The sequence below is a fragment of the Molothrus aeneus genome, chromosome 1 (assembly GCF_037042795.1).
Source record: "Molothrus aeneus isolate 106 chromosome 1, BPBGC_Maene_1.0, whole genome shotgun sequence".
In the NCBI taxonomy this organism is placed as follows: Eukaryota; Metazoa; Chordata; class Aves; order Passeriformes; family Icteridae; genus Molothrus; species Molothrus aeneus.
The window spans coordinates 103143997-103288175 of record NC_089646.1 but is presented as its reverse complement, the minus strand read 5'-3'; the positions used below and the strand labels follow the sequence as shown (position 1 = coordinate 103288175).

At 41.0% G+C, this 144179-nt stretch overlaps 3 protein-coding genes across 25 annotated transcripts; all 3 read right to left on the bottom strand.

Annotated features, from left to right (window-relative positions):
* Positions 1 to 4297: 4297 nt before the first annotated feature.
* ZBTB14 (zinc finger and BTB domain containing 14) lies at positions 4298 to 8084 on the bottom strand. The gene is made up of 2 exons (XM_066546327.1): positions 8013 to 8084; positions 4298 to 7619 (listed from the first exon to the last, which is right to left on the bottom strand). Exons 1-2 carry the CDS (start codon positions 8013 to 8015, stop codon positions 6276 to 6278), a joined length of 1347 nt encoding a protein of 448 aa, XP_066402424.1. The 5' UTR covers positions 8016 to 8084; the 3' UTR covers positions 4298 to 6275.
* Positions 8085 to 35560: 27476 nt separating this feature from the next.
* Positions 35561 to 132730, bottom strand: EPB41L3 (erythrocyte membrane protein band 4.1 like 3). Of its 23 annotated transcripts, none has more exons than XM_066561810.1 (25): positions 132616 to 132730; positions 101432 to 101664; positions 96443 to 96640; positions 77292 to 77396; positions 74998 to 75040; positions 72186 to 72261; positions 70445 to 70663; positions 70044 to 70131; positions 66389 to 66541; positions 64230 to 64327; positions 62712 to 62887; positions 60409 to 60629; positions 56311 to 56877; positions 52248 to 52301; positions 50332 to 50367; positions 50099 to 50164; positions 49431 to 49622; positions 46160 to 46234; positions 43532 to 43654; positions 42624 to 43016; positions 41474 to 41605; positions 40937 to 41035; positions 39785 to 39865; positions 39402 to 39518; positions 35561 to 38167 (listed from the first exon to the last, which is right to left on the bottom strand). In XM_066561810.1, exons 2-24 carry the CDS (start codon positions 101651 to 101653, stop codon positions 39408 to 39410), a joined length of 3528 nt encoding a protein of 1175 aa, XP_066417907.1. In that variant the 5' UTR covers positions 101654 to 101664; positions 132616 to 132730; the 3' UTR covers positions 35561 to 38167; positions 39402 to 39407. The 23 variants fall into 23 exon arrangements, with proteins under 23 accessions (XP_066417907.1, XP_066417988.1, XP_066417941.1 ...); XM_066561891.1 differs by having other exon boundaries at positions 42933 to 43016; XM_066561844.1 differs by having other exon boundaries at positions 60409 to 60575.
* LOC136564173 (uncharacterized) lies at positions 43662 to 45628 on the bottom strand. Its single transcript, XM_066562002.1, has one exon. The coding sequence runs from the start codon at positions 44750 to 44752 to the stop codon at positions 43850 to 43852; it is 903 nt and encodes a 300-aa protein (XP_066418099.1). The 5' UTR covers positions 44753 to 45628; the 3' UTR covers positions 43662 to 43849.
* Positions 132731 to 144179: the final 11449 nt, after the last annotated feature.

Genomic DNA, 144179 nt, shown 5'->3' with positions numbered 1-144179 from the left:
ACAAAGAATGCCTCCTGGAGCCTCAGCTACACAGTTGAAGAATTACATTTAAAACTCATTATTGTCAAGTACCAAGAGGAAATGTAAGAAAACCTACGATTTTTATATCCAGGCCTTTAAACTGATTCCTATTTATAGGTAGAAATAAGCCAAAATCACTCAAACTTTAGGTTTGCCACAGAACCCTAAACTGAAAAGGCAGAAAATTAAATTATGATAAAAGTAGTCTAGCTGACATTACCTAGTGAAATACAGAATCTGTTCCTATACTTTGGATATATATTATCTGCATTAACTAAAAAAAGTGATTATTTTCTTTTCCCAGCATGGTATCTAAACCAGATCTACAAGAGATGTAAATTACTATGAAGTGAATATTGTTTACTTCTAATACTTGCAAAAATTAAATTATGTTGAAAATGTTTTTTTCAGACTTTTGGGATTCTAGTTTTATCCTTCAGTGAACTAAATACCTTTGTCTTTTATTAAGAACCCTTTCTCCTTAAGTTGAGCAATTTGCCACCATTCAAGACTGTGCAGAACTGTTGAATAAGAGGCAAACAGGAGTAAATTAATTTAAACAACAAAGGAGAAGGAGAAAAATAGCCCCCACAACTTCAATCCCCAAATTCCATCCTCCTGAAAAAGCAGAAGTGACACACACAGATCACCCTCTTCAAAATCCCACAAGTCTACCAGCAATGGATGCTGCAAGGAAACGGTGCCTGATCCCTTCTGTTGCCTGGCAGCTTCTCACAAACACTGTGCAACATGTGCTGTGCTTCACCACTTTGTATTTAATGTGGTGCCAAAATTGGGCAAGCCCTGCTCCTTTCCTTCTAACTCCAGCAACATGTTCCTGCCACTTACTTTGGATCAAACCTAATGAATTGGTTCAATTTAAAACTAACTCACATAAGCACTGAATTGCTTTCTTATGTAAAATCTCTCCACTGACTTACTGTAAAGCCACAAAAGCCACTAAACCTGCGACAGACAAGAAGGAAATGTGCAAAAGGTAACAGGAAGAAAGAAAAAGAGAAAATGAGGTTACCCCTTTTAGCAAGTTTGCAGTTCACTATGACAGTCAAAATACAAAGCTGCTGTCTCAGAAGGCAGCTCCACAATAGCTTAAGCTGCTCCAAACTGAGGCTGTTTTTCCACTGACCCTCGTGGAAGCCCCACCAGTGGAGCAAGTGGAGCTCCACTGTACTCCATTCTCCTGTCTGAGCAATTTGAAATGCCACAAAAGGGCTTTGTTCTGTAAGCACTGCTTGTGGTACCCTCTGCTCTGGAAAAAAAAAAAGGATTTCTATTAGTGAAGAATGAAAACTTAGATGCAGGGAAGCTTGGTCTTTAGAATATTTTAAAAGAGAAAAATACAGTATGCTGCTTACATATACAGATTATTTAAATGTATAGACAGACAGGAGGAGGAGGAGGTCAGTAAACTGCAAGTGGAAGCACTGCAGGGTTTGAGTGGTTTTGGTTATTGTTTTTAACAGAATGGGTTTACATCAGAAAACCCATTTTTCTAAACATAAGAACTTTCATCCTTTGGTGGAAAAAAAGTGCTCTCATGTTTTAATGATTTCATGAAGATGATCTGTATTGAATGCATCATATCTATGAATTTATTTTACTTCTGAATGAAAATACAACTTTAGATCTATTGCCTAATGTGTAGCATGTAGTACTGTCCTTTATACTTCTTTAAAGTGGCCCAGTATTATCAAAAACAAAGTACATTTGGAATTTTGATTCAGTAAGAATTCTCATTTCTTGTTAGTACCACTCGTTTTACAAACTCATGCTCTCAAACTATAAACTTATAACAAAAATCATAGAAAGAGTCTGAGATACAGGTATCCAGAAGTTCTGCTTTGGCCACGGTTTTTGATACCCCTATACCAAACAGATCAGATGTAGTACATCTTTATTCACAGTCCACATGTTTTTCAGGTTTACCTATAAAAAGTAGATGCTTAGCTACTAAATAGTAAAAATACCAGTAAATTAAAAAATATGTATTAACCAGATTCAAAAATATTATTTCTATTTTAAAGAGTTACATTGCTGTTCATATTGGAGCCACTGAAGTTCACCAATTTTCAGAGTTCTATAAATATCTAAATGATCAGGACATGCAAACAAAAATAATATAGAAGGACAGTGGAGAGAAAAACACTTGAAAACATATCAGTACTGTATAAATTACTATTTTTAGCTATTCAGTTATTTCAGATTTCTTGCATTATATTTAAAAATACTTCCTGAGAATAGGTGTCTCAAGTCTTATGACACATATTTAACAAATCTATTCATGGAAATCTTCCATCTGTTCTGAAATGAATAAGAATGTTACTATAATTGTTTTAGATCTATATGAAGACAAATGACAGACCAACTGCTGTAATGGAATTTTTAATGAAATGTTCACATTTCTGGCTGACTGGGCACACTACTGTGATCTAAGGACTAACAGAAAAAGATGAAAATTCCTTAGATCTGTCTTTACTGTTCGGGCAGAATTATCCTGTTCTGTACCTATCTGTAAATGCTTACATTCAGAAAAGTCATCTGTTGCACACAGTAGATGATGTAGTCTCTTTCATAAATGCTTTATCTTCTCTATAACACTATAGCTGTATGCATTAATAGAATACTTAATAAAAGATAGAGTGCCACTAGAAGTATACTCTAACTTTAGGGTAGACTTTCTGACATAAACTGGTATTTTATTCTGTATTTCACACAATTCTATTCATTTTAAGTATCCCTATTTAATGGAATCATGAAAGAAATCTCTGTATTAGAAAATTGAGGCCTGATCTTCAAAAGAACTCGTTTGGCTACCTAAATTGCAAGATTTTGAGGAGTATTTAGCATTCTGTAGCTTACTGGAACAAATAGAAGCTGACCTCAAACTTTTGCTACTGAAGTGAGCATGAGGAATTTCTTTTCACAAAACAAGTTTTAAAATTCTAATCACCAGGTCTAAACCTTTCTGAAAGATTAAAGCAGAAAAAAACCCCCACAAGTACTCACTCAACTGTGATTTGCTTATTTTTCTAAATTTTTAAAAATATTGATAAGAGTAGTGTGTAAAAGAAGGGCTGGGGACACTTCCAGTTTCCAAACTGAGTTGTGCCAAATAATCAGCAGCATACCCATGGCTAATATGATTAGGATGAGAAATTAGGCAGATATTGCGGTTCAAAATGTGGGGTTTTTTGTTCCTTTTTCTCTTAAAAAAAATCCAAACAGAAAACCTCCTAAGGAATGTTAGTCTAGTCTGGCCCCAATAGAACAAACAGCAAAATTTCCATTAATTGGACAGAATCTCATCCGCTGTCTCAAACTGTAAAAGCAGTTGCTATCTTTGTCTAAGCAAAAATAAAAATGTGCCCATTTCTCAATGGACACAGCTCATACCTTACAGCTTATTGAGCTGGAAAACCTCACTGGCTTGGAGCTGATGCACACCTGCTTTTGTGCATGGTGTCTTCTGGCACAGACAGGGAAGAGATGGGAGCAGTAGCATTGTAAGATGCAGACAAATTTACCTGAACTTCACAGACACACCCCCACAATATATAGGCTAACATTCTTTCAGAATATACAGATTAGTTTAGAACACTCTGACAAGAATATATATACAGCTAAGGATATCTCCATCCCTCCACACCTGTAACTTCTACAGCTATAAGCAGAAACTACTCTGATGTAACACACAATGCTCTCACACTTTCCACTGTGAGTCTTCTCATGCAAGCCTGCTTTTCTATAACAATCTCAAATTTGCAGCCTGATCACTTGTGGTCAAAAGTCAGCAGCAGTTTTCTTTAACTGTAATACTTGAGTTCGGTCTTTCCACTCCAGTGTCTGCTGTCCCAGTGAGCTCCATTTTCATTTCTTACTTCCCAAAAAAAAATCCCAATGAGGATCTTCTTGTGAGGTTATGGAGTTTATCCCTCAGCTTCAAAGCAAAAGTAACCATATTTAAACCACTCCTAATAGATGTTTCTCTAACCCATTCTTGAATGTTACCACTAGTGGAGATTGCAGTACCTCCCCAGGCATTCTCTTTTAGTGATTCATATTTAAAATATTTTTTTCTAATGTAATTGTTTACTGCTGTAATTTATGCTCATGGTTTCTTGCATTCTTCATAGCAGACCTTGAGAAAATTTACTTTCTTCACATTTTACACTTTTGAACTCTTATCATAACAGATCTGTTTTGTACAGTCTTTTCAACCCCGACTTACCTAGGAAGAAGTGCACACAATTTCAGATAAGAAAACATAGCAAGACGAATATATTTAGAAAAAAAAAAGTAGATCCTATTTTGGACCTACTATCTTTATATCTATGATCATATACAGTAAAACATTTTAACAATGGTCATTTATCATGTTCCTCAAGAGAACCAATAAAATGCAATGAATACACATCCTCTGATGTTGCACAGGTACAAAATGTATAGTTTGTTTACAAACTAATATTACTGAATGTAAAATGAAGCAACATTTTAAAAAAATATATTGGTAAAGGTCCAAAGTTTACATTTTCTAAAATATTAAGGTCATGTTTTATTTACAGACCAGCATTTGAACAATTACTGGCATTTAAAGATAACTGCTTAACCTGATGAATACATGAATAAAACAAAGCTGTAAAAAAAAAAAACTAGACCAAATAAAAACCCCTCAATAATTGAAGTTCCATATAACAGTTTCGAAAACACTATTTTAAATTTCTATTTAGAAAAGCAAGATGTGATCTACCACACAGTAACTTATCAGAAACTGGTCTAACACTTTGATATGCTATAGGTATTGCAAGTGACCAATGTTACCAACCATGTGCCCGAGTGTGTTTTTTGCCCATTCCAACTTCAAATGAAGTTTTCACAACAGCTGTAGTATTTACAAATTTAAAATAAAGGGTCAATATACCTTTGGATTGCATTGCCACTGTTACTGTGTCTTCTCTTGATGACCACAAGTAGCAGACTGCAATCCAAAGACCACTTATTTTCTTGACTCTGTGAGTTAACTATTGTTATCAGCATGTACCCCAGCTGGTTTAAAAAAAAAATAGACTAAGCAACTGACTAATAGTGAACACTCACCCAGGATCAATTCTGACAGAACTCACTCACTGAAGTCCCCCTCTTGATGAGGGGTGGTGTGTCAAAAGGTGGAAGCTTTTAAACTTGAACAGGACCTATGAGCTGTATGATCAGCCAAGACACAAACCCCAGCTGAGCCTGCGGGCAGGTATGTGACACCCTTGGCTGCAGCTTCAGGAGTCTGGCAGTGACACCTGCTCACCTGCTCCTGCAGATACTCCTCTGCCTTCACTGTGCTAGGTTAGGTGACCTGAAGTTGCATAATAAAAAAAACCATCTCAGGCTGTATTAGCTGTTACTGATTTTTACTGGGTTTGAGTAAGGAGCATGTCTCCTCCATGCTCCACCCTTTTTCCTTTGTGGCCCAGTCCCACCTCTGGGGCCCTGTATAAAAGTGAACATAAAAACAAATGAGGCAGACATTTTTGCCCACAGAAGGGACTGGTGAATGCCATGACACTTCTGCTTTGCCAGCCAGAATCCCTGTGAATAATGCAGTTTTGTCAAGAATGCAAGTAATTCATTAAAACTTGCCACCTTTATAAAAATAGGAGGATATCTGAGGGAATGGAATAAGAAGCAATTTCATTTTGATTACCATCCTCCTTTACACTCTGTTGTACCATCCTACATTAGGTGAAAAAAGGAAGAATTAAAAAGCTTAGGGATTCAGTGTATGCTTCTCATAAAAATTGTAAGTACAACACCTAAGAATTATGAAAACCAAATAATTTCTTTCCATGTTTATGATTTTTGAGATCTCAGCATTTTCAAGCATAAGTCACTGATTCTTACTGATTGCAATGTTTACATCGTATTCAGTATTGCATACTGGATGAAGCAAAGTATCGGCCAGTGATGATCCCTGCTACAGAGAACTTGATCACATTCTCAAATTAAAGCAGTTATTAGTGCATTATACTGCTAGTGACAACAAAACTGTTTCACATTCTGAGAATACCCATCTCTGAAACGTTTTAACATACCTAACCAAGCGATGCTATGCATTCCTATGTAACATTCAAATCCTCTAAAAATATGCTTTCTTGAAATGATTCTCAGTCTAAATGTATGTCAACAACAGATTTTGCTCCATTTAATTTCTTATATTATTTCTGATAAAGTTCCTGCTTTAGTTTTTAACTACAGGCTATAGTTTCTAATTGTTGCTCTGCTTCAGCAGCCATGGCTGCTGCCTGCAACTGTTCTGTTTCACTCTGGATGGAATTGGCTGCTGTAACTTGCTTTCTTTCACTGTGCATATTGTTCTCGTGCCTTTTTAGGTCAGATGCCTTAGCAAATGCTTTAGTGCAGGAACTGCAGACAAAAGGTTTCTCTCCTCGGTGCCTTCTTTCGTGGTCTTTGAGGTGGGACTTGTGCTTGAAAGCTTTATCACACATATGGCATGCAAATGGCCTCTCATTACTGTGAACTCTTTCATGCTTTTTTAGATCTGGTGCACGAATAAAAGACTTCCCACACACCTCACAACTGTAAGGCTTGTAACCCGTGTGTATTTTCAAGTGTTCTTTCAAATGAGCCTGCGTGGTGAAGCCCTTTGTACACATTTCACAAACAAATGGTCTGTCTGCAGTGTGTAGTTTTTCATGTTTTCTCAAACGCGCTTCATCAGAAAAGGTCTTGCCACAAGCCTGACATACAATGTGTTCCCTGTGACCATAAAGCAAGTACTCAAACTTCATATCCCCGGCTGCTGTGGTCCATCCTGGAGTTTGTTCATCTTTCACCTCACTTATGCCATCATTAAATGTGAGTGCCTGAGGCGTCTGAGATCCTAAGTCTTTAGATTCCGTTGTTTCCATAGGTTCTACTTCTTGGCCATAGCAGTTTACTTTTCTAACTTCTTCACTTCCCAACTCTTTCAGAATTGCCTCTTGCACTCTCAGAGTAGTGGTTGGTGATTTACCATCTTCCTGACTTGGGGGAGTGCCTTCTACTGTCACATCTGATGGACTGTCATCATGATCTCCAATCTCTTCCACCTCATCATCTTGGGTATCATTGGGTTCCCCAATAGAACGGTTCATTTTTAGACAGTACTTGCTCTTGGACTGTGTGTTTTCTTCAGGACTAGATACATCACGTTTTTGAGAGCAGAGTTTATCAAGAAATCGAATACCAAGGATCTGGCCTGAAGACATCATCAAGTTTACATCCTCTTTTTTAACAGAAATCTTTGCAGTATACATGTAATTGAGAACTTCCTCAAAAATATCAGAACGAAGAAAATCTATTTCTATTACTGATGAACTATCAACTTCAAGTTTTTTGAAAAGCTTTTTGAAGTAGGTACTGCAGGCAGCAAGCACACACCTATGGGCTCTGAACTTAACATCTTCAACCACAATAGCGATGTCACAAAATTCTCCTTCCAAACGTTGTTCATTCAATGTTTTCAGGAACACAGTTTTGTGATCGTCGTCATTATATTTAATGGTTTCAGACATACTGATGAAAAACTCCTGTAAATTAAGAGGAAAATTTTGTAACATTTATAAAGCAGTCTAAGTCACAAAACCCCAAGAAATGAAGTAATTTCCATCATTTAAAAAAAAAAACAACTTTTTTTTCTCATAAAATGACCACAAAAAGCCTGTTAGACTGTAAAAGTATTACTCTGAAACTGATTTTAAAATTGTCAATGTATAAATGTTATGTTACACAATTTACAACTATTCAAACCTTTATTACAAAATCAAAAACTTTCTCTTTAAAACTCCAATTCTCATTAAATGTATGACCCAACTCATAAGTCATTATAGCCAAAGGAAATGTTAACACTAAAAATGTGTAAGAAATAGTCTAAATAAGTCTGCACGACAAACTAAATTTGACATATCAAATATAAGCCTTACCATGAACAATGCGGGAAGTTTTCTAAGCAAATGATTATTAAATTAATCTCAGAATGGGCCACCTTCAGCCTGAAAGATGGGAAGATAATAACATTTCAGTATGTGATAATATCGACTCCAAAAATTATTCTGAGTGTTAAAAGACAGCATTTTCAATTATTGAAAGTTAGATAAAATACAGTTAAAATACCCAGTTATTTTTTCAGTGACACTACAGACAACTGTAGAGGACAAATCCATGTGTTTATTTTCCTATGGCTACTGCACTTCCCTGGTTCCACTTTCCTGCTACTTAACTTTGCACTAAATTTAAAGGTCTGAAAAACCTCCCCAGGAATCACCACAATTAACGCAGTAACCGACCCATCAAGAAGGTGATCAGTCTTCTGCTGAACCAGAGAGCTGAGCCAGCCTAGCAGAGGGTCTGGCAAGCAGACCAAACATCCCAAAGGACAGCAAAGCAGGGACAGGGATGGATGCACATCCAGGACCAGGAAAAGGGACAGAAAACAGAAGGATAATGCAAGACACATAATTTCAATTATTCAATCCCAACTGACATCTAATTGTGCCAAAGCAGGAAACGCAGTGGAGAGGAGGGGAATTTAATACTTTGGAACAAATCCAGTGCCACCTGGCACAGATCTCCTGGGAATTTCTTCCCTAAAATCTAATTTATCTGTAACCATATATGAAAGAGAAGCAGATGACAGGTATGATGATAGGTTTGCAACTCTTGGTGCTGTGTGTTTCACACAATATGGGAACACCTGGCTCTGCAGGTCAGGTATGTCGGCTAAAGTGTCCCTGGCTACACAGAAAAATTAAAAAAAAAAAAAGTAAAAAAAGGACGGCTAAAATTCTTTTCTTAGTCCCAAATAATCAAATTTTAAGATAGCTAGATAGTAAGTCTGTAAATACTTGAAATATACAAAAGGAAACAAAACCGGAAAGCGATATTGCATATATTTATGGGCCGTCTGGTTCTGCTGGCCCAGGAAAATGTATCGGTCCAGCATTGAAGATGGTGGGACAACCAACTATTTAAATGGGATTTTTTTCGAGTTCCTTGCAAGATAGGAAAATGCTTTCTTCTTAAGCAAGCATCAAAATGTCACTGGCAATAATCTAGCAGCAATTGCACCGTCCTGTTAAACAGTATGCGGTTTTGCTGCAATTCTGTCGACACTGAGAATGAATTATAGAAGTAATTGGCTGAAAATAGGGGTGCGGAGTATACAGGGGTGTGCAACTGGCAAAGAACAAAGTTATTCCTTTGCGAATGGAGCGGGTCAGGCACTCGCCCAGAGCGTTTCTAGCTCGGGTTACTTATTTCACTGGTCAATTCAGATTTATTCCTCCACACGCTTTTTACACGGCCGCTACCTCCGCAAGGGCCGCAGGGAGGTGTTTGCGGGGCTGCGACTGCTCGGGACGCGCTTGGTGCCTCCCCGCGCCGGCTCTCGCGGCCGCCGTGCCCGTGACCGCGGAGGCGCACGCCCGCTCCACGCACCCGCGGGCGCGGCGCGGGCGGGTTCCCGGCGGGGACCGGCCCGGCCCCTGCCGCGCCGCCCGCGCTCCCGGCCCGGCGTCGGGGGCGCCCGCGAGCGCCAGGCGGCCGCTCTCCGGAGCGAGCCCGGCGCTCCCGCCGCGCCGCCTCACGGGGCTGCGCGGGGACGGCGCCCCGCTCCCTCCTTCCGTCCGTCTGTCCGTCCGTCTGTGCCTCCCTCCCTCTCTCCCTCCCCCGCTCCAACGGTTCTCGCGCGGCTCCCGCCGCCTGGACGCGGCCGCGCGCCCCTTTGTTGCGGCGGCCACCGCCGCCGCGCGGGACCCGCGCGCCCCAGCGTGCGCATCCGCCGCTGGACGCGTCCTCCTCCTCCTCCTCCTCCCCCTCCCGCTGGCCCTCCCCTCGCCCGCGGGAGGCAGGCGCGCAGCGGCGCCGGGGCTGCTGGCGGCGGGCGCGCCCGCGGCAGCGCCATCTCACCCAGCGCGCGCTGCCGGGGCTGTAACGGCGGCGGCGAGCGGGGGAGGGATGGCAGAGGGAGGGGGGAGGAGGGGAGGAGGAGGAGGAGGAGGAGGAGGGAGGGGGCGTGCGAGGGAGAGCGCGCGCGCGCGCAGCGCAACGGCGGCCGGGCCGCGGCGCGGGAGGGCGCGGGGGAGGAGGGGGGAGAGGGCTCGCGCTTACCTGCCGCCCGCCCTCGCGCGCGGAGCCGCGCTTCCCGGGGGGCGCGGGGGGGCCGCCGCTGCCACTGCCGCCGCGCGGGAGGGGGACGGGGGGAGGGACGGGAAGGAGGGAGGGAGGGAATGGGGGGGAATTTGGGGAGGGGGTCTTGGGGGGGGGGGGGCCCTGCGCGCGTCTCTCCGGCCGTCACCGCCGCCTCCTGCACGAGCACTCCAGTGCGCGCGCGCGCGCGCTCGGGGAGGGGGGGGCGCGGGGGGTGCGTGCATGCGCGGTGCGAGCGGAGGGCGCGCCTGTGCCCGGGGAGCGCGGAGGAGGAGAAGGAGGAGGAGGAGGCTGGGGCGGCGGGAAGGGGGGAGCAGCGGGGCCTGCGGCGCACCAGTTCCCATCGCCCTCCTCCCGCTCTGGGGGACGCGCGGCTCGGGCCGCGGGGGCGCGCGGGCCGCGGCCGTTCCCGCCGCGCCTGCGCCCGCCGCGTGTGCGAGCCCGGGGCGCGGGCACGGCCTCCCCCCGCCAGGCGGCGCACGGCGGCGAGCGCGGCGCGGGCTCGGCCCCGAGCCGGGCGCGGCGGGACCCGCGCGGCCGTTGGGCGGCGCTCGGGGGCGCGCCCGCGCGCGTCCGCGGAGGGGCGGCGGCGGCGGGAGGTGCGGGAGCGATGCTGCCCCTGATGTGTCCCTTGCCCGCCACCGAGAGCAGAACGGCTCTGCCCACCCAAACCCGCCCGCGCTCCCTGGTGCAAATACTCGGGGGGTTGGATTTTAAAAGGCATAACGCGATCGCTAGGAAGGAATAAAGGCTTTTGTTGCACTGCTCATCTCCCACCTCCGGTTTTCTTTCCAAAAAGCATCTCATGAGATGCTGCTCTGATGGCACAGCTTTCACTGGAATAATTTGTACATGAATAAAACCTTAGAGTGCTTTTGCTAGTGTGAAATGCAGCATGTCTGCTTGGGAAAAAAATCGGTCAGTACTTGTGTTGGAAAGTACAGCGAATTAAAGAACTCACTGGAATAGTGGAGTCATCTCCTGGGAGCAACAAATTGACCTTTTTCATTGGGTTGATAACTCCTTTGCCTTCCTGGGCTATTTTCTGAGAGGTTTTCTGTGTAATGCACTGACATATGTACTGGGGTTTGGTCCAGCTGGATCGCTTTGTTTTGCTGGGTTTTTTAAATAATTTTTTCCTACCCCCTATTAAATATAATAAAATTAAGTCCCTATTTTGCCTGGGCAGTCAGAACTTCCAGGCTTGTTTTTGTAGTAACATTGTTACATTCAGAAGGCAGAATTAACTGTCTAAAGACAAGGAGTAATGGGTTCAAAGTGAGAGGGGATATTTTGGTTGAATGTAGAGAAGACATTCTTCCTTGTGAGGGTGATGAAGCACTGGAACAGGTTGCCCAGAGAAGCTGTGGATGTCCCATTCCTTGAAGTGTTCAAGGCCAGGTTAAATGGGGCTCTGAGCAACCTGGTCAAGTGGAAAGTGTCCCTTTCCATGGCAAGGGGGTTGGAACTTTCCAACCCCAAACCATTAGATGATTGCATGAAGTCTTTGAAGTATTTCTGATTCCTGTAATAGAACTCTCTCCACTTTGGAAGGAACTTCCCTTTTACAATTTCACAATGTGCTATTTTTTTCTTTGACAGTGTCCCAAACACTCCTGCAATAACCTTATTGCTCCTGAGAAGCACATAGCTGCTGGCTTACCACAATGACCAGCAAATGGCTGCTGCTTCATTTCGTTAGCACTCTCTCTTCCTGCTCTATCTGTACCTGACAGTGTGGATATACCTAGCTTTTAGGGGTGGGCTCTGCTGCGGGTAATCAGAATTAAACTAGTGATTGAAAAAAGAACTACAAAAGTTACAGCTATCCATTTTTTCTCTCTGCTTTTCTGTATCTTAGGCTACTGCTGAATGTGTGTTTCTATGTGTTTCAAATTGTATCATTAATAGTTCCCACTGAGATACTAAAATAGGGGAAGCATATGCTCAATATCCAGATTCAGTAACTATGGATTGTGGAGAATAATAAAAAAAAAAATTAAAAATCTTTGTTACTATCTAACTGTGTGGTGGGTTGACTCTGGCTAGATGCCTGGTGCCCACCAAAGTCAGGGTCAGCTGAGCAGGGGAGACAAAGTATGTTGGAAGGCACATGTATTGAGATATAAGGGCAGGGGGAGGTCACTCTCCAATTACTGCTACAGGCAAAACAGTCTCCATTGAGGAAATTATTTTAATTTATTACCAGTCAAATCCAAGTAGAGAAATAAAAACTGAAACTTAAAACCTCCTTCCTCTACCTCTCCTTTCTCCCCAGGCTTAACTTCATTCCCAATTTCTCTCCTCTCTTCTTTCTCCCTGCCAGCTGCTGAGGGGACTGGGGGATGGGGTCAGTTCACACATTGTCTCTGCTGCTTATTGCTTCTCAGGGAGAGGACTCCTCAAACTCTTTCCCTGTTCCAGCATGGGATCCCTTCCACAGCTGACAGGCCTCAATAAACTTCAGCATGCTCCCCATGAGCTGCAGTTCTTCACAAACTGCTCCAGCGTGGGACCCCTCCCATGGGATGCAGTCATTTAGGTACAGATGGCTCCAGTGTGGGTCCCTTACAGGGTCACAAGTCCTGTCAGCAAACGTCCTCCAGTGTGGGCTCCTCTCTCCATGGGTCTACAAGTGCCAAAAGGCTGCTCCAGTGCAGGTTTCCCACAGGGTCACAGCTTCATTTGGGATTCTTCCAGCTCCAGCTGGGGGTTCTCCGTGGGCTGCAGCTGAATATTTGCTGCACCATGAACCTCCATGGGCTGCAGGGCAACCAACTGCCTCACCATGGGCTGCCCAACAGGGGAAATCTCTGCTCCAGTGCTGAGCACCTCCTTCCCCTTCTTCTTCACCTACCTTGGTGTTTGCACAGCTGCTTCCTTCATGTATTCTCCCTCCTGTCTCTCTGTTGCACAGGTTTTGCCCTCACTTCTTAACAATGTTATCCCAGAGGCACTACCTCCCTCAATGATGGGCTCAGCCTTGGCCAGCAGTGAATCTGTCTTGGATTCTTCTGGCATTGGTTCTGCCAGACACAGGGGAAGCTTCTAGTGCTTTTCACAGAAGTTACCTCTGTTTTCCTCCCCACTACCAAAAGGTTGTCACACAAACCCAGTAGAGTATGTCATATTTTTCATTACATATTAATGTTGCACTAGGTTTTGGAAACAAGAGACATTTGGTAAATGCCAAAAAATTCTGGATGAAAAGACCTGGGATTGAAAATATGTATTATTGAAGGTGAAGTATAAGATTAAAACCCATCACATCTCCACTAGCATGGCTGTGGGCTAATATGTGTAGTCATGTCTGTTGCCAAAATCAAGTATTTTTTCAATTTACTGGAAAATTCCATTCTGCAAAAGAAGTGTTTGAATCATGTATCTGATTGAAACACTCTTCCTATTAAATGATCCTTTACCCAGTTAGCACAGATTAACATTTAGGCTTTGAAGTAATTCTGCTGTTTTCCTATCTGATGAACTAGACTGTAGATGCTGTGGATATGTTGAACCAACAGGCTGTTTCCAGACTGTTTGGATTGCAGGGATATCTGTAAGGGAAAAGAGTCCTTTGTAGGATGTTCTTGTTTTGTTTAGAAAATTGTGTAACAGGAGGGAAGAATGACAAGTGCCACTTCGTGTTACCATGCATGAGGCTTTGGAGATGGCCTGCAGGGAAGACTGAAGCTTCCATCTAACACTTTCTAAGTGATGAGTGGTGTAAAATATAAATTAAGTGTGGATTCCTGTTTGTTTGAAATGGTTAGGTTTATGTCTGTGTGAGTTCCAAATGACAATAGAAACATCATGATATTATGGTCAGTTTTCATGTGTTGAGATTGTATCTTGGTCTTGCAGAATTGACCATCATACAAGGACACAGATTTTCCATGGGTCAGATTTCTTGTCAGGCTTAGTGCACAAAACAAGGTGAAGATACAAATCATCCAGTATTTGTGAAAGGGAGTCATAGACCCTGTTAGTATATTCCTGTGTGTCAGCAAGGACAGCAAAGCCTCCTGAGCGTGTAAGTGAATGTGTTAGGACAGAGGAGGGAAGTCAGGGAGCAGATGCTCCTTGCAGTGTGTGTTTCCCATAGCAACCTGGCAAATTTCCCGGCAGAAATTTGCGTGTGAGTTAGTCATGTTTTCACATCACTTACTCGTGCCTGTATTTTCAAGTATCCCCATGAAAGAGGAAATAGTAGAGACAACTGGGGAGGAGCAGAGCATAGATGATGGAGGTTGGTGGCACAGCCCCTGGCTAAGCTGTACAAATGGGTAGTGAGAGGCCACGCCACCCTCCAAATGACTGAACAGCACTTGGAGCTTGCAGTCTGCACCAACGCCTGAAGGGACACAAGTCCTGTCGAGAGAACCTGATCTGTAAAATCTTACTTAGTACAGTTGTATTCTAAGTAGATGAGCATTTTAATGATATACTTTTCTTACCAATTAATGCTACTACTACTGCTATGGTGTGTTTATCTACAGTCATGTATAGTAATGCCTGGAGACAGATGATTGTCAAGAATTGTGGAAAATAAAAAGATGTGGCCATGTGAACATGGCAGTTCACACTCTGTTCGTGCACAAGACATCCCATAGTCTAGTCAGGTCTAGCTGTAATTTGCATAATTACACACACCCTATTACTGTGCCTGTTAATATCCTCTCTGTCTCCATGTCCCATCCCTATTCCCCCTATCTCTTTTAGGGGTATATATTTTTTCATGTTTTGGGGTTTGGACTCTGTTTCTTCAATATTTTTATCTATTTCTCCCCTATATCTCACTCATCCTCCTATTTTTCCCTTTTTTTCTTTCTCTTTCTCCTTTATTGACAATTACCTTACTCTCAGCCCAATTCCCTGACTTTGCTGACACCCTTATTTGATTAGAACCATATGGACAGGGAGTGAAGAAGGATGAATGCCACTTTCCAATGCAAAGTGCCAGAAGCATATAATGAAATTTCACTTTTTCTTCCTTTCCCATGGTGTTCTCTCTGTGTTTCCTTACTTTTGTGCCCTGGCCTTCCTACCTGATTCCTTCCTTCCTGATTCAGTTGTGATCCTATATTCTGGTGCTGAAGGTAAAAAATGCTACAGGTAGAGACTTTAAGGAGTAGCAGTGTCTACTTTATTCACAGCACCCAATGGAAAGAGAGCACTGAACAGATGTGGGAGGTCCCAGAGAAGAAGGAAGGAGGGAGATATATATTTACATATATATACTATCATTCTACGTAAAGATAGTATCAAATGGATAAAAGCTTAAAATTACACATTTGTTTTTTAACCTGGGTATTTCTTGACCTTTAAGGGTGTAGTATGTAAGAAAAATAGAAAGCTTTTTGGTGAATTAGTTAATGTTCACTTGGTGAGAGCTGTATCTGTGCTTGATTCTTGCTTGTACTGCAGACCTGCCAGCAGTATAACATACTGCTAAAAAACAGCTGGTACACAAATGTATTACAGCTTCTTTGTGCCTGATCTATCAAAAAAGAACAAATTCCTCTTTCACAGGTCAGGTGCATTTTTGATTTACAGACTACATATAGAACTTGGTCCTATATGGTGGATTCAGCCATGTTTCATGTTTCTGTCAGTGTGCAGTTAATAAAAGAGGCTGCCATTCTGTGAATTATTTATGCACTGTCCAGTTTGTTTGTGTAAGTAGGGCACACAAATTTTTTTGGATGAATTATCTGCTGGCATGAGAACGGGCAGAGCAGAGCAATTTAACTCTTTTTTGAGCTGAGTTGTGGTTACCAAGATATCATGGATCTCATCATGGCTATGCGAAAATGATTTTATTCACATTTGAATTTTAATGATAGAATCATTTATGGGTGGAAAAAGCCTCTAAGATCACTGAGTCCTATTTTTAAGCCAGCATGGACAAGTATACCACTAAACCATGTCTCTAATGCCACACCTACATGCCTTTTAAATACCTCCAGGATGGTGATTCAACCAGTTCCCTGGGCAGCCTGGTCCAATACTTGATGACCCTTTTACTGAAGACATTTTTCCTAATGATAGAATCATTTGGACATGGCATAGTCTGCATTTTCTGAAAGGAGCCAAGCTTGCCAAATGCAAACAAGTGCTATTTACTGTGATGTATTTATTTTGTAAAAAACCCCAAGCTTTTATCTTGTGTTTGAATATTGGAAACTCTTCCTCATAATTATGGATAGACTATAATTGAAAAATCAGTCATCTCACAGCTACAGCCCTCAGTCCCCTCCAAACTTATTCTTTGTCAACCTCATTCTTTGCCAACCTCATGTTTTTTAAAACAGTTAGATGTTTATTGTTTAGAGCAAGAACAATCCATTTAATTCCCCATTGCTATATTTGTTAGTCAATGCTCTGTAAAAAAACTAAAATCAATATAGAGTATGATAGTTTCACATCACTGGATGACCAGTATTCCTGCCTTCATAAACCTCACACAAAATGCCATTAGTAGAGAGGCATCAGGCTCCCCCTAAAAGACAGCTTTGCCTGCTTCTGGGTGGTACAGCTGCTTGCTTCACTAGTTCATTGCAGGCACTTATCTGCTGACATTTTCCCAAGCAGTTGAGCATATTTTGGCATTGATATCTGTAAAGAGAGATGGAAAGTTTCGTTGCAGTGAACAAGCTCTGTGGCTTTATGTGTGACGGTTTATGTGCAGCCTATCGGGTTTGCTGCACATTTGCTAATGACCACAGACTTTGACGTTTTAAATGTGTGAGTTTTAGAATGGAGAGCACTTCTGCTATTTTAGTTTGTACATTTTAAGCCTTTTTCAGCACCTTTCTCCAAGGAGATCAGAAAGATTTCATACTGTTAACATCTGCATTTTCAATCTCACTAGTGAATCTGAATATTTGCAGAAAGCATGAAAACAATTTTATGATAATGAAAGTAGTGATCCCTCAGAAGTGATCTCATCAAACAGTTAAGTCATTAAAGATTGCTGCAGGAACACATCACTAAAAAACCCCAAACCCACCATAACCACAGAAAATCATTTGAGCTTAACTGTACTCCAGTTAGAAGCAAAAAACCCCTTTTGTGCACAGTTGAAACAATTAAATATAATTAATTGTAACCCATTCAAGAATTAAAAAAAAATTAGATAATGGAAGAAGTGTTTGATTAATTTTAATGGAATAAATCAGCCTAGAAAGCTGAAAGAGTCATCCTGATGTCACACAAAATTAAGGAACTAAGGTTTGGCTTTTCAATTCCATGGACAAACACACGACCTTCATTGCCAGTTATTAAAAGTGCAGAAAAAGAAAGAATAACTCTGGTGTCCATTTCTCTTCCCTGAAGTGACTTTTAATATTAAAGGTGGTAATAGCTGTCTAGGAGGAGGAATTAATTTTTTCTGTAATGTCAGTTATTTAAACCATCTTCCTTCTAATGGCAGGAATACATACAGGAGTAGCAAACACAGAAAGAGAAACTGAAGTTCTTCGGATGCTTGCTCTTGCTTATAACCTTTTCCTTTCCAAAGAACAAGCTTTACACATTGCCTTTAGGCAGCTCTGAGATATGACTCATTTGTAGTAGCGATAAGATTGTTTTAGATATCACTTTTTGCTGATGTTTTTTGCCACATGGTTGTAGGAGTGCTGCAGAAGGTGGAATCTTGTCTAGCAGCCTCAAATGCAGAAAATAAACCAGAAGTAGGAAGGTGAAATCTAAGGTTGGACTGACACAGATCTGGTAAAGGCAACAGCACTAGCAGGATCCCCCTGGCTGAGGATTGTCTGAACATCCTTGGATGAAGGACCAGTGTTCCTACAAAGGATCCCAACCTTAGAACAGTGGCAGGTGGCAAAGTGTTCCCCTTGCTGTCTGCTTTTCTTCTACTGCTTGTGGCAGCAAGCCTTGCTGTTGTGTAATTTTTCTTTTTAATTTAATGTTTTGCAGAATGTAACAGATGTCATAAAATAGAATTAGTCTTATAAATCTAATAGGTCTGTACCTGTCCCAAAAAGGCTGCATAACTTTTTTCCAAGAAAAAGAATAGGTACAGGTATAGATATATAGGTATATAAATATTTAGATATATCTGGGTAAGCTGAGGCAGGTGTGCATGGTTTTGGTTTGGACTCGTGATGGGTTTCAGTCTTTCATCTCCTGTTGAAATACAGCACATTTCTGGTTCCCATGTTCTGAAGAGGATGAAAAAAGAAAAGGTTTCAAAATTATTTGGATGGCTGTAGGAAGTATTTTAGAGTGAGAGACTTCAGAACTACTAGTTGTTTAGCTTCCTCAACAAGTATACATTAGGATGACTTGATTACAGAGATTAAAACACTTTATGGAGAGAAAATACTGAGTAAATAAAGGGATCTTTAGTCCAAAGACTTGAATTGTCTGAAGCTGGAAGCTGTGACCATGAAACCATTCAGATAAGCAATGATGCATACTTTATTTCTAAACAGAGGGAATGATTAACTGTTGGAATAAACCAGCAAGAAAACTAATGGATTCTTCATCTCTCAAAATCCTCAAGTGAAAAAATGGATGCCTTTCAAAGTTATGCTTTTTCACACCCTAGTTAATTGGCTCAAAGTAACAGCAGCAAGTCACATTATGTCCTGTTTTACATAGGCTGTCAAATTAGGTGGTTATAGTGTTCTTTTTGGCTTGCCAGTCTGTGAAATACTGCAACTGCCAAAAGACTGCATTAAAAGAAAACTAGTGCTTTGAAGTTAAGCACTCCATGGATAAAGAAGGAAGAATTAAGGTTACTTTAGTAATCTTCACTGTGATCCTCTGTGTATTTGCATTATGATGCAGTCTTAACTGCTCAGTCACTCAGATTACCAAAGCTCTAATCCTAAATTTCTAGAAATCAGACTATTCTTTTGCTTGATCTATAGAAACAGCTCCTTCCCCTTTTATGTGGGTCAGCCCTAAGCAAGGAGTGCAGTGAACAAATAATTGTATAAAGGACTGGTGGAATGAAAAGCATTTTGAATCAATGTCAAGATAATGGAAATACATAGTCTTCAAGGAGAGAGGATACCTCATTAGGCCATCAAAATGCCTGTTCTGAAAGGCAGCACAGTTATGGAGATGTCATGATCCTGCATATTAAGAACAATTATTCTGTTCATAAATGCAGATACAGGACATTGGTCACTGCCCAGTTGCAGAATACAATGGATTTTTGCAGGGAGGATTTTATTTCTCATATTTATGTGTATTACCTGAGGTGCATACAAACATCTTGAGACTACCCTAGGCCTGTTAGGAAAAGGAATGAAGGTGGGAAAAATTGCTGCCTAGAAATTTGCTTGAGCTCATTCTCCTCATAGTCAGCAAGAATATTGCCCCTCATTAGGGAAGCAGATGTGGGCCCATAATTTAAAATGCAATGCATAGATAATACTGGTTCATTGACTAACATTTACTTTTGAACACATCACTTCATATACAGAAAAAAATTATAAAATTTAGGTTGGGCTGTGAAATAATCTTTTAAACGCATTGAAAAATATCTCTCTCTATGGCTCTGTACAAAGAATTTGGGAAATAAATTTACTAAATTAAAGTAGAAGTGTAAGTGCATTTTTAAGGGAGAGGGGAAATGGGATTTTAAATTATAATGTTGCCTACCTTTGTCTCCTAGTAGTCTCAAGAACATTAAAAAGTTGTATGTTAGAGTATGAAAGAAAAATGTAAGACTGCATTTAGGGATTTTTTTTTTAAAGTGTGCTTCTCTCATTTCAAATGCTATAGTGTTCAGAGATCACATCCAACATCCACAAAGGTATCTGGAATGGCTCCCATTGATTTCCATGTGAGACACTGTGAAGCAGTGTTAAAGATAGGACTGAACACATCCTAGGTCTCTTCAGATGCAACAGAATTTATTTTCTGATAAATCCAAAGCTATTACTGTAAATCATCGGTTTCATTTCTTAGAAGATGAAAAAAACCCTGGCTCTCCATTTAGTTTAATGGGAGTTTAGAAAAATGAAAATCCTCTATTAGAATTAGTATAAGTGTTATTACTGCCTTGTCTGCTTTCTTAGGACTGGATTCTGCAAAAGCAATATTTAATTTATTACTTTAATGTATTGAGGCTACTTGTATCCTCATGTGCTACACAGTGTGAACGCTATGGAATAAAGACAATGGTTATACTGAATCCTATTAGTTTTGCTGTTTAAAACAAAAACAATCCCCTGTCAACTAGTCTGGATCTTCTTCCATGTTCCTTATTACTGTAAGCTTCATCTTTATATCATGTAGCTAATTGTTTGCCCAAAAGAAAAGATATCCTGTTATTATTTTTGGACCTCATGATATTTCAATATAAAGGAATTTTAACTATTGGTTATGGGATATGGTGGCTACAGAGAAATCTTTACTGGTATGCAAGTATATAAACTGTACATAAGAATGATTTTCATCGTCTCAGAAACACATGAAAAAGCTTTACATAATATCAGAAATTACAGTCAAATTAACTGAAAAATGTAGGTAGGAGAGGTAAGGGAAAATAGTTGCCAATCACTTACTTTGTACATACCAGCCATTTGCCTTTAAATAATCTCCCAAATACATATAAATTAAAGGCTGTGACTTTGAATTCAAAAACATATCCAAAAGAAAAAGAGGTGTCTGTTAAGGATAATAGATTTAAACCATGATCAATACATCTGTTGTGCAATCTCAGACAAATCGCCTTGCCACAGTTTTATAAATTGCTAAGAAATCTAAAGATAAGTATATCAAAGCAATGATCTGCTGGAAATACTAACTCAACACAATGTAAGCAGGTCTTCCCTTTTCTCCTCCTTCTATTGTTCCTTGTCTACTCAGCATCTTCCAGAGGTTTGGAAGAGTCCTCAGTATTTACTGGACTACAAAATAACATACAGCTCTAAGAAAATGATATGTAGTGGCTACCAAAACACTTTCCTCTGCTGTCAGTGTGGACCATGGTGACAGATATGACAGGTGCCCAAACACAATGACATATACAATAGTTCATTTTGCCTTTATAGGGCTGCATCCTTTGTGTCAATTCAGACAAGGAATTACCAGAATAGAGTATTCCAAGCAAAGGGACTAAGGTTTGGAGATTTGTTGTTGTTGTTGTGTTTGGTTGCTTGGTTTTTGGTGTTGTTTGGGGTTATTTTTGTTGTTGTTGTCATTGGCTGTTTTGTATTGCTTTGTTTTATTTAAAAGTCTGGTATTACCAGAGCATACTCCACAAATTTCTTTTTTCATCTAGTTTCCTATGAAGTCTAGTGTCAAAAAACATAATAATTTGTCTGTCTGAAGCTCAGATCTACCTGTGTTTCCATGTTGACTTTAAACACAGCACTCTTCAGTGGTGTTTCAGGGCACCCTAATAGATGTAGGTTGACTTTGCTACCATTGCAGATGGTAGCTTACAAATAACCCAGTACACTGTAGCTTGCGATGTTTAACTATGGGAAAATAATCTGCCCTTGGCTTCTGAGATAATGGGTTAAATGCATGCAACTAATGTACAAGGTCCCCAGGGATAAAGTATGTCCTTAGGAAGATGGGTAAACACAGTTAATAAAATAAGAAATGGAAGGACTAGAACATAAAAAAGTATAGTGCAACAGGTATAGCAAACTAATTTTCAGTTTGCCTGCTGCAGCAAGAAGATAGGGTACTGATAAGTGCTTCTGACTGAGGCAGGAAACCTCTGGATTTTCCAGTTCCAGTTCTTTTATACAAAGAGTCTGTATAAAAGTGGTTGGAAAATTGGAAAAAATCCATGGGCTATAGCTACTGCACACTAAAATGGTAACCTAAAATGGCTGTGGTGTGCTGCTGCTCCTAGTGCAATGATGTACAGTTGGACTTGGCCTTCATTGTTCAGCCACAGGATTGTCAAAATTTCTGCCAAAACAGGCTATTCTTACCAGCTTGTTTGAGCAAGATTCTTCCCTCTGCTTGAGTACCCAGTATTGTGTGTGTGTGTGTTTTTCAAACTGAATTCAACTGCACATGGACTTTTCAACCATGTTCAGGTCTGTGCTTCAATACTTTGCAGTAAAAGTTGCAGGAAGTACAGGAAGCATAACTTGCAATAAATTACAGGCTTGTATGAATTATTAGTCCCATGGAAATAAGTAGAAGTTACATTTGCCTGGTTTGAACAATTTATGCTTTATAACTACAGTCTGTTAGAGTCTTTTTCACAGAGCACATATAAATATTTCCAGCAGCTGTGACTGCCAAATTACTTGGAGCAAGTGAACATTGCTCAGTCTCAGTATGAAGAGATTAATAACAATCATGCCTTATGCTCATCCCAAACATTACTCAATCTGCTTTACCTCATACATACTGGGGACTTAAATGCCCACTGACATCTCAGCCAAAACTGTGAGTGATACAACTACAGCCTGTGGTGGTAATACAAGAAGTCTTTTTGCTTGAAATGTGCTATAAAATCGAGTTATGTGCTTTAAAATAGAGTTACATTAATCATTTGTAGCATACATGCAGCAGAATTTGCAAACTTACACTGATTATGTTATTCATGCGACTTAACTAACCTGCATTTACCATTCTGTCTGTATTTATTCACAGAATTCAAGGTGGATGGCTAAACAACCATTTCTGCTTTCTATATTCTGCAGTCTGCCTTCATGTTTTATTTTGATATGAAAGCAGTCAGCTGGTCTTATAAATGTGGAAGAGAAACATATGCCAAAATAAGAATCTCTTCTTGGAAAACCCTAGAAGAGTTTCACAACTAAGTCACTGACCACCCAACTGTAATACCAATGAAGATACAGCAACTTCTCAAAAACCTTGCATAAATACCATAATAGACATGCACAGTTCAGGAACAATTCTTACAGTCTCTCCTTGGTCCCAGTATCTGTATGTAACATAAGAAAAATGGGATAGGGATGGAGAGGAAAGAGAACAATTTTCATAAGATTAGCATGCTGGCTCTGCCTACTGTCTGCCAAGTAGTCCAATTTACAGAAAGTAATGTAGCCAGTCTGGATCATCCTTTAATGGTGGGTGCCAGGTGGAAAGCCTAGAGTGCTTTAAAATAGATTCTGTCCCTTCACAGACTTTTTAATCTCAATTATCATCACTCCTTAAATAAAATGCAACTAGCCATTGTGGATGCTCCTACCTGTTGGGTGGAGATATGTGCAAATAAAGCAAGTGTGTGGTACACCATTATTGCATATTGAATCTCATTCTCTGAGCTTACCATAGTCAAAACATAAATTTCCACATGCTGGCCAGTGCTGTCCATCATGGTAGCACTCACTGAAATGATAATTGGGATTATTTGTGCGCATTTTAAGCTAGAGATATTTTGTAACTGCAGCATTTTCCGGACTTTCTCCTGTGTTAATAAGGTACATTGTTATTAATAGAAGTAAGCCCAAGTTCTTTTTGTCAGTTTTAGGTGCATGCACTTACCAGCTTTCACAGCTGTTAAAATGACAAGTAAGTTTCCATACACATTTAAGCAAATCAAAGTGCTAGGATAACTCTTGCTTCAAATACACCCCTACAAGAGAAAGTGGCTATTTTTTCTGACTGACATGACACCATACTGTGAATTTCTCCCATCAGTGCCTGTGAAACCAGTCCTAGCATGCTCTAGAAATTTCTTAGGGCATACAATTGGGACCTTAACAGTGCAAGCCCTGATTTCAGAGGTGTCTTTCAAACAGACTGAAACACAGCAGGAGTGAGAGTGATATGACAGCAGCTATAAACTTCACCTCTTATATTGACATAGATTCTGTAGATGTCATTCATTTCAGTAGCAGAAGCCCCTCTGTTTAGACATGACATCCACATGTATATGACATCCACAAAAATATTCCAGAAATCATTTCACTTTTAACCCATGTGGTGTCTTTTGTACCTGGGAGGGCAAATGCTTCTCAGGAGATACTGTAACACATAAATCTGCACTTAGCTGTGTTATAACTCTGTCCAAATCCAAATTTAGAGAAAAATAGCAGGATTTTTTTGTTTGTTTGTTTTAAGATCACCAAATATAAGTGCTGTAAAATTCTCAGGGATTTTCTTTTGCGAACATAATTGCCATCGTGTTTCAGAAGAACCTGAGATAGCCTTTGTTAGCCCTCTGGCTTTAAAAGCTCAGGTGTAGCTGTTTATTAAAAAGATATTTAAAAAGTGAATTTACTAGCTTAAGAGCATACAGCTCAGTAGGTTAATCACACACTGACTGTTAGAATCACAGAATATCTTGCATTGAAAGGGATCCAGAGACATCACCCAAGTCCAGCTCCTGGCCCTGCACAGGACCACCCCAAGAATTACACCCTGTGCCTGAGAGCATTGTCCAAATGGTTTTTGAACACTGTCAGGCTCGGTGCTATGACTGCTTCCCTGGGAAGCTGTTGCTTCAATCACGCTTGGGGTGAAGATCCTGTCCCTCTGCTTTCCCTTGTGAGATGTTGTAACTGCAGTGAGGTCTCCCCTCAGTCTCCTCTTGTCCAGACTGAACAAATCAAGTGACTTCTGCCTCATAAGGCTTCCCCTGGATATCCTTACCAGCTTCCTGGCACTCCTTTGGATGCTCTCTGATAGCTTTATGTCTTTTTCATATTGCAGTGCCCAAGACTGCATGTGATACTCAAGAAGGGGCTGCTAATGATCATAATATTTAAGTATTTCATGCACTGCACAAGTCAGAGCATCTGTTAGAGCTTTGGATTGGTATGTTGTCTATTAGCCCACCACACTAAGTGTTAACAGTATTATATATGCTTGCAGGTCTTGCTGTGACAGTTAAAGAGCCACAGGATTATGTATTGTCAATACAGAGGATAAATATGTCATAACAGCCTTAGGCATTGCAGGCTGCTTTGATTCAGCAATATTCTGTTGTAGTCCTCGAACACACTATTAAAACTTTTTGCTTGCTCGTTTTGCAGGAGCAATTTAGCCATGAATTCTGCTCAGCTAATTACTTTGCTTTTCCTGAACATACAATATGTTGCTCACAGAAGTTTTACATAAGCAGTAACTCAAGAAAAATTTGGGCGCCTTTTCCCTCTCAAGATCACTAGTGCAGAATGTCCAGAGAGAGGATGGGACAGCTTTTACTTTCTAGTCTTCTTACTTTCAAATACTCTCACCCACTCTGACTTTAAGAGCACTCAATCTCACCTGACCCTTCTCTTATCTCCTGGATACCTGGTATGTGGACCCTATAGAGGATTGCCTTAATTTTGACTTACTGTTGTCTGTTGAATGTCTTTCTCCTCTTCTCAAGGTCCCTCATGCTCAGATGTCAATGACCTCCTTGTTGATGGATGATTATATCTGCCCATTTCCTCATCCTTATAAGTTTATCTAAAAACTCCCTACAGGCACAATTACTGAGTTTGTGTCTTCCCTGAATAAAACCCCCTGTGATCTTTGGTTCCATTCTACCTTGGTACAGCATAGTTTCTTGCCTCACTGGCCCCCACAATCATGTCCTGTCACTAGTTCAGTCATCAAACATTTTATCCTAATTTCTTAGTTTACCTTAGGTTTTCTCTCAGCCATTGTGGGACTATTTTGAGTTTGTTCTGGAAATTCTCTATAAACATGAATAAAGTGTTTTTCATGTCCTACTTAAAAGTTCCCCTTTTAAAACTCTTTATAGTAGACAAGCCATGTGCACTGGGATCCTTTATCCCTCACATCCCTTTCTATTCACCTAGGTGTCCCTAAGCAGTCCTCTCTTGCATTGCCTGTAAGCTGTTTAGTGGAAGAATCCACATTCTTGTTCTGTATGAGTTCTCTATCTTGCAAAATGAAGCTGTGGACCATGAGCAGGGGTTCAAGATAGTTTAGTAAAACAAACTATATACTCTACTGATGATGAAACTAATTGTTATTAGTTCCTGTCTTTTTGCAGTGTGTCAGTGTGAAATAAGTCAGCAAAGATCATGCCAGGTATACAACCTGTGTTCAATACAACCTGGGTTCAATACACTGGCTTAAACCTAGAGGTGTGGTCAGGAGCTTCTAGATTGTGTATTTACAGTTTCCCATGGAAGAAAAAAAAATATTAACAAAGTTAAGGTATATTTGCCTCATGACTTACCTTCACATGGTAAAATAAACCTCACCAGCTTGGGCCCTGAAAGATCTGTCTTATTCATAGGCCTTGATTTTCATTGCTGTAATTATGAGGCTGCTCTGATATTGTAGTTCTAGGATTTGCTCTGATTGCTAGTGATTTTATTGCCAGATATTGGGTGGAAAAATCCTGTTTGAAGGAATATTCATCTTCTGAAGTAAAATTCTGAGGCAAGATTATACTTCAGAGAAATAATACACAAACAGTTTCCTACAACATTTAAAGATATACAGTTTTAAAGGGCAAGAGGGCTTTAAGAGATAGTTTGAGTTCCTGCTAACAGTGGAATGTGTATGTTCTGTATAAAGTTTACTAAAATCCTAGAAGGTTTTATATAGAAATGGGAAGACCTTGCAGAGTTCTGTTTGCTGCCACAACAAAACCTGCCACAGCAGAATTCCTTTCTCTTTTCTCATCTGGCTTCAAGTTAGACTGCAGATCTTGTACTAACAAAAGTAACATATCTAGCAAGTACTGTTCACAAATTTGGTTGTTAGAGTGCAAACATATAGTAAATTTTCTGTTCCAAATTACTTCTCCTGCTTTCAGTACAACCTGGTAAATCTGCCAGAGATCTGTTGTTTGCTCTAGCCTTCTTTTAGGGTTACATCTGTTCAGGTTATTTTGACTCCTAGACCTTGGGGTACACAGACCTTCTTTTCCACATTTAATCTCTTTTTAGAGACAAATATTTATTTTTACCTGTGTGATATAGGCAGATGCTTTATTTCCTTCTAGGTCTGTCACAACTCTTTCCCTGTCTGGCACCATAGAAAGGAATATGCACTGTAGAAAGGAATATGCATACTTTAATTCTCACATTACACATTTCCATTTCTTGAGACAAAGTCTCCCAGTGAGATTTCCTCTCATATGTTGGAAGCTGTACCTTCCCACTGCCACTGCCATGCTTAATTCACTTGTACTTGCATTGGAACAAAGATACAGAAAATAATATCAAATCAAAATGACAGGTTTCCCTGTCATTTGCTGAGGCTGATCTGAGAACTACCTGATAATTTTATTTCAAACATAAAGAGAAAAGAGAAGTAAAGAAATTGCTGTCAATGTTTGGGTTGTTGTATCATCTGCAAAAGCAAGATCTTGACAAGCCATGCTGATGACCAGCATAACACACAAAATGGACATGTGGAGGAAGCTATCTCTGAATGACAGCAGATCACTGTTGTGAAGTGGATGGACATGTCTTTCCCAGTGAAGCAAAAATACAAACTGTCTGAGGAAAGGTACTGATCTTCTTTTCACCTTTGCTGTGTTGGAGCTAGGCACATGCTTCTTACTGTTGAAGTCACCTTCACGTGAATTTGAGAGGGATGCCTGTTTCTGCACATCAAATGACTGAGCTCAGTCTGGAAGAAGTTCCTATTAAGGATATTGAAGGAAATATTCAACTTATTCTGCACCAGCGATGAGATCAATTATATCTTAATATTTGCAATAGGATATATTGAATACAGACTAAAAATTGTTTTCTGATGGCAATAACACTAACACACGCTGCATTTGTGAACTTCTGCTCATCAGCCACAGCAGCAGGGTATAAAGAACTATGAATTTGTAAGGAATAATTGTTGAAAAATAGATATAGATATTTTGCAGCTATCATTTGATAAAAATAAAAACAGAAAATAGTAGAGGAGGGTGTTATATTTTATAGGCTTCTTTTTAGGTAGCTTTTTTATGCATTTCTCTTCTGCTAACAGAAAGATTAATACCCAGTCACATCCAGAAAAGGGACTGGGATCCAGTACATGGGTATTGATAATTTGGAAAGATCCTAGCCCTGACTGCCAAACATAGCAGGCTCTGAGCAGGCCACAGGTATTGGCTGACAAGTGAGTTGGCATGAGGGATGTTTCTCTGCCACCTTACATGGATATGGATATGGATGCCTATGAAAATTTCTGTCATCAAGGTAGTAGGGATATTGTATTTGTAGGTTGAATACAAAAGACTTGGTAAGGTCAGATCTTCAGGTCTTGCAACTTGTGTTGCTGGGTTTTTGTACCAGGAAGATGACAGTAAAGCTCAGCAGGAAGTGTGGCTGTGATTTCATCCCAGAGAAAATGACCGAGATGAAGCTGAAGGCTTTGTTAGAAGAAGGATGAGAGCCAAGGGGTCCATAATGCATAACAGTGAGAAACACTGCAGAACACCTGGGAGGGATATAGGAAGCAGAACCAGGAGAGGCAGGTTTCTCCCCTGTGCAGTTCTAGATTAGTTACAGCATACCTAGGCAGAAAAGCTGGCCAGGAGACTGCTGAAAACCTGCTAGAAAAGGCACCAGTAGATCCAAAAGACATCATCAGATCCAGTGCTCTCAGTACTCTTAAATACCACATTTTCTGAGGACAATGGCTTGCCCTGTCAGAAGCAAAGCCTGCATGGGATAATGACTTCTATCCATCAGTGTATTCCCAAGAGAATCAAGAGGGAAATTCTGCTGTCTTCACTTATTTTTTCTTCCTCTGGGAGAGAAATGGATGCAGAGACATCTCTATTAGCAGGTCTTAGATACTACTGTTGTCTCAAAAGATCATTATTTCTCTCCAGCAGCAAAACAGTGCAAGAGGTAGGTGAGTTTTAATTGTTGGTGCCAACACAGCGTGCATCAAATTGAAAAAAGCTTTACTAATTGACTTATAAAAAATCTATTTGCCAGAGTAGCTGAGCACACAAGGCTACTTTGACCAAGCAGATAATTTAAGGTGAACATCATTATCAAATTATGTACAGCTGAAATCAGATCACTTGGGAGTCTCAGCAATAGCTGCTTTGCATAGTTTCATGTAGGTGAAGAAGTATTACTGGTTTAGTGTTGAAATACTTCAATCTTGTTCACACAATTTTTAGTTTCATGCCTCTTTATGAGGGGGAAAATACAAATGCAAATATTACTGCATAATGAAATCCCTTGAAATTTTTGCTCATGGCTGAGCCATCAGCACAGCAACTGTGCAGGCATTGGATATAGACTCTATTCCCTAGTTATTCCCTGGCACACATTAAAAATATCATCAAATAACAATGCAGCTGTTGGTATCTAAAGACATGATTAGAGATACAGTTTAGTATTATATAACCTGAGGACGTGCTGTGGAATTTAGCAACATTTTGGGGATGGCCTTTTCTGTTCTTATCTCTCTTCATCAAGGTCTTCAACTAATAGCAGGTAAAGGTGAAATATTCCTGTTTCAGATGGTGGATGGACATTAGCCCATCGTTATTTTTACTCCTTTTGGAATCAGCAATGGTAGTAATTTATGACTAAGACTACAATTTACAGGATACATGCTAACAGAAGAGATGTGTTGTCTTGTATATCTGAACTTTTTGTTACACCTGTGGTACATTTTGTCTGATTTATTTTTTTACCAAGCGTCACTTAAACAAATTGGTTTTGTTACCTCTACAAAAGTTCTGCATTAGCACTGTCTGCCTTACCTCATTTTCCTAAACAAAAAACCCCAAGAATTCTACAAAACCCACATAGCTATTGGTTGTTCTGTATCACCATCTGCTGCAACACTACTCCCTTATTTTACTTGCACATACCTGGAGGTTTTCTTTCTTCCACATGATTGTTCGTATATGAGTAGCCACAAGATTTTTCTTCCCCTTTGCCACGGTTGTTTTTGCCTTAAAGAAGTACAAAATTAAAGCATAGACACATTATAGAGTTTGACATGATAGCAAAGTTTTTTTTACTGAGACTTGGGAATAAGATGCAGCTTTCTTGATCCTGAACTATTACCAGTTACCTTGTCTTTCAGTCATATCATCTTCCCCAGGCTCAAAAATAAGTTCCATCATACAAAGTGAAGGAAATAATTTTGCCACCATAACAGGTCAACGATACTGATGCTTTTAATGGCATTTTGAAAAGGCTGTTGGTGGGATCTTTTCACATCACTGTGAAAGCAAGTTTTTAGTTTTGGCCAAATTAGTTTTCTTTTGACAAAAAACCCCTTGTTCCAAATCACTAGAGCACTGGGATTTTGCCTGCCACAGACCCAGTTGGCTTCCTTGACACTGCAGGGTTAATTGTCAATAGCAGATTGACATACTTCACTGGAGAAACTGGAATCAGTTTCCCACATTGTACATGTATTTCTGGAAAAACAAGGATGTATAATGATAAAATTTGGGTAGGTAGCCAATTGGCCGTACTGTTGTCTCAACATCCATTAGCTTTGATTGCTGGGGTGATTTATGTACTTCACGACGCAGATGGAACCTGCAGGGTTTCAGCCAAGGTTTCTGTCACCCACAAGGCTATGGCAGAGCCTGTGCTTTGCCTGCCTCTCTTCTGCTATGCCATCTTCCTCCTGCAGCATTAAATGCACTGAAGGAGAACTTAGTAGCATGACTGGTGTTGATGCGCCATTTCAGTACAAATGTGCCAATGCATGAAATCAGTGAGCTGATACCTGGCTTGCTCAGCATGTGTCACAGCAGCCTGGCTTGTGTGGATCAGAAGATTTCACTGCATTCCTGAGGTTTATGTAAGGGTCATGTGGACTAGAATGGGAGGAAACAGTCCCATTCCTCAGCCTTTGCCCTGAGCAGATCAGGTAGAATCCAGCTCCAGTTCAGACTACAATGCCGGGCCCACGTGAAGACACCCATTTGGTCATGGGCATTTTTATCAGTGGGAAGAAAACTGGTGGTTTATTCCAGAACAGTTTATTTATCAACATAGCAATGATGTTACCCCTTTATTCTCATACACTAACAAATATCACATTTCCTGGGGGGATGTCCATTTTGCCTTTACACAGAAGTTCTAATGTGGTAACAGACATGACAGAGCTGTTTCTACTAAACAGTGCTGCAGCTGTAAATATACACAAATTGCTTGAAGAGAAGCAATACTAACCCTTTCAATAAGTTAGAAATATGGGCTGGCTGAATCCACATTCCTGGGCAAGATCACAGCAAGGCAGTGTAAAGGAAGACTGGATGCATGCCACAAGCTCCAAAGATTTCCACAGAAAAGTGGAGTGAAACAAGGAGGGCCTTTGCTAAAAGAGTTGATAGAGAGTCAGAAGGACTTAAGTGAGCACAGAGGAGGACAGGATTGAGACAGAAAAGTGTGGAATGTGTCTAGAGAGAGGGCAAGTCATGGGGGACAACAGAAAAATACTGGTTCTGAGCCTGAGCCTAGAGAAGAGCTGCTGTGCTATCTCTTGTGGGGGAAAACAGGTTGGCCTCCAGAGAGGGAGAGAGCAGTTCTGGATAATGTTGACAACGTGAATCTAGATGTGATATTGAGACCTGGGGGGACCAAAGCAGACATTTTTACCATCAGAGGAACTAAAAATTTAGGAAGTAAAATTGTGGTAACAAACATGACACACTGTGAGGAGAAAGATCCCTTGAGATGCAATCATGAGGATGTGTTGAGGCTGTCAGGAGTTGAAGTAGACAAAATACTTCTATGGCTGTGAAAAGGGCAAGTTGAAAGTGAAGAGGAAGTAGATAGGCTGGTAATAGTCATTCTGCTTGTTGATTCTGCATGTTAATTATGCTCTCCTTGGAAGGTATGGGCAGGAGCCCATGCAGAAAGAAGTAGAAGCAACAGGCAGCACATAGATTGCCTTACTTGGGGGTGGAATTTATTTAAATACAAGAGTGTAGTTTATTATTGTTAGAGAAAAGAATATTTTCTACATATTCTACAGCATTTCCATCATGCATGCTTTTCAGTGACAGGTCAGAAAGAGGAGCAGAGAAAGTAGGGATGGGGTTTGAAAGGTCTGAAAGCAGATGACAACTCATCAAAGCTAATGGACCAGAAAACATGAAAGGTCCAAGTGTCAATGTGAGTGAAAATGAGCAAATGTTGAAAGAGATCATAGGAAGGTTGAAGAAGGAGAAAGTGGCTATAAAAAAAAATCAGAGAGTGCTGCTTGATAAAATCACTCATGGGAAAGACACCAGGGATGAGAAGAATGAACCAAGACTGAAATTTATAGAGAGATATGAAAGCAAAGAAATATGCATTTAAGGACTGGATGTATCATCATTGTAGGAGTTGAAGTGGTTATGGATGAGTTGGGAAGATTGCAGGAGAATTAGCAAGACTTTAAAGAAGGTTGATAGGTGTGATAAGAAGCAACAGCAAAATTAATGAAAAGAGAAGCATCAGATGCAGTTTGCTTAAAAGCTGGGAGAAAAGTTGGAAGCAGAAAAGATGCAGAGAAAAGCCTGACAGATCAAACACAGGTGGATCAAGTTGGAGAATATGAAAGTAAGCAAGAAGAGACAAAAGATTTTAAAATAACTGGGAAGTGGTGGGATAACTATTGCAGGCCGTCTTCCCAGAGTAAGCAGATGTGTCCTCATTACAAGAATCATATCACACAGGTATTCAAGTCAGTCTTTTATTTCTGTGATATCAGGCCACATGTTACAGTGGTTTGTTGTTCCCTTTTTATAGAATGATATGCCAAAAAGTAGCTGTACTGACATCTCATCTGATTGCAGGAAAAAAAATCTTGTAACATGTCAATCACCTGATGGCCTTTTACATAGAAAGAAACAAAAAAATATATTGTTTAATGGATATTCAAGGATGAATTCATCAAAATATTCTCAGAACAAATAATGTTCTGTGAAAATGTGTGGGTGTGTTAGTCCAGTAGCTTAGGATTTAGGAGCTCTAAACATGAGTGGTTAAATTGTCACCACCTCTGTGGCTATATAAAATGATTCACATCTATCTAAGTTGAATATTGATTGGAGATTGGAGTGCAGGAATATAAATGCCTTTAGAAGCCTTCATATGGCAAATACATCAATTGTTTGGCCAGAAAACTGGGATGTCTGAGAAATAGCCTCCTAAATCCACTGAGAAATGACATCTGGGCTAGAATCACCCTTGATTTAAGGAAACATCGTATTAGCTGGACATGTCCTACTGGAAAAGGCTTTGAAAGTTCTTAATTATTTACTTTGTATACTCAGATATATTGCTTTAATTTGTTTCTTTGCATTTTTGTACAATTTATGATACACCCTTCCCCGAGCCCTTTAATGTGCTTTGTCTAATATTGTATCTTTTACACTATAGCCACCCAGGATCATCCATCCAGTAACACATGTCCAGTACTTTACCTGTGCTCTGTAAGGCAAGGCTTGTGTGCAAACACACCCTCTGGGCTGTAATTCAGGCAGCTTGAAAGCTGCACATGTTCTGGGATCTACTTTTTTGCAGCTCCTGTTAGCTGACATTGCCCAAGCTTTGGTTACGCACAGAAGTTTAGAGTCATGGTACACCTCACCACAGCAGACAGCAAAGATACTTCTAGAAAATGGAAAAGAAATTCCTAGCCAACTCTGGACAAAAAAAACCCCACCCCACCCAAGAATAAAAGGTTTGTAATTTAAGTTTTGTACTGAAGAAAGTAGAGCTGGTAGACTGTAGAGATAAAATCGAATGTATTTAAAAAGGAAAACAATTTCCAGTGTCAGAACTCCTTCTCATTTTTCTTTTCCCTTTTATGTCACTGTAGTCATGCTCAAAGACAGGCCATTAATTCTACTTACAGTGAGTGATGGTCATTTCAGCTGCAAGGGTGAGGTCACTGATTTATGGAGGTTATAGCTGAATTTGGGAACATGAGATAATGGAAGAAAGTTGACTGACTTTTTTTGTGTAATTTGAGCACATTGGTTTCCCTTTAAACAAGGATTTTTGAAATTCTGCTTCAGAAGCCCTTACAGGAACCATTAGTTCCAGCTGAGGAGCAAGACTGATGTTGAATAGGAGCCAGAAAAAATGGTGGAGATGGAAACAAAAGGCATAAACCAGACTAAGGTACAGTCTGAACAGGGGCTAACATTATTCCAAGGTAATGGAATAATCTGGTTACAGTTAGCGAATATGGAAACGTATGGAAAATATTTTTATAGAAAAACTAACAACAAGATGCCCCATTGTTTGTCTATATGTAAATCCTTGAAATGGAACTACAAGATGCATAAATAATAATAGTCATTTTAAGTATGAAGGCTGGTGTTTTGTGTTGCTCTGAGGCACTGAAGCAACCACAGGCAGACTTTGCTGATGTGGCACAAAATTAGTGACAAAAGACACAGAAACCCACTATTGGTGTAAGATTGATATGTCCTTTGGGATCTATAGATTTAAGAAAAGTGCTTATTTTTCTTTCTTTAAAAACAATATAAGAAATTGAGTTAGTGTTTCTCAAAGGCATCCACTTGTCCAGCCATAGTCCATCCACAGTACCTCAAACCACCATATAGGACTGCAGGAGATCTCAGCATTGCCTCAGGCATGTCACAAACCCTCAATAGGAAACATTATTAAAAATAATGATTTGATTTCTGGTTCTGAAGAATCTTGACCATTATTGCTCTGGTATAAAAAAGGGGAATGTATTTCTTTATCTTGTCCTTAATTCCTGTGAAGATGTAAATGTGAAACTTGTAAATGGGTTTTCTGATCTGAACTGACAGAGCTGTTCTGGTGTAAGGAAAGAAACCTGCACCAAGACTTGCCAGTGTGACTGCCAAACTGAAGCCTCGACTCAATGTCCAATTTATATGCCATGAAGAACTATTTATCAGGAGCTATCATTTTTGCAGATACAAATTGTTGTACAGATGAAGCACATAATCTCACCAACTGCCTAAATCTGCTCTGGGAAGAAATAAGTCTAAGCTGTTAAATCCTTCTTTTGATCTAGTATATGGATTTAGAAGCTCATTAAATGTTTTTTAAATTTGCTTGAGCACAGAAACACCATTATTTGCCATTTGGGATGAGACACCCTTAAAAAACTTCAGGGGCATAAATATTAAGGCCTTCCAATTAGCCTTAAAAATGTTAGTGAGATGTATTCACTCTTTCTGTATGTGTAATGGTCACTATTGCTGTGGTCACTGGCTATGCCCATTCTTGCCTGGTGTGCAAAGCCCTTACCATAAAGGCTCAGAGTAGTCAGTTCTCTCAGGATTGAAGCTGGGATTCCAGTTGTAGCAAGTAAGGCTGCCTCCCCTGCTGGTGTCTGTGTTGGCAATGCTGCCCACAAGTAACACACTGATGGTTTGTTTTCCAGGCTGGTTTATGTTGAGAAGCCAGACAAAGACCAACAACAAATGAGAAGAGACGGAGACAAAAGATGGTTGGTAGAAACAGGCAGGTGCTCTTTATTTCATGTGGCACAGCATTAGGCAGACAACCCAAGAAACAGTTTCTAACAAAAACCAAAGCTATAACTTCCAGGAACCATCCCCCAAACAAGGGTCTACTACCAACAGTGGCACTGAGATGTCCTTGCCTGTCCACTCTCATCTCCTCATAGTTTATATGCGCTTAGGCGGTATCTTAGTGGTGAGTGTCCTTTCCAAGGAGACTAACTTTCTACAATGCAATATCTTTAGACAGCGTACATACTGTGAAGGATCACCAGAGTACAATCTCTTCAAGCCATGCTAAAATATAATGCTAACTCTGGAGAGAAGGCTGTGCGATGGCCTCGTGTCTCTCTGAGGTAATACAATGCTGTTTCCTAGCTGACAACATGAGGGGCACCTGAAGGAGGATCGGTATGGCTTCAGAGTCTATTTTTAAACTCCTGATGCAGTAGCGAGGACCTGGTGTGCCACCGGCCAGGACGGGGTGAGGACCTCCTCCAGCCCCGACCGCCGCTGGGCACCAGCAGCACCAGAGAGCTGAGCCTACTGTCACTTAGGGGGATGAGAACAGAGATGGTCTTGGGCTAGGAGGAGGAGGAGGAGGAGGAGGAGGAGGAAGAGGAGAGGGCCATCAAAGATCACAACTGACCTTCAGCTTTGTTCGGTCATTAGGAGAGAGGTAACAATGACGGGGGGGCAGGGAGGGGTAACATCGTTAGCACTCCAGATTTAAAGGCATGAAGAATGGCTGGTGGAAGGAAGATGTTTTGGAGACTAAGGGCAAAGCTTTAAAAGCCTTGGGATATTACTTTTAATTATTATCTACAGGTTATTCTCTCTATATATACTATTTTTCTTTCTAAATTATGAAAATAAACATTTATTAACAAGTCACTGGGTCAAATCCTGCTCTCCACTGAAGGCAAATCCATTGACTTCAATGGGAGGGAGCCCCGTGTAAACAATGAAGGGCAAATTTGGCCCTTTATGTCCTGAAAAGTCTGCTTGTACCCATTACCTTTCAATCCTGCAAGGAAATACAGATTGAAGGGTGAACCAATCCTTACAAATTTCTCTTAAACTACCAGGGAAGTGTCAGTGAGATGTGGCAAAGGAGCAAAAAAAAAGAAAGGAACTAATAAGTAATACTGCTTTAAAGAGAATTTTATCCATGTTTCAGAGCCAAAGTACAAAAAAGAGAATGGATCTGGATCAAGCGCTACTGGCCTTTACTTTCTAAGCAACAACAAAATTCTTCATTTAGCTTCGGTGAAATGTTACACAACCAGAGAAAACAGAAGGAACCAAACAGTCCTTTTCCTTTGCAAACATCATATGCCTAAAGGTGAACACTGTCATCCCTTTGGATTCTCTGCTAACTCCCACTGTCTGCACAGTGCAGTGTCAGCCACTGAAAACAAAACACATCTACTGTGCACGAGTGAAACCTCTGGTGTCTTACAAACATAACATTTTGATGTTTTGAATACTAAAGACCACTAGGTGCTTTTAGACACAGAACAATACGATTTGAGATGCATTTACCACTTTTATTTCACTATGCAGAAACATACATTCACCATGTGTTGTGATGCAGCTGACAGTGTAATGGATGCTATCCCTTCTGTGGGTATTAGAGCTGGACACTAGAGAGTTTTCAGTGGACGTTCTGTACAGGTTAAGGCTTGACTCAGAACTAGATAGTAAATGCTGACCAGATTCTCAAACAGATTTTTTTTTTCTTCTGAGAACAAAAGGGAAATCAATAGAAAACCATCATGGTTATTTCAGATTAATAATTTTCTAAAGCTGCAAACTAAGTAAAATACAGATTTTTTTTTTTCTCCAAAATAACTACATATAATTTACAAGGTTAGGATCTGTGAAGGGTGACTGGAAGCTGACTCTGAACAATGCTGACAAAAATCATTAAAGTTAATATACTAAAATCATTACTACCTCATAAGGTATTCAGTCAGGTATACAAAGCACACTTTGTAAGCATTTATATGTTTTGATAAGAGTAAAGATTCATCATCGTTTATCGGGCAGTAATAAAACCAGATGAAACAAATATAAGATTCAAGTTGTTTACTGAATAAACTGTGTTATTGGCACATCTAATGTGTGGTAAAACATTATACACAGTACCTATACAGCTTCTAGCATTTTCGGGGTAATCTTCATTTACAATATCCGTAAACAAAAGGCTTGCCACCTAACAAATTTTGATTTGTTTAGACTTTCAGAAACTGTGAAAGGCATGAACTGTTTATGTGTTACATGAGATCACTCTTTATATTGTTTATGAACGTGCAGGTAAAGCTGAAAACTTAGACATTTTAAGAAAATTAAAAATGCTGCTTTTCTGTAATTTTATTGTTGCTTCATGCAATATTGTTTAACTGCTGCTGATTCAGATTGCTTTCTATGGGAAGGTATCTCTGCCAGTTTCTTTATTAACGGTCAAGATCAATTCTTCTGTACTGAAATTTTCCATAGTCAGATACAAGTCAGGAACTGAGACTCCGTATAGGTTCTCGTATTCCTACTGGTATGCATGTCTGGATTCATATGCATTCTAGGTTATTCCTGCAGAAAAGAGAACTGAGTTAATTATTCAAAGCAACTACACTCTTGCAAAAGAGATTCTGTCAATTTGTTCATACAAGAAAAGCTGTTTGAAAATGGCATATCCCACTATAAGCAACTTGGACCAAATCCAAAGTCCACTGACGCCAATGGAAAAAATTAGTGACATCAATAGACTTTTAAGCAAGCCACATTGAGCTGTCTCTGAAACAATTAGCAGAATACCACAAGAATCACAGCTACTCACTCCTTAGTGACTGGTTCCATCTTCCAAATAAATAACTGACACTGAAATTCAGTTTTCTTTAGGGTCTGTATATCCAAAAGCAGGAGAGCCAAAGAGCTTCAAAAGGTGCTGTGCATTATACTCTGTTACTTACACCAAGTGCTAGGGAATACATATTGTTTTAAGAATAAAATGCTGCTATCGATTCAACAAATCTGACAAGCAGCTTTTTCTTCCCCTTCTGCATACAGCATTCAAAGCAATTTGTGCAATGGTGCTGGCATTAAGAGCTTTTGCGTAGCAGGTTAGTATGCATGACATGTTTCTGCACACAGAATAAATACAGAAATATTGAGACGTCTGTTTAGCCAGCCACTACTGGGGAGCATGCCTTTGCTGAGGAAAAGCTAGACGCAAGAAAAGCTGCATTATCATCTCATCCTGATAAACAATGCTGCTTTAAAACATTAAATGTTCTTTCAAGTACAAGAAAGCCAAGACACCCAAATACCGACAAACTAATTCACTGCATTTAAAAGCAAGTTGGACCATATCTTTGCAAGTCAGGAACTGAAGCATAACTTTCAACATATCTGCACAAGACATTTAAAAAGCAGCTGTAGGTTTTTTCCCTTGGCATTTTTAAACAAAAATGCACACCTTTAAGAACAAATTGTTTTTGTTCTTAAATGACACAAAAGCGGACAACAGATTTTTTATGACTTCAGAAGTAGAAAATTAGACTATAACAAAGCATGGACAATGAGGACTTTTCAGAGAGCCAACGAAAGCAAATGAGTAGTTTCTCTTTCTCCAGATGGCACTGTTTAATGAAGACAGATGTCTAGAGTTGAATGTGGTTTACTTTCAAATATCAGAACTGATAACCAGCAACTTGAAAATGCCAGTGAGAGAAAGTGAAGAGTTAAAGGTGAAATATGGTAGGAGAACAACATCTGCAACATGCCAGCCCAGTAAATGCCTAGGAAAATCATCTGGTCCTCTTACCTGTGGTCAATCCTCCCCATCTTCTGGTGTGATTTCTGTCTCTTTATGTACCACTACTTTGGTCACTGACATGTCAGGGTGCTGCTCTTTGGCTTCTTTAATTGCCTGAGCCAGCGCCTATCCCAAGGAAACCACAGAAGGGCAGAAACAAAAAGGAGGTGGAACATGCATGATCAATAGCAAGGTGGAGAGATTCATGACATATTACACAATTTACAAATGAGGAAAATGATTAAAATATGAAATATACCATCACTGATTTAACTACTATTCCAGTTTAATATAAGGCATGCCAGTATGGATAATATCTGTCAAAGCAATGTTTAGAAATGTTCTCTTTTGCAGTCTTCAGGGTAGCTTTTTTAGCAATTTGTAGCTTTTACCTGATCATGATCAATATCTGCATCTCCTGTGATGACTATCCGTTTTTCAATTCTCGTCTCTGAGATGCCTCCTTTCACAGTCTAGATGGGAGGGACGAAAATGCATGTCAGTAACTCACTTTAGAGTGCTGCTACTCATCCCCAGAATGATCAGTGCAGGAACCCTCTCATGCCTGGACCAAAAGAGCTCAAAGAGGGGACAACTTGGACTGCAAGTGAGCAGCTCTGGAGTTGGCCTGAAGGCTCTGAATGGACTAATGACCTCCAGATGTCCTTCCAACACAGGTAATTTTATAATTTGAGTTAATCTGCACATGCATCAAAAGAGCTGTTTGTGTGTCAAAAATGCCAAACTTTTCCCATGAAAAACAGAATGAGAGTACAGACAGCCCCATATTCAGACCTATTTAAGTCCAACTGCATGCTTCAGAATGGCATATGGGGTGGCATGGCCTTTGTATGGCTCATCTACTAATGAGGGAACTTCACTGCAGAAAGATGAAATCCTGTACTCAGTGAATATTGGTAGGAGAGCTGTCACAAGACTAAGAGAATTTCTATTTAGGGAGGAACTGTTATTTAAATGCTACCTTAGAACCTGGAAGACACAGCATGGTTTGTCTGTGCAGATGAACTTTTGGTCTGGCTGTGGGCAAGTTCCTCAGGGTACCACCCAGAAAGAGAGTCAAGGTGTTGGAGCTGACTGAATGTCCTGTTATGGCTACAGGATATGGATTCACTATGTGCTTTCAACACCATGCAGTGCTAATCTCAGGGCTGAAAGGCATAGTCATGTCAATGGAGCCTCATGTTCAGACAAGTTACTCCTTCCAGGAATATGCCAATATGGTTATACTCTTTCCAGTTCCAGGTAGCATTTGCAGCTAAATCAAGTGTTTCTGTACAGCAAGGTTTTGTGCTTGCATAGACATACCTTAAGGGTTTAGGATTCATGTCAAGTCATTGGATGATGTGTTAATCAATCTCAGCATAGCCAAAGACAAGTGAATAAAGACAAGTATTTATGGTAAATTTACAACAGTTTGTCAAGAGAGTATCAGAATGTTCCCTTTCTGAAATAAATCCTAGAACCAAAGCTAAGATAGCATACACCCTGGTGAAAAAGGAGCTCCCTGTTTTCTGAGGACTCACTTTGGTGATATGTGTAGTAGTTGTAGTGCTGGTGGTTTCAGATGTGATCGTTTGTGCACTCATCAATACACCTGGTTCAGAGTCAGCACCACAATCCACCTAGAAACCAGAAGAGAAAAGCAGTCATCAAAAAAATGATCCTGGGCACAGGGAATCGAGAACTGGACTGTTAAACTTCCCTATTTCTCCTGTTCTTCATAAAGTGACTATCTTATGGTATGGAAAAACTGCTATTAGGGCAACCAAGTGTGAGTATTTCTCTGTGTATCTGGAGGCTGTCCTTCCCCTCTGGAAGCACAGATGAGAAGATGACACTTTTAAATCTGCAGTTTCATCAATGTTCTGGAAAGGCCCTACACCAGGACGTGAGAGTGACCCTCAGGTAAGTTATTCTTATGTACATCCTCCTCATACTAATATTTAATACTTGAGCAACTTAGAAAAGTTCACTCTAAAGCATACACTTAAAGATGGGTGAAGAAATGGGTTCCTTAAAGGAACATTAAGTTAAACCATGTCTTTTTCAGAATTTCTTACCTGAGAAGACTCATATGTAATGGTTTTTGTTTCTGTATGGACTACTGGCACTTCCTTTGTTGAAATTTCAAGGGTTTCCCCACCAGCCGGAACACTGCTGAAACTTATAGTCTCAGTCTTCACAACTGGTGACTGCATGAACCAAAAAAGAAGGAATTGGAACATTTAGCAGAGGTTATGGATTTCTCAGAATATTTTTTTTTTGTTTGGTGCAAAGAAAGAATAGCTAAAAAATGTTCTGCATTAAAAAAAAAAAAGATAAAATTCTCTTAATTACAGTGGTACAGTCATGTATATAATGCTGGCAACATTTACAAAAACAAAGTCCAAAATGCTCTAAATGCTACAAGAGGCAATGGCCACAACTTGAAAATCAGGAGGTTCCCTGAGAACATCAGGAAACACTTCTTCACTGTAAGAGTGACTGAACACTGGCACAGGTTGCCCAAGGATATTGTGGAATGTTCTTCCTTGAAGATACTCAGAAGAAGCTCTCTGGACATAGTCTTGAGCAGCAATTCACTCTGGATGGCTCTGTCTGATCAGAGGACTGCAGCAGATGACCTCCAGAGGGTCCTTCCAGCCTGAACTGTTCTGAGAATCTGTGGTTCTACATTTTCTTAGAATGACAAGAGAATGAATTCTGTCCAGGCTTAGCCTTTTTATCTCTGGGGAAAAAACCCTGCACAAAACAGCTCTTGAAATTCTACTAATGGGGCTAAGATAAGGAACCTGGTCTGTTTAAGACACAGAACATTTATTTATAATTGCATCAAGCATGGAAAAAGCAATCTGTTTCCTGTCTTTGGGAACATGTGAACTTTGCCAACGTCGATGGACTTTCCCAAACAGAATGCCAGCTGATCTTGTTATTTGTTGCATAAAATGCCATGAAATTTGGTATTTCTCTGCAACATGAAAAGCAGTTACAAGTAAAACATGCATGGCATTTTGCTAATGATGGAAACCAGCAGCAAGCCTTGCAGGTGACATGCAAGGAGGAAATAAGAGGAGAAAAAACCTGCTTTCTGTAAAAGTACAATCATACAAGCTGAGCACACTTTACTTTCAATGACAGGAATTAACTTAGCCTACTATTAGCCTACATTCACAATTCAGCACAGACATGACCAATTTAACAACAAGTTACCTCAAAATGAGGTTTTCTTTCCAAAGACTCTGAAAGTTGGACTGTTGTTCTGTGCTCCTCCGCCTGCTCACACGAAGCAGCGGCAGCGACTCCTTCCTGTTTGGTTAGGGCTTTCCCAGCCTCCTCCCTTTTTTCCTCCTTGGCCCCCTCAGTCCCAGCAGAGCCCTCCTTCCCTTTCACGCCGGCAGCCACCGCCGACGCTGCCTCAGCCTGGGCATCCAGCGTAAGTCCGGCCACTTTAGCAGGATCCCCGCCTGCATGCACCTCCATCCCATGTCTCTCCTTGACAACTACAGTCTCCTGTACAACCTTCTGCACTGTATCCTGATCCGGCTGAACTGCTTGCTTCATGTCACTGGAAGTTATCTCCTGAGACGTCGTCGTGTCTATTCTCTGCAGGGAAGGAAGAAAAAAACCCTCAGCATCAGAAGCAGGCAACACTATTTGCAGTAGCGCCCAAGCTTAATGTACTGTGAACATAAATTTAAAAAAAAATGGGCATTATATTTTGCCAAGTTATTTCTCCCACGTTGCATGGATTTTTGTTCTCAGGATGTTATCAGTATAGTGGAAATGGAAAACAAAGCAAGAAGCAAAATTTTTAAAAGTGAAGAGAAATTTTGATCTTGGTGTTCTTCTCATTAGTATTGTGTGAGTTTTACAAAGGCAAAATACAGCACCCCACAAAATGACCAAAATAAAATGAAATAAAAGAAAAGTTGGTTGTAGCCTTTTTTTTTTTCTTTTTGGTGAAGCTTCTGTTGTGGTCCATTGAATCAAAAGAAAACACACATGAATACATGCATTAGTTGTACAGTTCCATATTGTGCAAAAAACCACAAAATAAGAGAAAAGCAAAAGTAATTGGTGCATGGTTATGACATCAATGGAGGGAATCAAGCAGCCACCTGAACCCAGGTATGGGAAGTAGAAGTAACCCCTCCTATGAACTCAGTTGGTTTTCTGGCGGACTCTATTAAAGTGAAGATATCTGAACCATCCAAGGCTTTTTCACTGGTGGACTGTTTAGTCTAAATAGACAAAGAAATGTAGAGTCATACACAGAAAAAAGGCAGACCCATATGCACAGACATATTAATTGCCAAAACCAGAGGCAGAGAAGGAGGAAAAGGAGAAAAGGTTGCAGGGGCACGGAAAGGTTGGAAACAGGAAAAGAATGGGAAAATAAATCAGAGCGAATTCATAATGGCTGTAGTAAGCAATAGTTACAAAGCGTAGTTGTTAGCATTGGCATTTTGCTGGTTCAAGCAAACCTTTTTTTTTTTTCCTTTTATTAACAAGCCACAGCAGCAATACTGAATTTCAGTACATAAACTAGAAAGGTTGAAAGCCTTATATAATGCCTGCTTCAGACTGTGAGACGGATTCAAAGTATGAGAGAAAAAAAATAAGCCGGGTTGGCTGCTGTCAACATAAAGCCAGGCAGCAAGAGAACTCAAAGCTAGGGTGGTGTGAAGGGATTGCCTAAAAGAAGTCATGCTTTTATCTTTAAATCGTGGCGTGAAGTCAAAGCCACTTGTTACCACTACTCTTGATGCAGACGACTCAGTAACATAGTGAGCAGTAGCAATGGTAAATGGCTGTTCTCTGGAATCTCTCCACTCAGACAGGCTCTTATCTGTCCGGGCAAACGCCCCTGCTTTTACACCTTCTCCGCCAAGATGCTTTTCTGCTTTGCCAAGCTGTAAGCTTTCCAGTGTACCAAGTAACTGCAAATCCTGGTCCATCCTTAGTGTCTTTTTCAAACTCTCCTCTTCAGGACTCTGCAATAGGGATTCTGCTTCCTTTATGGGTGTCAGAGAGTCAGACAGCTTTCTTCTTGTGCTCTGCACATCAGATCCCCGCCTGGCTTTCTCATCAGTGACAGGCTTGAGGACTTCATACTTGGTCACTATTGGAACGATTTTCACAGATTCTTGAACTTCCCTTTCCAGTTTTTGCAAAGCTTCTCCTGAAGGCTGTACTGTTTTCTCGCCCTCTTTAGCTTTACTTGTCATGGTTACAATTTTTCCAGATACGGTATCATAGGACTTTCCTAGGGTGAACATTTTCTGCTTATTCTCCTCATTGGATTGTATTTCACTTTCCAAGTCCTCAAAGCTCTGCATTAGAACGGTACTGGATTTTAATATCTCAGGTGCAAAGGCAGTTTTACTGCTCACAGTCACTACTTTGTATGCCAGATTTTTTTCCGATTCACCATCAACTACCTCAGAGGGTATTTTGTCTATAATAACCCAATCCTCAGTGCCCTATATTTGAGATATAAAAGCTAAATTAGAATATCTGCAGGTTTATCTGTACTTCAGGAGAACTAAATTATGAAGACTTCTAAGAAATCATGTTGCTTCTTCTGAAAGCATATAATAACTTCTAGCATTGTACCTCTTAGAGCAGTTATCAAGCAAATAAACAGAATCACCTTAGGAAAAATATGATTTCTTTGCATATTCTCTCTCTTCAGAGGTCCATATAACATGGACCCAAAAATATTACTTTTGCCACACTATTTCTGTATTTGTTTGAAGCAAAACAGCATGTCAGCACGTAATTATAATGGTGATTGGAATAAACTTGGGGTTAAAAATCACATATTGCAGTGGTTAACAAAGCTACAGTCAAAAACAAATTACAAAAATAGGGCAAATAAGCTCATTCAACTGTACCCTAGTTGTTACAAACATGCTGTTAATGACGTTTTAGAATAGCACTCTTCTGTATGTAGCCTGCACTGAATTTCCTTGTTCTCATTAGAACATCAACGCCCTTCAGGATTGTTTAAATGGAGAAGCACAACACAGCAAACTGTATAAACTAAGCATACTACTAAAAATTCTGAATGAAACTTAATTGCAGCATCTTTTTTCCTCGTCATGCAGATGTGCTATGTGATTTGCTTTGACTATGCAATCAGCATCCAGTTATTTGACTTTAAGACTGTAACTTCTGTATTTAACTAAGCAAATGATGTAGTTTAAAATCAAATGAGTTAAAAATAACCTCTAGGGATGATGGGATACTTTTCTGGATAATGATTTGATGAGAAGTAACCAAAGTGCCAGCAGATTCTCCTTCCTGCAGCTTCTTCTCTATCACACTTGGCTAATAGAAAAACCAATAAAAATATAAAGTTCACCATCACTCAACATAATCTAAATTCAGTTGACAATATAAAGGAAATGCATTCTCGTGACAGAAGTGCCTCATTCCCCGTAACGTTCTCAGTGAGGTTTATGCTGGAAATGCATGCAAACTGCAAACAACATCCAAACTGCACCGTGCAAGTAGATTTCTAACTGGCAAAGAAATCAGTCTCCATTAGGAAGCCATAAGCTCTGGAAAGGACCCATTCCTCAGAATTTGGTCTCCAGATTATATCTCTGCCTGGAACTTATTAAATAATAACAATAAAAAAATATGAAAAGGGAGGGCTTGGAAATGAAAAAAGATAATAAAATAATAAATCATTGCCATCCTTTCTGACTGCATTTCAATGAAGTATTGTTTGTTTTTACCTGCATTTCAAGGAATGTAGTACCTCCCTTCTGCAAAATTATGAGTTTTTCTGATTTTTCTGTTTCTTCTTTGGTCTAATGTCAGGGGAATAAATGATTTTAGTAAATGGAGGGTATATATACTATACTTCACAGTAGCTCATATTTCTCTACAAATTATTAATCTCATGGAAAATTAGGAAACAGAACTAAAGGGAATCATTTTGCAGCACAGAGGTTTTCAATGAGAAGTGAAATCAGTGTCTCTCTGTGGAGAGGAGACATGAGTATACAAATGGTATGCACAAGTGTAGCACAAAACCCACCAAACCGAGTAAGACCCAGGTGTGGATGCACTGTGTTTGCTTCATTTCATATGATTTATTTAACTGGGGCTGATGCCAGCTCACACAGCTTCCACCAATAGCCCAGAACAGGCCCCTACACCTTCACTCTGGGCAAGGCTCTCTCCTGAGTTTGCAGCCCTCTCTGCTGAAGCAGGCAGAAGGTGTGCCCAGCCATGATTTCAGCTCTCTCTTTTTCCCTGCTGGTATTAGAAGTCTTAGAAGCACTTTTCCTACAGAGGGAGCTAACTGCTGTTCTATTATCCTGTAGTGTGTACTGGAATTTCCTCACTTTTATCCCATCAGTGCTTTCCCAGTGCTACGGGAATAATAAGAGTATCTCTATCTTAGACAAATGGGAAAATGTTAAATGTAGGCAAGACTCAATTTCCCAAGGCTTTTGAGCCCACCTTCTGGGCTGGCCACTGTTGTCATTTGGCCATAAGCCCCTGCAGAGCAAAATGGGTTTCTTGCCAAACCCTTTCTAGTGACTTCAGTAAATACTATACTCAATAGATACACCAATGGAAGTCCTATAGCTGGCATGATAAAAGGGTACATATACTCAAGAGGAAAGACAGAAATTTAAAGAGAAATATGAAAATAGAAAGGGATAAATGGTTCAACTCCCTGACTGCAAGGAGATGCACAACTCCTTTATTCCTAAAATGCTGGTTTCATCCAATTCAGGTCAGATTAAACATTGTCAAGGACTTTGTCAATATAATGGCTTTCACGTTCTACAGCTATCTGGCTGTAGATGTATCATAGATATTTAAACCTATAATTTTCATTACTAAGGAAAACCAAATTATTTCCCCATCTGTTCTAAGAAACCAAGCAGTGACCAGTGGCTTAAAGTCACACTGACCAAACACTCAGGTGCCATGTGCTTGAAGATCATATTTTGAAAAGACATCTTTTCTCTTCTGTTCTTGTTTTATTATAAGGAGGAGCTACAGGTAACAGCACTAAACATATTTTTAAAGTGGATAAGGTGTAACTTCTTTGACTAGCAGAAGGCACTACACTATCTTGACTTCCTCTGCATTTCTTAGTAGACATCAAGATGCTGATTTTGACCTATGGATGGCTCCAGCTTTTTCCTGAAAAAATTCCCTCTCATCAGGACATGTGAACTGAAACCATCTCACTTACTGGGACCAAAGGAATGGCCAGGTGCTATCTACTGCAAAAGTCATTTCAGAGTTAGGCTCTGATAGCTCAAGTCTGCTCTTAATTTTCCACAGAAATACCTTCATTTGGATGAGGTTCTGTGAAACAGATGTATTACTTAGATGCATGTATAATTCTTACCCTTTTCCTTTCCAAATGAATGGTTAAATTCAGATGTATTTAATCAGGGTGAAGCCTACATAGCTGTGCAATACTTTAATACTGTTTGTATGTTTTAATTAAAACTGTTTATTACATTCCTAAAGTAATAAAGATATTAAACAAACAGGTAGGTGCTAAGTTTGCTTCCCCTGCAATCCTCTGATTCAGGCTCAGCTAGCCACTCTTTCCAAGAGTTCCTTACATCTTTATTATGATAAATGCATCTTGTTCATTGTACTTACAATTTTAATTCTTAGAATGATAAAACTTTATTTTTAACTACAACCAAACCAACCTGTTAGTAGGGTCTGTTATGATTCCTGAACGTGGCAGTAGGAGCAACACCAAAACTCCTCTGTGCTCCCCTCAAAAGGGAAGATTTGAGCACAGAGCCTGCTTTTTACATATTTTAATCCAATTTGAATGCCACAGTAATGCACATCTGGTGCCAGCATCAGCCACTACCTATAATGTGGGAGAGGAGGAGGTGAGACCCCTTTCCTTGGCAATGTTCCTTTCCCTGTGAGGAGAAGCTGACACTTGCTACCTGCATGCCTCCAGGGATGCCCTTCCCCAGAGTTATGGGTTTGCAAGACCAACCTCTGAGGTGAGAAAGCAGAACACTCCTTCAATTTACACTTTCCAGACAATTTTTACTGAGTTCCCTAGAACATTATATCAGGGCTGTGGGCACAGGAAAAAATCTCATGACCTTTTATTGGTTTCTAATGCTAAAACCGAGAGGAAACCATAAAGATAATTCCTGTGAGACAGAAACCAGATATCCATTAATAATAGAATAAAAAAATAACTCTCAGGCAGACCACACAAGCTTATTTCTTTTTGCTCCACTGGACTTAAGCCAAGACACTAAACTATGTATTTTATTGCAACACAAATGTTGCCTTGCTACCCCTACATGTCCTTATCCACCTACAGATCAAGTAAACACCAGCTTTTAAACTGGCAAGTTTCTCACAAGCGCTTCAAGAGTGCACAGTGAGCAAGATTTTTTTCACACACACACACTGCAGGAAAATGGAGATACTTAGCAATCTGCATTGGGTCTTCCAGCAGACTGCAGCAACCATCAGGTTCCATATGGAACTGGCCAAGAAGGTCTAATTATTGTCATTATTACTTCCCTGTTTTCAGAGACAGAGTTCTGCCCTTTGTTCTGTATTTTTCTTTCAAGCTTGGCACCATAGCTCCCACCTGTCTCACTACACCACTTCTCCCATCCAGTCACCATTGTTTAAATTTCCTCTCCATCACTTTCATGGTTTCTTTATGCATGGCTGGACTTCCTCAAGCTCACTGAACCTGCAACAACGCCTGTATTTTGCACAGGCGTTGGGTCTCAGAGAGACCCAGTTCTGCCACATGGCTTCCAGTGAATTTAATTCTCTATATATACATATATTTATATATGTATACATTTATGGTATCTGCTCTTCCTCCCATATTTGCTGCTAGAGCCTGTGTCCTGAGAAAAGGGAGGGCCTGCAAGCAGGGATTGGCCTCTAACTACGGCCTCTAATCTAAGGAGAGCTGCTATAAGTAAAATTGCATAGACAAATACATAATGAAGCCTTTCAGCTCACGCTGACCTCTTCAGGCACTAGTGGTTCAATCATAGGAGCATCCTCCTGCCTTGCTGCAAGCCGAACGGGAGATGTGGAAAGCCTCTTCTCCCACTCATTAGACACAGTCGTTTCTGTGGAGGTTTCCAAGAAGGTGCGTTTCAACTCGCTTATATTGGTCTGATGTTTCATCAGATCTTCCTGGGTTTTGTCTAGATCCTAGACAGTTTTAAAAGAATAGAGCAGTTTGTGATACATCCTAAGCCAACCACACTTTAGAGCCAAAACACACAACTTGGTTAGTATAGAGGGAAGTAACAGCTCAGGGAGCCGGGGAGCACAGCACCAACACAACACTCTGTGAAAATGTGGCATTTTGAAAGAGAACAGCATAGCATATCTCGTACAAGTGAGTCTAAATACACTCTTAAAGAGCCTATCCATATCACTATAATTTGCACCTGATAAAGAGGCTCCAAACAAACATACATATGCGCGTGGAGGCACACACATAGAGGCACACGCATATATCGATACTGATAGTACAAGTTAGAGGAGTCATCATAATCTGAGAGAAAAAAATTATCTATTAGCAGGTGGGAGTACACAGTTCATGCATCATAGTGCAGATCCACAGTTTACCACTAAAACTAACACACATGTACGTACATGCACTGGTATATACCAATACCAACCTCTAACATAAGATTACTATGTTTGACATACACATTTTCACCCTGTATTCGCTTAATCAGACTATTCTGAAAGAAGTGAAAAAGAAAGGGAAAAGTAAGGGACACAGTATTGAAAGGATACAAAATGCTGTTTCTACACATTTCTTCACAGAGAACCGACAGTAACATGCTGAAAGAGGTGAACACCTCCAACATTGATACCTGAGCAACATCTAGACCTTTTGTTTCTGTACCTGTGCCTTTAGATCTCCGTCCTCCTCTTGATCCGACTGCCAGCATGAGAAAGATTGGAAAACAACACCTTACCCACTTGCATGAATGAAGGCTTTATGAACATTGGTGAGAGGTACACACTAGGTTAAAATCCCATTTTCTCCTCATTAAGGGTTTAAGGAGAAGGAGTAGACACACTGGCTTTGCACAGTTTTCCTAACTCAGAGCAAACGTCCACTTCTCAAATTTGTGTTTTGTTATCAAAGGGGTGGTAAACATCTTCCTTTTACAAATACTGCTACACTCCACATTCATAAATTTCTATTTATGGAGCAGCAGATGCACCTTCTCACCAAGGTCGCAGCTAGTCTAGGATGGAACAGCAACATCTAATGCTTTGGAATTCTGTAAACCCAGAATTTACACACAGGATATAATCTGGGCCACAAGCAAAGCTTTGCATAAACTCACCATGGGCAAACAACTTGCAACACTTTCTACAGAAAGATGCACATTTTATCTGATTAAAATTCTATTTCCCTAACCATAGTCCCTTTCTGTATTTCTGTAATTTTATTTTATATCTAGCCTGTATATATTCTTTCAGGCCCTATCATCTGGAATGGCACACACAACCCATCCACTTTGGTGCACATTTTCAAAAGCAACACCATAAGGACTGCCCCAGCAGCCCTGTTTCCAAGGGTGCAATTTTCAGGTGGCAGATATACCACACATTTTGAAAATCAGGTATCCATATCCAACTGATATGTGCTATATCTTCTCCTCTAAATAAAGATAGCAACTAGGAATATTAACATGCATTTTTGAGTAACAAACTGAACATTTAAAATGTCACAATTTTATTATTGTTTTACTTTCTATAGTGCTCAAGGCCTATGAGTGGAAGAAGCACTTCAAAACATTTTGTACTTCTGACTCATCTCAACAGACTTTATGTTGTTGCACTGTTTGAATTCTTTTAATGCCCATGCTGCTATTTTATTGTTAATTTTTCATATAGTCCTAATTAGACAAATGACTCATGGGAAAATCTGTTGATTACTTTACAACTCCATTCAAATTTATTCTATTTACAGCCAAGGCTGAATCGTCCTGACGTGTCATACAGAAAATTTTTCCTTGAAGATAATTTTAACAGTCTCAAATATTAATGAGATCCTCCTGAAAACCTAGAGTAGTGTTTGTGGTAAGACTCTGTCTTCTAGCAGATGTCAGATGAAATTCAGCTCATGTTTGCAGCTGCAATCATATTAATTATGAAAGCATTATATGCACTTCAGTGCATATAATAAAATTCAACATAAGGTTGAATTTGCCTGCACAGTCTATGTACCCTGTTGTGGATATCAGGTTTCTTAGTGTAAGGAAAATATAAACATTTTACATTTCTCCTCTGAAAAGAATACCTGGACTAGTAGTGGCCATATGTGAAGATTACATACGAAGGCCGTATGTGAAATTACATTAAAGAAAAGACTTAGGTATTTTAAATGTGAGAATATTCAGTAAATTTGAAAACAGCTTTTCATTGTTTTTTCCCCACTCTCCCACTCAGGCTTCAGAGTCTAAGAGCAAACAAGCAAACAAAAACCCCCAGGGCACAATCTGGCCAGCAGAACCCTCCGGGTGGGCAGCACTGGCGCGGGTGACACTGCCACTGCCCCCCCAGCCACACAACGCAGAGGCCTTGCAGCTTCCAAACCAAACTCAGGAATAAGAGGAGCCCACAGGGAACACCGGAAACTCAGCTCTCCTGGCAAAGCTGTCCCGCTTGCAGGCACGCACATGCACATGCGCGCAGGGAGGGACCCTCAGCTGCCGTAGCAGACATGTGGTCTAGCCCCCAGGGTCGGGAAGAGACAAGGCCAAACGCTCTCCCCTGCCATAGCTGGGTGATGGCGACTGTACAAACCTCGGTGGCAGTGGTCTCACCATCAGCCGCAGTATCCGTCTGCTCACTGTCAGTCTATTGGGTTAGACAAGTACCCGGGTCCCGAGAGGAAGGCAGGAATAAAGAATAAACCCAGCTCATCAGTACACGCGGCTCACGCGGGGAACTGTTAAACTCAACATCCCTGTGAACTGCATTAGCATTGCTTTTCAAACAACGCACATGTCAAAGAAGCAAAATAAAAATGCTATATTAGTAAACAGAACAGACTCAGAGGAAGACTCGAGGCGTACTGTACACAGTATATGGCTTTACTGGAACAAATTTATAAGCCAAACAAAGCATTACTGGAAAACTGTTATTTGAATAGCAGATTTTTTTTTTTCCTTAAGAAAACCAGATAGCTTAAAAAAAAGGGGGAAAAAAGAGACTAATATTTTCTAATTGAACTTTTCCTCCCATAATGAATTTTACAGAAAATTATTGAGCTAATTTTTTGTTCTAGCCAATATAAGTAGTGGTTAAATTTTATCTGGAGGGGAAAAAGATAATTTAAAAAAACAACAACAACAAAAAAGCTACTTTAACAGTCATCTGACTTTCAGCCCCTCATTTGTACAGAGGTTATTCTTGTCTCTACATTTATACACCATGAGGCTGTCTGCATTACCAAGGAGTTCAAATAATCATACCCCCAGCCCATCTACTGTCTGTGGAGTAATGGTAAGGCTCAGATCCCACTCGGTTCCAATAAAGAGCAGCTGATAATTGTTAATGATAGTAAAAAGAAAGAAAACTGCCATTAAAAGAAGAAAAAAATACTTCTCATTCCATTTAAGAGTATGGATGAAAGCAGGAGAAAAACAAAAGTAACTCCCCCCACCCCCCAAACACTTACTAGGTATGAGTGATAAAAATGAAACAAAGCACAGCATTGAACAGACTGATCTATCCCTGCTTTGCATGAAGAACATTTTAGTGGAGAACACAAGTGTCAAGATTAAGAGAGAAGGGAGTGGAGGTTACTACAGACTAAGAAGAGAGCTCAAAAAACTACTCTGATGTCAGGTAAGCATATGGAAAACTAGTAAGTAAAGTGCACCCTACTGCCCCAGACTGGCACATCCAAGTTGTTTTGGTAGCAGTGACAACTCTGGTTTCCATTAGCGATTTTCTGTGGTCCTTAGATAGTAACCCCAGCAGGCAATTTAAAGCCAAGACAACACATATCATCCTCCAATCCCATCAATACGAACAAGAACAAAAGAACAACCTACTGGTGGATGGAGTATCAGTCTCAGCTTTGAATTTCCTCCATTTTTTGGTAATTTTCTGACAACTCCATTGTTTCAAATGACAATGTTTTGATTTGTTTTCATAGCTTTGTATTTTATTCTTTGAAGAGTTTGTATTGTTTGTGTGACAGAAGAATAAACAAGCATTTTGCCTTACTTGCTAAGTGCATGAATGGAAGTGACATGAAATTTTTCAAGTCATGACCACTCTTGAGACAGACCACATTTATTTTTAAATGGAAGTGTAATGTCAAAGCAGTCTATTAGGCTGGTCCAATTGCTTTCACTAAAGTGCTAGAAAATTGTTTCTTTATTAACAAAGGATCTCATGTCTTTATAACACTATAGGCAATTGTAAAGAGATGGCAATAGAAAAAAAAGTATGCATTGTCACTCCTGTTTACAAAAATAAAAAGAAACAAAGAGGCATTAATGCATCTAGGCATTTAAAAAGAATTAAAAATTGTGTCAAGGCACTGTAACAAAGTCTGGCATATAGGGTTCATTTTAAGAACGTGAAGTCAATAGAAAATTAGCTGCTAAGGTAAAAACACAGAAGCTAGTGAATTCCAAGGGGTGAGATTCTGTCTTTGACTGCATGGACTAACTTCAGATGCATAGCTCAAGGGAGAACAAGCTAACAATATAAGGTATTAGTTCAGGATACTGGCTGTAGTCTTCTGCATCTCCGTGTGCAATCTTTTGAGAACTGTGGGGGGCGGGAAACATTCCTATTTCTTTTACCACGAGCGGAATGAAATCCTAAATAAAGCATAAAGCTTGCTTTATTGCAACATACATATCTGCTAATCAGCCAATCAACAGCCATGGAGTCAAAGTCAGCAATACTGAGTTACTTGAAATAAAGATCTGGGGTTATCACAGAGCAGGGAATGGTGAGTTAAGGCTGAGTAAGGCAGGTCTCCTCTGGAGTGAAGAGTAAGGAAGGCCAGGCTCAGCTCCAAGATGGGCTGAGGTAGAGCTGAGGTGGGGTTGGCAGGCAGGCGAGGGCTGGAGCAGGACAGAGGCAGCTTCTCCTGACGTGCTGTGGCTGCACCTCTTCTACCTTGCGATCGTAATTGCTGTGATTTGTTTTGCCAATGTAATGCAGACATGCCCGAGTTTAAAACATATTCACTTTCATGCAATATTTTGAACAAGAAATACCCCGTGGATTAGGCACAAGTCTGTGTTATCTGCCAGGAAGCACTGCCAGAGTAATCACCCTCATAAAAGAGCGATACTAAAAAGCCTATTTTAGATGTTTTTATGCTCAATACTTCCTAACTTTGCTAACAAAAAGAAGCCCTCATTTCTGAAAGAGGAACAGACTAATGTATTACATAAACACTGCCTCATTATTGCCTCTAGAGCTGGAAATATATTAATGCTGTTACTGCTATTAGATTAATCCAAGTGCAGAGCTAATGCAAACTGAGACCTAAATGCTGTCTCAAAATAAGGACAAGAAATAAGACAGTAGCATTTTGGATGCCTTTTATCAGAAATCATACATTATTTTTTAGTTGTAAGGCATCACAGAGCCAAAAGCATTTAAAGACAATGTTTTTACAAGACAAATTAATGTGACTTTTGGCTTTCCATAAAAAGGAAATTAAATCCTGCACCAAGTCTCACAAAACCAACAGCAGCAGATGACAATGTTCAAGTTGGTTATTGAAGAGAGCTACTGCAATGGACTATTGACAAGTGGCCAAGGTGGCTTTTTACATGGCCAGCTGGTCTGTGACCATCTGATCTGGGCTTTTTTCTTTATATACAAAGCAAAACTGAACTTCTGTATCTGAAGCTGAAGAAGAAAACAGAAAATCAAGGAAAACCTGAACTCATTATTTTATTCTTCAACAAAGAATAATCAGGCTCCAGCAAAAACTGAGATGCCAGTTTCTCTGTTACTTAAGCAGATTCCTTTCCTATTTCTGGATTTACCATCACATCCACAGTACCCAGAACCACTGCAGACTCCTGCTGCAGCTGGTTCATCTGCCCATGATGACCCTGGTGGCTTAAGGCATCAGTTTTGGCAGTACTAATGTAACACTGCAAATGTCAAGGCAGCCCACATGGCATGCTCCTGCAACAGCTGCAGAACAGCTGTCCCAATCTGACCCCTCACTGATAAGTTGGATTTAACCATGGGAAAACAATTCAATCTGTAGCAGAGATGGGATCAAGGCTGAAAATCGAGATCCAGGTTTTGCTGGACCAGAAAGCCTTTTCTGGGGTTCAGCTACAGCTGATAGCCTTTTGCAAAAAGCTGAGTCTATCTGGACTTTGAACATACTGAAGTTGGTGAGGGTGCTCATCATTGTTAGGCAGCTAGTCATATACATAAATGTAGACACATATTCATATATTTGGATGTTCAGTAATTATACAGAAATATACTTAATACCCCCTATTTAGATAACTATCCTAACCCTGAAACTATTCTAAATTGATAGAGGGAAGAAAAAGGTCTTGTCATATAGTGCAAGTCACGTTGAACCAACTGACACAGTTCAAGCCAAGCCTCTTCTACACAGTGTTGTGCCTAACCCTGGGCTCCGAGCTGTACTCTCAGCATGAGAAAAAAATAAAAAAGAAGAAAAAAAATAAAAACTAAAACAAAAACAACAACCCCCAAACAAAAAAAAAATCCCTTCTAACATATCAGCACAGACAGAAATGAGGCTCTGAAAGTAGGACCACTATTGCAGCAATCTAACACTGGTTAGGACTGAAGCACTGAACACGAAAAAGAGTGTGTTCGATGCCGAGGTACACACCTCTTCCTCTGAACTGTCACTCAGGTCATTGGCAAGTGAGGCACTCAAGGAGGCCGCCTTGGGCTCCAGGTAGCAGAGGCACATAGCCAGAGGAAAGGAGAGAGTGAGGGCGTATGGCACTGAGAAAGAGGCAGAGAGCAGAAAGAAAAAAATGAAGAGGAAGCAAGGCACGAGGGAGGGGGAGCGGATGGGGAGGTAGTGCTGCACACTGGCAGGCAGGAGGTTGGTTTCGGAGAGGTTAGGGAGCGACAGGTAGCCATCATCATCCAGGAGGGAAGGAAATGACTCTGGAAGTTGCAAGGAGAAGGAAAACAGTGTTCCGCCTTTGCCGGCTTTTTGCTTGTAGCCAAAAGCCACGTCTTGCTCGGCGGAGCAAACTCGCCCCTTTCTGTCAGAGTCTGGCTCCGACTCGCTGTGTTTTGGAGCGCTCTCTTTGGGGGCCTCACAGCCTAAGGACTTTGTTCGAGTGCTCTCCTTGCATCTCCTGCGAAGCTTTGTTGAAGATACATGGGGGCCAGGCTGAGAGGATGGTGAGGAGTGGTGGGAGTCAGTGCCAAGCAAAGATGGCTGGTGACAGAGAAAGGGCAGCAAACAAGGCGCAAAAGCAAAAGGACAAAAAGAAAACTGTAATTAGTTAATTTTCTTCCGTGATGATAAATAATATATATTATATATTTAAAATTATAAACAGTATTTTAACACCACAGCTTTCCACTGAATTGAATGGTGCATGTTCCCATGCCACACACCACAGGTATTAGCGAAACACGCTTCCAGCTTACAAAAGGCAACTTCTTGATTCAACATTTGTCTAGTCCTCTGTAGCACAGGATTTACATAAAAGCCTCCATGGCCACATGGGGAGTTTCAGGTGTTGCCAATTTCCACTTACTGCAAAATTGGTTTCTGATAATAAAGCTTTCAAACAAGAAGTATATGGAGAGCAACAAAGAAGGAAACATATTTCTAATACCAGCACTACTTGTGACAGCATTCTTGCAGTCAGGAGGAGACTTGGCGGGGGCCAAACACTTCCCATCTATGCCTTGGACAACCTCAGCAGTAATAAGTAAAGCTCCAAGGACTTTAAATTCCTCAGTTGCAGTATATTGAAAAAAATCTAGGCCATAAACCAAATTAAAACACATTGTTTGGTGGGGGGAGCAGAAATCCATTCATCAATGCACCTGATGGAAAAAAAACCTGCTCAACAGATATCCCAGCAACTGGTTCCTCAGCATGGCTCCCATCACTGGCCCCTACTGGGCATCCCCAGAGCCCTGCCCTCACCTCTGCTCACTGTGAGCCCAAGCAGGCAGTGCTGGGGGCTCAGCGCCTCCCAGCCATGCACCCTGCCAGCCCCTCCATGCTGCCATCTCTTCAGCCGTACATTGAAAGAAGGGAGCTGAGACTTGAGGCTCAGCTGATCCCATAATCTCTCACTGGGGATCTGAAGGGGGGGCTGGCTAGAGAGAGGTCTTTGCCCCACACAGCCACATTTTCTCATAACCAAAATATAACCCTTTACCCATAGTGAAGAGGCAAAAGTGCCCCGGATGCTGTTCCTACAAGTTTTACCACAATGCCAAGAATACTGGCTACCAACAAGCAGGATTTGCTTTGATATGCCACTTGTAGGGCATTCAACTGGCCTTTCAGGTCATTTGAGGTCAAAAAATTGGTAGGAGGAGGGAGGTGATTCAGTGGAAATGGTGACTGTCATTTCACATGCTCCATGCAAGCAGAAAGCACTGCTCTTTAGAAGGACAAAAACCACGGTCATCACCAAAATGTATACCCAGTACATCACATCTGCCACAATGCTGATGGATCAGAGATGTTTTGGCCAAAATCCCCCAAGTGCATGTAGCTGAAGTGGCCCACTGGATCCATGACCAAACCCTAAGTGCCTAAGCAGCTGCATCCATACTACATCTCCCCAGGGAGCTATAACAGCCATTTCACTTTCACTCTAGGCTCCCAAAAGCAAAATTACGTAAAAGCCACAACAGCATCTGCCTCCAGTTCAAGCTGGTGTTGAACTGGAGCCAAAAGCATATCCAAGTTTTAGACACAGATTGCTACTAAGCCTGAACTCTACCAGGTATATTAATGGTAGGAATGCCAAGTAATTACATGGAAGAACCCCTTTTCTTCCTGTTTCATATTTCCCTTTCTCTCTTCTCTAGCAATTTATCAATTCAAGGAATCTGTATTCCCAAACTAAGCAATCAGAACCAAGCCTAGCTTCAAACCACTTACAAATATCTTTATGGGTTTAATGTAGTAAGATCAAGTCAAAACTTAATGCTCATGGACTCACAGGTTTTTGTGTGAGCTAAATACACACATAAATACAACTTCTCTTTAGTCTAAAGACAAAAATCCAAAGTAAATGTGTTTTTTTCTAATTCAGACTATTCACTTGCTGACATCTCTACAGTGTTAATATTTAGAATAACTTCTGGTACTTCAATACACATGGATAAAACAAAGGCAAAATGTCTTAATGGAAAACATACCTAAAACATTTATATGCCCTTAGAAGGGATTTGATTTTGAGCTTGTATTTCTTGAGACATTCTCTTTATGATGACAGACTAAACTGTTAGCAGGTCTATGTCGAAGCAGGACTGAGATCTCTGTAGGATTACACAACTGAAACTCTATCTATGATGGTTTAAAAAGAACTCATCTCTTGAGTGGGGGTAAAAATCAATCATTTGTGCATATATAAGTTCCATCAAATTAGTCTCCTAAAATATCTCTAAGTATTTCCATCCATATATAACGAATAGCTAGATGATCTTCAAAATGCAACTGATCCCTCCATTGACTTAAATTAACAAACACTTATAACAGAACTAGCTTCTTTTGAATGTTTTCTATATATTTGATTTTCATCATTCTTTCTCCACGTGGAAACTAATGGAGTTTCAAGAAGACCCCAGTTAAATTTTGTAGGGATTATCTTTTAAATACAGAGATTTAAATTTTGTAGAGATTATGCTTTTAAATACAGCACAGACTTTCAAAAGAAAATCTTTCTCATTCGCAAATTTCAGTAACTCAATTTGTTTCTGGTTTTCAGTACCTTAACTGCAACTCTTTTTGAGGACTTGATCCTTTTGCTATGTAGCTCATTGTGGCCTTATATGATAAATACAGGTTTAACATTTGCATACTTGACAGTTCTGTGGACATAAATATATATATCAAGGTTTTTCTTCCTAAAAGATGAGGGCAAACCTTACTTGTTTAGCAAGTGCATTCCACAAGTGCATTCCACAGTACACTTTCTAAATGCTACTCTACCGTATTCCTCTTCACTGTCAATCTCTATTTAGTATTTTTTCCATCCTTCTGTTTGGTTTACCCTGTTTTAATATCTCAGTAGATATTATGCACAACCATGTGTGTATGTGTGTCCTCTGTCCTCTATGTGGTGGTGGTGCTGGGATTGAAGTTGATGAGGGATGACTCCAATTTAACAATTGATAAGAGAACCATCAATAAAAAATGCTTTTTTTCAACAGAAACTTCAAACAAGGGAAGCAAATGCTTTTGTAAGCCAGAAAAAAAAATTGCTTATAATACCAGATTCATATCCAGAAGTTAATAGAGAAAAAATGCCCACTGAAATTCATGCAAGGAAACAGTGTTATAAGAAGTATAAGAGGAATAGTTTAAAGCACAGAGCTACATACAAGAATACAGAACTATTTTGTTGCCAAAATAAAAAGCCAGGATGGCCATACTAAAGTCAAAATATGACCGAAAACCAGAAGAACAAACATGCACCGCCAGGCTACTTCCGGGCATTTCCTAAAGAGCTGTTGAATGCTGTGTGAAGAACATCATTCTGACTGTTAAACACATTTCAAAAAAAAAGTCCAAGGCAGGAACTAAACTTTACAATATCATATGAAAACTGAAAGGACTACAAAAACACTGATCCAAGACATGTATATACACATAGTATATTTCCTTTCACAGAACCAGTTTTATTTCCTCTTTCTCCCCCTTCCCTAAAAATTCTGTGTTTCTCCAAGCACTCTCGAGGCAGCCTTGTTTAATACAAAACCCAGAAAATTCTACCTTGGTGTCATGGCGTATTGCTGAAATCGGGGTGACTTCCTCTGCTCTCTTCTTTTTGCCCTCTTCATCATCTTTGTCCTCTTCTGTCTTTTTCTCTGGAGTCACAGTGGTTATCAAGTTGGTCTGAGAGATGCCCTTTGTTGTGGCGTACTGGCCAGTACCAACCTCTGCAGCAGACACAGAATCCTTCATGTACATTTCATGGTTTTCATTCACTGATGCTAAAAGCAAATATTTAAAGAGGGAAAATCTGAAATAGCTTTTGCTGAGAAGCTGCATAAAATTAAAAAAGCTGGTTTAGAAAAACATTTGAGATAACACTGAAAACACAACTATGTCATGTTTCAGGAAACCAGAAGCATGTGCATACATTTAAATAAACTGTTTACTTGAAGCTCATAGCTTTTATATGCATATACATATATTATGGATGTGTATACACACATTACTGTAACTAATGTGTGCATTACACAGTTGTTAAATGTTAGCAAGCTGTTAAAATTAGCACTGTAGTAAAACACCACATAAAAAAAAAGCAATGCATTGCCACAGTTATCAGGCAAGAAACATAAGGAGAACCAGCTATGACATCAGCCATGGGGGTGGAAGAGATTTTTTTTTTTAAATCTGTCAGAATATAAAAATGCAGCTCAAATGCAGATTTAGTAACATGCTGCATTACACAAAATGACAGTATTGATATAGCACAGGCATAATACCTGAGAAAAAAGAATTGTGATCCTTGTATTAGTGAGTACTAAAGTCTGCCACTTAGGTGAGCACATTATCCTAAAAAATTCTGTGATGTGACGACATTCAGTTCAGCAGACCCAACCAGAATATTTTAGGAGTGCTCAGTAATTAATTAGATTTAAATATATAAAAGTTATTTTGAAAGCAATAGTACCTTTACAGACGGAATGTAATCAAAACTGTAACATATGCCCAGACCCTGATCTTGACTATTGAGTAAATAATTTCTAAACCAATAGGATTATTCAAATTTATAAACTCACTTGCATCTGTAACAAATGACAGAGTCCGATCACAATGTAAGCACAACGCAGAATGTTACAGACTCATCTGCATTATAGTAACAATGCTAGTGATGAGATCATAAGCATTGATTTAAAAAACCTCTTTCCCCTATTTGCACTTAGGCAAATTAACACCTTGCAGAGTCTAACAAATGCTAGGTAAAGTGTCTCAGGTATCTTGTCTCTTGGGATTAAGTTTAGGAGGCAGGAGAAAGCAAAGGGAGTAGAGGGAGACATCTTATTTAGATGTTACAAACAAAATAATGCAGAAGAATAATTTCTGCTTTGAAACACATGCACAGCATTCAGGTCACCAGTTGCTTGGTAACGAGAAAGAAGCACATCAGAATTAGAATATTCCAAAATAATCAATGACAAGCAGCACCTTTAGAGGGAGAGAAAAAGGCTTGTCACACGTACTTTTAAATCAAAGCTTCTCCCCATCCCCACCACCAACTATAGTCATTGCAATTTGTGATATTCTGCAAGAGAATTCACCTTTTTTTTTAATCTGTAATGAATCTGAGTTTAGTCTCAGTCTTTTTTTCCTACAAAAATAAAGTACAAAACTACAGCCTCTTTTTACTCAACAGCTGACAACAGTAACAGCATGATGGAAGTAGCTGATACTCTGAACTACACACTGATTTAAACAAAGTCAGCAGCAGAACCATGACCTCCATGAAGCAAGGATAAAGAGAGGAAGGATGTACTATTAACCTATGTATGTTACTCTCCATTTCATACCTTTGAAAATAATGTACGAAAAAAATCTCTTAGTGCTCATTGGAGTAGGATATGAGGTAATTGGAATCAAGTGTTATTACTCAAGGGAAAAAAAAAATCTGGATTGTAACAACTTAAGTGAAAAACCTACACACAAGAAAATCTCAGCTCCAACCAAAATCCAAACAGTCACTCATGCAAACTCTGAAAAAGTGTTAAAGCCTGACATTCTCGGGCAGGCAGGTCCATCCCATCCTTCCCCAAATCAGGAAAGCAGATATGAGGCCAAGGACAGAGGCTCTGTGGAGAGTGGGCTCCATAGGACATCTTCCAGCCAAACACTTTGTAAGGACCACAGAGGTGCATTCAGCACAGAATTTCTCTGCATCCTCCTCCTCTACCCCTGCAGCGAATGTGCAGGTACTCACAGCCTCTACTCAGCAAAATCTCAAGGAGAGGAGATGACGAGCTTTACACCTAATCTAAAGCAGTGACCACTGTGATGATAATGTTTGATAAGGTCAGTTGAGAGGCCCTTACCCCCATCCAAGCTGCGAGACATGGTGTAACGTTTACTGGAGGAGCGCTCAAAGTAAGGGGCAGGACGGTCTATGAGGGCGCTGGCTCTTCTTGTCTGCGCCTGCGTCCGGCCGCTGTAGCGAAACTTGGAGCCCAATGTGAGGAACTTCTTTGGAGGTGCTTCTGGCAGCAGGAGCCTAAAACACACCAAGAAGTGCACCTGTTATTCCCCCTCCTCCAAAATCAGCCCACTGTTTCTGCAGAGGAGAGAAGACGACTGCTGGGTATCGCTCTCCATCATAACCTGTGCCTCAGCGGTCTGTGGCTAAAAGGGAATCAAAGGATGCCCCTCATACAGCATGACAAAATCACTTAGCTAAAGCATTTGAAGATCTGAGTTCTTCCAAATGGGCAAGAATCACTCAGTTCCTACATGCTTGAAAATGAAATTTACTATTTTCTGATTACCAAAACTGAAAAGAAGGTGTTCCTTGTACCAGAGGCCCAACTGGGCTGAAATGCAGATGTATCTCTTAAAATTTAACATGGTGATGTTATGCTGAGGACAGGGCCAGAACTGATTTCCAGTGAATGACAGGCAGTATTCATTCACAGGGGTGTAGACATTTTTCAGGTTAGAGCTCTTCCACCCTCGGTAATTTGGACATGGCAGATGGCTGAAGAAGTCATTCTCCTGCTATGGAGTCTATGCTTCAGACATTTATTTTTCATTAAAAATCAGAAAATACCCCAAAAATGCACACTCATTTCTCTTTGGATCTTTTGCTGCTAAGATTGCATTTCATATGAATGTACAGACAGCCTGAACCAACAGTTTTAAGAAAGGAGGGAAATTCTTCAGTACTCCCAAACATTCCCCAGAGGGGGTTCTTAAACACTGGACACCCTTTCAAACTGTTGAAAATTTCACCTTTTGGGTTTCCTTTTTTAAGTATCTGTTTAGTGATGTTCTTAGCACAAACTAATTACAGCACTTATTTCACTATTCCACATTTTTCTCCAATCTTCCTAGAAGTCAAAAAAATAGCTGCAAAACTCCTTAGTAGTCCAAAAATTACACCTATGGGTTGTGTATTCTGGGTGACCAAAAAAATCCATGACCTACTACTGTCTGTACTTTCATATATAATTAAAAAAAAATTCTTCTTTTTTAAACTCTTTCCCACATCCCCCAGCAATCTCCCATATAAGTTGCTCTCTCTATGCAAGCTTATATGCAGTAATGCAGCAGAGTCCTTCATCTCTTTAATTATAGCAGCTGATAATATCGTGGCACGGATCATGCAAAGTGATTAATTAGGACCATATGGTGATTTTAAGCACTATGTATGTGAAATAGTATGAATAATTTGGGTGCAACATCTCAAATTTTGAAAAAGCAAGTATGTTCCTTTATCTGCTCAGAGGTACCTCATGATCAAAAAGAAAATTTGATTTGAAGGGCTCAGTCTCTGCTGACAAAATCAGTATTTTCTGTCGCATTTTACATCACACCTTTAGGAAAAGAAATCCACATACCTGAAAAATGTATGGTGTTCAACACACACTTTCCACAAGCGCTTTGCAGCACGATGATTTGGCAACTTAAACCCAATAGTGCTTTCAAACTGCTCAAACTAGGTAGGAAAAAAGAATAAGTATGTTTTTGATGCTGTGCATCTATTTTTAGACAGTATACACAGGTTCATCTCCATTTCCTCCATCTGTATCACCTCATTGCAAGGGCAAATGTATATGCTCATGTACATAACCACATATATCCATATTCTACAGAAAGAATTCTGGGAAAGAAGCTGTAAATGATAATCTATGGCAACCTTTGAGGATCATTTCTGGGGGGAAACACTAGTAATGAGCAAGAGATTTCTTATGGTGACAGTGATGTTTTATACCCTATAGTAACAAAGAGTTCAGTTAAGACTTGGGAGACTTCTGAGAAAACATCATTCAAGTGTTTTATCCTGTTGATTTAATTTCAGTAGTTATAGCTACAGTGGGAAGCCTAGTAATAGCTGGAGGTGAGCAATAGTCCTTAGGGATTGATTTGGTCTCACACAGCCTTAGATTAAGGATATTTACAGAGAAAGTACTACTGTTAGTAAATCACATTGGTTAGAGTTAATTCATCTGAGAAGGATGAGGCAAGACAGGTAATTGAAAAGAGTTGCCCATAGATAAAAACAGACCTCTTTAGATTGTACTGCAAATTTATATATTTCAGATGCAGCAGCTGTGCCAGCTATATCTGCTGTAACATGTTGGTGGCTACATGCAGATAGCTGAGTAGGTAAAACAAAGTTGCTGTGATGGGGGAAAGGTAGACAGAAAGGCACTTGCAAGGAAGTCTGGATCCCTATGGGAGCTGACAGGGAAATAAGGCAGGAAATAAAATAATAAAGATGACGTGAGTTAGTGAATCACATTATCATCAAATGTAATTTGGACAGAGGCTGCATTGATTATGGAACTATGGAACTATTTTACACATGGAACTATGGCCTGGTCACAGGATACTGTATACCAAGACCAGCAGAGCTCAACAGGGTAGCCATGGTGCAGTGCTTCAGTGCAGGCATTGGGAATGACAATGACTATTTGTTTGGGTTCTTAAAATCAAATTCAAGGCTAGAAATTTGGTTAATAAAACTGTGTCTGCTGACGGGCAGGAGATGTAGGTCTGTGGATTTTGGTTTAAGACTCTAAAAAAGACTCAGGCTCAGGGGTAGGGAGCCCCAGCAAGTTTCCCAGATCAATTATGAAGTCAGTCCCAGAGACACTGGCTGCATTAAGGCAGAAATGCCAGTCCTCATCTAAGTGATTTCTGTCCTGCTGTACAGCTCCACACTCTAAATGGATATGGGGATTTCATCTATCACAGGCCAATTATTGTACCAGCATTTAAAATGGAAATCCTCCTTCGCCTGTGATGATCCTGAATTTCTCAAGAGTTATCATCTTATAGGCCAGGTTGGACAGAGCTTAGGACAACCTGGTCTAGTGGATGGCATCCATGCCCACGGTGGGGGGGTTGGGACTAGATGATCATTAAGGTCCCTTCCAACCCAAACCCTTCCATGATATCCATGATTTCTGGGAGAGTGAATGCTCAGCCCTTGAGGTCGGTATTTGCTTTGCATCCGGCTGAGCCACGAGAGGGCACTCACTGTACGAGGTTTCACATCCCCTTCCCCAGAGCCAGAACAGGAGCTCCTGCGGGCCTGGGAGGGCTAATGTGTGCAGTTACCCAAAATGCTGCAAATATACTGGTCTGATATGTTTATAAAGGTTGGTATGGCCTGTCTGCATCTCTTAGTGGCTGAGATAAATGCCAGTTGCATGTACAACATGAGGGAGGATAACAAGCTCTCCATGAATAAGCAATATGCTACTTAAATGCCCAAAGTATTCATGATATGGATGAGCTTTTTATGTGCAGATGGCCGTATTTATTCCTTACATTAGTTCATGGATGTAAACAGAAAAACACCAAAGTTGTTTTTTACCGGCATCTTAAAGAAAGTGTGTACCTAACCCTTCCTAGGAAAACCAGCATGAATTAGGAAATATAAATGGAGAGGAGTGTTAAAAGCTTATAAGACAAAATAAATCAACAAATCAGTAAAGACATATGTTTTCTCAAGAGGCTCATCCACTTAAGAGAACCAGGATGCCCTTACCTCCCCTGGTCGGATTTTGATGTAGAAGTTGTTCCTCTTGTAGGAAATTTTCAAAACCTTTGGCCAGGCAAATCTATTTATTCTGAGTCTGTCTCGATATATTAAGAGTCCACTTGCACAGACTCCTAGCATGATTTCCACTCCTTCAGAATCCTGGAATAGCAAGCAATGAACTTTGTTGAGTATTTCTATCCTTGCATCCTACAGTACTACAGATTCCTGTATCCTGTGTTTCTATCTGAGCTACGTCTTTTTAATGCATCAGCTGTAGTGACCTGATTTCTGAGCGTTACCCTCCTCACTGAATGCACTCATGCAAATAATAGTAAGGTTGGGCAGGGTGAAGGAAACTGAGGGTTTCCAATGTTTCCTTATATTTAACAAAGACTCCAAAAGGAGGAGGAAAATTTTAGATGTCATTAAAAGAAATACATCAATCATATAGCAAAGCTTTATTAGCATAATAAAAAAGTGTTATTAGCATAAATACCAGATTGAAAGTAAGTATGACAGCATAAAAATTTACTTCTCCTGGTATCACTCATCTCCATGACTAAGCCTTGTGAATCCTTAGATAAATTTTTCTTCTGTAGTTCGCTCACCTTTAGTAGGTGGCTTTAGAAAGTTTGCTAATTTCTTTAATACTTTTGCATCTTTGCTCAGTATTTTCACTTTGAAATGCCCAGTGGGCATAAAGTCAGGCATTTGGACCAGAAAGGATTCTTTTTTAAAAGTGTGTGACTGTGACTGTGCTATAACCTATGTTTGCCAGGAGGCTGTAGCTCAGACCCAAGAGCACTACACAAAAGATCTGTCCACAATCTTGTCAGAACATACCCATATATATTGTTTTTTTTAAGAAACAAATATAGATTTTTCTTTCCTTTAGAAGTCTTCAAATAGTCTAAAACCAATTTTCACTATCTTCTATCACTGTTTTTTCATTTAGCTAAAGTACTAGTACTGATAGAGAAAAGAAGAATCCCCTTCAAAGTACTGAGTTCTTCGTAAATTGTTTTTAAATAACCTAAAGTCACAAAAACCTGATTGCAGAAGCTATGGAGATGTTACCCTATGATAATCATGATAGGAATTCATAATTTTCCTCTAGTTTTCCCAACCAGCCATCTTTTAGGCACTTGGTGAAAATCTGATTACACTTCAAGACCAACACAATGGTTTGCATGGTCAGTCATGATGAAACAGCAATGGCACAGCTTGAAATGAAAAAAAAAGTTTTAAAATCACAACACAGAAATAGTGCCACAAAGTCACCCCAGTGTTCGAAAACACATCAATAGAGGACATATGTTCCAACAACGATGGTATCACCACTTAAAGATAGATTTTTTCTAAATACAGCTCATGTGTGGTATCACCATCAGGCACTACAGAAAAGACAAAGCTAATTTTTTTCAATGTACTTCAGTTTCCCTTTCCTAAGCAAAGAGCAATATCTAAATACACCGAACACATTCTGAAATAAAAAGTCTCACTGCAGTAATCACACCACCTGGTGAATGTCTGAAATGCAAGTGTGCTCATACATGGCATGTTTCTGCAGGTGCAAGGGACTTCTTTTTATACACTTTCTCAAAAATTGTTGAGAAATACCTTCTTCCCTTATCTCCATCTTCACCAAAAATCTAAGTTTATTCAAGACTTCTGTTACTTGTTGGTGTCAGAGACTGTTTTCCAATATGCTACTTCTAGTGTAAAATGAAACCGGAATAAAAGAATTGGGCTATTTTCAGGAGCCATGTGGTTACATGGGACAGGAACCTGTTAGCTGTAATGTCCGAGGCACATCCCTCTAGCTCTGCATACAGATGGGGTGGCCTTCCTCAGAATGGTGACAGCCCAGAGGACAAGTCTGTCTATTTGAACATATTTTTCATCACAGCCTTGCATTTGATAACTGAGAACTAGTTTTAATCTGAGCTGGTGAGTCCAACACTGAAGATATCGGCACAACCTTAATGAATTGACATTTACATAGAGACATTTGCTGTGGCATGACTTCCAAAAGACATGCACAGAGATACTTGTTCCCTAGCCCGACATCATCAAATCTCACTGGCAGACTTAATTAAAACTAAACATGACTTCTTATGCAGAGTCTACTTTTCCCACCTTCAGTTCAGGTTTCAAGATGACTGTGGGGTTCCTTAACCCACAGACAGGCACATCTTGGTTATCACTGCAGCTTTTTAAAATAAAGAGCATCAGTTTGGAGAGAGATTAGCTTTTCTACTTTTTCTACTTTTCTCTGAGTCTTTCAATATGAAAAAAAAAAAAGAAGAGCAAACCAGGATACTAATACTTTTTCAGGAAAGAATAAATAAAATAGTTATCTTATAATATCCCATCTTAAAATTCACAGCTTTTCTACAATATTCTGAAAAAAACACTTAGGCCTTAATGTTATGTTATGTAAAATTTTCAGTAACAAAGCCTGTTACTTTTTTAAAATAGTAATCCATTTAGTTACTGGTTTTTGGACTTCTTTGCATTGTGACATTTGCCAATCCATTTCTCTCTGCTCCAAATGTGCCTCAAGACAGTGTGTGTATCTGCAGGATACAGGGAAGGCAGTGGCATCCCTCCTGGTAGATGTTGCCCATTGAGCTGTACACAGATTCTTCATTTTCAGTGAAGGCAATTAACAGAACACAAAAGATTGCCTTGAATTCTGTAACACACATATACAGCTCCTATGAAATGCCCCAGGGACACGGTTGCAGGCTCTTTCAAAATCCAAGCTGCAAATTTATCTCAATTCTTGAAAGGAGCTGCTGCAGCAAAAAGCCAAGCTCACAATAACTTGACCTTTACAGAAAATGCGGTTCCCTCCACAGGGCAGGATTCTTTGGTTCCATATTCATTTGCCAAGGATGCTTGCTAACCTCAAAAATGTTAAAATCCATTAGTCTTACTCTGAAGAGTGAAGAAAACAATAGTAATTATTTATTTGGGAAAAAAACCTTAAAACCAAAAATTCGACAACCAATACAAAGCTAATAAGTGACTCTCTCCAGCCACAGTACGAATGACCATGTTTTATTCATAACTTAGCCTGCTGATGATTAGAGAAACTACTTGATCATGGGAGAATGTTTCCAGGAGAATTACTGCCCTCCCTGTCAACCGCAACTACCACACTTCAGGAAAGAGACAAGCTGCTCTCTCCCCATTATCATCAATCTGATTAGCTTTCCAGCACAGCTAAATAATTGCTTAAAGTCCTTTGCAGCATAAAAATGATCTGCTATCCAGTTAACATAGCATGGTTGGCCTTACTAAACTGGAAAATGTAGCTGAATGAAAAGAAAATTCTCCACTCTCTGGACAGCTTCTAAAATTCTCCCTCATCAACTCATCCACTCAGTATTTTCCTCAAGGATAGCATTTGTTTAATCAACATGAAAGTTGATGTGCAACATCTTTGAATCTATAGGATAAATTATGTTATGGTTAAAAGATATATTTATGCTTATTTCATGAGTCACCTTTCCTCATGTTGACACATGATTCATCCCGGTCTCAAAAATACAAGAAAAAATAAATCAGGGAACCTATGCAGATCCAAGTACTATGCCACAGGAGAGTGGCATATGTCTTTCACTATGGCCAGTGAAAGAACCAAAGTACATACCTTGGCATGATGGAGATCTACTCCATACATTGATAGTTTTTTGGCATTCTCCAGGAAATGCATCTCAGCTTCTGCAGGTGTCATTCCCCTGTGGAACAGTAACCAGTTCTAGCATAAATGTTAAGGAAACAGAATCCAAAAGAAAGCCCAGCAGCTGGAAAACGTTTTCAGCCTGTCAGAACTATAGTTTTACCCCTTATGTAGCTGGGTACCTACCAGAGCCACAGCTCTAGTGCAGACCCTGTTAACTCACATGCTGCAAAGCTCTTCTCTATCCAAAGACACGCAGAGGAGTCTTGCCGGAAAAACCTTAAGTACACCACTGCAGAATTTAACATCTCCTGAAGCACCAAGATGATACCTGAAGCAGGCTGGAGCTCACACTGATGCCCTGTGCTTACCTGTGGCTCTTGTGCAGCTCGATCACTTTGTCCTCCAGCTCTTTAGTGTGGTTGGGCGCAAAGCGGAACTCGCTGATGTAGTCGCTGCCGTACTCATCGGGGTCGTAGTCGCCGAGCTCCGACTGCACGGTGTAGGAGCCCAGCAGGGCCAGAGTGACGAAGGAGCAGGGCAGCCGGCCCGAAACGATGTCATCTCTCAGCTGCAGGCAGAGGTAGTACCTGCAAGGGAGCACCAAAGCAGCTCAGACAGGGCTCCTGCACCAAAGAAGCACCGCCCGGGCACTGGAAAGAGGCCTCGGATCCAACAGGCATTTGCAGACAGCCAAGGCCAGAGATCTTCAGCCACTCACAAGAACAATGATAATTTTGTAAAACAGTCCCAGAACTCCCAAAACCCCAAGCTCTTGCCTAATTTATCAGTAGGAACACCTAATTTATCTTTATACAGCAGCATGGAGATCTCTAAATAAAGTTATTACTTTGTTTAGTGAGCTAGATGAAGAAGTACCCATTAAACATACTAGATTTCTATCATAAATCACTTACATATAAAACTACCTGGTAATTCTTCCAGGAGAAAAAAATAATTAAATCTCTCATATAGTGTTCATTGAAGAATAGGAGAACACCAATTCTTTCAAAAAACATAAACTGTCTCTTTAGCAGCATGTTGTGTTTTCTCAAAAATACATTTAAACAGCAAGTGCTGTTAAAACCACAGAAAAACGCACTGGATGGTTTCACCAGATACATGAAAACAAAAAAAAAAAGTGAAAAGCATTGATTTGGTGGCAAAGGCAGAACTCCCGTGGGAAATTTAGGAGTCTGAAGAGGAGTAAAGCAATCCTTTCCTTTGGAAGTCCTCTGTTCAATTGTGAACTCTTGGCACACTGTCTTCCTGCACAGTACCTTCCAGAGGGGACCCTGATCAAGGCCAAAGGCTTCATGCTACCTTAAAAGCACCAACTAGTCCATAAAACACTGAAGGTTAAAAATATTCAAAGGTTACCAAATATTGCAACAGGCTGAGGAACAGTTTGCTGATGGCACAAAAACTCATCACGTATGAAAACTTTTGTGCCTCCTTCCAAGGAGGAAATAAGGTGAAGTTTTGGGTTTTTTGTTGTGGTTGCAATGTGAATACAAAACCAGAGTAGAGGTGTAGAGTGCAGAGCTGAGTGACTTACAGAGGAGGGAGCAGCTATTAATTACCACCATATTCTCTATTCCATGCACACTGATCACTTACTTTGTCAAATGATACACAAAATTTGCATATGCGTGCTTATTCTCATCTATCCTGGCTTCAGCTGGGAAAGAGTTCATTTTTTCCCTAAGTAGCTGGTACAGTGCTTGCTCTGATTTGGATTCAGTATGGTCACCAAACCACAGCATTATCTCACTTCTTTCATAGTCATGATTTTACTTACAGTAATAACTTGTTACTACTGGCCAAAATGGGCATCAGGCATCTTTGTGAATATTAAAATCAACTCAAATGAATTTACATACTGAAAAATCTGGGGATTAGGCCTAAACTACACAAAATACTTCATAACACAGAGGATAGACATTGTTCACATGATCTTTTTTGTCAAAGTATTGCATATTTTCCATAAGCTCATATGAAAAACAGAGACAATTTAATATAAAACATTTATTTTTTGTATAATTAGAGTGTAAGTGCTACCAGAAACAGCTTTTAAGCCACTTCTTAAAAGGTATTTAATGTTTAAAACACCTGGTAATGTCCTCAGATAGCTGGGCAGGGTCTGGAGGGTAGAATTTCACATTAAATGCAAACTGCCAAGCACCACCTGGAAAAAAACATAGATTGACTGAAAGTACACTGCAAATGCAAACAGAGATGTTCATGCTACTCAATCAACAGCAAACTTAAAAATATCCCAGACAAGCAATTATTAAGAACAGGTTTTAGAATATTTTTCCCATACATCGTACTGAAGATACTGTATTAGATCAGATTTTACAGCTCTTTTCTTATTTAGCAGGATTTTCACTGAAGTGAGGACTCTGAGTGAGCAGTAATTTATTACTAATACTAAAAAAACCTCTCAGTCTGAGAACTAGTTTTATTGAAAGTAAGCACCACATAGTCTGTACAAGTTTTAAAAACCAATAACCCAAAGCACAGAGACCACAAGGCAGAGTAAGAATGGGCTCTGGAGTAGGGTGATGTGCTGAGGTCTAGCTGCCCAAATCAGCTCACAGCATCCTCTCAGAGTGCTGCCTCAGCACATAGCTCCTTTCTTCAGCAGACATAAATTATTGTGCAGACAAAACTGCAAGGACAAACAGAGAGTATGACTGCAAAAGTACATAGCACTGGGGAATTCTTATTTAATTTTATTTCACTAAATTTAGTTGACCCACGGGATGGATACTGGTTTGTATCTCGGCAAAATTATTTCTGGAGTGTTAGCTTTAAATGTTGTTAAAAAAAATAATATCAAGATTTAAAAATAGAGTTGAGCGTAGTAGGTAAATTTAGAAGCTGTTCTGAAAAAAAGGGTTAGGTTACACTAGCACATGACTTGAATGCAAATGAAAAGCAATAACAAAACCCCAAACCACACTGTTCTTACAAGCAACAAGGAAATTTTATCCCATGGGAGGTCCCATCCACTTTGGTTATCCACACATCTAATCTCAGATGTTCAAGGCCAGGCTGGATGGGGCTTTGCAGCCTGGTTTAGTGGGAGGTGTCCATGCCCATGGCAGGGGTTGAAATTAGGTGATCTTTAAGGTCCCATCCAATCCAAACAATTCAATGATTCTATGAATATGCAAGAAGAGTTTTTATGTTAACCATCAGGAGTTCAGCTCTCGGCAAGATTTTTGGAGTCTAGGAACTTTTCCATTTTCTTGGAAAGACAGTGAAAGGAAGATTTGGCTGGAAGTGAGGATGGGGCATGGTCCCAGCAGAGAGTAGACCATCCCCAAGGTGGGAATGCAGCCAGAGGCGACACCTGGTTCCACAACAGATGGAAGGGACCATGGCCTGTAAATCTATTTCTTGGCACACAAAATAAATCAAACCTATGATAAAGCCTATCATAATAGCACAGATGGTTAAGCAGTCTTCATCCCATATTTACAGGGTTGGAATAAAACCTAACACTGTGCAAGTTAGTGGGTTATAACTAATGGGATGTGAACCATTCTCAACCACTGGGATGAAGTCCCAGCAGTGTGGTCTGCACGTTGTACAACTCAGCCAGTTTAGCAGGAGTATATATATGCTTTGGAAAGTATTATGGGTAACAGCACTACTTTTCCACTGTTGGCCTGTTCCAAACTTCTGGGATGAATTGTAGAGAGAAAGCAAATTATTACTGTAATTTTCTGCAAACACAACTGTCCACTGCCTCAAGTGCAGGATGAGACTCTTCTGCCCTGCTTAATCTCCCACTGTCACAACCTTTCATTGTCTATTTAGTGGCTTGGGTACATACTAAATGCATTTCAAATATGTGGTGGAGAGCTGAGCTGCTTTACTTTTATTTACCATCTGTGTAAACTGACTCATTGTGGTCTAAAGCACCTTCCTCTCCAGATCCATTCCTTCATGAGACTTAAAAAAGGCACATCTGCATTACTTGTTTTGCAGATCACTTACTTGTAATGAAAATAATACTGGAGGAAAGGGGAAGTTGTTCATAGTAAGTGGGGAAATTTTCCCACCACTGTAAATTAACCCTTTTAATCTTGGAAAGGGAAGGGATTTCTTTGCCAGGCTTTACCCAATTAATGTGAACTACCAGATACATTTGTTTGTGGAAGCAAAAGTGTTAGAAGAGGTCATTTACAAAATGTGCAAAGAAAAAAATATTACTGGGGCTTTTCTGCCCACAGAAGTCATACACATAGACATTTTGTAAATTTTTAAAAGTGAGGGGAAGTAAAAAAATGCAAGTCAAGTTTTGAACCCCACAGTCTCAGAAGGTTTTCCTTTGAGCAGTTTTTGAATTTCCAATACATGAAGCCCCAAAGTGAAATAGAAATATAGATTTAGAATATAGATTTTTGCTTTTAGTAGAAACTTATACTAAAGTTTCTACTAGTTATAACAACTGAGCTTTTTAAAAGATTAATTTGAATTAGAAAATTCATGGTCATTTTTGGAAGAGAGATCAATCTTCTGAAATGAAGAAAGAAAAGATATTTTAGATAGAGTAATATTTTGCGTCAGTGAATTATTTCAGTATGGGGCATGAAGAGTGCTTCTGTATATGATATAAATATCAGTAATGCAAGAAATAATTCAAATACATGGCCTAGTCCCTAAGGTTACATTGCTTAATGTCAAACTTCAGGATTTTGCATCACTGCAAATGTCAAGTTGTTTTCAGCAACACAAGTTCACGTTTTACGAGCATCAGTAATGCTCCACCATCATCCTAGCATAAAAAAATCTAAAGGATGTACATAATTCCTTTGCTAAAGACTGGGGACAGGATACAAGAGATGACTGGAAATACGTTTTGTCCCCACGGGGAGACATGTAGAAGGGGCAACGATAACAAACTTACTTCGGATCTGCTTCTTGATTTCCTTGGCAGGGTCCAACCAATTCTGCAAAGAAAATGTTTCCTTTTTTCAATTTGAATTAGAAAACACAATAAACGTTATTTTTAAAACAGTGCTATGAGTCAAAGCTAGAACATGTGAAGCTCTGCCACTCCTTTCTCCTTGGAGTAGCAGTAGGCAGGGCTAACACTAACTTTCAAGATGTGGTCCTGGGTAGAAACAAGATTTTTATTAACCTTCACAGACTTTGAGGGCCTGAATGATTTGAAATAAAGAATAAAAAATAGGAATTGGTAAAATGAGCCCACAGAGATCTTTTTGCAGAGTATCTTCAGGGAAAACTGAATTTCTGCAAGCTTGTTATAAAGAGGTGTTCTTGACTGATTTTTTCCCCCTCCAATCCTGGAAAGGCAGAAAAGACTTGGCAGACGATAAGCAAGTGCAGAGTAGGGATGTTTGCAATGCAGCATGGGCATGAGGGGCTCTCCAGGGAAAATAAGAGGCAGAACCACAGCACCTCTGCCCCCATCCACACCATGCAGAGCCCCATGACTATGCAAGACAAAACCCCTGCTGAGGAGGTGGAGAATTATCCCAGTGATGTGCTAGTACTCCAGAGATTCCAAGAAGCAGATGAAATCCCTCTGGAGGAGGCACACAGCAGCTTGGGGTCTCAGTGCCTCTGATGTCTTGACCTCTAAGAGAATCAAATTAATATTTAAAATGCGTCAGAGCCCAGAACAAAAAGTTCGCTTTCCCCAGGAAAGTTCCACTTTCTCCAAAGAAAGATAAACAAATGTATCAGAGAGACAATAAAACACTAAAGAAATACCAAACAAGCAGAACACAACAATCCCTCCCCAACAAAAACAACCAGTTTGCAGCTGTCCAAACCTGCTCTGTGGTGCAAAACCTGAGCCTGAAGATCTCCAGCTATTGCTGAGCACAAAAGCACATTATGCACCAAGAAATTAAAGACACATTAGGGTTTCTGTTTACAAAGATGACATGGGATGTGGGCACATATGTTGTCTGGCTGAAAGTTATGTGCCAGAGGACGGTGATGAATTGTTAAGTACTTTGACATTAAAAATATGCATGTTATTGATCAATAAAAGGGGTGGCAGGCAGTTGTTCTTTTAACTGTTCAGCTCTGTAAAGTAACCGGTGACCTATAAATATTTAGTGCTTCTAAACCATGTGCTAATAATGAATCCATGCTTCTCTTTCCCATAGGAAAGCATAACTATCTGAAAATGCACTTAGATTTCTGCCTAGCTTTTCTCAAAACTCAAAACTAAGCACATGCTAGGGCATTATCTTGTGCTGGCAAGTATCAAGTATCTGCTTAAGTGATTTTCTGAATTAGAAACAAAGAAGTCTGTAAAGAAAGTGGGAAAAGTAAACAAAAAGACTGATTTATTTAATATCATAAATATTTGAAACAAAAGGAAGCCTAGAAAACACAACTGTTGCTCCCACAAGACATAAACAGCGAAAAAAGTAGTAGAAGCTCCAGCTCCATCATGGAAGACCTTTCAGGCCACACAAAGCACAAAATACCCTCAGCTGATGAGCTCTGCTGAGCTACTGTGCATGCATACTGCTAAGAAGTTTTGTATTGGTTTCTGTCAAAATATTTATTTTAAAATGCCAAAATAGCAAAACATATTTTAAATTATCCTTTGATACTCTCTCTTTTATGGTACCATGTCCCAAACACCTTCACATTAGATCATCTTCAACACTTGTAATACACAGCTTGTTTCATATGGAAGTTGGAATGCAGGACAGCAGAATGTGATTCACTGTTGCTACCAACTGCTTCTGAAGACTAATGTCCTTAGTCAAATCAACAATAATGCTAAGATAAAGTCAAGGCTTAAAGCCTTCCCTTATCTTGGCAGTTAGCAGGAAGAGTCAGACATCTCCTGCCTATTTGTATCTCAATCACTATTATTAAGCCATATTTTAGTATTATGTGTTTTGCAGTGTATCTATAAGTGTAAATCTGACTTTCATCTTGACAGTAAAGGAATAAATCATACTAGAAAGAGCATCAGCTATATGAGTAATATTTTCTATGTCATAAATTGCCGAAAGAGAGGGAACCCAGGGAAGCACAGGAGATGATCTTGAGGAGTAGAGTCACAAAAAACCAATTGATCAAACTGTGTATATGGAACTTGGCAAGGAAGATAAAAACAACTTCTGGATTGTTTGCAGCTGTCTGGGGAGTGTCTCAGGGAATTCTGATGTTCACATGCCAAAGGCCACCTGCATTTTTGTGGGTTACCTTTTGGTTTTCTGTGTCTCTGTATGTTAGCCCAAAGTAGTCTTTTTCCAAAAGGTTCAGATGCTCACACACTTTATCAAATAGCACTTGACCTCTGGAACGTTTCTGTGGGAAATAACAAAAAACACATAAAAAGACACTTAAGTTTGAAAAATAATATAAGCATTAAAATAACACCTTTTCTGTCGAACCAGTAACCTCAAAATGATTCAAATCAATGCATCTATCCTTCCAACCTATTGACCTGGAGCTTCATAATATTCTGCTGAATGGGGCAAATCCTCTTTTCCTAAAACCTCAAGTCTTGCAGAGTTAGAAATAAGTCATATATGTCATGTTTCAACTTCCAGTAGGAAAATCTCTTCTGTCTTTCAGAAACTCCAGCTTCAAGAGCATGATGAGGTCACACCTTTGCAAACCGAAGCAATTCTTTGTGTGCAAGTAGCAACAAATAGCAGTACAAAATATTCCTGGTCATGGATTATCAGAGTTGTGACTGGGGGGGGGCAATCCACTGGAAGAAAAACCAAACATGGACATACTTTTTGCTTTGGTAACAATGTGGACTGATTTCCAAACCCATTTTTGTCTAATACACAGGGAAATGTGATTATGCCATCTGTGGAAATCATGGGAGGAGCCTAGTATCTGACTGGGAATGCAGCTGGGTAAAATCAGCTTTCCAGTGCCCCAGTAACCTTCTTTACGGCTGCCATGTCAGATGAGAAGACCTCTCACTGTCAGCATCTAGAGCCCTTAGCAGAAGCTTTGTACTATCTATCACACTGGACAGTAAAAATTCAGGTCATCCTGTTTCTCAGCGTTGTATGTGAAATTGAGAAAATAACCCTCCAGAAAACCAAACAGACAGAAACATCCTCTTTATAACCTACACATGCCAACTTTGATATGCATTAACTACGATAAACAATTCAAAATTATTTGGTCCATATTTATCGCTGTGTTTCATCACTGCCTGCTTCCCAAAGTGCAACTCAGCTAAAGGAAAAATCTCCCCACTTTATTCTGACCACACGCATACATAAATATTTTAGTTGATGTCAGCACAGCATTTTCTTTATCTGTAGCATACACATGGCTAGAAGCAGACTGGAAACACCCTACTTGTTTCAAAGACAATGCAGGCAGTTGACAAAAAAGAGGAGAGAATGCCACCTCCAAATTTACATGCATCTGCCAACAGAGCTGCACCCAGACTGCAGTTCCAGCCCAGCAGCCTTGGCTGGGAGAGGGCAGTTCAAAATCCAAGCTCACACAGCTATGCCAACAAACCCATGGAGCCCAACGCTGGCCTTAAACTATTTTAGAAGTCCTAAGCAAGCCAAGAGAAAAAAAAAGAAAGAACTGAGGGTTGCTGCCTAACACCCAGTGAAAACATCACAAGAGATGATGAAGGGAGTTGTGTAGCATAATCTAATTTGTGTTAAATTTGGTATTTTTACTGGCATTCAAATGGTATATTGGAAAGGACAGTGGAAAACATCCTTTACATTTTATCAATGGAGAAACTGAAGCGTGGCCTAAAAAATGTTCTCCAGCTGAGGAAGGAAAACCAGGCCCAGAAGTGCATTACAAGTGTATTCCTGTAACTTCATTTACTGTGCCTTCCAGCATTATTTGAGCAAACAGCTCTAAGGCCTTGTTCTGTGTGTCACATGCTTTCCACGCTGTAAGTAGGAAGCATAAATATGCCCCAGCTCCTTTATAGTGTCAAAACAAATGTTTAGTTAATTCTTCACGCCCTGAACTTGAAAGTAGGTAACAAGAGGTTGCTGGTTTTATACTTGGTGCTCTCTGTAGAGGAAGAAGCAGATAAAAAAGATCTTAATACTAGTGTGTGGAGAGGAAGCAACTCAGAATCTTCAAGCCAAAATGGTCACATTTCTGCTGTAAGCAAGCAATGCAGCATTTTGACAAATTTCTTGCTTTTCTACTTGTTAACAAACTAAGTACTTGTACTGAATTGGGAAAAACAAGCAGGTTAGCTCTAGAGGACACCAGTTCTGAAAAACACTGGTCTGCACCAGTGCACCATTTATATGTATTCAAACTGTGGCACTTCAGTGCTCTCTTAATTTTAAGAGTCACTCAAGGCCAGCACAGGAGCTGTTTTATGTGGCCAATCCATAGCTACAGAGATCTACACAGACGTCTGTTTTGAGAAATAGTAGCAAGCAGCTGCAAGGTATGATGTTTTAACAGGGAATTACAGGAAACAGCTGTGCAGGACTGTGCTGTAATAAAAACCAAATGCCCAGAAAACCCCCAGTACTCAGTATTTCTTGTTTGGCTACACACTTCAAGTGAGAGTATCTATGGCAATCTGGAACAATTTTCTTGGCAATCTAACCTCCTCTTCCTCCTCCTGTACGAAGATGCCCAAGTTGTACATAAGTCATTTTCCACAAAATTCCTGCTGCATCAGGATGGGGGAAATCCTGCTGGTGGTGCAAGAGGACATGAGAAATCAAAATGTAACTAACAGCCCCTCCTGGCCAGTGTCTTCTCTTCACCATCACAAGGTAAGAACTGGTGATGGTTGAGGGAAAGCCTGACCAAGATCACTTCTCCTCCTACAGAAACAGCCATTAGTGTCCAAACACTCACACTGAGTGTTGGATGAACCTCACATCATAGCCTCACCACTGCCCCTCACCCTGCCTGTTCCCAGGTCAGAGATGACCTGTGGGAGAAGGATTTAGAGGACTCTGAGGGAGTTTGAGCAGCCTAAAATGGAGTCACCCCTGCTGTTCTCCTAATGCAAGAGAAATCCTCATGCATGCTCCTACACATAGGCAGCAGTGCCACTTTGTAACCATGTGTTGTGAGCAGGCACAGTGTTTCTGAAGCATCATTGCACAGAAACAAAGTGAAGGAAAGCTGTTGCATAAATTCATGGGAAATGAGGAGGTTCAATTAGAAATATATAATTAAATCAATTGAACAGACCTGTTTTGCCCTTGTTATTTGTTTTTATTTTACTGCATGCCCAAATAACCCTGCCATAAAAGGCAAGGATATCATTGCTTTGGCAGGGAGAGAATGGGAGGGGAAGAGAAAGGTCAACTTACAAAATCATACAGCTCCTCAATTCATCTTAAACTTTCCTTTTCCATTATGTTGGAGTGACAAGTCTAAGATGATGAAAGATTGACAGTCTGCTGGTTACTGTGGATCACAACTTAATGCCAAAAATGCCAATCAATTCCCAGCAGTCCAAAAACGTGGATCAAAAAATAAATAAAAAAAAGAAGACTTTGTGCTATAAAATACTGACTTTGTAAATGAAAAAAAAATTCTGAAAGGTAAATCTGGCAAGAGCATCCACTAGAAATATTGTTAGATATTTTTCAGGCATGAATGGGATGAAAGGAAATGTGGAGACGTGATAAAAGACACTTTGCTTAAGCTCCGGGAAATCAAGTAAACAGAAGGGATACAACACACAGATTAAATGCTATAAATGAACACAAAGGTCTGGGAGCAAAAATGTTATGTTTTTTCACAGCCTCATCCCTGCAGGTCTATAAAGGCCAGGGCTCTCTCTTGAAGCTGGAATGGGAATAAACAGCCTCCTGGTGAAGTTCCCAGTGAAAGGAGCCAGCAGCAGCAAACTTGGCAAGCCAGTGCCTGCCAGCAATTCTCACATGTAAGGAGAAGCAGCCTCTCTTCTCACCAGCTTCTCCTCAGTTTTGATGCTAAGTTTCTCCTTCCTTAGGATGCTGAAGGTCACTAAAGGCTCTCTTGTCCCCTAGTGGGCTTCTGCACCATGCTCAAATCTTCCCACATCATCTTCTTCAGCCCATATCCCTCCATCATACCCCCATCACCTTACAAGATCACCAGACCAAGACTGTGTGAACACAGAGTGAAGAGCTCAAAAATTCAAGTACTTCCACCTTTGCTCTGCCTCGATAACAAGATTAATATCAAGTCAATTATTCTCATTGGCAAAAATTTAGCTACAACTTTCAGTATTTCTTAATGCAGAACAATAATAAGAAAGTTTTCCTTTATTATGATTAAACTCATAAGCTGTAAAGTACCTATAATAAGCAAACATTATCAAAATGACAAAATGTGTTTGTTATCACTTCCGCCACAAACTATGTGCTGTATGATGGCTGAGGCTGGAGGGCACCTCTGGAGATTGCCTAGTCCATCCTCCCTTCTCCAGAAGTACCAACTAAAGCAGATTTGTCACGATCGTGCCCTGGTTTTGAATACCTCCATGGATGGAGACTCCACAGCCTGGGGGGGCCACCCTCATGTGATTTTTTTTTCTTCTGTTTAAATGGAAATTCCTGTCTTTCACTTTGTGCCCCTTGTCTCCTGTTGTAGCAAATGTGTACCCCCAACCACATTCTGGCTCTGTCTTCTTCACTCCTCCCATCAGATATTGATACACATTGCTAAGATCCCCCTGAGCCTTCTTTCCTCCAGGCTGAAAAGTTCCAGCTCTCAGCCTTTCCTTGGAAAAGACATACTCCAGGGCCTTCCTCATATCTGTGCCCTTTGCTGAACTCTGCCCAGTATGTTCATGTTTCCCATGTACCGGGAAATGCAGAATCAGACTCAGTACTTCAAGACTGAGAAAAGGGAAAGGATAATCTCCCTCAGCCTGCTGGTAACACTGCCCAGGATGGTACTGACCTTCTGTGCTGCCAGGGAACATCACTGACTACTGTTCACCTTTTTGCCCATCAGGACCCTTGAGTAATAAAAAGCTCTGTATTGTGCCAACCCAGCTCCCAAACCCATATGTTATTGTACTGTGTTAAGCCACAAGGAAAATTACATCGAAAATGAGCAACCAGCAACTTAATACAAAGATATGATGCCAACTTCCTTGTCCTACAGGTGGTAGTAAGACTCCAGAAAATTCCTTTGGGAGTCAGTAAAATATAGGAAAGAGATCAGGAAGATTTCAAATGTTATGTGCTGGATTGTGCATCCCAAGCTGGAAGCCAGTTGTGCCAGAAGAAAATTTATCAGCATTCAGATCTGCCACCTCCAAGAGGCAAATTTTATTTCTGTGAAAGGCAGTAGGCTTGGCTGCCCCATGCCAGGAGGCACCTCCTCTCCAAAAGGTCTTCAAGCTGCTGTGGCTCTTGGTTTGGCAAACCTGTCCTATCCCTGAAACAATCATTTGCAGTCTTTCTGCAGGCCATTTTGGCACCTACCCTGATAATGCAGCCTGAGCCTCTTCTGTTGCCCCTCACCCTGAATGACCCACTTTCACTTGTTGGGTAACCTCCAGCCTACAGGACCAGCCACCTTTCCTAGCTCTATGCCAGCTAGAGCTGTCCATGCTGAGGACCTGTCAGTACTCAGGCTTCTTTCAGACAGAATCCAGCCCTCTGTCTGACAGATTTCTCACTGGAGGGGCAATGCCATTCTGGGATTGGTAGCTCAACATGGCTGAGGAGCCTCTGCTCTCAGAGGGTTTCAAGACATTGGCCAGGCAATGCCACAGCTGGCCTGACCACACCTGCCCTGCCCCCTGCCCTGCTCATGTCAGGGGTCTCTCTCCAGTCCCTTTGAACCATCGCAGCCATGATACTGGGATCCCTGTGCACCTCCCCAGGTGCCAAGGGCTTCAGTGTCTGATTACAGGACAGAGTGTTGGTCTACTCTCAAGGCTCTATTTTTGCTCACTAGCAGATTACCCTCCTCTCACTGAGAGGGAAACAGGATGAGGAGCTGATGAGCAGCAAGCAGCCCTCTTTGCTTCCTAGAAATGAAAACTATTGCAGCCTCCAAAGTGACGCACTTTGGGGCGGTTCTGCTTTGGCATTCAATGCTGCAGTCTCATGTGGGTGCAGAACGCTGAGCAAGGGCTGCTTGCAGCATGGAATCAATTACAAGGGATCACATTCAGACCAAATTTTGCAGAGCTAGGGAAAACACAAAGTGAGAACAGAGTTCTACAGCTAAACATCTATAACAGGATCCATTTTTGCCACTAATAACCATCAACTCCACTGCACAGTAACCACAAGGTCAGGACAGCCCGATGAACTGAAACTCCACTTCCCTTTCTGATCAGTCAAGGAGCACAGCAAGATGAAAATGTATCACAGCTGTGGACCTGGATTTTAAAAGGGATGAGTTTACATGTAACTTTCTGCACAAATACATATGCAAATGACCTTGCTGCTTTCCTGGGAAAAGCTGCCAAGCTGCCAGTGAGCAATGTCACACTAGCTCCAGCCTGGCATCCAACTCCATACAATTACTGTAATAACTCTAGTTAGGCAGGATCGCTGGAATAAGGACAAACAGATCAGTATCATGAAATCCCAGTACGAATAATTGGACTCAAAGTGATGTTGAGGTTATCTGGTTCACATTCCTAATTAGCATTTGCACTTTCCAATGGATCTCAACAATGCACTGTATAAATGTGTGGGCTGGCTCTAGCCTTGCATGCTGTAATGTATTTTGGCATGTGGCTGTACTAACCTCTTCCTTTTCCCCTCTTACTTCTGGTGGGAAAGAATTAGCCTTTTTTTTTCCCTTTCCAATGTTTCAATGTTTTTTTTATGAAAAATATTCCAATTGTGTGCCGAGCACTGATTTTATTTCATTTTACTGTTACAATTTAAATTTTTTGCAATTTAATTTGGTTGATACTTTCATTTTCTACACTGCATGGGCTGCATGGTAGTCTCCTATGTGCAAACACAAGTAAAACACCATCTACTAAAATGCATATGGCAACAAATAAGAAGCATACACAAGGGGAAGCTTCTCCATCCCCATATTGCAGCTTCTGCAATTATTCTTGCAACACAAACAAGTGAAAATGATTAACTGGCTGTCAGGAATACTTTGTACTCACCACAGAGAGCACTCTCTTAACAAAATTCCCCCAGCTGAGTCTCTGAGTCGCTGAATTCCAGCCTCCTGACAACACAATTTCTCATTCTTTCCTCATGAACTACCCCATTTACACAAAATATCTGCCAAATCCCAGGAAAAAAACCCCAATACTCCTGCAAATACTCATTACTTGCAAGCTAAAGTGACCAAGCCTGCAATATCACTTTTGTATTGAGGATCCCATTTCTGGGGGAGGGATATGAACATCACACATGTGTAATAAATTAATATGCATAAGCAAGTATGTATATAATTTGATGCATACAATACATGGATACAAACAGATGTGAATTTGTAAGTGAATGTTCATTGTAGTTCCAAATGTAGAGAAGCTTGTGGCCACATCATATTGCTTCTCCATCTACAGAAAGTCAATCAGAGATTCTAAACTCACACAGTCGTTCTGGTAAGGAGCACATTTTCACCTGTGAATGAAATAATAATCAACATACCATGACATTTCCCATGTTTTTCCTGAAAAGACTTTGAGCTGTTCAAGAACCAAAGAGCTGAACTGAGAAATTCTAGGAGCTCATCATTGCACTTTAGGCCAGAAAATTTCCAAACATAGAAGACGTGTTTTTTGAACATGTCTTGACTGAAGCCAGCAGAAAGAAATAGCAATTTCTCTCAAGGAAGATAAGTGGAAAAAGTCATTCCAAGGAAGTTTAACTTAATTTCACTTCCACATATTCGTAATTTGCATTTTCAAAGGATTTACTCTTTCCCTGTTTATACTTCTCCACAGTTTCTCTCCACAGGGAAAAGAAGATGAAGCAGAAAGGTGACAGGAGTGAAAACAACCCCTGAATTTCTTCAAATCTCTCATTTCTCAACTGAAGTTCACAGCAGGAAGCTAAGGAGAATCCAGAAAGAATAACAGGATAGAGAATCTTTACTGGAGTCTTAACTGGCTGAAAATCAGCAAATTTTCCTCTGGTTTACTGAAGTAAATATCACATGTGTAACGTGTAGGATAAAAGCATCTGGGAGCATAACATGACTTAACCACTGGAATTTAGGTCTCTAAATCCCCTGCCGTGCTTGCTGAAAATGGCACTGGCAGTTCCAGAAGCATCAATAACAGTTAATTCATCTGAAAATTCAGTGTGTTGCAGGTCATGTTCTAGGCATTCCACAAAACATTTTCAAGTCATGTCTTCTAGGGAAAGAAACCTTTGGCAAAGTTAGCAGTGCAACACTGTACACCAAAGACAAAGGTAGGATATACATTAACAAAGCAAACAACAAATGCCCCCAAAAACAGCTTAAAAATAAAGGAAATTAACTCATATTGACTTTTTATTCCAACTACTTGGTTTCTTGCAGAAAAAAATCTGCATATGCAAACCATTATAAACCAATGGCTTGGGTAAGAAGTACCCTTAAAGATCATCTAGTTCCACCCCCCTGCCATAAGCAGGGACACCTTCCACTAAACCAGATTGCTTGAAGTCCCATCCAACCTGGCCTTGAACACTTCCAGGGATAGGGCATCCACAACTCTGGGAAATCAGTGTCTCAGCACCCTCACAGTAAAGAATTTCCTCCCAACATCCAATCAAAATATTCCTTATTTTAGTTTAAAACAATTCCCCTTTGTCCTATCACTATCTGTCTGAGTAAAATGTCTCTTTCCCTCTTTTCTGTAAGCCCCCTTTAACTCCTGCAAGGCCACAATAAGGTTTCCCTGGATTCCTTTCCAGGCCAAACAACCCCAACCCTCTCAGTCCTGTCTTTACAGAGGAAGTGCTCCAGCCCTCTGAGAAACTTTGTTGCCCTCCCCTGGATGAGGAGGAGACATAAATGTTCAAAATATAACACATAGTCACTAATCATAAATGTTCATAAATGTATCCCTAGAGGGACAGAACCCTCTCATCCAGTTTGTAAGCAGTTGGCCACCAAGTGTAGGAGATACTGAACAAGACGTTTTTGCCAGCCTTTTAGGATGCAAAGGGAAAAAAGACACACTCCAAGAAAAGAAAATGTTCAAAGCAAAATACATTAATTTTTTGGTTCTCAAAAGTTTTCCATACTTCAATGGTAAAATGTATTTGGAAATGTCCCAAGTCAAAACTCCAGATAATATCTACTTAATAAAATATTTAGCCAAAAGGGCGGGGAACTGAGAATTAGGCAATTTCAAAAAGATTTTTCTGAAAAAAGCTATATCAAAAAGACTTCTTTTTTTCTTTTCTGTTATGAAGCTACCTCATGTACAGAAATGCTCTTCCTGAAAGCTGCATATCAATAAAACCTCTCCAACTGTTTTATTTCTTTATTAACTTCTTTATGTGTGAACCTTCATAAAACATCCCAGTAGGGGACTGATATAGAGTAATAGTTTGAAATAAAACCTGCAATAATATTTTGCATATCTGTCTCTGCCTTTTAATTTAGAACACTATCTTATACTGCCTTGCACATATAAGTGATGCCACATAAGGAAACAGAGTAGATGAGAAGGTATCTTAACATAAAGTGATGATTGATCACTGTCTTTTTTCCCCTCATGATGATAGTACTATAATTCAGCATCTTATTGATATTTATTGTAATACACCATATTGAAATGTATTACCATTCCTGAAAATAACCTTTTCTGTCAACTGCTAACCAAGTATTTAGATCAACAGATAAACACATAACACTGCCTATGCTACAGTCAGATACCTGCAGCAAATGTCAATGACATTGTATAATATGACACAGTTTTTATCAGGGGCAACCTTCTTTAATGCCATTTGAGCTGGCAATCCTAAACAGCCAGCACTAATCTAAAATAACCCAGAGGACTGCTAAATCCCAGTAAGAAGATTGGTGACCTAGTCCCGATTCTGGCATCAAACCAAATTAGGGTTTTTGCCTTCTACATCAGCAGCAGAGATCACACCAGCACGGGGACCACACAATCTCTAAGTGTACTGATGGGTGCTCCACACAGTTTGCATCCTTGGGAAAACAGTGAGCACTCCTTTCATGACAATGCAACCATGCTAGGGGCACTCGATAAAAAATGAACACTGGAGCATGTTTTTGGATGTGGAAGTGTGAGAGCCATGTCTGCATGTGCACAGGGGCTACAGAAATACCTGTCAAATGTGATGATTATCAAATGCATCCCAAGTGCATCAAGAGACTGCATACTGTATAAACTGAGGTCTGCTACCAGCTTATGAGCACTACCCTCTGGCAAATGAATATAAAAAGTGGACACAATTTCTCAATTAGAACTTCTGTTCTCAGCACATTTATTAGCTTTACACATTTGCTAAATCATGACATAAAATAATAAACAGTATTCCATTTATGAAGGCCTTTCAGCAGAGAAAGTAACCCCCTCACTCAGCTTTCTTGAGAGCACAGATTGTTTGGGCTAGGATTTTAGCTAGACATACAGCTGATCCATTGGCTTAATGCCTCCTGATTGCCCTACAGCCTCCTGCAAGACACTCTGCAGTAACTCAGGCAGGTCTCTTGGGATTCATGCAGCAGCTGAAGCTTTCCAGTGGTGGCTATAAATATTTTCCTTATTCTACCTATACTTGGATAAACTCAGCAAACACTCATCTCTCCTCATCTCACGTGCTAACTAACTGTGCACAAGCCTAGTATCAACATAGCAAGGGGAACCAATCACTACCTGAGATATAAATAGTCCTTGGCATATATCAACAAAAAAAAACCCATAAACAGTTTGTTTATTTTCAGCTGAAAAAGCTCTACTGTCAACATAGTCTGATTTACAGAGTAATCTTGCCATATGAATTTAAAAGCCACAGAGCTCTCTCTGACCTACATTGCCAGCCTGGAGTGAAAAAAAAATACACTGCAGAGAAAGATGCTCTTGAGGCAGAAGAGGGAGCAGGATGATCAGGCTTTTAGATTTGGGGTACCTTAGATGGTATTGCACCATCAGTGCTGGGGTTTTCATGAAAACTAACATATCCTGTTCTCAGGCTACATCCAAGATTTATCCACTTCAGATCAAAATCATTTCTGCCAGAGTGAGATAAACCATGAGAGACAGACCTTGCTGCCTATCAACACTTTGCTTTGCAAGCAGATACTTCACCACCCAGCCCTGTCTATGATATTCTGTTCACTGTATCAACAGACAAGGATGAGAAAACATAAAAGCAGACCAGTGCTGCATGGGGCTCAGCTGTAAAAAAAATAATCACCCATTTGAGGCGTTAAGATTTTCTTAGACATGGTAATATATTTAGGGGATGATAATAAAGTGAAGGTTTACTTAGTTTGGGTCTGGAAAGGGCAACTCTAAGTGTTGACATGGGGACAGCACCTATAAATTGGAGCAACTAGAAACACAGTTGATGAATTCAGACAGCTCGGTTAGGACTGGAACAAGCAGCAGGCACTTCATTGACACAGAAACAGAGCAGGAAACATGACAAAATGCAGGGAGGCTTGGCAGGAGCGTGACTGGGCAGCAACATGAAAATCAGCAACTACTGTGTTGGTTGGGCATGAGGTAGAGGGGGGAATGTGCACACTGTACAGAAACAGCAGAAGGCTTTGTGTGTCCATTTGGAAAAGGGAAAAGACAAAGCCTGTCATCCACTCTTTTTGATTTATATTCCAGCAGTCATTAAAAAATACACACAGAGGTTGGGTGCTGGCTGCACAAGGCACTCCAGTAAGAAGCTGGAGGCTCTCTGGGGCCAAGACCACCCCAGGCAATAAGCCTGGAGAAGACGAACACAAAGGGACTGATGCAGTCTTACCCTGGTGAGGCCATCAGCAAGGATGGTGACAAGGTCAGGACCCCTGGAACCAACAGACATCTCTCAGTCTGGAGTGAAAGGCAGGTGGAAGATCATCCTCTCTTGGACTCTTGCAAACAGATTAACCAGCAAAGAACCCTGCAGTACTTCAGTTTGAGTGTGCATGATCAAACCTAGTTTTTAAAAACTTTGCCAGATGGAGAACAAGCTCCTGTTGCCTGGCTTGTGTCCAGCTGGTTCCCCAAGGGGAAGGAACCAGAGGCACTATTTCAGTAGAAAGTTTTCAGCTAACCATTTATTCCCAAAATATATGCAGTTTCAGAGCAGCTGAAAGTCTTTGTCCATGTAGCTGGACTGTTCACAATAGTTTTCAATGTTATGAAAAATGGCTGGCACCTCCAAGGTATCAAAATGACTATTTTTGCCTGATAAACTCAAAACTTCCCTGCACAAATAATTTTCAGAAACTATTAACAAAAGACGCTCGTTAAGAGGATTAGATGTAGAAAATGTAGATCTGGAGAAAATGTGTACATTTTTTTTTCTTTTAAGCTTCTGGCATTTGATTGTGACCATGTCCTCTGCTATGCCAAAATGTGTAATTTAAGGCCCCACCTGCTGTCCACTTGGTACATCTAAAGGAGTGACTTAGTTTTAATTCTTGGTTCCTCATTCAATCTCTAAAATACTTGCATATGAACTGGAGAAAATATCTGTCTAGTTGCTTAGGTGTCTGCCTGCCAAGGTTATAAGAGACCTTCCCCCTGAACAGCACACAGCCCAGATATTCCCAGCCACAAGAGGCTGTCAGGGGACCTGAGCCTGCCCTGGCAAGGCAGAAATGCTCCAGCCCCACTTCCTCAGCCTTGTGGCATTTCGAAAAGGCTTAGCTCAACCTGACTTGTTTTAATTTAGATTTCTTTAGCTTCAGTGAAGTAAGAATAATAATCATAATCACTAAGAGGGAGCCCAAAAATTTTTATTTTTGTTTTAATTACCAAACTGAAGAAAAAAAACCCCTTTCTCTTCTCAGCCTCACAGTTGATTATTATGAGATCATTATGACATTGGTTCTGATTTCCAGATCATTATGCTTCTTGAATTGACAATTATTTTAACTTATAAAAAGAGGCCTACGGTATTTGGAAAAACCAAGTCAGAAGAACTGTTTATTAACTTTATTCAGCTGAAACATATTCAGGCAATACTCAGACTCCTACTGACATGTGTCAGGTAACATAGATCTTAAGTGAATCCCCTGGCTAATCCAAGTCAGCCCTAATTAGAGGGTCTGGGGACAGAAAACATGCTGTGTAACAGCGACGATGCCTCTCAACCCAGCCACTTTTAGTGAAACATATCCCGGGGAAGAAACAAGACTCAAAACAAAGGTCTTCATATTAAATTAAGTGAAGTGCAAGCAATGAGTAGGTCAAAAGGAAAAGACTTATTAAAAAAACTCCTCTTGCATTCAATAATCAGTTTGGTATGTAAAGCCATTTACAAGAGACTGTATGGAATTCATTAAACAATTAAAATGTGCAGGGGGTAACCGAAACTGTATCCCCCAGAATGCAGAGTGCATCTTATTACAAGGTTTCCTTCCTGACCTTAAAACCTACCTCAAAACCGAGGAGAAATTTGATGTTAATAAACTCCCCGTGCAAAAGCGGCTGGTGGGTCCACACATGGAAAGTCCCAGGGAAGGGTTGGCTGGGACTGAGTGGGGAGGGGGACCACAGGGCCATGCAGTCCCCCTCTATCATACAGAAACACAGGAGGATTTTTCCTCCAGATTTTTCCTCTTGCAGGTCAGGAAAAGCAGCACAGGCAGCCACTGCTCTCCTTCATTGCTGGCAGAGGTGGCAATGCAGAAATAATTCTGCTTGTTCTCAACCCTTCAAGCCTGTCCAAAGACAATCTTCAATAACTTATTTTTTAAGGAAACATCCTGTATTCACACTTTTTAACAGGAAAATGAGAAATTCATGTGAAAAGCAATACTTCAACCATTAGAGAATCCATTTATTTCATGTCCATTCAAAAAGGATTATCAGCCCATACTTGTGTAGGGCAGAAAGGGACCAGTTCACTCCAGTCTGCTTTGGTCCATGTCACAAGCCCTGGTTTCAAATGCATGAAAAGAAAACTTCTTGCTATTCAAACTCAAGCACGCAACTCTGATGTCACCTGAGGATGTGGGGAAATCCATTAAGAAAGTGTGGTCTCCACCAGGGAGGAAGTCACCAGAAGTTCATTACAAAGGTGTAACAGTGGCTGCAGCATGGGACACTGAACCACTGCCCAAGTTGCATGACTGAGAAAACTGGAGTTAAAAATACCCATATACAGTGTATTTTTACCAGTCCCTTCCTACCTCAGCTGACCCCCACTCACACAGAAGTGGGGTTAACAGTAATACTTTGTGAGCTGTTGTTTCTCCATGTGCTGTGCAGCTTATCTGGATCCTACGTCAATTTGCTGTTTGATGTAGGGCTGCAGAGATGCCACAGACAGGCTGCCATGGAAACATTTGTTTTCATTCACTGGTGGCCTGCATGATAAGAAAGTCTGAGTGGTACAGGAATGACGAAAGAGTATAAATTACCAATGGCCTCAGACAGCTGAGCCTTTCAAAATGAAATCTAATTATTTTACCATTTATTTAGACAGATTATGTTACAGCTTTCTGCCCTCACATTGTGAGTGACAGCATGTATATATTTAGAGCAGCAACAAAGACAAATTCCGACTTGTTTTAGGAAGACACTTTAAATTAGGCTATGTGTAATGGAGAGCATGACAGCTTGTTCCACTTGCATCTTTTAATTAAAATGCAGTGGTCTAGATAAAAGAAAATTGAGATGGGGCTGATATGCACAAAAAGGGAAATAAATCCTAGAAGAAACATATTGTACTACAGCATTTGAAAGCTCCTACTTAAAGCTGAAGAAACCCAGAAATAAGTAATTTTTGCTTGTTTTCTTGAATCTTAGGAAAAACTTGAAGTAGTGCGTTCATTGCCTTTTTTAGGTTATCTGAAATTAATTTGCAGTCTTGGATATTGCTTTCTCCTTAGCTCTTCAAACCAATGAATGCAAAGAATAGGTCTAGTTTGGTTAAAGGAGACAATTTGAAGTGCAGTTGTGGCCACAGCTCTGGCCTTGGACGCTTTGACAATCAACATTTCTGAGCATGATGCTGGCTGGGAGAGCACAATGAACAACCCAAGGAGAACCACTGCCAGCAGGGGCGGACATCTGGTGGAAACCACCAGGCTTTGTCCCTCTGAATGGACTGCATCGACTCCTGTGATCCAACGCCCCTCAGAAATCTCCAGGCTCTTCATGACATGGGAGAAACACACAGCTGCCCTGAGGCTGTTTGTCTTGGCAGACTGGGGACAATGTCAATGTACAAATACCTCTTTTCCAAAAGCCAACAGCTTTCCCTGGGGAGGGGAAGCACCATCAGGTGGCCATCCCACCTTGGAAAGGAAACCCTGCTCTGAAATAAGGCTGCCACTACCATCTGCAGGCTTCTGACAAGAGCAGCACTGGGGGTACAGATGGTGACACTGGTGGTTTATGGTTTTGGAGGAGGATGAATGAACAGGTTGGGTTACCTCCTTAACCTGGTTTTGGCTTGTAATGTGTTACTGCATGAAAGACTTTCTGGGTCAGGACAGATAGAGCACACAGGCAGTAACACTGCAGGGCCTCAAGGGAAAGCTTTTACCTGGTATTTGCTTAAGATCCTTTCACTGAATGGAGACTACATTAGATGACCCCCTGTTAACCTCAGCTTTGAAGTTGGCTCCACTACACTTTCCCTCATACATCTCATACAACATGAAAAAACCCCCAGTGTCACAAATGCAAAGCCCTGAATGTGAGAGAGATTGAAAGATATAGCAGCAGACAGTGAAAATGTTCAGCATTAAAAATGGAATAAGAAAGAGGGGCTTCTGAAACAAAGGACAGCAAGGGCATAATGGATTAACCAAACTTGCCTCAGAAGTGTCTCAATCTGTGAGTACGTGCCACGTCGGCTGCCAGGTCATTAGTGGGATGAACACATAATTGATAAGCTGCAGGTTGCGCTCTACTGGAGAGCAATAAGCTCCTTTAAATTACATTAATATTTAACATACATAAAAAGCATTTGTCATTTGCAAAGCACTTTATAGAGTAACTGATGGATTCTATAATGATCCCCAACTCCCAGACTAGGGAATGCAATTCTGGAGAGATAAATACCTGGCCTGCATCCAAATCAAGATTCACTGACAGAGCTATTATTCTAGCTCAAAATTAGGTTTCTAAGTTTCTAGTCCTTCCAGATTACTTTGCTTTGTAGCCTTCAGTGGGTAGAAGCATGATACACATGGAGCAGAAAGAAAGGAGCTGACAACACAGGGTGACATTTCTGACTCACATTTAAAAATTGTCACATCCCTACCTTGGGTCACTGTCACTCTGAAAGATCCAGTTATGTGGGTTGAACACAAGAAATGGAAGTATTAAATATTTGATTGCCATGTTGTCTGTCCCTCTCCCTTTTCTTTTAAAGAATTAGTCTTGGGGTACTTACTGACCTTCATAATTTGTTGGGTGCCTTACTATACTTTATATTTTATATATATATATAAGAAAGAACTGCGAGTAGCTCACTTGCTTACAGCATGGTGATAATAACACCAAGGGAGCGGGTTCAATCCCTGTATTGGCCATTCACTTAGGAGCTGGACTTAATGATCCTTTTGGGTCCCTTCCAACTCATAATATTCTGTGATTCTGTAAAACTTCGTGGCTTTGTGTGCTGCTGACAGAGAATAACACACATACACACACACACACACACACATATATATATATCAGTATGTATGTATGTATGCTTGTGCATATACACATTTTCCCCCCTTTAAATTGATACAGTGAGTTCACTTGAAGGTGATCCTTAAAATATGATAGCATTTTTTTGAAATATGATGGATTGTTTTTCATGCTGCAGCACTGAGTTTCTGTAACTGACAAAGAACTTTATTATCCAAAACTTCTGTAGAACTTCAACTTCAGCCTCCTACACAACTTCCTGAGATGTCACCTGAGACAGACCCTCAGCTTCCCTGCCCTACTAACTCCCTTTGTGAATACTTTTTTACTCCTCTGGAGAAAAAGCACAGTGAAAGTCACATCATTTGTCTTGGCTGGACTCAGCATCCTTTTGCTGTAGCTAAACTTTATGCATGTAGGAAGTGGACTTCCTTTGGATCTACCAAGAACTCCCATGGGCTAGAGTGGGCTGTGCCACAGAAGCACCTGCAGTTGTATCAGCAATACAGATGCAAAGTCTGAATCACACTGTTTAAGGCATGTAAGGTGTCATCACCACCCCAGCTGCACTCATTCCCTGAAATATTTGTTCCTCCTAACTAACTTTGTTTCAATGTACCCCATGGTCTACTCATCATCATAGCCTTACAGCTTCATCATTTGAAAAGTCATCCTTTTAGGAGCTCTCTTCTCATTAGTATTACATTCTGCCAGGGAAGCCTGATCATCTTAGAAGCAGATAGAATGATTACTGATGACAGTCAATACAACTTGAAAATATTTCAGCAATGTAAGTAGAAAAAAATCATACAAAACTTATATTGGACATTATTCAAGAGCTATTCAGAACTTGCAAAGCAGAAGGAGAAATTTGACAAGCAATAAAACAAGATGGCTTCCATATGCCAGCATTTTTATGCTTCAAGAGAACTCAAGTAGTGAAAGAGTGAAAGTTCCTATAAAAAGTATTATTCACAGCATTTTTTTTGCATAAGTGGAAATCTAACATAACAAATCTCCCTTTCTGCTCCATCTTAGATTCTGATAAAGCTCAGCCTGCTAGACAAGATTTCCATAGAAATCTTATTTGGTAAGATTTGCTTGATTGTATTCCAAAAAGTGACTCACATTTTACAAGCAAGTGGCAAAAGCTGAAATGAGTTGACTCTTTCCATCAAAGCCAGTATGAGTCATTCCTCCAGCTTAATGGCTCCCACACTATCCCTGAGTGACAAAACTGAGACTGCAGGTCAAGAAATGACCATTTAATAGTAACAAAGGATGGGTCCAGATAGCCAGTCCTAGGCTGAAGGAAACAACATAGGACTTGGCCAGTGAAATTAAAAGATACTCAGCCACATGGACAGCTAATTTGCTGTAAGAGTAGCAAAATACCAGCTTCTGTTTGCAGCTCACTCCTAGCATGACAACTTTTGACCCAAACTGTAATGCTGGGGTTAACTAAAAACCAATAAGGTTTTTCCTCACCTGCCACTCTCCAAAGCACCTAAAATGAGAGCAGCTGAAGGACAAGGGGGCTGCATGCAACATGATTGTAAAGATGGCAAAGATTTGGCTCCCAGTCAGGTACTCCTTTTCTCCATCCTTTCTCCTTCTCCATGCTCTTGTGGATTTCCCTTTCCCCTGCAGACTATTTAATCTCTGCCTTTATACTCTCCTGTTCTCCCCAGGTGGCTTTTCTTCTCCATGGAATTCAGCAATTACCCAAAGGATGGCTGGCTTAGCCAGGCCCTCCAAGACTCATCCTTCCCCTGCAGCCACTGCTTGGTCAGGCTCAGCCTTGTCTTGTGTTCATGACCTTCTGACCTAAAACAGGACAAGGCTGGTCTAGTGCCCAAAAATCACCTTGATGACAATGACTGAATGGAGAAAGGGTCCACCCTGAGATGCTGAATTTTCTCATGCTTACTCTGAGATGCTAAATGTGCTCACTTTTTGCTTTTCTGGGGCCTTCTGGAGTTGAAGGCATCCTCTTAGCATGGGTCTGCCCACAGGCACAGACTGGCTTTTAAGTGACAGCAAAGATCATCCCTCTCAAATGTAGGGAGCTTCCTCTCAGAGTCCCAGCAGGGAAGGCAAGCTTCCTTGCAGAAAAATCACAGCATCTTTTTGCCAGTAACATTCAAACACAGTTATGATTCACAGACATCATGGAAAAGCACACAAAACTCTCCATTCTCACTGCTATTTGTGCTTGACATTTTCCCCACTTGCCCAGGGTGTCTCTCATGCCCGCAGTAATCTCACAATAGTCAGAATTTCTGTATGGACAATGACTCAATGGAAGACTCAACTCAGTAAAGCACCAAGGAAAAGAAAAACCCAGTGAGATCAAAATCCTTTTTTGTTTATGGACTTTGTTGCCCATACTTTGTTTTCTGCATTCTGCTGTGGCTTGTGCCAACAGAAAATTAATCCACAGTCTCTGGCTGTTTCAGGGAGTGCTCAGAATCCCTCACCTAGCTCAAATCTGTGCACCATCTTCAACAACCTCCAGAGAAAACAATGAAAGCATCTCTGTGCTTGCCACTGGTGAAGTATCACGCCATTCATCCTTTTTCTTAAATTAGAAATACAATTTTCACCATTTATCTCCTGACAGGATGAAAAAAAAATAAGATGACAAAAAGCCATTTACCTCTACTTCACAGGCATATTCCGATCCATCCAGGAGCGTCACTTTGCATTGCATATTTTTCGGTTTCTTGACAATCTTTAGAGGAGACTTGGAAAGTTTGCTAGACGAAGATTTTTGAGAGAGCTTGTCGTCCTCTAGCTGCTGATATTCCAACTGTTTTGCACTCGCAGCAGCAAACTCCTGTTCCTTCTCTGTAGCCTATAAAGAGAAAAAAAAAGATGCTTTTTGAATCATCAAAAAGCCCTCCAATCATGCCTTCCAATTCACTGTACATGCTGCACCCAAGCATTTATATGAGCCTTTCTGGGAGGCTTGGACAAGAAAGCCCCTGATGCAGGACAGTCTTTACTGAAAATATTTCCCATATTCCTTCCAGCCCTCCCTTCTACCTCCAAAATGTACAGAAATGCCCATGAAGGAGGGGCATTCGTGAAAATATTTTAAGGCTTCTACTTTTTCCACAGGTACAAAATCCCACTTCCTGTACTTGCTTTTTGGCATCTTGGAAGCACTGAGTAATCAGTAAATTTTGTTGATGAACAGATACTCCTACACTTTCTTGATATTACTTTGAAGTCCTGTACCTGTTAAATAATACGATGTTTCCATGGTGTCATATGAATAGAAAAACACCATCAAGTTTGCACTAATTTTGCTGTCAGTGGGAAAACAATCCCTGAATGAGAGCATGGCTCCCCCCTGAACAGCATGAATTCATAAAGGGATTCCTCCCTGGGAGAGTGAAAGGCTCCTCAAGCACCCAAGCAAAGGGTTAAGAAAACGTGACAGAAGTGAGGGGCCAAACAACTTTAATGTGCAGCCAGCTGGCTAAACACACAGGATGAGAGGATGAATTTTGCTCTCTGCTGATGCCCAGTAGGTCTCTCAAGCTGGAGAGAAGTAGGTGCTATTTGGAAGAGGGGCAAGAAGTAAACGACCCTGGCTGCTTTTGCTCGGGTTTATCTGAGGGTCAGGCCATTTGAATTTCCCGTGATGCAGCACAGTCCCCAGTCCTCTCCACAGCTCCAGATGAAAGCCAGAACAGCTCTACAGCATTTCACCCTTCCTAGCAACAGCACTGTGCTGCAGTCATTACCCTTCTCATCACTTATATCCCTGATAGACTCCAAACAAAACCTCAACAGGAGTGCAGTAATACCTCATCTAAAGCTTAAGTTAAATAAAAACATCTTTCTGTTATCTCACTACAAGGCAAAAAAACCCCAACCTGCTCTGGCTCTGAATTATTTCAGTGTAATAAGCAACAAGCATTAGTGGAAATATATTGTAAATTAATCCTGCAAGTCTGTTTCCATTCATTGTATATAATAAACCTTCATGAGAATGGAGCAAATCCATCCAAAGGCTTTAAGCTGCTTTGAGACCAGAACAATGTTGCATCATATAACCTGAAACAACATTGTACCTCTAATCACGGGGTACTGTCCCTGAGTGATTTAATAGAAACAAGCTTTAAGTTTCTCCTCTGCCTTCTGACAAGGGGGGAAAGGACAATTTGGAGCTGGCTGTGATCCCTACACTGTTAGCTGCCACCAAAGCCCACAAATTACAAAGAGGTATGGCAAGACCTTAGAGTCCTCCTCTCCCTGCAAGGAGGACACAGCAATGGCCTCCTGGGCATTCCTGGGTGGGGAAACTGGAAAAGAGTGGGGCTTAAAAGATAAAAAGGCAAGAGTTGCTTTCAAAATCTATTGCATCTCCTGGGCCATGAATGTTCTTCCTCAGGAGCAGCCTAGCACCAGCCATCTCTTCCCCCATCTAGCTCCAACACAAGAGGAATTCTTCCTTCCAGCAGCTGGACACCAGCTCTGTACCTGGATATCAAGGTACTCACATACCTTGAAAACTGGGGGGAGATGAAGGCACAGTGTAGGCAAGTGGATCAGCTGTTTGCTAGCATTTAACACTCACAGCAGCTGTGATGAAGAGGGAGAGACCCCCTGGGATCACAGCAAGGCTTGAGGCCAGCTAGCCTTCTACCACATCTGCAGCCAGCTGGCAATTGGTCCAGCCTTGTGGAAGGAGAAATAAACAACACTGAAGATGCCTCCTGCTTGGGCCTCTGTGCAAAACTGCACTGCTGCTGGTAGGCAGAGGTGCTGTGATGATTTCTGTATGTTTTGTCAAAAGAAATCTGCCAGGAAAGGCACACATGCATATATGTTGGCAAAAAAAGTAATTCCAGTGATGGGGAAAAATGCACTGTCTTACCAGTGGCTTATTACATTTCTCATGTGAGGGTTAGCCCTGCGCTCCAACAAAAAACAACCAACAAAATACCCCAGCATGGAACTAATCTCTTTCAACAAAACAGAAAAGCTGCTTGAGAAAAAAATTCACAACAAGGACACCCCTCATCCATTTAAATCTTAGAACCATACTCAGCCTGTGAGCAATTTATGTGAATCCCAATGGACTAGTCATTATTTGCCCTCATAAAGACAGTCAGTAGATCAAGACTACTGCAGAGTTTTGCTTATTTATAAATATTAAAAAATATTAGTGAGGTTACTTTGTTTGTTAAGGTTCCCATCTACATTAAGATCAGGGGACTGTGTCTAGGTTAAAATCATACAAAAGGTTTTCCTCTCATTTTTCTGGAGAACAAAACATGCCAAGAACCATTAGAGAAAATTCCCCCAAACTATGCTGACATGTTCAGGCATTGAGGTACTTTCAGACTGTATTAAGTCTCTTCTTCCTAAAGAAACCTGACATCCTGGAATCCAGGAAAAAAAATGGCCAGTGAAAGACCCATGTACACAGTGAATTATTTTTCACTCTGCAACATCAACATGGATTCAGTTCTCCTAAATTCTTCTCCAAGGTATTTCTGCACTGTTTTGTTTGTTTGTTTGCTTGGTTTGGGTTTTTTTTTGGGTTTTTTTTTTGTAGTTTCTGTGTCCTGTTTTTGCAGTATTTTTAAAGTACTATGGACGAAATTCTAATGCAGCACAAGTTGCTTCAGGGTTTGCATTTTTTGAGCAAAATCTCTCCCATGTATGACACACTATGTTCAAGCCCTTCTAAATCTGGACCTCCTCTCAAAGGATGCCTCTGGAGTCAGGGGATTCAGCAATAAAGATTTTGGATCTTTAGCTCTGCAGCTTCTCACTGGGGTATGAAGTGATGTTGCCACACTTGCAAAACACATGAATCCCATCTACTTATAGTAGTTACTCAGAAACTTTGGTGCCTGACCTTGTGTGATGCCACCTTTTCTTTCTCAAAGAGACAGGAAGGCAGGCAGAAAGTGAGGTTGCATTATTACACCTGATAGGAAGGACTCATTTTTCTAATACCTGTTAATCTCAATTTGAAATGGTTATTCACCTACATTAAATTGTTGGGGGGGTTTATGGGCATAGGATGACAAAGAAAAGTTACTGTCATGGATTGGTAACTTAAATCTTCTTTCCCAAGGTTCTCTCATAAAAGTAAGAGCAAAAATACACTCTCTCACTGTGATTATGGACAGCAAGAGGGAGAATAAGATCCTTCAGTTTTTGGCTTTTTAATGACACTATTGCAAACAGCTTTGTCTCTTAGTGCTGCATTTAAATGTTCCTTTCCTGATATGCAGACACTTAAGGCACTATGAAATACACTGGGCTGATCAGTGCAGTTGGATTTGGCAGTCTGCTTACAGCATGGACATTTGGATTCAGTCTGGTAAACTCAGCAGGAAGGTGTCACATATCCCTTTCACTAACCCAGTTCTTCTATCTTGCCTTCTACAGAAAGCAGCTCACTGGTGATCTTTGGGAAATAAAGGGGATCATGCAGCACATGAGAGCACCCCACACCTCTAAACACATGTGGACAGGCTTGGTGTCTAAATTAGTTTGGGCTTTTTTTTGTGTGTGAGGTTATTTTGGAGTTGGGCTTATTTTGTTGTTTGGAGTTTTTTGTTGCTGTTGCTTCTTTGTTTTACATTTTTAATGTGAAAAGAAACTTGAAGTGGAAAGATTACTGAAGATGTCTGGAAAAACATCCACATAAATAATAATACTTATGCCAAAGACTGATAGAATTACACTTTTAATCAATGACCAGTTTATTCAACACCTATCTCTTCTGGAGAAGCTTTGCTTCTTTTCCCCAAACTAATCTCAGGAAACTTCTGATCTATTTGAGAGATAAAAATTGCTTCACCAGCATTGTCTACCGCAATCAGGTAAAAGAACAGGAGCCCACTTCAAACAGCCAGAATTTTTAAAAAGATGGAGAAGAGGAGGAGCTAGACTGGCTTATTCCACTCTCCAAAGGTAAATGTAATCAGATGAGGGTCATAACCTTACGAAGCTAAAGGAAGAGATTTGCAGGTACCTCATTAATTGTGTGTCACTTACCCATGAAGAAAAATGCCTGTTAATCCTATTGACTGGAAATTATTAACGGAAAGAAGAAAGCAGCTTCTGGAAATTTAATAAGTGCAACAATGAACTAAATGGAAAAGCATGCAATAGCTCTTCTGAAACCTATTACATGAATAGCTCAAGTAATTATAATGCAGTCATTTCAGACCCACAAGAAACTTAAGGGACCACAGCTTCTTCATGGCTCACACATCAGACAAGCAAGCATGAAATCAGTGTTCAGCAGGTGTCAAAAGAAATGAACTCTGAAAACATTTTCAGCTTCATAAAAACTGACACAGTCTGCTATCTAATGCAAACGCAAGGTCGAAGATGTTTCCTGCTTAGTTAATGAGACTGCCCTCCTGTTTAAGCACTGGGGGCAGGAATACCTGCCGTGAATTTGAAAACATTCTGCATGAGAACTATTTTTCCTTTAAAGGCAGAAGACCAACCAGCCCAGACCTACAGCATCCCATCAAACACCCTTCCACGCGGATCTGAATGTATATTTGCGCTCCACGCGTGCCAGGCTGGTTATTCCCCGGGAGCAGTAGGTGGGCACTCAGCCAGCTGCGTGCAGTGAGTGTGTGTACGTGGGCTGCCTTACCTGCTCCTTTCTGACGGGCGTGCTGTGCGCTGCCACAGCCGAGAACTGCTCGAGCGCGGTCTGCTGCTCTTCACTCGGCTGCTGCTGTGGCTGCTGCTGTGGCTGCTGCTGTGGCTGCTGCTCCTGAGGCTGGGTCTCTGCCGCCCCTTCCTGCACAGGGCTCTCCTCCTGATCCTGCTCTTTATCCTTGGACTCGGAGTCTGATCCCGATTCTGTAGTCATGGTTGGTTATTCTGCAAGACAGGGTGAGCAGACCTACTAAGTACAATCTCATGGATGTGAAAGATCAGATGGTTTTACTCTCAATATCCTCAGCCTTTAAAACTTAAGTGCCATCCCACTGGCCCAACCAGAATCCCTAGGAAAGCTTCTCTGGTGCAAAAAAAACAGGTGTAAATGCATCCATACTCTAGGGAAAAAATATGTTGCCAAAAAATCTTATTCTACATAGTAATACACAGACATCATAGGACTTATGTGCAAGTTAAATACAGAATACATAGTTCATAATTCATAGAGAGAGAGTAACGTATTGGGCCTTAAATCTAACAAAACCCAGTGGAGTTCGGGTTTCTAAACCAAACTTGAAAAACGTGGAATGTGGAAACTTGAAAAATGAAATCTTTTGTCCTTTACATTTAAATCAACAGGACTTAACATCTGCACTCCTCAACATCTGCACTCCCTTTTGGAAATGTACTTTTAATGCTTCCAAGCAATATATTAATAGCTGAACTAGATGATCTTAGAGGTCTTTTCCAGCCTGAACGATTTAATGATTTTATTCATACTAGAAACATCTGAAATGGGTCCACCCATTGCACAAATAACAGTGCAAACATACATTTGCCCTTAAACCCTGTTCTGTCCTCCCCACTTGAGTTCATCTACATTTCTGTCATTTCTTTATAAGTGCTAGACCATCTAAAAGAAACCATAAAGATTTCCATTAAGTTATTCTAAGTGTTAGATTTCAAATGAAGGGAATACAACTTTCATTGAATGTGAAAAGTCTATGTTTCTACTTAACTTTGTACTAAATCAAAATGAAAATATTAGCAATCTTCATTCAAAATTTTAGCTACTTTAATTAAATAGTTTTGTTGCAAATATGTGGCTGGCACCCAATTCTCAAACTAAATACTTGCAAACCCAAACTTTAAAAAAAAAAACTGTAATTTTTTACCAAAAGAAGGATTTGAAAAAGCAGACTGCGTCAGTTCAGCAAAGGGAGTGTGCTTTGATGTTTGTTATTCATATGTTCTCAGACCTCACAAACTTATTCTTGAAGAGTTTGCTACTAAGGAACTTGAAGGCAAACCAGTCTCCTGCAACCAGTCTCTCTATTTCTGTTAGTCATCAGGACATGATTTCTTTAACCTGGTAGCCATGGCTACTGTGCAATTACAGGTGATTCCACAAAACACACATAGGCTAATTCACCTGCTAGAAAGTCACTGTGAACTCCTAACATACACTACAATGCTTACTAGTAGAAGCAAGTTTATTATAGAACATAAGGGAAGTGCAAATCTTTCTCTTTTTCTTCACTTAAATGTTTGATAAGCTAAATTGGTTGGCAGAAAATGTTATAAATGAGGCCAATTACTATTTTCAAACTCACTTGTGTATTCTGCGCTTTCAAGGCTAAGCTCTCCAGTGAATACATGTCTCTGCAGAGCAAAGCAAGTCACAGCATTCAGCCTGTGCTCAGCTCCTTCACTGAGAGGAGGGGGGTGCCTGTTCCCACCCCCTGCCAGCCAAAACAGCACGAGAGAGAGGCAGAACTTGAAAGCATACACGGCAGATTTATGCTTCAGGCCACATTTCCAAGGTACTAACATGTGACACATGTGTTTAGAAACACATCATAAATTTCTACACTCAAACTGGCACAACTGTATAAAAAACCACTTTTTGAAATGTGTTATTTAACAAATTGTCCTTAGCATCTACAAAAAGCAATAATTAACTTGGGTCTTTAAATGTGACAGTGAGAAAGGTGTTCATTTAATCAAACTTCAGCTGTCCATATCTGAGATGGTCACTTTAAATGCAGAGCAGAAAAACAGACGTTTCAGAGAGGGATTCGTCTGACCTATTTTAAATTCCTGCTTTAAGCTGTGATAAATCACATACTAGAGCGACTTCAATTTGCTACGAAGGAAGCCTAAACAAGTTCCTCCAATGCAGATCACTCAAACCCATCCTCCATGTTCAATTCTCCTAAGCCATTCTTTTTTGTATGCTTTAGACATTAAATTGAACAACAATATTCATCTCTGAGAGTTCTGCTTTACCCATCTGTCAAATCAACATGGAATAAACTATTCTTCATCTGACACTCATTATATCTGCCTTGCTTTAAAAGCACCAGGTCTCCGCAAATGTCTCAAGTTTGCCCCCACCCACCCCACCCTGTTTTGTACAAGTGCTTGATGACATGAAATCCAAATTAATCAAATAATTATTGCAGTAAACTCAAACTATGTTCAGTTTTCTTTTCTGGAAATCATAAATTAGTAAGTTACCAAAACCTAACTTACAGCTACAAAAATCATTGCTCAAACAATATGAAAGAGCACCTATAACCAATACAAAGAGTAATGCATGAACTAAGCTGTAATACTTTTTCCCTCCTCTTGATATTACTTAGAGAAGTGTAAATAAACAGCAACCATCCTACTTGCTGTATGATATATGCTTCTCTTTAGAAAGAGGTATTACTCTCTATAGGATCAATTTGCCAGCCAGTACTAACCAAAAGTCTGTTGTCTTTCAGCTGCTATCACCATGCCTCTGAAAGCTCATTTTTGCACCTGTGTAGCTTCTTTCCTAATGAACATTTGTATCCAGTCTGTTTGCAAGTATGGAAACAGATATTTAAAATAACCCCATAAACCACAACTTCACCATAGGATGAGATGTAAACAAGTTTTACTGTTCCTGCCAGTTATAATTTTGAATCTCAGGGAACAACAAATGAGGTTCCTATATCCTTCTGGGATATTCTTGCATGAAGCATAGCCTTACAATACTGAGTTACTCTCTAGGAGTCACTGGTTTTCTCTCCAGTTCCATGAGTTCTTGCTGGCTCTAACAGTGCTTTATTAGAAAACTTTGTGGGCTTTATCAAATCTTTCAGCATAAGAGATTTCCTGGATACAATATTACTATCATTAGTCAGACAGCAGATGGATTTAATTAACCCAGGGCTGCCCATTTCCAAATGTCTTTATTTCCCCATGCTTGCAGCACGTTTAATAACAAATACTGAGAACAAAATACTGTTCTTCCCACACTGTTCTCTTACAGGTGTAAATAGAAGCAAAGCAAATACACTGCAAATCCCATTTCTTACTAACTCCTCAGATGAGAATACTGTTAAGATTTATCTCCTTCCATCTAGCGCGGGTTGAAAATACATTAATTACAAGGCAGGAAACAACATTCCTCTCTCAGTGTAAACCAATAAGTTGTTTTGCCTTCCTCAGCAAACAGCTGCTTATCCACATGAACTCTGACAGCATTTCATTTGTTATAAGTAGCACAACAATCCTCCTAGGAAGAGGAAATTTCACTTATTGAAAGAAATAACAGTAATCTTAAGAAATTTACCAACATAAATATTACTCTGCCTTTGTTTGTATGCAGCAAACCTGACAGAATAGCTGGTAGTGCCTGAACATTAATCAAGCACCCAGCTGACTGAGAATTTCTTATTCTTATTTGATTATTTACTATAACTGGCTATGTACCAAAACCATGACTTCTAATGTGAATTTCAGCACAGGAAGAAAGAAAACGCTCAAGTTCCTTAAACTCTTTCTGTTGCCAGCACAGCCTCTGTATCAAATTCCCCTTTCTAGCAAACAGAAAACAAGGCAATGAAGAGAAACTGGGAGCACTAACTTATACAAATGAGGCAATACTATGCAAGCCAGATGTGCTCTTGGATAGCTACACTTTGGCTTACAACCCAGTATTCAAAGATTCCAAAAGATTAGCTGAGTCCAAGCTTAACACAGATGCTGCTATAACTGGATAGTCCAAGGCAAAAGTACATTTGGCTGCAGAATGAAAATCAGAATGAAAATTAAGATTTTTGATTAAAGGGAGGGGCAGGGGGAGAGGGGAAGCCCAAAACTAGCTTCTTTTAATCTACTACTAAAATTTTAAGCTAAAAATATATGTACTGTCAGCAGTGTAAAATAGACATATCAGTAAAATATTAAAATGTCAGTGTTTTAGTGCTGCTGACAACAGGTAAGGGAGTATAGATATTAACACACTATCAAAGTATTAAAACACAACTTCAAAAAAATCAACATGGCATTCTATAATGATTTTATATATAATGTAACCAAATCACAGAAAATAAATCTTTCCTACCTTCACACTACACAAAGACATTACATAAGGATTACAAAACCTACAAACCACTTATGTAAAACTCCTGCATCCTAAAACCTGACACAACACCTAGGCCTTCTTTCCTTCAGCTACCAACCCATTACAGCTTGGGAGATTCCCATTTCCATTACCAATTACTCACCATAGACTTTCAGAACATAATTTACTTTTTTCCAGAAGGGAACCAAAACCATGTTGTCCTCTGTGTCACCTGGTCCCCTGCAGCAAGTGACAGCCCCAATCTACTGTACAAATTCATACATTCAAAAACTTGACACTCTACCTCTCATTTTCAGAGCACAGACTTTCTCTGCTGCATCCCCAGAGTAACAAAATTCACAGCTAATTGACAGCAGAGCCCACAGTTTAATTAACGCTGCAGTCATAAATAAACCTTTATTTATATATAAATACATGCTAGTGAAAATATCTGCTATATTAAGCAAACAGAAGTCACATTAGACAAGAAATTGCAAATTGATTCCGAATAAATTGTGATGTAATGAGAAAACAAAATTGAACCAAGTATAATTAAATGAACTATACATAGCCACTAACTATTTCCTGTAATGCATGGATTAATGATTTACATTTAAATGCTTCTTTGATCTGATTAATTCTCTTTGTAGAAAGTTCTCCTTTAATTACAGTAATTCTTGAAGATTGTTATAAATCTTTGCAAAGGTCCAAATTTGGAAATTATGTAACAAAATAATGATTCCATACTTCAAAAATAATTTTCTGCATAATGAGAGACATATTTATCCAATAACGATGAGATGCTGATGAGAAGAGCATATGGAGAACAATATTGCTGCAATGAGCAGTGACAGAAATGCCAATGTATGTTTCAAGAAAAGAATACACACCACAACGCCGACTTCTAAGCTTGAAATATAAACTGTTTTCATCAAACTGCCTGAACCTCAGCTCACTTCATTCCAGTTTTCCAGTTGGGTTCCCTTTTAGGAAAACAATCATTTTCTGTTGATCCTCTTTAATGTGGATGAGTTTCACCCTCACAAGCAGGAGGCACACAAGCCACAAACACCTGGCACAGGGTCCCCAAGAGTTCAAACCAGCTCTTTCTTGATCCATCACTGGTGCCAGCAGCCTTGCAGAACAGGAAGCCTCACAGAGGAGGCACTTCCCTGGCCTTACAGTTACTTCAGTAGATATCAACAAGCCAAAGGGCCTGGAGAGATGTGTCCTGAATGGACATGGGTGGGAACAACCCCAAAAGGGGCCACTGGATGCCCCCTCCCAACCTCATGCTCCTGTCACCTTTCACATGCTGGCACCCGTGTGACTTTGGGTGCCTGGTGGTTCAGCTGGGAGGGCTGGATCTCTGCAGGATGGGGAGGGGGAAACAACAGCCCTCCTTTGGGCACTGATGGTACCCCATCTGTCTGACACAGCTGCGGGGCTCCAGCCCAGCAAGTGCAACCCTTATGCTTCAATGCACAGACACACCAGCTGTGCTGGGAGTTCACTACTGCACCTTAAATATACACATATCGGCACAAACTCATTAGAGTCAGCACATTAAAAAAAAAAAAAAGCATGAAAATAAAGTCAAAAAAGTAATAAGAAAAGAGACAAGAGGGAAACCAATGGAGAAAGGTGCTAAGCATCTGGATGAGCTGCCATTGTTCCAGCAGAGAGTGCTCCGGGCTAAATGACTTAACAGATGTGGTGGCAAAGGACAGAGGCCCAAGCACAGATGCAGGAGGGAGACTGCAGGGAGGGCAGGGAGATGCTAATCAGCAATAATAAAAAAAACTGGTTGGAGGTGTTGCAAGATATAGCATGATTTAAAATATTTGTTTGGCCTTCTAGGAAGGCGCATGATACGGATTTCTTTGAAGTTTCTTGATGAAGATGAAAGGAAAACCAGATGCAACATCTAAGGAAGTAGTAATATTACCTGGAGGAGATGGAGAAGGCACCTTAAAACCACCAGACACACCTTTCAAAGGGGACAAAAAGGGAACTGCAGACACGAGTTACCCATCAGGACCCAAAACTCCCTGATCCCAGGCACACATGCACCCCTTGGCAGCACCACCACAAAATGAAAATACAGCCAAGTGTTTCTGGAGAAACTTCACCTAGAAAGCCTGAGGACAGAAACTGTCAGAAGCTTTGAAAGGACCTGGGAAGGGGAGGAATATATCAAAAAGGGATTGTACAGCAAAGGAGAACCAGAGACACAGGACTCAGGGATGAACATAAAAGAGAAATGAAGACTAGGATGCCAAGTGACTTAGAATTAACCAAGAGATGTGGCAAACAATAAGAAGAGAGTCTCTATAAATACATGAGAAGGAAAACCAGGCCTGTTACAAAATATGAGAAAGGCTGAATTCTCCAGTGCCTCATTTCACAGCAGCTAGCTGGGTCCAGATAACGAGGGCATATTTCATTTGACATACAGGATGTGCAAGTTCAGGTTGGATGGAGTAAGGGAAGAACAGAGCAAACACATCAGTCAGCCAAGTGGTTTCAAGACAGCAGGAGCACTGAAAAGGTTCCTACAGTGCTTGGGGAACCACCATCAATCATCTTTAAACCATTAACCACTGCTATGCAGATGCCAGAGAGGCCAGGTAAGGTCTAAAAGAAATGAAAAGACCAAACACAGCACCCAGTCTTACAAAGGAAATGTGGAAGCAGAAAAGCCAGAATACTTCTAATATCAAAGTTACTGGAGCACACTGCAAAAGGATTTCTAATCCTGTAAAAATAATGAGATAAGGAACAAAACACAACAAATGGCCAACATTAATGTATCAAAAAGTCATGTCAAACTAGAGTAATGCCTCTCTTACTCTCTCTCTGACAGGGCATCTGTCCCAGCTGATAAAAAGGAAGTAGAGTAGTACAGATGACAGAGCCTATCTTTAGAAAGGCTTTTAAAACAGCCCCACATGACTTTTTCATGAGTGAAGTACAGAAATAGCTTATGTTATCCCAAAAGAAAAAGGAAGGGTGGGGGGCGGAAAGGTGTACAAGTGATCAGAAGAACCCAAACCCTAGCCTACCTAGCCTACAAAGTTATCAGCACCATGATGACAACCTGCAAAAACTTATTGATTTCAGGAATCACAGCTATTTAGGGATCAGTGGAAGATGGGAGAGTGCCTGATCCGTGCTCAGTATCACACTGATGAGGTTGGGATATACCACTGGCATCGTCTCCTGACTTAAAGAAGAGCAAAGGAGTTTGAAAGAAAACCATATATGTGCTGAATCTGACTGCATTCCTGTAAGGGTAATGGCAGCAGCAGGGGGGACTCAGAAGTGAAAAGTGGTGAGGAAGATGTGGCTTAGGCAGCAGGAATGAAGCAGCATGAGGGTCTGATGAATTTCTGTGGGACATAATGCTGGAGGTGCTCTGCTCTCTGCAGCATCAGGGAGAGAGAGGTATGCTGCATATTATATTTAAGATTGGGATTCATATTTTTTTGAAAAATATGCACTGAAGAGTGTCAAGAAGGGAGTAGGAAGAACAATAGCAGCTTTAGAAAATGTGACCAGTGGAAAAACACTTAAGGAGCTGGATTTGTTTACTCTGGGAAGGGGAATAGAAAGAGGGGCTGATAAGAGCCTTGCAATACATTCAAGCTTCTTGCAGACAGAAAGTAATCAAGCATTTGCTAACAGTGGAGCAAGAGCTTGATTGGCATCGAGTGGGATTTAGAGTAGACAGCATATCAACTATAATGACAGTCAAGAAGAGGTTATCTATAGCGGTGTGGAGTCATCATGGGACACTTACATACTGACAAAAAAGCAACAAAATTCTCTGTTTGCAACTTTGTAAAGTGTAAGATATTAAGATTTCTTCTATTTTGCTACCCCTTCCACTTTGGTTGACAACCCTGAATTCACAAAGGGCATGTATTCACTTCTTTTTCAGAGCACCTGGATGCACAGGGAGACATTTTTGTCTCCTGTTTACCTTTAAGTTCTATGAGTCAATGAAATTACCTTGGTCTGTTTTGTTCTCTGAAGGGGGGACTTCACACAGCAATAAAGCCCAGGATCACTGCCATTTCTGCTGCCCCACTTGCACACAAGGTTTATGAAGAATTTGACTGACCAGGTTCCCTGAAAACACCACAGATCACCTTCTGGAGGTCAGAACATCTAAAGCACCTCAAGGCTACCCTAATTTCTGAACAGGAGAAGAAAAATCAGGCCATCATGACATGTTTTGGATCACTTTTTCCTGTCCTGCTGATCCAAGCAGTTTTCCCCAGGGGCAAACATGGATTTACCAGCGGAAGAAGGGAACTGCATTTTCCCACTAATTTCGCCGTTCAGGTCTCCAGGCATGGGGTGCAGTTGCTTCTGCACCCTTCCCTGCATCCAGAGTGAGGGGTGGCTCTGTCCCCCTCATCCCCCACTGCCAGGATTGATCCACCAGCTCCAAAAGCAGCGTTGATTCCAGCCACTGCCCACCACTCAAGCCAGTTCCTGCAGATGGCTCCTGCCTGGAAGATCTCACGTACACGAGCTGGCAAGCACACACCTCTCTGAGAGTGCTGGGTTTTAACTATAGAAATGCACAATTTAACCCAAACCTGACAGTTGTTTTATTGATTAAAAAAACCCAAAAGTGAAAGCAGAACTCCTGAGAAACACGACTGCTTCTTATAACAGACTTCAGCAAAACGTCTGCTCCCAAAAAAAAAACTTTAATCCACTCAAATACTGCATTGCAGGAAGGTAAAGGGAACCAGAAATAATACACAAATAACTTAGTAAGTCTGTACAGTGAGAAACAACAGGGAATTACAGGAAGGAGGCCGATGTGAGGAGGAGGAGAAGGAAATGAAGAAACCCGTAATGGAGAATACAGCAACATCCCACAGATGTTGATCATGAGAGAATTGCAGAGAAACACACCCAACTTCACCCCTCATTTCCACATTTCACTAAAAAAATCTTGGCAAAAAAAAAAAAAAAAAACCAAAACAAAACCCCACAGCAAAACTGGTTGCAGTTTGATTACAAACAATTGATAAATACTTCATTCAGAAACTAAAAAGGCAAGAAACAGCCCTCGATGGCACAGAGGGCTGATTTTCTGCAAATAAGTGACTTTGATTACTTGGGTTACATTTACATGAGGTTTTGACCTTTCTAAATTGCTCTGGAGCCAAATGTGCACATGGGGCTCCCTGTGCAGCATTCACTATTTAGAAGTTGTATTTAATGTCACAGAAGCTGAGTGTGCTTCAGGCATCACATCATTAAAGTTCATATTCTCTTATATTGAGCAGAAAATAGAACCAATTCAAACTTTAAAAAAAAAAAAAAGAGTTGCACGGGGTTGCTGACACATGGCAGGTGTGCTACATTATCACACTACCCTCAGGCCAAAATACTGTAACACCTGTGAACAATATTTTTTGTTTCATGCAGTACCTAAATAGACTGTGCTCCAGTGCTCCCAAGCCGGTGACCTGCCTAACCTCACAGAAACAAGAGAATCAGACAGACAAGGTACAAATCACAGCATCAAGCTCATCTCCTCCAAGGGCTTCTGACTCCCTCTGACCAGACATTTATCATTCCAGCTCAGGGGATGGAAGAGCCTATGCAGTAAAAGAAAATTTGAACTGTAATTTAAAAATATAATCTCAACTTTTCTGATTTATCTTATTAATTAGAATCCAGCAATTAAACCACTTGTTTTTTGCTTTATTTTACTGAATAGTGATTGAAAAAGACACCAAGGAATGCTCACTGACAAATCAAACCCTCCCCAGATTATTACGTCCAAAGGCAATGTAGCAGTATAATTTTTTTGTTTGGGTTTGCTTGGATTTCTTTTCAGTGACTGGATACTTTTCCCCCATTTTTATGGTTTGGAGGGAATTCACTTACATTTTTGTGGCCTTTTTCCCAATCCAGTGTGGTTCAGAGATGGAAGAAAGGAAGACATGCATTTTGCAGGCAGTGGCCTGATGTTTCAGCTGGCCACAGCCATTCCCAGTGTCCAGCACTGCTCCTTCCCAGCATGACACAAATCAGCACCGTGGCTGCAAGCTCTGCTCCCAGCTCCCAGCCCTGGCACAGGCTCACAGGCACTGCTGCCCTGCAGCATGCTCAGCCTCAGCAGCTTTTCCATAAACCTCCCCAGAGCTGAGCATTTTAAAAGCAGTTTTTAAGGGGGTCATGAATCACTTCTTCTCAGAAGCAGATGTCTGACCTGGGTCATGCAAGGCAGGATGCCTGAGCAACGGCTTCCCCCCACAACATCCCAGAGCAGTGCTTGCTCTCCACCTCTAGGAGCTCCAGGTGGATTCCTCCATGCTGGATTAAAATTGAGAAGACTTCAAAAATTCAGGCAGATGCAAAAGGAAGGAAGAAGTCACAGGCAGTGAAAAAAATGCAGAGGAACCACCCTGAATTCATGCTGGGTCCTAGTTAAATAAAGGCAGCTCTGTGTGTGAGAGCCATCATGCTGAGAACTGGGGACAAAAGTGCTCATACTTAGTCTTCCTCTTTTCCTTTTGTTCCCTCCTATACTAACACTAATTTTACACCCTGTGTTTCAACTTTTGAAGACACTAAATGGGTCTGGTGCAGCAAGACTACTTGATGGTGAGGTATTACAGTGTTTTTAGATGTAATAGCCTCTGTTTTTCTGAAATGGATTATTCATTTCATATTTAGATATTAATCTCCTGGGCATTCATGTCAGTTTTGAATATAAAACACATCCTGCAATATCAAGTAAAAGACTTTCCATTATGGAGCACTGCATCAGGAAACCACAGGCTCCCCAAACAAATTAAAATCTTGTGTACCTAAACAACCAAACCCATGGCATCAAACACCTAGGTTTTTATACCTAAACTCTTCTGGGATCTCTATGCTCCCCAGAGCTTTAATTACCTGCTAGAGATTACAAAAATACTGCTCAATTGGCACCAGCAGCTAGCCCATGACATGTGTGCTCCAGGTTACACTGTCACTGCAAAAACAATCTCCCAGCATCATCTGAAAATGCAGTTCAACATTTCCCTCTCCCCCACTCCCAAGACTCAAATGCACATAACCAGCAGTCAGCCCTAATGCCTCACAGACACCAGCTGTAAAATCATGTGTTGGATGCAAACCAGGATCTGAGGATGGTGTGGGAGCAGGGACTTCTAGGAACAAATTGGTCAGTGGAAATGCACGAACAACAAGTATATTTATGGTGGGTCCAGGCATCTGTAGAGTGATCTCACTTAAAAACAGCCAGAAAGCAGGATTCTCTCCAGAGCCAGTCACACTTGGATTTAGATATTTTAGAACTTTTTTAGTTACATGTTTCCAAAGCACAGGAAGCTCCTTTCACATCTCCCAATGCACACTAGTTCACTTCTGAGGGTCATTTGCACAATCAGCTCTGTAGGGAATTAAGAGCAAGCTTTCGGCGTCTTCACATAACATCCCAGTAAAGCCAAAACCTTTCACCATCTGTGCAGCTACACCATACTACAAGGATTTGCAGACCAGCATCCAATACAGCCTGACAAAGAAAATAGCTTTCTTTAAAGAGGCTCTAACCCTTTTTACCTATTAAACCCTGAAATGCTCCACATACAGCTCCATAGTAATTACATTATATAGTCCTGACCCAGTGTTATACTGGATTATGCTGTCTCTGAAGATGGATGTCACCAGATCTGGCAATTCCTCTGCAATGTGTATGACCTTCTTGGAGTTCAGACACATAGAAACGACAGCAGCTCAGAGAGGACAGAAGGGGTTGAGGCAATTGGGACAGACAGGTAGCCTGAAGTGTCCCCACAAGACAGCAGTCAGAAAACAAAAAATGAGGGAGGAGGGCAAAACAAGAAAGCAGAAAGTTGCAGTAATTCAGCTTAATCATAAAAAAAAAAAAGAAGGAATAGACAAACTCTTGCAGCAGAAAGAAAAGTTCTTTGCAGCTTTTAAATCACTAGGGTTTTAAAAAAGTAAGTCATATAAATCTAGGTTACTCAACAGAAAGTGAGCATTTAAAATGATATATTCTGTATCAATATTCATAATTTAAAATATATATTCTGTATCAATATTCATAATTTAAAAGGAGAAGTGAAGGTAATTAAGCTAGATGCTGCAATTCCCAAACTCTGTAATAAATGACTCTAAAATTATTTCCTTCCCCACATACTTTTTTAAAAATATACCTTTGCTAAATGTTTGATGGTGTGTTTTTAAGACTACAAATTCTGTCCACTACAAAAGGCCACTAATTCTGTCACTACAATCTACCATAATTTAAGGGAGACTGCTACAATTCAGCAACAAAGTGAGACTTTGATACCGGATCCTATTTAATGTGCTGAGTTTCAAACTTGTCACATGTGCTAATGAGGTAAATGCCCAAATCAGTGAAACAAGTCCATGAACAGTGGCTTTTGCCATCTTTCCTCCTGATATTATGCAGGAGCCTATGCAAGAGTCTCTGGCCAAGTGACAAAGGACTGCTGTGCATTGTAACTAATGATTATTTTGTACCAATCCATTTCCTTCAGTACCCTTCAGGTCACAGCATGTAAAATTCATTTACATTCCACACTATATGCTAGTTTGGGTGGAAAAAAAAAAGTAACTGGGTAACTGTCTAACTCCTTACTGGAAAATTTGCTCAGAAAGGCATTTATAATTTCAAAGTTTAACATATCAAACAACTTTGATACCTTAGTGCACAATTCAACCTTCTCAGGAGCTAATAAACATGTAGGAAATACAGTTACTCCCTAGAGCATCACAAATGGTGACTCAACAACCACAAGCTTCTCCTAGAGCTATGTCTGATGCTAGATTAACAAGAGAGTCACATTTCACCTCTCCTTCCCCTCTTCTGCTCCCTCTGTAGTCTGTTTTCCATGGGGACACAAAACTCCGTGCCAATATTCACAGTGCCATTACATCTGAACTAAAAAATGAATGAGGTAATCCACCCCCTCCCTGGATGTCATGAATGCTCCAGGGAAGTGGTACCCTGCAGCTGGGCTCCAACCCGTTCTGCTCTCTGTCACCTTCACTATATGCATGTGTTTCACTACAGCTGAGGCCACAGACACTTTATCCTCAAGGAATCGTTGCTTTAGAAGTTTGCAAAGAAGCAAGAAACCAACTGACTCTTCCCCCAGCTCCAGAATGGCATTAATGATCCCTACAGCAGCAGCCACCATATTTTCTTTGAGAGATACAGACATGCAAGCATGCCAAAAGTACAAAACAAGCACATCAGATGCATACTGGATCTTAATTAGGAGCTCATCTTGCACACTGACTTCAATGCTCCATGGTCTCCTTCCCAGCCCACCTTGTCTGAACTCTACCTGACATATATTTATATCAACTGTTACTAAAATCCCACAATGCTGAAGTTTACATGTTCCCCATGTAAACTTCATTCATACATGGGGAACTCCATTTATTGCAATGGCTCCCAAGCCGTGCTATTTGGGAAAATTTTCCCAAATGTCTGACCTAGTTCTTGAAATGTACTGAGTTCTCCTCACCCTGACAATAGTGGGTGCATAGCATGGCTCTGCAGCTCGCAGACAGCTGCTGTTTGCCCCTCAGACCACTCTCTCCTCTGCCTCTTCTGGCAGTCCTATTTTTAGTCCTCTCTCAGGCTCTTTCCTCTCTGCTCTGTTCTCTTTGCCATCAATTCACCTCTTTCCAGAGCAACAGCATCCAAACCCTACTTTCAGCTGAAGATCAACTGTCCTTACTGACGCTGAACAGCGTACAAGGACAGTTTTATATCTGAACTTTACTCTCTTTGTACCTCCAGCTAGCAAAGAGTTCAATATTTTCACCATATTATGACAATATTATCAGCTTAGTTTTAACCTTTGACTCATTCATAATCCCACACTGTTTTCTCCATACTGCTGCCTAAGGATCTCCATAATGGATAAAAACTAACTTAGCTACATTTTATCCAACAAAAAGTGAGGAAAGAGCCCTACTTACTAGCTAGATATTATTTGATTTTTAAAAAATTTTATATTTACAAAGTCCCTTCTCTTTTTCTGGGTATCATTCAAAAAATTAAAGCATTTATTATCATACAAGATCTAGTTTCAGTGACAGGAGTGCACATGATTTATGTTAGAACAACTGCAGCTCCCTGTATCCAAAGTACATTCATGCCACGATACTCTCATATTTATTAAAATATTAGGCAGTACCAATTGGAAAAATTTCCATTTTCACCTATAGTTTCAACTCACTGCTGCCATACACACTCCAGTTGCTTGACAGGTCTTGGGGGTGTTAGAAACTTGGCCAGACTGACCCCCAGCATGTTTGCTGTAATGGTTTCACAGGAGCTGAGAACACCTTCCAAACAAGGCAGGAACTTAAAAGTTCTTGTCCACTTTCAAGAGCCACAGGGCCATTAAGCCGACCTAAGTGGCATTGCTGGCAGTGTCACAACTTATTAATAAACTGAGAGCAAGCTCACATCTGCTAGGAAAGGAAAGTCTAGTCTCCCTCATTTTATGGTCTCTAGCTGAGTCAAGCACATTAAAATATGTATTACCTCTGTCTACCTGTCACTTCGTGTAACATGCTTAGGTGAACCCATGGCTGCGAGCCAGAGCCCAAACTGTTCCAATGCAAGCAGTGCTTTTGGGGAAAAGTTATTTGCAACAGAAGTGTCAGGTTTCTCTCAGTATGCTGGCAAACGTTTGCCTCAACCCTTAGTGAACCAAAAGTTAAATGGTGAGGAAAGACTGCAATTTCAGGTTAATTCTGGGCATCATAATATGCTCATGAAATGAATGACATGCTCTGCCTTAGCAATGAAAAAATGGAAAAATAAAGAGAGAAATTGAGACTGATTCCTTTAATATGTATTTTAAGAACCATTTCAATACTGGCTTCTCGGGAGGGAACAAAACCCCAGCCTACATTACACTGCCAAGAAGACCTTCTCTTCCTACCTTTGGTACTGAGAATGAACGTGCCTGGGGGACATGAAGCCAAGAAAGAGCTGACAGGCCAATATAGGATTCTGCTTCATTCCAACCAAGTGGTAGACAATGGCTGGCATTCAGACAACTGAAAACTTGCAGAGAAGCTAGTTCAAGCTGGCTTAAGTGGATGCAAGTGTGGGCTTGGATATTTAGGAGTTCTTAAGAAGAAAAGCAGCTTGCAATATTTCAGGGTGGGGTTCTGAGACTTTCTTTTTTGTCTAATCCATTAGTAGTAAGTAAGACCAGGAACATGGCAGGGTCATGTGTGCCCAGAACTGCATCTAAGCCTCAGAATTACAGCTGCAATTAATGAGTTCTCCAAGGGGAACTTGGAGGGTCAGAGGGAGGAAGGGAGAAGAATCAACTGGAGGGAAAAAAAAACCCACCAAAACTGAAACTACCCAGAAAACCACAGCAGCCTGTAGAGTGAGCAAGTTAGAGATTTCTTCTCTTGCTCACATGCAAGCACACAATCAAGGGTACAATTTCCAAACCACACACATTTGAGGTTCTTCCCTGTTTCACCCCATTTATAATCTTTTACAGTCTTGTAAAAGTGCACTGCCTTCAAAAACGATTCTTTTTATCTCTTATTATTTCATCTGCAATTCAGCACTTGATCTGCACTGACATAACCTTAAGTGACACAGGTTCAACTATTCAGCTTCTCCATCCCTAAAGTGAGATGCATTTTATTAGGGCTTTTTCCTTTTTCCTCTTCCTCTGCTCACACTTCAGATGACAGGAAATGCTTGCTGTGAATTCTTGTCCAGCATTTTAAATAGCATATGAAGTGCTTTCTGTCCAATGCCAGACAGCTTCCCATGAACTGTAAGTTCTCCAAGAACCAGAGGTGTAAATCTCTTTGTCCCTCCCCAGTGAGTGGGAAGCAGCTGGGCCAGAGAGGGAGCCCACAACCTCTGTGTGCCACTGCACCCACCCAGCACCTACTCAAGCCAGCAAGGACAGAAGATACCATCAGCCCCTTCACTCAACCACCCAGCTCCAGCTGTAACCAAAACTTGCAAGCATCCAAAAGCTCCCAATTTTTTTATGAATATTATTTTGTTATTTTTCAAGCACTCGACTGTACCACCCTATACACCACAGCCATACATTCATTAAGGTTGGTCACATGCAAGTAAGTGCAGACAGGCTGAATTATTTTTGCAACAACCTCAGTGTTGTAACACCCAGAAGTCTCATACGAGACAGTTTTGCAGCTTATTAAACTAAATACATTTCTGTGCACTGCAAGTTTTAATTGTCAAGGAAGATCATGTGCAGCTATAAATCTATGAAATTTTATCCAAGAGAAAGTGAGGAAAAAAGCACATGTTCAACTTAGTTCAATATTAATGGACAAGATGATTCTTAGAGTTTATTCCTCTAATACTGCAGCCATAGCTGTCTGCAAGGTACAGCAGGTCTGCTACTATGGCTGAATAGAAGGCAATTTTAAAACTCACATACAAGAAGGATAAATCCAAACTTCTCTAAGACTAGAAACACCAACAAGCCATGATTGCACACCTGTTTCAAACACTCTTCATAACAAAAAGGCTGTATTTTTGGTTTGGGTTTTGTGGGCTGGTTGGGTTTTTTGGGTTGCCTTTGGGAGTTTCTTTCTTGGGGTTGGGGGGGGGGTTGAATTTTTTTTGGGAGTCTTTGTTTTTCTCAAAAGATGGTTCATGTTATCATCCTCAGTCCTCTCAGAGGACGACATCTGCTTACTGCAGAAAGCAGTTTTTTGTTAGAAAGCAGACTTGTTAAGTCATGTATGCACCTAGCAGGCTTAAGTCTGGCACACATCCCTTCCAACACCTCTTCATTCAAACAAAATTTATATAGTGAAAAACCTGTGCCATAGAAGAAAAAAATTGCTATTTAGCTATTTTCAGAACAGACTGAATGTACCTGAATGAAAAACCTAAACTGAGTGCCTGGGAGAATGACAGGAAGACTGGTTCAGCCTTAACACTGTGATGGCTGTAACCAACCTTGCCCTTTGCAGTGTTTCTAACCTCAGCAGTAGTGCCTGACCTGTACAATGGGATTTATGTGTACCCTGAGCAGATGCAGAACTATTTCCCAATGTATTGCTTTCAAAAGCAGAAGGATTTGGAGTTTCCCTCAAACTGCATGTGTGGGTCTGCAACCCCAGCTACGACGTGCTTACAACCCCTACACTCCATGCCATGAGTTTTCTAACTTGTTTTAGTTCACAGGTCTTTGCAGGCACAGGCAGTGTGCTGCTTGGGACAAGAGCAAAGCCAGTGCAAGGCATGGGCATGTCAGGGCCTCAGACCAAACATTTCATTATATGGATCCCCTTCTCTCAGGCCAACTCCACTCTCCTAATGAGGATATGAGTACATGCTTCTCTCCTGGTTTATATTTATCCCTGGCCCAGGTGCTGTTTTCCAACTGTGAACACAAGCTCCCCTGTGCTGGGGACTCTGAAAGAAAGAATTTCTCCCCCCTCCACAAGTGCAAGGGGGGTAAAATGAATTCTCTCAAACTGGTGTCACATGCCAAGGCACAAAGGCCTGGTGTTTTTGAATGTTCAAAGCCAGCATATGTTTGTCCCTACGCTTATCTTCTATATGTTTTTTGCCTCATTGAAGCCTACAGCAAACAGCTGTCATTAACATTCATCCCTTCTACTACCACTTTCCTTAATCCCTAACTGACTTCCCAGCCTATAATTAAACTTTCCAGCTGCCACACTAAGAGATGGCACCAATATCCATCATTTATTTCTAAGTAGTCCTTAAAAGGCTCTTTTTCCAATTTCCAATACCATGAACATGAATCAAAGCCTCTTGCCCTTACAGGTTTTTGGCTAAAAACCTTCCATTCACTTAAAAACTGTCTCATCTTTTACCAGGGAAATTAAATGGCAAAGTAGTATTATCTTAACAATTAAACTAATGCATTTTTATAGTGCCAATAGCTGGAATGCGAAGAGCTTGAAAATTGATGCATAAACACTGCTTGTGTTTACACATTTTGTATGGAAAATATACTAGAAAGAGCTCTATAACCAACAGCATTTACAAAGCTGTTTGGTTTAAGCCCAAAGTTTAAACAGGAGCCTGAATTAAAATAATGAAAGGCCTGATATCTTACTTTAGATTGCAACAGTAAATTGGGGTTAGCACTTCAATCTTGAAAATGTATTTTTCACATTCATGTAAGAGATTATTTGAATAGCAAAGCTAGTTGACAACATTTCTGTCTGGTACTATTCTTGCAGTGTTCAAGAGGACTTGATATTTTATAAGAAAATTACTGGCTTCACAGTTGAAAAAGGGAGAAGATGTCTGAAGCTAATGCTGTATTTTTTGGTAACGTGACATAAGAAGACCCCCAGAAAGCTGAACAAAGCAGGTGAAGGCAGTGTAACACCCAGTGGGAACACAGCATGGGGTTCAAAGACTCATCATCCACAAGCCCTTCAGATCCACTACAAGAAAATCCCCCCAAACAGCCACAAAATGTTGTTATTTTTGTAATCCCCAAATGTCTGGGGCACCTCTGAGCCTTTGAGACTAAAAGGTTTCCCCAACCTAAACCTGCAGGCTGGACAGACATGCACATCATCCTCAATCCCAGAGCTCTGCAACTCTGCACACCAAAACCCAGGAGCCTCTATCTCCAGATACTATTTGTTATAGAGCAGGGCAACATCTGCTTGACTGCTGAAGCACTATTACCAAAACCAGCAAGCAGGCTCCATTCATAGCATGATTGGCAAGTGCCAGCTGGCAATCCTGACAGCCCAGAGCCTGTAGTCTGCTGATGAAGGCTCAGGGATGTTTGGGATCAGCCACCTCGGTGTCTCCTTCACCATGTTCAGGAGTCATATCATGCTTTGGTTTTGCCTTTTGCCTCATGTGTCAGAGTAAAATTGAGTGCCAAGATGCAGCCTTCATGTTTATGAAACTGCAGGTTAGTTTCATAGAGGATGGAGCTGCAACCTTGCTGGAAGTTACCAGCCATTTAAACAAAGTGGGGCCCCTTCAGGAAAGGAGTGCATTGGTTTTCCATGTTATACTACTGCTTGAGATTAACAATCAACATCAAGGTTTTAATGGATTTCCATAACTGTGCATAAATTTATCAGCTACTGTAAGGCTATTTTGGTAGGCTACCAGATTAATCATTCAGGTTTTGTCAAGTCTATAAGCATCACTTCTCAGCAAAGAGATCATGCCAGACAGGTGCAGAAATTCAAAGCCTGAACAGCTATGGCTTTGCTCCTAGCAGCAAGGCAAAAAAGGTCAATATTTTAGGTGAAAATGGATACCCTTTCAGTTCTCTCTAAACTACAGATGAAACTTTTCTCCCTCCTTACATTAAACATATAATTTTAAAGACGGGTTTCAAAGAGTGCATGTGACACTCTTAAGCTTCAAATACGTATGTGTTGAGAGGTTAGGAGAACATGAAAACAGTATTTCATTGAAACCCGTTTGTCATTTTTAATCACAGGATAACTCTAGAAGAGGTGTGACTGATGCAATTTGAATTTTCACCTGACAAACTGAATTATTCATCTTGGCGGCGCCTACGACAAAAGACCAAGCGGAGCAGGCAGTCAGTCAGCCACCAGCCCCAGGAGCTGCTACAGAGCATCCTTGAGAAGGGGAAGCCATGTCCTGTAGCACCACAGGGTGAAGTCCTGCTCCTTGCAAGCCAGGAGAGCCCAGCACCTCGTCCTTGTCCCCACTGCTACCTCCTACCATTTGTTTTCCAAAGCAGGGGAGGACTTGGGGCAGGCCTACCGATAAGAAATGCTGCGATTTGCAAGGAACGTGACAGAAACAAAGTTGAGGCCTTTATCTGCACCTGGAAAGAGCTGTGTGTTCTGTACTTGTGGGTCAGACAGGAAGGACGAAGAAGACTGAGTGGCTTTTTATTTGAAACTGAATGAAAACTTTTCCTGTTGCTAGTCACTACTTCATTTGCCAGTGATGGGACCTGAGGAAATGGCCTGAAGTGTTGTCAGGGGAGGTTTCAGTTAGGGATTAGGAAAAGGTTCACCCAGAGGGTGCTGGTCACTGGAATAGGCTCACCAGGGAAGTGGTCACAGCAGTAAGCCTGGCAGAGTTCAAGGAGTGTTTGGACAATACTCTCAAGCACATGGTGTGATCATTGGGCCAGGAATTGTACTTGAAGATCCTTGAAGGTCCCCTCCAATTCAGTTTATTTGGTGTGTCTGTGAAATACTCCAAGCTCACACCAAGTTTTCAAGGAATTGCCTTTTTCTAATGGAATGCACTTGTCATCATGCCTTGTCACCCCAGTACTGGAAGATACCATGCATTTTTCAGAACTGGAGTGACTGTTATCTTAAGCAATGCTATATTATTACTCTAATATCCCAATTTTGTGCCTCTCTAGTATTAGTGATCAATAGTTTCCTCATTGTGTGTCCTACCAGAACTGAGAAAGAAATAAAGTTCCAAAAATGTCCACAGTCTTAATAAAATGGGGTTTCCATACACCACAAGTTCAGAATAGTAGGTTAAGAGTAGGCTATCCAAGGTCTTAAAACAAAGACTAAATGCCAGCAGAAAGCAGGATTCCTTGCCTGGAAATGTAGAGATGATGGGCTTAAACATGAGATTAGTCAAAGAGTGAATTCTGCTCAGCCCACATCTCCAGTATGTTTTTAAGTAGGAAATAATTCTATCCATTATGTAAACTCTTATTCAGACTCTTGTTAATGTTTATGCTATCCCTTCTGAATTTCTGGACAGTTTCTTTCAGACTCAGCAGCCAACATTTAATTAAGAAATATTTAACAACTAGTGTTTTTTAAACAACGTCACGTTTGCAGAAATAATTGCATATCACATCTACTTTACAAAATCAAAATACAGCCAGTGGAAACCAGATACAAAACACATGCTTTCAGCTGTGCTAGTTTTGTTTAGAAAATGAACAGACAATGTATTTCCTTGGCTGAGACCTTGATCTGTTTGCCAAATACTGTCCTGCAGAGCTTTTTTTTCTTACAACAACATTCCAGGCACAGAGGACGCTACCAAGGAAGCACACTCACAGTTCTGCAGGTTAGGAACAATGATAACCTTGGCGTGCCTTAAAAGAAAGGTGGCAAAGCATTTTCAGTGAAGCACACAATGCAGTATGTAGTTAATGCATCTGTTTTATCCCTTTATAGCTGCTCGGAAGCCAGAGAGCGATGGGTATCTTCTTAAGCAATTAGAAAGTTTTTCACATGAGGTTTTGTTGCCGCATCTTCTAGTGCATGCAGAACTTTTTCACTTGGGCAAAGAAAAAGCACAGCAAGACTTCCTAAGAATCTATGGAAATATCAAACACTTATACTGACTTCCACAGACTGGTTTAAAGAAGGAGGCATAACTACACCAATGATGTTCTTCAAAGCAGCATCACAGGATCAGAAGGTCATGAGGGGCATCTTTTTTTGTACCAGCTCTTTTGCTTTTAGATAGAAGAAACACTGGCTAGAGTTAGAAAGGGACACTTCAGATGATGGAAAATGCAGGACACAGGGAAACAGGAAAATAAATCACAATACCCAAACTCCTACTGGGGTGAGGCAAGGTGATTCAGAGCAACAAGGGATGGGGAAAATACAGAGATCACGTCTGCAAAGCAGATAGGTTAAAACAACATTGGAGCTCGAGAAGGAGGAAGTCGAAATCCAGGTAAAAAGTTTGCTTTAATACAGACATTACTGTAACAGAGGCTGCTGGTATCCTTCTGGTCAATGTAGCCATTTTGCCCCCATGGGTAACCCCAAAACCATGCAGTTTGCCCATACTGACAAGAGACATTTTATGTCTGTTCCTACAGCACATCAGTGGGAAGCTGGTAACAATTTAAAAGGAAGGAACTTTTTTTTATTCTTCAGCTCTGCATCCTTAATTCAATCATTGTCCCCTAGGGCTGAGAAAAGGACTGGCTTTACTGCTCTGCGTTATCATGTTGGCAGAGAAGCTACACATTAAAATATTCCTAGTTTATATATGATGCAAGTGTAAGAAAAACAGTTTCAGGTTCATACAATAAAGAATAAGTCAAGAAATCTAAGTCAAAGAAGTAGCAGATGAGGAGAGAATATTTTCAAACCTTAAGTATGAAATTCTGTGTGGTTGAGCTTCACAAGAGCTGTGGCCAACAGGTAACAGATCAGAAATAAGATCCTTAGCACCAACACTCAGAAGCATAAGGTTGGCTTTTCAAGTATGTTTAGTTTAGCTTTCAAGTAAGTTCAGCATATCTTTCATATATACTTTCAAGTATACCAACATTTCACCATCACAGTAATTGTGTGGCATATTTAGTTTGTGCAAATAAAAGTAGATACATTGTTTATGCAGACAGAAAGCCTGGTTGAATATATTTAAATATATTGATGAAGGAAGTGGGTGCTGTCTTTTCTCCCTATCTTGGAAAACTGGTGAGGGCAGAAGCATTGTCTGCTGGCTCTGCTTCTCCAACCCAGACACGAAGGGATTCCCAGGATCAGGACAGTGAGACAAATCAGCTATTCTCTATTTCTTGAGAATGTCATTAAATAGGGTGGCATGAGAAGTGGCTGTGGGTGATGGTTTGTTTTTTTTTTTTTCCAGAATATCTACTACAGCCCAAGAATAAATGATTATATCCCACAAATACTAGTAGTGGCACTAAGGGCAGGGCTGAACACAGAAAGCAAACCACTGTCAATACCAGATCTAAGCTGGCATAGAGCCTGTCCCCAGCCTCTGTTTTCTGCACTTTGCACACTACCCCTGCAAGTAACTGATGAAACCCCAACAGTGCTGGCACACTATTAAAGGATCCTCCTAATTGCCATGCTTCAAATTCCAGCTCTAAGCCTGCTAAGAGAAAGTCTGCAAAACTCTTTAATAAATCATAGAAATCAGAGACGAAAATTAGGTCATGTCACCCACGCCTCCGATCTGCACCGTGAGTCTGTTACCCCTACAGTGCTGCCGAGTGCTCCGTCTCGACAACTCCTAAATGATTCAAGTGCTGAGGCTTCTCCCAGTTCCCCAGGCAGACTGTTACACAGCCCAGTGAACATCACCATCCATAGGCTTTTCACTGACCAGCCTCATCCTCTCCGTACCAATTTTATCTTTGTCCCATTTTGTTCTGTTCCTATTTATATCTTCCTCCAACTTCCCCCAAATCTGCTCTTGATGCTACCTCAACCACTATCCGGCAAAAATTGTTGCTCAGGAAACGTTCTTCTGCCTCTCCTGTAATACTGCTGTAGTGTGCTGCTATTTTTAGGAGAAAAAAGGAGGTGGTAAGGGAATGAAAGGCTGCCAGCTCCAGCTGTACAAGAATAATGCTCCAGTACAGTGGAAACTACATTACAGTGTTTCTCTTTAAGCACATATAATTGACCAAAACCTTAGTCTTCTGGAATGATCTAAATGGGAAAGATAGAAGAAATGGAAAAGACAAACTCCAAGGTTAAAAAAAACCCCTTGTCATCTCACTTTACCTTTCAATCCTACAGCTGGGCTCTTCCTTCTGGGGCTGTTCTTGAGATTTTACAACAGCATTGCCCAGTTAGACACATGATTAAAGTAGCAACATACTGCCACTATCCTAGAATAATATAGGTTGGAAGGGACCTTAAAACTCACCAAGTTCCAGCCCCCTTGCCATGGACAGGGACACCTTCCGCTAGACTAGGTAGCTTAAAGCCCCATCCAATCTTGCTTTGAGCACCTGGCCTTTGGCAATGCTTTCAGGCACATGGTGTGAATCTTCCAGTGCTCTGGACAGGTCCAGGAGTTGAATTTTATGATCCCTGATGGGGCCTTCCTACTCAGTATATTCTATGATTCTATGACTTTCAGGGATGGGGCATCCACAACTTCTCTAGAAAACCTGGCTATTCCTCCTTGTCCTATCACTACATGCTCATGCAAAAAATCTCACCATCTTTTCTGTAAGGCCCCTTAAATGTCCCAATGCAGTCTCCCCAGAGCCTTTCCGCTCCAGTCTGAACAACCCCAACTCTTTTAGTTTGTCTTCTTAGCAGAGGTGTTCCAGCCCTCTGATCACATTCATGGCCCTCCGCTGTATCTGCTCCAACAGGTCTACACTTCTCCTGTGCTGGGGAGCCAGAGAGGAAAGCAATATTCCAGGTAAGGTCTCATGAGAGCAGAACCACATCCCTCACCTGGTTGGCCACACTGTTTTTGATGGAGCCCAGGATGCTGTTGGCTTTCTGGACTGTGATCATGCCTTGCTGTCATGTTGAGCTTCTCTTACATAAACACCTCCAAGTATTTCTCCTCAGGCCTGCTCTCAATCCATCTCTCAGCCGCTATTTGAGCTTGGATTTGTCCTGACCCCCGTGCAGGGCCTTGCACTTGACCTTGCTGAACTTCAAGAGGTTCACTTGGGCCCACCTCTCCAGCCTGTCAAGGTCCCTCTGAATGCCATTCCTTCCCTCCAGCACCTTGGTGTCAGCAAATTGCGCGATCATTAAAAAATGATCAATTAAGAAACCTGCTTACAAGAAGCCACTTCACCTTGTGCCAGCCCCTCAAGTGGAAGTGAGACCTGTGTTTTATGCCTGCTCCCAGACAAAGTGACATGCTGACCTCCAAAAAGGCAGCTGCCCATCATTCCCCAACCTCTCCAGCCAATACCGGTGCCAGACACTGCACACAGAGGGCTCTGTGCAACCAGTGCCTGGACTATCAAACCATCAGACCAAACTAAAAGACCCTGCTTTCCTGAGCACACACTTTTATACATCACCCACTGACTTTATCAAACCTGGTATTTACTGATATGTAAGGTTAGGAACCACTACCAGGAACAAAGTAGAGGTATCAGTTTTTTTGCTACAAATAATTCTCACAGGCAAGCATGATGTTTCTCTTTGTATATATGCATATGTCCCATGTATGGACTCCAGTGCATCTGTGGGGCACCTTCTGGAATCACACCGTGCTGGGAGCAGAGGGGCTAAGCTCCGTCTGCCCCAACAGTTGCTCTGCAACACCAGTAATTTAATAGAAAGAAGGGAGTGATAAATACAGAGCACCTGGTGAAGTAATCATTTCCAGTGTTCTTAGAAAGATTTCAGCTTCCTGACCTAAGCTACAATTTGGCTGGGTCAGATTTTGATACCTCTATCTAAACCAAACTGAGCCTTGCTTCACAGCCAGGCTTACTGATTTCCGTGGGAAGATTGGTGGACTAAGATACTCCCCAACATGAGTCAGGGTGCAAGAACAGGTCTCTCAGTTAGTATAAACATATGTTTCCTAGGTCTGGAAGAGCTGGTGTGTTTTTTTTGGTTTTTTTTGTTTTTTTTTTCTTCACAGCCTGTTTACATTTGCTGGTTTATTAAAGTAGATTTTATTTGCAGCCAATACATCCTAGGGAACCGGAGGTGTTACACATAATTGCCCTCAGATTCATAAAGACTAAACAAAGCAACCTCCACCACCAAGGAGTCCCCCTGCTCCATTGCTACCAGCAGTGTCAAGTTCCCTGGATGCCATGAGTGGTGTCGGCTCCTGCCACCAGGGAAAGGGCTGCTGGTGCACCCCAGCATGTGGCTGTCTCCCAGGATTTACTCACCTCCTCCTGGGAGGTGGAGAGTGCTGTGACTGAGCTGCTGCAAGGGATGAAGCTCTGAGGATGAGGAATATAAAGGAATAATCCCAAATGAGGAGGAGGAGAAGCAAGCGAGTGGCCAAGTACTTGGCCACTTTCTTGGGTGATGAGAAAAATGGAGAGTGCCGGAGGATAGGGTTCCATTAGGGATTCCACCAAGGAGCTCAAAGACAGGGGGATCCAGCCAGTAATTTCAGACAGGGAAAGGGGACATGCAGGGGGAGCAATAGGCAAGAGCTTGACTGGAGGAGCAGGACACGACTACAGAGCGGAAGAAAACCACAGGCCTAAGTGCGCAGCTTGCCCTAGCCTGATCTGGGCCAGGACCAGGTGTTCTCCCTACTTCTATCCCATGAACATCCCACTGTTCATCAACAGGGCTCCAAACAAAAGCCCACCAGGGTCAGCTGTTGCCACCTCAAATTATTCACTCACTTGCTACCTGCAGCCCATCTGGGAACAAAAACCAACTCCTGTTTTGGGAAAAAGGTTGCAGTAAAAGCCAGGCAATGAGCACATGCTACACCTTTGTAGTCCCAAATTTAACATAGCCCTAAATCAAAATCATCAACCATTCTCTATCCCACACAGGAGCTTTCTTCTCCCAAGTCTCACCTAATAGAGCAATGCTGTGAGTGCTTGCCCCTGACCCATTTGCCAATAAACATCTGTTTCTTACAAATACCCGCACATGAACAGGTATTCAAAATTGTATCCTGCTTTTTCCTCTTCACATTCCCTTACCCTTTCTGAATTTTTTTTATATTCACATATGCTTTCCATTTATTCTAGCCCTTTATCCCCAACACATGCTCCGAGTCCCCAGTTTCTACATTCTTTTTTAACCCTTTAAACTGAAAGACTTTTCTCAGTGGGATCAAACATGCAGTGGGGGATCCTCATGCAGATTTCAGTACTTCTTTTGTTTCTCAGCTTGCTAACAGATCAGTTTTGATAGTGAAGCCACTGAAAAGGAGTCTCTGTCTGTGGCACACAAAGTATTTCCAAGATCTATAAAGGAAAGGGTAAAAATTGATGAGGTCTATGTAGAAAAGCCACTTTTTTTGTTCTGCGTACTTTTTAAACTTTCATTTATGTAATACTCTTTCATATACTGCATCCCATAGGATGCAAATAGATTCATGATTTAATAGATTATAATTTCCTTTTTGCTTTTACCCACTTTATACAAGAACAGCCAGCTCCACTGATACAAAGACAAAGTAAAATTTAAAGATTTCATTTTCCTCCAGAGACAAAAAGCTGACAATTACTCAAATTGCATTATATCAATTACTCAGGAAGGGTGCAGGAGATATTGATTTTGCTGCCTATACAGCACACTGTCTCAGATTAACTCAGTTGTCCCAAATACTGACCCATTTCTGCTTTTCCAGAGCTACTCAGTCCTCAGCAATCCTCCCGAGCTTCCTCTGCACTGATGGTGATGGTGACAACGATTGAGAGTGGCAGGGCAGGGAGCAAAGGGCCTGTAGGTTTTCTCTTACCAAAGCCAGGGAAAGTGCTTATGCTCCTCTTCTCCACTACCTGGGCTGTTCCCTTTAAGAAATGGAGATCTTCCCAAAGAAAACAAGCCTTTCTCTTTGGGTGTTTTGAGCCAGCTATTGAGAGAGGCAGTGCTATGTGTCCATATACTCATTTAGACTTGGACCATTCCCCAGCCATTATAAATGGCTAACACTGGAGATTGAAAATTTAGAGAAACATGCAACAAAAGCTAGCTAATCTATCATTCTTCCAGTGGTTCATCTCTTTTAAAGACTTCCTTTAAGCTGCTGACTCAAACTGCTTAGTGATGCTTATTTAAGTCTAGTTCTGGGTAACACTCTTATATCTACAACTTTTATACAAAATAGAAACAATCCATCATCCAGAAAAAACACTTTCAGTCTAATTTTCAGCTTAGTTGACAGCAATCATATTTTTCAGTTATATGCATGCATTTATATTCACTTGATTAGAGAGAAATTTTGTTTGAACAAAACACTTTGAACATTCAAACACTGCAGTCATAACATATTTCCTGTAAAAATGTGATAAACAAGATGCTAAACCACAAAATCCTAGGACCATGCTATACACATTGAGAAAACACAATCCTGCAGACTCACAACAGTCCTCCCTGCATAGACTGACCCTTTGTTTTCAAAGCCCAACTTATATTAAACATGCACTGAACACACACAGATTCTTAGCCAAGGATGTACTTTGATGTGACAAAGTCACATAGTTTCACACTTTTGTGTTGAAAACGCTGTAGCCCAAGAAATAAAGCTGATGCTTCATCTCATGAGAGACAAGAAGTCTTTTATAACCACTTATAAATGGTTTGATGTTTTCCCTCAGACAACAAGCAGTCATTTACTGGTACATGAGATTTCCATGAAAAGAGTCTGAATGTCACCCACCGTGAATAACACATTTAACACATTTCAAGAACTTTCTGTTAACTCATAATCATGCCTGAAATACAAAAAAAAGTGACATTTTACATATTTTAGGAAAACAACCATGCATAACCCCCATGAAACTCACAACCATGCATCAAACAACAAACATAACAAACATAGGTGCGACCATGCTGCTGTGGGACAAATCTACCATCACCTACCCCTTCCCGGATTTCAAAGAAAAATCTCTGAATAACAATGATTTCTCATTAAAGACTAAATATTCAGCAGATTTCCACTACAGACAAGAAAAGATTTCATCCCGATTAAATGAAACATTACGTAAGTTGTAGCTTCACCTTCACTTGCTCCTTCTGGGAAGAGAGAACAGAACCCGGACCCAACCAGCCCTCTCCAGTTTTGGTGCAGCTCTCCAGCAGCCAGCCACAGCCCTGCCCAGCGAGGAGCCGCCAAGGCTGAGGCGCAGGGGGAGGATGGGGATGGGTGCCACACCCTGCGCCCCCCCTCCCCCGCGGCTCCTCCCCAAGGCTAAACCTGCCCACCGCAGCAGCGGGCTCCCATGGGATGAGCTCCCGATGCGCATCCGACCAGCTCCTCGTCCTATGGGGAAGCCTTTGGGGAGAAAAGGCCATCAGCTGCACCACTAACAGAGGGATGCGACTGCAGGCAATTAGTGAGGGGAGAGGCCGGGGCTGCGCTGGTCTGATAAAATAGAGCCAGTGTATTTTTAATGTTTCCCGATGTGTTTTGCGTTCCCTGCCGCAGCAAGCAGGTCGACAGCATGCCAGCAGCTCAAGGAGCCTTCGCGTTCATGCAGTGCCATAAGGAATAAACTTCCAGCAGCTCTTACCCCAATGCAGTGCTCTCAGGCTCTCCTCTCCTCCCCTGATTGCCATGCAGCTCCCATCCTCACACTAGAGCTGAAACTTTCCAACCCAAGGAGACCAGCATAGCAGTATTTGCCTATACTTTATTATGCATGTACACACTCAGAGGTGCAGCAAGAGCAGTGAATTTAACAACATCAGTGATGCAGCATGATGATCTTGACCTTTTAATACTCTCTGAAACGACTCTTCTCCATAGAATTAGAGAAAAAGCATACATTCAACTGCATCTGACCTTTACTGGTCCAAGCCTTATGTAGTTTGCTTAAATTCTTATTCTTAATAGGATTTAATAATACTTGCTTTCTTTATAAAAAACCTTTCAGTTTTCTATGGACAGAGACAATTGTTGACAACACTAAAAGTAAAACAAAAAAAGTATCACTCAGCTCACCAGGCTGTAAAAGAACAGATGCGGATGGGACACACCTAACCCGGAGCTTTTTCCCCCTTTTTTTTTTTTTTTTTTTTTTTTTGGCAACCGGGCCTCTGACTTGCAATCATTTTGACAGAAAAACACTGTAAGTAGTTTCCTTCAACTTCGAAGCAACGTGCATGTTCAGTGGAGGAAACAGTTTCCATCTCTGCCTCAAACAGGGGCACACGCCGGAGAACCGCGGTGAGAGTAACAACCGCCTTGACCCAGCGCTTTCCTCCTCCAGCACAGCCCCAAGAGAAATTAAATCGAGAGCACAAGGCCAGACAGGGACGATTTGCTCTTGCGATTTCCACAGGAGTGCAAGTTTTTAAGCTTCTCGCTATATGTGATGAAGTTTCGCCTTTGAATTAAAAATGGGACTACCGAAAAAGACAAAATCCTTTTCCACCGACCCGCACCGGTCCCTCTCTGGCAGCCCAAGGGCGCGGAGCCGCACCCAGGATGCGGGAGCACCGACGGACCCGCTCAGCCCCCACGCTGGTCGCACCCGCAGCTTCTCTATTCCCCTTTCCCCACACACCTGGCACCGACACTTCCACGCCGCGCTCCGCGGGGCCAGGAGGAGGGATGGGGAAGAGTGAGGGGTTCCAGTGTCCGAGCCGCGCTCCCGAGCACCTGGGGCAGGGAGGCGCGATGGCTCCAGCGCGGGGCGGAGCGGAGCGGGGCAGCCCAGCCCGGCCCGGCGGGGCCCTTCGCTGCCGGCCAGGAGGGGGCCGGCGCGGTGCTGCCACTGCAGCGGTCCGGGGCTGCGATGTGCTCCGTGCATAACCACACCCACCGCATTGCAGAAGCCACGGCCCGGGGCGGGGGGGTAGGGGGTAACCCCCCCATGGCGAGCGGCGCAGCCCCGGCCTGGCCCCCGCACCGCCCAGGTGTGGCGTCCCCCAGGTGAGCGGGGCACTGGGCAAGGCACGGCCCTAGGGGGGCTGGGGGTGCGCCCCACCACGCCACACGCCTCGCCCGCCCCCCTCCGCCGCCTACAGAAGTTTCCCACAGAAATGCGTATCGTCCTAAAAAAATTTAAATTGCGCTCGCCCTCCCACCGTCCGCCGCCCGGCAGAGCTGCGGCGGGAGCAGCCGAGCCTGTGTGTGTCCCCGCAGAGCCCCCGCCGCCCTCCCTGCTCTGCGGGGACACCGCTCGCTGCCTGCCCCGGCTCCCCCAGGCAGCCTGGCCGCACGCTCACGCCGCCCCCCAACTTAAAAATGGCTCCTAAGAATGATGTAGATATATATAGACATATATATTTATATATGTCTATATATACACACACACACGTATATAAATAAATTGGTATCTATTATAAAAAGGGGGAGATGCGACCTGCCCCCGCCCCCCCGGGCATACCCTCAGCTCCCCGCTGCGGGGAGGGCACCGCAGGCGGCGGGGCCGGAGCGGCGCGGAGCTTCCTCGGCCGCGGAGCGGAGCGCGGGGGCGGCGGGCGCGGGGCTGCTCCCGGCGCGGCGGCGGCCACGCGTCAGCAGCGGCAGCGCAGCCCGGCTCTGCCCAGAGCGAGCCTCCGCCGCTCCCCAGCAAATCAGGGCTGCCGAGGCTCCTCCGGCGAGAGGGAGGGAAAAAGGAAAGGGGAAAAAAAAAAAAAAGAAAAAAAAAAAAGAAAAAAAAAAAAGAAGAACTGTACGCAGGGGAGAGCGGCAAAAGCTGGATGCCAGCAGGTTTGTGGAGGCAGCCTTCCCGCCGGCCCTACTCTCTGGGCCACCGCAGGCTGCTCCCCGGGCACGGCATCGAGCCACCCCGCCAGCACGGGGATCCCCACCTGTGTCCGGAAGGATTCGGCCGGTTTTTGGCTCAGCTAAATGAATCCCTGTATTTAGGGAGATGAGTATAGCTGCAGCAGTTTCAGGCAAACCCCTGCGATTGAGAAGCTCCCTGTCAGCTTAAAAGCAGCAAGCTGTGAGCTGGCAAGATCTAGCTTTGAATTACATGTGGGGGTTTTAATGGGGGGGGCTTTTCAATTTTAATTTTCAGTGACAAACTACATGTTCTTAAAATATGAACCATATTTCCCTCAACAAGATTGCCAAAGTGTAAAAAAAAAAAAGAATAAAATATAAGTCCTGTTGCACATCAGCTCCTGATCCAAAAGGGATAATGTAAAACCAAAGATGACTTTGAAGTTTGTACTCCAGTACAGTCAAGTTTGTACTCCAGTACAGACCACAACATGCCACATGTCAGAAGGCATCAAAAATTTGTAGTGCATACAAAAGCAGTTCGGGAGGGGATTAATCTGACTTGCACCATTCCAGTATGGTAAATACATAGCTCGTCTCAGAGCACAAAACTGACTTCTCCCTTCTACACACACAGGAGTGGCTGTTGGGTTTGAGACTGCTGCATCACCGTGCTCAGAGGCACTGCTCCTTTGCTTCTCTAGGGGACCAGAAGCAGCTGAACGTGCTCTTTTCTGGAGGAAGAATTGACCACAGGAAGGGCAGTGATGGCTTGGCTGCAGAAAAGTGACAGATGAACACGGTCTGATGCTGCACCTTCAATCCTGGTACAGTGAAGTGGATAAATGAGGCTTATTCTCTCTTTAGATAGGGCACTTACAGAGATCCCAAAGCTTATGAGATCCAAATCATACTCAGGGCTCTGACATGAATCAAGGGGAGAGGGAGGGGCAGGGAACAGGTCTTTTAATTAGCAGCATCTCTGGGGGATTTAAGAAGAGAGGGAGGTTTTGACAGTAGGCAGAATCATACCATTTCTCAGATCTGCAAAACTGTGCTGCTCTGTATTTCACGTGGAATTGTAGCCAGCCACACACTGCCCTCTTCACCTGCTCTGCAAGAGTGCCTGGCACACTGTAATGTGCCTGAGAAGGAAAGAGAATTCAAAAGGAAAATGCATGCCATCAACTAAGAGAGGCATACCTCTGGTCACGCAGTTGAAATAACAAGACTTGTATACTGTTTTCCACCAGGAGCTCTGGAAGCCATCACAAATCACAAGGGAATGGACTTGACAGCTAAGATGCACATTAGAGTTAACAAGGTTTGATTTGAAAAAAAATAAAACAAAACAAGAGGAAAGTAAGAAAAGGACTGACTTGCTCTGAATCAAATTGAGTCTCAAAAGCAAACTAGGAGACTTGAGAAATATTTGTGAAAAAACAGCAAGAATTTACCAGCTCAATCTTTGGCAGCTCTTGCACTGCCCATTACAGAGGAAGGTGTTGACATCACTTTTATGCAGACACATCACAGGAGTTATTAGTACTCCCCAGCCACCCATGTCGTCCTTGAGCAGTACTGCAGGCAGATTTACCCCACAGTTACACTATTCTCTGTGATCCCTTTTGTGGATATTCTGCATACATAATGGCATCTTTCATCTGAGGCTCTAGAAGACTTCCAGCACATTGACTTAACCTCAAAGCATCAAGTGGTATTAACAGGCTGCTCCTACAAACAAGAAATCTTTGCAACAGATTAAAGGCAGCTGGTACCTCTGGGCTACCAATATGGGCCTAAGTTTCAGAGCTCTCAACACAGTATTATTTTTTTTTCATTTTCAAATGTTAATTTCTAATTCCAAAGTGGGTTTGTTGCCCACTTGTCATGACTTTTGTTAGAAGAAAGCTCCAAGGAAGTTTAGGTTTCCATTATTCAGCATTTTAATTTTTTAAAATTTTTTTCAGTAATTTATAGCAAGCCTGAATCCATACTCTTCTTACATAGGTGGGAAATGTGAATAACCCCCCTGCACTTCACTGGAATTAACATAGTGTCCATTTACAGAAAAGGAAGACACCAGATGACAAGTCCAGGTAGTATGAGAAGAGACTGATCTCCTGCCTTGCTATGGGACAATAACTTTATTTTTGCTATTTTCTTTTCTTTCTGGAGGTGGTGCTTCACACCTAGATGTCAGGAGCAAATGAGTTCCATTCAACTCCCAACACATCAGGCTTGGTGCAGCCCAAGGCAGCCCCTTCTCACCTCCACATAAGGCCCTGCTGGCAGCAAGTCACACAGCCCTTGCTGCCTGCCATGGAGGAGTTTTTAACTCCTACATTCTGCTTATTTAAAAACAGGACCAGGTTGGGTGGGATGCAGGTGGGATGCCACACACTGACAGCTGCTCTGAACGCACAGCCTTTGAACCCCCCCACACCCTCTGCTCTAGACATGAGCTCCCTGGGTGCTACCACCCACACACCATCTCCTCTTTATTTCAGTGACTACAGAACACTTCTCCCACCCTGCTCCTCTTACACCATCCCCTTTCCTCTTCTCATATCCAGTTTAGCCCATTCTCCCCCTCTCTCTATTAGCACCATACCTATTGGCCAGGGATTTCCCAGCCATCTATTCCTCCTCAGTCCTTATGAGAGGCATCTCTTCATCTTCCCTCTAAAGCAGTTTCCCTCCCCTCATACCATATATCTTCCCCATATTTTCTCCATTTTCTGTATTGAGATGTCAGGACCCAACTGTATGAGCAAGAGTCAGAATCACCCAGGAGAATGACCCACAGCTGGGGAAGGGGGTAAAATAGGTGGAAAGTTCAGCCTTCCATTCTCTTCTCTATCCATACACCCCTTTTGCCCTTCCAGTTTCTCAGCTTTGGTGAACACTTGCAACTTGCTTGGGAAAGCCCTTCAAAGGGAGGAAGAAAAAGCCACAGAAGAAATAATAGCAAACATGAAGCAGGTAAATTAAAGGTGGGGAAGGAAACGGTGTCAACACACACACACACACACACACACACACACACACCCACACCCCCTTTCCCCACAGGGTTCCACTCAGAGGAAAACAGTGGTAAGGAAAACAGGCCTGTGCAAAGCATTTGGCCACTACAAGGACTTTTTTTAATAGGGGAGAGGAATGGGGAGACACATGGTCTCTGCCAGGAAAAGATGAATAGGCAACCCTGGAAGAACAGGGACAAGGATTATTGCCCAGCTCTGGGAACTGATGCCTAAAACATTCTTGTGATTCTCTAATTGATTGGACATGGCATTCAAAATAGCACATAACAGAAAAGCAAGACACAAAAATGCTATCAAACTCAGCAAAAAGCCGTCTTAAGTCCGGCCAATGATGAATTAGCTGGGCACAGCACTTTGAGAAATGGCAAGCACTATAAAAGTACTAGCATTAATACAGCATTATTAAGAAGATACTTCTTAGCAGACAGGAGCTTGGCACTATCTGTCTAGACGGGCAGATGGGTTTGGAGTCAAACTGATTTTTTTTTCTTTTTTTTTTTATTATTACCGTATCCACTTCCATTTATTAAAAGCAAACCATTCTGTCCATGACTCATGCAGCTTAACTTTCTGCATGGCAATGAAACAAAATTCTCATAATTAAGAATGATCACTGTGAACGGATGAAGGTAAGATATAGAAATCAAACCAAATTTTCTATTTCTGTCTTCACTCACTACAAACATAATGCCCACTAATTGGCCAATATTACCATTGCCTTCAAATATGTCAGTAGTAAACTTGTAGATGAGCTATCCTTAAGCAAAACTCAGTGACACAGCAGGTTAGATTCATTCTTGACACTGGTTTACTGACCTCAGAGAAGAGATTTATTTGGTCTGTAACTCTCTGCCAGTCACTGCCAAATCCACCCCATTTTAAGACTACCGAAGGAACAATAAGTAAATCTGGCCTCAGCACTGTGCAACTGAAATCCTGCCCATAGAAGATTTACTGCAATTAATTCAGCACTGCCCTTTGCCACTTTCATATCTGTGGCTACTTTCTGACTGAAAGCATTAACTGGATTATCAAGGATTACCTCCTGCTGCAGTTCTCCAGCCCCCATTATGATCCAAAGGGAGTCATATTTTATAGATACATGATGCTTTGGGATGAACCAGAGGCTGTGACCAAAACATATGAGAGTTACCTTTCAGAGAGAATAATAAACTGAAGCTTTGAATCACAGTTAAGGTTTTAATTTTTTATTTATTTTGTTATTCATAGTCATTAATATGGTTTAACTGTAGCTTGATTTAATATATGCTGACTACAGGAAACCAGCAGTACAATATGCAGTCAGTACAAATTTATTTTCATTTCATTAGTGTTCCTGAACAGCCCAACAATAAGGGAGGCAAGGACAATTTTCATTTTCCAGTAGCAGCTCTAGGACCACAAACTTCCCAGATGGCAACCATCTCTATGGAGGTCAACACAGACTATTTTCCTTTACTAGGTTGCCTCCTTCCTTCTTTTCCATACCATTAAACCCAGTCTTGCATTTTAGTTATAGAACTATTTTTAGCTCTTCTATGTCTTTTCATCTAATTCAGAGAAAGATTTAAGATGAAGTTTACCTAAGCATAAGCTAGAGTCTCACTGAGTCAGAGAAGAATTGATTCTCAAATTTATGGACTACTATCAGAAATAGAAATGCCATCCTGAATCATAACTGCCTTCTACAAATCCCATGAGGAAGATGTCTCTTCCTCATGACACCTATAATAAAATGGCTTGCAGTGGCCAGGTTAATAGGCATAGCCCCCAACAGCTTTCATATCATTTGTCTTCGTTAGCTGCAAGATTTACCAGGGAGAGAAGGAACTTTAATGAGTGTTTGCATAGCACCCAACACAGTTCAGCTCTCATCCTAATTAAGGTTAAAAGCAATTAAGGGAAGCAGTAGTAGATTCTTGTTTAAAATACAATGAATGTTTATGTTTATCATCATACTAAAATGTTATTGGGAAAGGATAAGAAGGCCTGCTCGAAACAGAACACATTTATCCTTTATCTGTGTTGTCTTATAGGCTAAGATGTCCCAGGTTGCTTTCTTCAATGGGTGAAAGATTCCTTTAGGCTCAAGGATTCCTTACAATTGAAACATTTCTGGCCTGGCATGTCTAAACAAGAACTTTAGGTTCACTATCTTTCCTGTCGAGCTATCCCTCTCCATTTTTAATCTCCCAGAGTGACAGAAGAGTAGAAAAACCCAGATTGGACAACAATAAGTAAACTCTCAGAAAGGGGAAGGGCTGGTGTTTTTAATCTATCAAATATACTTTTTGAAGAAAACAACAGCAACAAAGCAAAACCCCAATTTATGCACTGTAATTTCTCTGTCTCTAATTAGAAAAGTGCACAGTTGTTCCCAGTATGCTGCTCATCTTGCTCTTACATCTTCCCTTGCACAAAACTTTACAGCAGAAGTGGCTGCTCTTCACAAAACAAGGACCTGGGGCTGTGCCCGGTGGCTCCAAGCCCACCAAGCCAGATGTCACCCTTGTTCCTCACAGCCTGTCCCTGGCCCAGTTTGCCACATTCTCCCAGTTAGACATCTGCAATACCAACAGGAGAAACCTCTTTATCAATCCACAATTTCTCAGTTGCTCCTTCCCACCTCCACCTCCTGCCCCTTTCAATAAGCCACTCCAAATATTTATTAAGTCTGTGGGAAGAAGCAGGCAAACCCTTTCAAGTTAGAACTGAAAATAGAGGAGAAACAATAAATCTGATCAATTGCTCACTATGATTTCCTGTGAGAGCTCATCAATATGAGACTGAGGAGTGGGTGGTGTGGTGTGACATGAGCAGTGAAAATGACAGCAATATCACACCACTGCCTCTGTCAGGGGCCATGCCAGCTTGTGCTGGCATCAGATGATTTTGGGCATCAGCCTTTATTTATGTGAGCAACTGATCAAAATTATACCTTTATCCTTCAGCCCCCACCTGAGTGGGGCTCACAGGGGCTGGCCCAGCACCAGCAAACAGCCTCTGCACATAGCCAGGAGCTCCTCCACCTGAAATTCATAGCTGCTCAGACGCTTTCAAAATGCATTAAAACATCATCTGATCCAGATGACAGTTTAAGTCTCACATCCAATTCATGGGACACTGCCAGTTAAAATGAAGGTAGTGAAGAGACATTCATTCCTTCCTTCTGCTTCAACAGCTTACTCCCTCTGCAACTCACTCTCACTATCAGTACTCATGGGGAAAAATCAGAAGTTACTCACTGATGCAGGGTATTTGTGTTTTTTCCTCAGCAAATATAGTGGCATACCTTAAAGTTACATGCCTTGTGTGCACCCAGCAAATTGTATATCAGGACAGAAAGTAGCAGAGGGTCACACTCCACTGTCTTCTTTCTAACTGAAATGCAGCCAGTTGCTAACTTGACACAGACCTGCAAAACAGCTCTGTGATATCTGCCTTGGAATCTCTGAAGGGTAAATCCTCTTAATAGCATCAAAATGACACTGGTACAGTTGGGGGGCTGGGGAAAGGCAATACACACCATAACAAACCATCATCTTCAACTCACAACTTTAAACCAAACAAATTTCACTCACCCAAATGACAAATGGTATGTGTCTGTCCCCTAGGCACCAAAAAATAGCCAGAAAGGCATCTCAGCCTCTCACCTTTTGAAAAGCTTTTTACACTTTTCAAATAACAAGTATCATGAACAGCCTCTCACAGTGCAAATGTTTAATTTATCGCACATCCCTTGAAACAATAATTTTAGGACTGGGTTTACTTGGTGACCACCAGGCTCTGCTCCCAGTCAGCTTGTGTGCAAACATCTGTCCAGCTGCTCCCACAGAAACGCATGCACAGCCCAAAGTTGCCAAGCAACGTCCTCGATGCCTTAAGCATCAGGCCAGCTCGCCTGCTTTAAAAAAGTTACTCAGAAAAATAGGCTGATAGGAATGCACAAGCTTACATAAGGATCCTGCATTTAGAAGAAGAGATGCTCTGCTGCTTTCCCAGGAAATTAATTTATGGGTGCACAATTTTTTTTGGTAGAAAAGTAAATGTCATAATTCCTGTCATCACATTCAAGAAAAAAAAAAAAAAAAAAACCAAAAACAAAACTAAAACAATTTGTGTGCTGAAGTTCCTAAGGTTTCTAAACTAAAACAGGAACAAATATTCAGGTTGAAAAATCTATTTGCTGAGCAAAACCACACAAAGCACACACTGCCTTTCCATTCCTTACCCAAATCCAGGAATAAGCAAGCATCCCTTCAGTGTACCTGAGGGCTGACACAGAGCCACTGGTGACTGTTAAAGTCAAGCACATGTCAGTGGTTTCAAATCCATAACTAAAATAATGTATTTACAAAGGGCCTGTGAACCAAAGAGTTCCAGGCTATAGTCTCCTCCACATTTGAACTAATTTTTCTCAAACTTCAGTCAAATTATTTCCAAGGCCCTCTTTAACACACCAACCAGAGTAGCCTAGCCCTCCCACTTTTCAGGGTTTTAATGTAGCTCCTCTCTCAAAACAAAGTAACAAACAGAAAAAGTAGGACTGGAATCTCTGTTTCAAGATAAAATCATGTCAACAGATTTTATCAGGGCTTACACACAGGGCTGGTCTTCAGTTTGCCAACTTGCCCGCTCTCCTCTGATGGCTCCATGGTAATGGATTGCATCACTCTGCACTTGGGTATCTTGACCCATCTGCTTAGGAGAAATTTTCAATTGCCATTGCACCCGTTACCATGCACCATGAACAGTCCTTTCTCAAGCAAAGCAACCAGACCTTGTTGATGCTTGAGGTGCCAGACAAGGGCAATAAGGCTGGAAAAGGAGCATTTTCAGTTTAAGACATTGTTTTCTCCTGACAAGACATGCAGTGTAAGACATAATGAAACCTACAAATATTTTCTCAAAGGAAAAACACAGTGGCATTGATACAAAGCACTACATTTACACAATATGCGGTGCACAGTTGTTGCCTTTACAATTGCAAGAAAATTCTATAACTCAATTAGTTTGGAATTAAATGTCCCAAACTCCTCCAATTCTGACTTTGCTATTAAGTCCATTCCTGGAGGTTTGGGCCATTTTATTGCTCTTTGTACAGCAGCTAATCTATAGCCTAAGAGTTATTTTTATAGATGAAAATAACAGAAGAACAGCAGAAGAAAGAAGTTACAAAGAAACACAAGCAAGCCAGATAAATGAACTCATAAAACAGCCTTCAGAGGGTTCAGATGGCTTCAATGAGTTGCTCTCCTATCTTCCTTTCACATTTTGGGGAGAAAAATTGGAAAGATGAAAATGAAATAGGGAAAGGTTGCGTTCATAAGGTTTTATTACTGCTCCTAGTCCTCTACACTCCATGCTTGCCCCAGCAAGCTCAGTGCTTTGAGTAGCCCTCTGGATCATTCTGCAAGGCAGGCAGGAGCATATGCCCTGGCAGTGTGTGAGCTGACAGGCAGCACTGCTCACGCTGATCGTCTATCACCACACACACTGCGATAAATCAAACAGGATCCCTGCCCACTCGGGCTCAGACCAAAACAAAACACATCCCCTAGACAGAGAGGCAAGCTTTGCTCATCTAGGCCATCCATCCTAGACCACCATGGCTACACCACCAGCACTGCTTGTCTTTATTTGTCATAGCACTGCACAGGATGGATTGGAATGCTTAGCATCAAAGATGCTGTGGCAGTGTCTCATGGTGCAGAGCCTCCGTGTCTCTCCCTGCACCAGCCACCCTCTGCTTTGCATTAAGCAATACAAAGTCTTGCTTTATTTTCCTTTGTGGGGGATTCTGCCATGCTTTGAAGGAACCTGAAAGTGATTATACAGAGGAATGATGAAACATGAGCTCTTGTTCTCGTGTTCCAACCAGACAAAAAGGCAGGAGATAGAGTGACTTATTCTTGGAGAACTCAGCCTTGAGTATCCACCACAATTGTGGTGACGCATTTCTTAGGGTGCAAGAGTGCCAAACCCCTTCAGAGAGCAAGATCATTTTCATGTAGTACTCTGAAATTATCTTCAAGAAGAAAGTGTTCTCATGTCATCAGTGAATTCCTCACTGGTAGTTTTTCAGTTTGTTTTCCTTTCCCCTATTTTTAATAAGTAGCAAATAATAATGATAAGAACAACAGTAATAATAATTTTAAACTTTTGATGAGCAATTCTTGGAATGAATAACATGACAAAAGGTCTAGCCTTTGAGAGAAATAAATTTTCTATACTCCACAACACCCATGAAATCAAATACTCTGTCACTATAGCTGTATGTCAGCTATAATGATTAAGGCAAGGACTTCTGAAGTTAAACTCACCAATGATGAATTTACAAAGTAAAGCAAAGCAAAGTTTTGTTTTTCTGTAATTGACTGTGATCTTGAAATGCATGTAAATTACAAGGTCTGTTGCAAAAGCTGCATCATCAATGTGGATATTTTATTCACTTACCTTCTTCAAAGCATCTTTAAAGCTAAAATTATGTTCCCTATTATTTAGCAATTTTATTTCAGCTTATCAAATAAAATTTTCACTTTGCAACTTCCCAGACATGCCATTATGTGATGTGTCTAAAGTTTGTATAGAATTCATCAGTTGATGAACGCAGCAATGCAACATTCACCAGGCAATTACAGTATCTGAGAAACTCGCCATAAAACAGCAGTTACCATGCATTATGTACATGCAAACTGAGCCATTATGGTAAGATAATGTAGCATGTTACATCTTAATTTCTTATCTTTGAAGTCCTTAATACCCTCAGCTTCTCTACCATGAGTACAGCAACTGCTCTTAACCACTTGTTACCTCTTTCAGAACCTGAAACCTATAAAACACTTGCCCTCTGTAAGGAAAAGTTCAGGTTTTTTTGCTTGCTTCCAAGAGAAAAAAAAAAAAGTGATGAAGAATAGAGACATTTCTGAAATGCCTACAGCATTACTAAGTTAAATAATAAGGAATATTTTGGATAGGATTTACTTAGACCACAGAAAGCGGTTATAGTTACACTTAGGCCTTTGCAAATATTTGAGAACTTTACAGATGGGGAACAACCGTGCACAGAGATGTCATATTTGAAGCGGAGTGAGAGGGAGAAACAACAGCTACTTGTAACCACACAGTGAGTGCTGAGCTTGTACAAGCCCAGAGAGCACCTCCACCTCCCACCTGTAGTGGGAACTCACCTCCACAAGCCCTGCACTCGAGCTCAAGGGGGCTGGAGCGGTGAAGAACACCTTCAGTGTCCTGGGTACCTGAGCATGACTCCAGAGGATACCAGCATCACACTGCAGGAAGACTTCATCTTAATTATCGAGATATGATCAACCTGGTTTGTTATGAAGGACCAACAATTAATCTGACCTGAGAAATCTAGGTTCTGTGGAATAGATGAGATGAAAATACTAAAAAGTGGAGCCAAATAAAACCAGCCTGAAATTTTTATCAGCAGAAGTATTTTGAAAGCATTGCAATGTAGCAATAATGTAATTTCAACTGTATTGTATACTCTCTTTCACAAATTTCCAATGTTCCTATATTTGTTTCTACACTGGGTTCTCTTTATACACATATATTTGGGGATATAAAAATATACCACATATCTTAGATAATTTCAATTCTTTCTTCTTCCTCCCACCTACATCTCTACTTTGCTTAAACCTTATGGTTCCAAAGAGTAGTAAAAAAACTCGTGGAAGGGAAGCTGAGTATTGTAACAGCTACTCAAATGAGAAAATTAGGTATGGGAAGGAGAGGTGGTATGAATCATGCTGAGTCATGTGACATTTCTTAAATCCCAACAAAGAAAAGTTTTAAAAATTTTTTAGTTAATAATAGCATTGTATATCTCAGACTCCTTAGTGGACAGACAATATTTGTCTATCTTATTTGACAATAAGCCTGCTCTTACCCAGGTTTCTTATACCTCTATAGACTATAATTTTCCTTACTTTCTGTAGTCTTCATTTTACTCTGATAAAGTTTACTTTCTAGCATAGAAGAAATTCAAACTAATCATGGCTATGAGAATGAGAAAAAGAAATCAAGACATTTTGTCCAAGTGTTCACTATTACACTGAGAATGCATCCCCCTGTTCTAACACCTATTATGTTCTCTAGTAAGTGATTTTATGAAGTGGTATCCTCAAGTTATTCTAAGCAATAGAAG

What these genes read in the sequence shown, in the direction of transcription:
- LOC136564173 (XM_066562002.1), bottom strand. Translation starts at nt 44,752, where the DNA reads ATGCAGAGCTTTGAGGACTTGGAAAGTGAAATACAATCCAATGAGGAG.
- EPB41L3 (XM_066561810.1), bottom strand. Translation starts at nt 101,653, where the DNA reads ATGACTACAGAATCGGGATCAGACTCCGAGTCCAAGGATAAAGAGCAG. An exon ending in ATAGTAATCTTATGTTAGAG is followed by an intron (nt 49,623 to 50,098) that starts GTTGGTATTGGT and finishes AAAACTGTCTAG; the next exon opens with GATCTAGACAAAACCCAGGA. An exon ending in AACCACTAGTGCCTGAAGAG is followed by an intron (nt 46,235 to 49,430) that starts GTCAGCGTGAGC and finishes CCCTGACATTAG; the next exon opens with ACCAAAGAAGAAACAGAAAA.